Below are 144179 nucleotides of genomic sequence, written 5' to 3'. Positions count from 1 at the left end.
TCGCAGAAAAATCCATTACCGCTAACATTTACTTAGTCAGTTTCCAACAGTTCATTGCCCCACAATTATAAGAATATCGACCATGGATAATTTTCTACCAAGATGGAGCACCCCCCCCTCCCCCACTGGGCTTCTGGGCTTTGACAGTGCGTGATTTCCTGAATGAAACATTTCCTGATCGGTGGATTGGAAGGAGCGGTCCAGTACCCTGGCCACCCCGCTCTCCAGACATAACGCCCCTTGACTTTGTTTTCTGGGGCTATAGTCTTAGTCACACCAGTTGCCGACGTCGACGAAGTGAAGGCTAGGATACAAGCTGCTGTGGGTACTGTGACAAAACACATGTTACGAAACACCTGGCGGGAACTGGAATACCGCCTCGACCTTCTCCGAGCTACCAAGGGAGCACACGTTGAGGTTTACTAACGTACGTGGTGTTAAAAAAAAACTAGTAACACTAACCTATATAACGGAATCAAATGTAAATTATTATGTCAAACGGTTATTCTGTAATAAATTGTTATAATCAGGACAAGACGTTGTGCTCACCCTGTATCTGAAACATAGTTTAAGCGGTTGTGCAATCGGAAAATTGATGTCATACTCCGTCAGTAGCAGAGGTAACTGACTGCAGGTATCGTTTCGTCGGATATCAAAACAACGTTTTGCCTTAAAGCCACGAAGAGCTTAGAGTAGATCACATTACTACTATACACGATATAGGTTTTTCGAAATGCATACAATTTTCCTCTTTGACTGAAGCTCACTTCTCTGTGTTTGATTTCAAATACAATAATCATACAGGGTGACTAAGGCCTGTGTACAGAACAACATCACATAGTATTTGTTGTGACTTAGCAAGACAGCCAAGTCACAACGAGAGGAAGCCGAAAGGCACGCGTTAAGCTCACGCAGATTGGCGTGAGGTCTGGAACAGTTAAAGGGAAATGAGAACTTAGAAAATGGACGCAGTTGCTGTAATACTTAACTTCAATCCACATTTGTAGAACATCGCTCTTGATGATACATGCTTCACAATATTAATTATCAAAGCTATGGCGCCTTGCTAGGTCGTAGCCAATGACTTAGCTGAAGGCTATGCTAACTATCGTCTCGGCAAATGTGAGCGTATTTGTTAGTGTGGCTTCGCTAGCAAAGTCTACTGTACAACTGGGGCGAGTGCCAGGACGTCTCTCTAGACCTGCCGTGTGGTGGCGCTCGGTCTGCAATTACTGACAGTGGCGACACGCGGGTCCGACGTATACTAACGGACCGCGGCCGATTTAAAAGCTACCACCCAGCAAGTGTGGTGTCTGGCGGTGAGACCACAGTATTCACTTTATTTGTAGACTAAAGAATAACTATTAGGAGTTTTTTTGACTATTAGGAGTTTTTTTAGGTCGGTTAGAACCTCTAAGTACATGTGACAAGAGCAAGCCATTAATACGTATTTTCCCCTGGGCAGCGAGTCAGGTGTTAAAGTGTGGTCGCTTGGAGGCAAAACGGTCAATCTCTACTGACGGGAGTAGTTCACTTAGTGGTGCTGTTACAAGCGAGTAGAAAACATCAGGTAGTAAATTATGGGACATGTTTATGGGAAGACTGTTAGATACAGAGAAAAAATAACTAATACACTGAGGTGGATATATATTATGATCACAATATCTGTACTTATACCCCGGGACACCTTGTGTATATAAATAGTTTGCACGAATACTGCGTTTGTTGAATCCAGAGTTAGATAATTTCTGGATGTTGATAGATGCTCATACTGTTTAATCTCTGCCATAATTCCCTTTCCATTCTGAAGTAAGGGAGGTAAGTAAACTGTTTCAAATACCTGGATGTAACAATCTGTAGGGATGAGAAATGGAATTACGTCGTAAGAAAAGCAGGTGACAGGCTTGAAGTTCATTGACAGGGCACTGGAGAAATGTAATTAGTCTACAAAGAAGATTTCTTACAAAATACTTGTGCGACCAATCCTAGAATATTTCTCAAAAGTGTGGAAGTTATACTGAAATGGACTAACTAATGGCAGACAAATTGCCACAGTTTGGTTTGACCTCGTTTTCCAAAACACCTGGACTGTCACTGTGGTGTCATCGCCATACACCACACTTGCTAGGTGGTAGCCTTTTAAATCGGACGCGGTCCGCTAGTATACGACGGACCCGCGTGTCGCCACTGTCAGTAATTGCAGACCGAGCGCCGCCACACGGCAGGTCTAGAGAGACTTACTAGCACTCGCCCCAGTTGTACAGCCGACGTTGCTAGGAAAGGTTCACTGACAATTACGCTCTCATTAGCCGAGACGATAGTTAGCATAGCCTTCAGCTTAGTCAATTGCTACGACCTAGCAAGGCGCCATTTATCCTTTGCTATGTATTTAATGAAGCATGTACAGTAACAAGACCAATTATGGATTAAAGTTAAGTATTCCAGAAGCTACGTACTTTTCTTTATAGCATTCATTAAGTATCCTGTTTCAGACCTCACGCCATCCTGCGTGAGCTTATAGCGTGCATTTCGGCTTCCTCAAACAACACGGTGTTGGCACTTCTGCCGACACATCAGTCACTCATTTGAAGATGGATACTAACTCTGTCTGTACATTTACATGACTACTCTGCAATTTACACTTAAGTGCCTGGCAGTGTGTTCTTCGAACCACCTTCAGGCTATTTCTCTACCGTCCACCTGTTACACAAAGCGCAGTGACACGTAATTAACAGTACTTGTTTCTATAGTTTTAAAACTATTTTTTGATTATATGTACTTGTGAGTTTTGTCAGTAGTTAATGTTTATGAAACCGTGATATGATGCTAGAAGTACAAGAAAGAAATAATTATGTCGAAGCTTTGTAGCAAGCAAGCTGGTGATGGCAGGGGAATTCATACTGTACGGAGCCCAAAGTATACAGTATGTGATCAAAAGTATCCGGACACGTTCGTGGAACCCTCCATCGGTAATACTGGAATTCAGTATGGTGTTGGCCCACCGTTAGCCTTGATGTCAACTTCCACTCTCGCAGGCATATGTTCAATCAGGTGCTGGAAGGTTTCATGGAGAATGGCAGCGCATTTTGCGCGGAGTGTTGCACTGACGAGAGGTATCGATGTCGGTTGATGAGGTCTGGCACGAAGTCGGCGGTCCAAAACATTCCAAAGGCGTACTGTTCAAAACGTGTGTGAAATCTTATGGGACTTAACTGCGAAGGTCATTAGTCCCTAAGCTTACACACTATTTAACCTAAATTATCCTAAGAACAAACATACACACCCATGCCCGAGAGAGGACTCGAACCGCCGTCGGGACCAGCCGCACAGTCCATGACTGAGGTGTTCTGTAGGATTCAGGTCGGAACTCTGTGCAGGCCAGTCTGTTACAGGGATGTTACTGTTGTGTAACCACTCTAGGTCTTGCGTTATGAACAGGTGCTCGTTCGTGTTGAAAGACGCAATCGCCATCCTCGAATTGCTCTTCAGCAGTGGGATGCAAGATGGTGCTTAAAATATCAAGGTAGGCCTGTAATATGATAGTGACACTGAAAACGACTTGAAAAACACGACCACACGGTAACACGACCGCCTCCGAATTTTACTGTTGGCACTAAACACGCTGGGCCGTCCGGTGTGGCCGAGCGGTTCTAGGCGCTTCAGTCTGGAATCGCGCGACCGCTACGGTCGCAGGTTCGAATACTCTTCGGGCATTGATGTGTGTGATGTCCTTAGGTTAGGTTTAAGTAGTTCTAAGTTCTAGGGGACTGATGACCTCCCATGGTGTTCAGAGCCATTTGAACCATTTGAACTAAACACACTGGCAGATGACATTCACCAGGCTTTAGCCATACCCACATCCCGCCATCGGATCACCACATTTTGTACCGTGATTCGTCACTCCACACAACGTTATTCCACTGGTCAATCGTCCAATATTTACGCTCCTTACACCAAATGAGGCGTCATTTGGCATTTACCGGTGCGACATGTGGCTTATGAGCTCGACCATGAAGTTCAAGTTTTCAAATCTCTCGCCTAACTGTCAGCAATGGATCCAGATGCAGTTTGAAATTCCTGTGTGATGGTCTGGATAGGTGTCTGCCTACTACACATTACGACCCTCTTCAACTGTCGGCGGTCTCTGTCAGTCAACAGACGAGGTCGGCCTGTATGCTTTTGTGCTGTACGTGTCCTTTCACGTTTCCACTTTGCTGTCACGTCGGAAACAGTGGACCAATAGATGTTTAGAAGTGTGGAAATCTCGCGTACAGATGTATGACACAAGTGACACTGAATGACCATACCACGTTCGGAGCCCGTGAGTTCCGCGGAGCGAACCATTCTGCTCTCCCAGGAAGTTCAAAAATGGTTCAAATGGCTCTGAGCAGTATGGGACTTCACATCTGAGGTCATCAGTCCCCTAGAACTTAGAACTAGTTAAACCTAACTAACCTAAGGACACCACGCACATCCATGCCCGAAGCGGGATTCGAACCTGCGACCGTAGCAGTCGCGTGGTTCCAGACTGAAGCGCCTAGAACAGCTCGGCCAGAGGGGCCGGCCTCTCACGAAGTCTAATGACTACTAAAGTCGCTGAAATGGAGTACCTGGCAGTAGGTGGCAGCACAATGCACCTAATATGGGTACTTTTGATCACATAATGTATCTCTTAATGTAACGATTACATCGTTGGCGCGAACGCATGCCGTCTTGGTACTGAAGGCATAGTGGTAATTGCGAATAGTCTGTAGTGAGATATGAACGTGATGTGTTGGAGCGCTAATGCCAAATGGAGATTGTTCTGCAGCTATAATATGTGGTAGGGCAAAAATATATCAGTGAGCGAGCACATTTATGGGCAGAGTACGTGGTTATAAGAAGATTTGGTAATTTAGGAACATTACTGTGTTGCCTAAGTTATTCAAGCTGTTTGCTAACCAAGAAGAGCCTTTTGCGAATAATGGATACCATAAAAAACATTACGTAGCATTGAAAGTAACTCGTCGCAAAATAAGGTCAACCCAGTTATTCTGTAGTTGTGTACAAGGCTTGCCAGCGAAGTAGCTAATTTTTTGAAAATTAATAATGTTATACGTAAATTGAAGGTGGAGGGAGGAGAAAGGGAAGGAAAGGGAAGGGACTATTGATAAAAGCTGCATCGGGACATTATGCGGAATCAGGAGCGGCGAGCAAAAATGTTTGCCAGACTGGGATCTCCTGGTTACTTGGCAGTTGCAGTAACCACTGCGGCACGCGGACTCAGTGTTTATCGCAGTTGCAGGGACATCTCGACTCGCTTCTAGGTCGACCCACACTCCAATCCAGCGCCACCTATTCTCAGTCCCTGCCCATGTCCTCCATGCTCGCTACTTTGAGATTGCCACACGAGGTCTGACGTAATTGTGCAAACGCACTGAAGAAGGTGGACTGGTTGCCCATCGAGGCGAATCAGTTATTGAATGTGTGGTCTCCGTTCTCTCAGACATACGCGAAAGAACAGACACCGCACATTCACATAATTAACAGTACTGTTGAGTCAAATCATAAACTTAGTAAATGAAGCTAACTGACCCAAGTCATTAACCATCAACAGGGTCCCATTCCTTCACCAAAACTTCCGAGAAAGTCACAGGTGAAAGAAAGAATGAAAAGATGATAAATCCAATTACTTTTACAGTGAAATTTTTATTCAAATACTTATAGGAATCAGATGTAGTAATAATCAGAGTTCTTCATACTGTGTTGCACTACTACTGCAGACAATCAGTTAAACCGGAAGTTATTTAAAAGCAGTTTATATTTCAGCGACAAAAGTATGTTGACGCTATTGCAGGCAAAGTAATTTTGTGATTTTATGTCGGTTTTACAAAAAATTTCATGTACTTATACCTTAGAAACATTGCCATTGGCAAATGTTTGTTGCTATAAATGAAATAATATACGATCTTAATTTGAGAAGGAACCATGAAGGAAAAGCAATTAATTTTGGTTTCCCAAACAGACATCATTTCCGCGAGGTATGTAATTCAGTACAGTTTCATAAAGTGTTGTTGGGCATTCCCTATTATTGATATTCGTAAATGTAAACAATTATCAGTGGATTCCATATTAATATCATTTTGTTTATGTTTCACATATCTTCAACTACTAAGCTCATGCGAGGTTATTTTCTTCAGTTGTTCCATTGTTACTGACTCCCAGTTAATGCATGATTTCGAAGTCATGTCAGACATTAATCAAATTTAACTTTTGCTCGTTTTTTAGCTGGCGGCCGTAATTATTCTACAAGCTAAATTTATTCACCCTTCTAATTACTCAAAATTATTAGTACCTACAGTGAAACGTTAACTTATCACCAGTTTTACTTTTCAATCGTTGTTGCAATTACCAAAATCCTTGAGGTAACAATCAGGAGATAACTACCTGTATTCTTTCGTTAAACATTGTTGTTCCGAATTGATTCCTTATTTCTATTTATTGCAGAACTTTCGGTACGCGTGTCACAATATCTCTTGTACACGTATAGGTACGTTCAAACTTTCTAACTGTGTGTGGGGGAAAATGAACACTTAAATTTTTCAGTGCAAGCTCTGATTTCTCTAATTTTATTACGATGATCATTTCTTCCCATGTAGGATGGCGACAATAAAATATTTTCGCTTTCAGAGAAGGAAGTTGGTGACTGAAATTTCGGAAAAGATGTTGCTGCAACGGAAAATCCGTTTAATTTGCACCCCAAATTACTCACCGTATTCGTGACACTCTCTCCCCTATTTCGCGTTAATAAAATGGCTCTGAGCACTATGGGACTTAACATCTGAGGTCATCAGTCCCCTAGAACTTAGAACTACTTAAACCTAAGGACATCACACACATCCATGCCCGAGGCAGGATTCGAACCTGCAACCGTAGCGGTCGCGCGGTTCCTGACTGAAGCGCCTAGAACCGCTCGGCCACTTCGGCCGCCTCGCGTTAATACAAAACAAGCACTCTTCTTTGAACTTCTTCGATATCCTCCGTCAGTCCTACCTGGTAAGACTTCAATATAGCACAATAATACTCCAGCAGCGGACGGACAAGCGTAGTGTAAAAAGTCTGTGTAGTAGACCTGTTGCATCTTCTAACCGTTCTGTCATTTAAACGCTATATAGCATGCCTTCCCCACAACACCTTTAATTTGTAGTTCATGGCATGCGTGTTTTCCACCGCAGTTTTACATGACAGTCGGCGCTTTCAGGGTTCAACCAAGTTAGTTATTTCTATTTTTTAAATTTACTCACCTTTCAGTGATATTAAATCCACTGTTCGCTAGGTTCCTGTGTTTGAGCTGTAATTATTTCCGTACTGTTCCAGTCTTACGATGCGTAAACCGCGTGAAACACGTAACTGGATTTAATAAAACAATTACGTAATTGAAACAGAGACTATTCTACCATTTAAATCGTTTACCTACTGTCCATCTGCCATAACGGAATGGAATGGAATACATCAAAATTTAACAGATTGCTTTTAGTACTCACATGTTTTGTTATTCAGTGTCAATTGCCAGTTATCGCACCGCACAGATATCGTGTTTAAGTCACTTTGCAGTAGCTTTTGGACGTTACTAGACGGTAAACGACAATGTCATGTGCAAAGAATTTACGGTGGCTGGTCAGATTGTTTCCTCAGCCGTTTATATACATTAGATATAACAGAAGGCCTCTGACAATTCTTTGGGGAACGCGAGGTATAACTTCTGTTTCACTCAACGACTTTCCGTCGCCTACTACGTACGGTGACCATTCTGACAGAAAATTCCGGATGCAGTCGCACAGCTGAGACGATACGCCATAGGTACGCAATTTGATTAAGTCTCTTGTGAGAAACGGTATCAAAAGCCCTCTGGAAATCTAAAAATCTGGAATCAGATTGAGATCCCCTATCGACAGTACTCATTACTTCGTGAGAATAAAGAGCTACTTGTGTTTCAAAAGAACGATATTTTCTGAATCCGTGCTGGCTGTGTGTTAATAGACCGTTACTTTCGAGTAATGTTCAAACACAGTATACGAGGTGCGACAATAAAGTAATCAGACAGATGTGAAAGAAAAAGATGTTGCTTACATTTTAGTCAAGTTTAGTGCTGTCACCATCGAAGTAGTTCCCTTCTGATTGCACACACTTTTTCCAGCGCTTCTGCCATTGTTGGTAACATTTATGGAACTCATCTTCTTTAATATCCTCCAAGACCCTCGTCACAGCTTTTTGGTCATGTTGTGTTGTTTGAAAATGGTGTCCCTTAACCGCCGTTTTGACTCTTGGAAATAGAAAAAAGTCGCACGGAGCAATATCTGGTGAATAAGGTGGCTGTGGTAGTACTGAAATTCGTTTTGAGGTTAAAAATTGCTGTTCTCACAGAGAAATATGGAATGACGCATTATCGTGATGCAGAATCCAATTATCAGCAATGTTGGCCCAGACACGAAGAACTCTTTTATAATGTTTCTCTAAAATTTCTTTGCAGTAATATTGGTTAACTGTTTGTCCAGGAGGCACCCACTCTTTATAAACAATTCCCTTGGAATCAAAGAAGCACACAAGCATGAATTTCACTTTTGACTTTAACACGTGTTCTTTTTCTTTTTGGTCTGGTGATCCCTTGAGCTCTTGACATAAACTCCTCTCCAAAAGCCTCCTGAAGCTTACTGTAGGTTTTCGTCGCGATTTCACCCAATTTAACGCTAATAGAAATGGCATACCGTTGCGCAATATTATGCGGTTCCATTTCCGTGGCGAGAGACACAAACACGTGTTAAACTTTAGTACACTGAGCAGTTGCATCGATGTGCCGCTTGGACTGGAAGCAGCTTATAGACCAAGGTCAAAGATATTGTGCCGATGCAAGACTGCAGGGTTGCCACATCTTGCAAAGAAAATCAGTCTCATTACTTTATTGTCACACCTCGTATGTTCCAAAATACTATTGCAAATCAACGTTAATGATATGGGTCTGTAATTCATCGAAATACTTCTATTACCTTTCTTGAGGATTGGTATGGCCTGTGCAACTTTTCAATTTGTAGGTATGGATCTTTCGTCGAGCGATCGGTTCTACATATTTGCTACATATGGGGCTATTTTATTAGCACTTTGAAAGACACCTAACTGCTATACTAGATGGACGGAGGGAGTCGTCTTTATTAAGTGATTTAAGCTGCTTCTCTACACTGAGGATATCTACTTTTAAGTTACTCATGTACTTGATTTGGTTTCTGGAATATTTACTTCGTCTTCTGTGGTGAAGGGATTTCTGAAAACGGCTTTAGTGGCTCTTTCATCAGTAATGTTACCACTGGTATCACACATTGAAGGTACTGATGGTGTCTTGCTACTGGTGTACTTTACATACGACCAGAATCTCTTTACAGTTTTTGGCGTATTTCAAGACAGAGTTGTGGCAGCTGTTATAAGCATCTCGAACCGAGCTCTGCGCTATGTTTACAGTGTCTTTCGAGACCCTCAATTGAAAACTTCCCGGGCTCCGTATGGGAATGGAAACATAATGGCTGATGCAATCTTCTCAAACTACTTTCCCCCTAAACTCGCTATATCAGAAACATCTGTTTTCTACACTTACAAATTCTCTGTATGTCTGCCGTTATCATTATTGTTACTATTACTTTCATTATTATTATTATTTCTTGTATTATCACTATTAGTGAAGTAGTACAATTAACATTAGTATTAACTTTATTAACTCATAGTCAGTATCATTTACTGACATTGCAACTTTAGACAGTCATATCATTTTAATACTATTTGTCATATTTAAATTGTTGTTTCTTAGGGACTATGATGCGAAGAAGGTACCTTATGTAAGAAACTCTGGTCCCTTGTGAGGGAGGACCTGATGGCCTTAACCATTTCAGGTTAAATAGATAAATAAAATAATACGTGGTTCGGTAGAGAGTACTAACTGCTATGCACTTCGCAGTTGTTTTCAGATTATAGATTTAGATGTTTCAAGCTCGTAATTTTAAAGAAAATGTTAATTCTACTTCTAGGCCCGTTCTTATGACGACAACCATTTTTAATACTTTACTGCCTATTGTCTAGCAATTCAGTCACAGTTACCGTCACTCTCAGCTCTAGTTTCGCAACTATTACTTTGCATTTAAAAATACCTGAAGTCATCGCTTTAAAAAAGAATACGGCCGAAGCGATTCCTCGCGCCAGCGTACTTGCAGGATACTGCAAGCTATTGTAATGCCCGAACTCCGCTCGATCACAGCAGATCAACTACAGCTGAAGACGGCTTTGCTAGGCTTCCTCCTAGCCAGGGGTTAGTTACCCCCTGAGGGGTGAAATAAAATTTTCTGAGGGGCAGAAACCAAACAGATTCAACTGCGGTTCAGCTGTGAAACTAATTTTTTTTAAAGAAAATTACTATTATCATAATTTTGTAAGACTGTAATATTGATTATAAAAGTTATTAATAATAACAGTTATTTCAATTATTAGCATTAACGCCTGATATGTTGGCGGTTACAGTTCGTGAGATAAATGCATGAACACCGTGCACCTCTTATTGTCCACCCATTATAGACATACTTTGTGCTTTGTATCATGCATCTGTAACCATAAAAGCGGCCAGATACGCGACACATGCTAAACATCTCACGAAAATGTCTTCTGCAGGTTATAGATGGTTCCTGAAATAGGCCATAAATTGCTTCGTTACTCATTATGAAAGAGATAGACTCCTGGAAATGGAAAAAAGAACACATTGACACCGGTGTGTCAGACCCACCATACTTGCTCCGGACACTGCGAGAGGGCTGTACAAGCAATGATCACACGCACGGCACAGCGGACACACCAGGAACCGCGGTGTTGGCCGTCGAATGGCGCTAGCTGCGCAGCATTTGTGCACCGCCGCCGTCAGTGTCAGCCAGTTTGCCGTGGCATACGGAGCTCCATCGCAGTCTTTAACACTGGTAGCATGCCGCGACAGCGTGGCCGTGAACCGTATGTGCAGTTGACGGACTTTGAGCGAGGGCGTATAGTGGGCATGCGGGAGGCCGGGTGGACGTACCGCCGAATTGCTCAACACGTGGGGCGTGAGGTCTCCACAGTACATCGATGTTGTCGCCAGTGGTCGGCGGAAGGTGCACGTGCCCGTCGACCTGGGACCGGACCGCAGCGACGCACGGATGCACGCCAAGACCGTAGGATCCTACACAGTGCCGTAGGGGACCGCACCGCCACTTCCCAGCAAATTAGGGACACTGTTGCTACTGGGGTATCGGCGAGGACCATTCGCAACCGTCTCCATGAAGCTGGGCTACGGTCCCGCACACCGTTAGGCCGTCTTCCGCTCACGCCCCAACATCGTGCAGCCCGCTTCCAGTGGTGTCGCGACAGGCGTGAATGGAGGGACGAATGGAGACGTGTCGTCTTCAGCGATGAGAGTCGCTTCTGCCTTGGTGCCAATGATGGTCGTATGCGTGTTTGGCGCCGTGCAGGTGAGTGCCACAATCAGGACTGCATACGACCGAGGCACACAGGGCCAACACCCGGCATCATGGTGTGGGGAGCGATCTCCTACACTGGCCGTACACCACTGGTGATCGTCGAGGGGACACTGAATAGTGCACGGTACATCCAAACCGTCATCGAACCCATCGTTCTACCATTCCTAGACCGGCAAGGGAACTTGCTGTTCCAACAGGACAATGCACGTCCGCATGTATCCCGTGCCACCCAACGTGCTCTAGAAGGTGTAAGTCAACTACCCTGGCCAGCAAGATCTCCGGATCTGTCCCCCATTGAGCATGTTTGGGACTGGATGAAGCGTCGTCTCACGCGGTCTGCACGTCCGGCACGAACGCTGGTCCAACTGAGGCGCCAGGTGGAAATGGCATGGCAAGCCGTTCCACAGGACTACATCCAGCATCTGTACGATCGTCTCCATGGGAGAATAGCAGCCTGCATTGCTGCGAAAGGTGGATATACACTGTACTAGTGCCGACATTGTGCATGCTCTGTTGCCTGTGTCTATGTGCCTGTGGTTCTATCAGTGTGATCATGTGATGTATCTGACCCCAGGAATGTGTCAATGAAGTTTCCCCTTCGTGGGACAATGAATTCACGGTGTCCTTATTTCAATTTCCAGGAGTGTAGACCATAAATTGCTTCGTTACTCATTATGAAAGAGATAGTTGAACTAAGTGGCAGCATGGCACAACAGTAACTACGAAAGAGTTCCTATAGTGGTGTACACAGTATAATTATTATCGTTATTATTAGTGACAGTGGTCAGATACAAAGTAACTGCAACCAGTCGTCTTCTAGTTTCTGCCAATTCAGAAATATGGAGCACAGCAATCAAGTATGCACAAAGAGTGAGCTTAATGCACTTTTTTTAACATCGTGAAATTTAAATGGGAGTGTGGGGTGAGGATTAAGGCAGTGTCGCTAGGGAGTGGTGCAGTGGAAACTGTCTACATTCATTGTGGATGGTTAGCTATCTGTTCTGTGACGGAGTAACAAGGAACTGCGTGGACTTGGAGCATGATTTACAAAGTGCACTGATTGAGAAAACCCAAAAACAGTGTTAGGCATAACCTCTACCACATGTCTGATTGATTCATTAAGTTCGTGACTTGATAAAACTCTTACAGAAACTGAATATCACCCATCTTTCATTGTAAAGCCTGTGTAGTCTAGAGCCTGTGTATTGGTAGAATGACTCATGCGTGCACAATGACAGACGGCCAGAAGCGGATTCAGTCGAGTACGTAATTCAAATTTTCATCCACCAGAGTCCAGTAGTGCAGAGAGACATTCAAGAAACAGATCAAGAGATCGTTTTTGTGAATTGTTCAGTTTATTTATTGAAGGCCTTTTTGTTTATTTATGTTTTTACAGTTTTGTATATCCTTTTAGTAGTGCCAATGATACGTAAATGTGATCTAAAGTAAATATGTAGAAACTGTTCTACTAATAAACTCTGTGCGAACTAGCATGAGAAAATTTTAAGGCAGTCTGTATGCAGACGAGAGGAATTTTATATCATAATATGTTTAGTAAGTTTATGGTAAAAGAAAAGCTAATTCGAGTGCAACTAAAAGTAGTTAATAACGTGAAGTATAAACAAAATATCAGGATGTTAAATATTTATTTCGGGAAAAAGTACAGTTCGAAAGTGAGTTATTTGTCGATTGGGGAGAATAACGTTTTTCTATTGGGTTTAAAGAAAAACTGACCAATCAGAACGGAGTATTCTTCGCGCGTCTTTTCTCTTGGAGAATGCTTACAGCATTCTAAGGGGTTGGAACCCAGTCTTTCAATGGTACGGTCATGTGTAGTATGAGCTCTGAAGGAAGTTGTAGTTTGCCGGTTTCAATTGTGCTACATGCCTCAGAACTGCTTTAAAGTGAAGGCATATTTATTCCGGTGTGCTTTTTTTTTTAGAAAATACGGTTTTTTAAAGTAGTATAAGAAAAGACGGTAATTCCGCGTGTCATATTGAACAGATCGGTGACTAGAAACTTGAGTGCATTAGACACCGATAAATTTAATAGTGTGGCGTGCATTTTCATTAGAGAACAATCCGTGCTTAGTAGCTATTCAGATTTCGGGAAATACGTTACCATAAACTTGCTAATGTGAATGAAAGGATTTGTGAGTGACTGTGTAAGGATTAGCACGGGCTTGGCAGTGAACGTGTAATTCTCAACTTCAGAATTACCGAAGTTTTGCCAGTATTTCCACCTTTCAATCCAAATTAAAACCTTTTCCCGATTTTTAGAACAGTTACGTTGTATGCTGCCTGGTGCGAGTTACAGTACAGTAGATTTCTGCTCGGCTTTCCTACCGGCGATCTGCTGCAACGAGTTCACAGGTAGGCGCAGGGAAAGGACGAAAAGGAACCGCGCCGCCGCAAAGTGTTTAAAGAAACTTTTCTTTATTCTGAAGTGTAGTTAGGCATTAATGTTCATGATGGTAGGGGCAGGGACGCAGGGGCGAAGACACCAGCTAAGGAGGTTTAAGAAACACTGGTGTAGTACAACCAGTCACGTAAGGCGATTTTGTTTACATTTCTATGGCAAGTTCTCAGTATTTCCGCGACAGTCGAGTTTTCAGTCAGTACTGATGGCAGCTTTTCGCATTTCGCGGTCTTCTGTCGCCCGTGGAGGTAGAGTCCGCACAGGATACGTTGGTCGATGCGCAGTGACCAATTTTCGCCCAGAACGCACGCTGAGTTCATTCGTTTGTTTGGAAGGGGAGGCTGACACTATCACCTTTCGGACAGAATCGAGGTGCACGTCCTGCAATCTTTCTGAAACGATTCTACAGAAAATATTCGGTAAAAACTTTGGCTTTTATTTTGCTTGTACCTTCCTATGTCAGGTTACTGATGATGTGCCCACACTTCGTTAATGGTTATTGTTATTGTGATATTTACGTGGAAGTAAGATACTGCGCAAAATTCGAAAAAGTTTGCAATGAAAAATAGCGGTCGTTGTGATTTTGTCTTTAGTGCATATTACACAAAACGTTGGTGTGTATGAAATTTAACTAACATACTCAATTTTTCTTTAGATGTGAGTGAAGAGCCCAACCTGTACCAATCTCGAGAATACTGATGTGACGTAGCACACTCATTTGCAATCGCGCCGCGCCAGATCTGCAACATTCCTCTTATTTCATAAACGGTTTGATATATCGAAATGACATTTTGCCAAATGAAAGCACATAAATTGGAGAGTATTTTGCCACTTGGTCATTATGCAGAACTTCATTATCTACTGTGTTATTTCGCTACCTACAGATTTTTTCGATGAAAGAATGTAATTATTAAGGCCCATCGATAGAAACAAGAAATGCTATGGGTTTTGGAACAACATAAATGAAGACATTCCATGCTTATTTTGTACTGAGGATGTGCTTTTTGGGGAAGATACTGACCTTACTTTTCACCAGTTCCGCACTTAATAAACCACTGTTTCAGAATTCTCCCGTAGACGTGTATGTGCAATATTTTAGTGAGGCGAGACTGTATAAAATCGGCTATGTGTTGGTAAAACAAGCAAATATTAACATGTCAACAAGAGAAATGTGTAGGTTTTTCTGAAAATTCCTCACTCGTGACACTTTTATGGAAGTTACAAAGGGCTAACAAGCCATGTGGAAAATGAACAGCGGCATTTTCAGCGGAGTTCTCTTTACATAGTAACAAAAGCAGATGTGCCAGACCTTTTTGAATGGTCACTATGGAAATGTGGGCACGGAGAGGCCCCACTTTATATTTACAGAAACTGTGAGTGTAGACTTCAATTTAGAACGGCACTTCCCCTGCAGCGCTCGGCATTTCTCTAGAGCGCCTTCCTACATCCCCCACCTCTACCACTCTCCCCATGCATGCCCTGCCGTCTGCGCATATTCCGGTCATGGCATTCTGTGCGGACTATACATTGTCGAAAGACCACGACAGTGTACTATTCGAAAATTACAGGTAGCGTACTCAAGAACTTCGCTGATAAGCATACGCACTAACCAAGCCAACCTAATTGCTAGTAAGTCCAGTACCACCAGATCTCCTATACGGCTATTGAAAGTTTCACTAAAGACGACAGTATTATAAGGAAGTTTTAAACACATTAAATTATCCTCAGTGTTAATACACAGAGATACAATTTTATTGACATATCAAACAATATTTGTGACTTTTCATGTTAGTGCTGCAACCTACATTAATCTGAACCTATTTTCTCTTTCCAAGCTTTAGTCTTCCTCTACAATTTTTGCTACTCACTCTTCTCTCTATTCCCAAATTATACCTTGATACCTCAGTATCTGTCCTATCAACTTATCTCTTCTTTTAGTTGCATCGCCGGCCGAAGTGGCCATGCGGTTCTAGGCACTGCAGTCTGGAACCGCGAGACCGCTACGGTCGCAGGTTCGAATCCTGCCTCGGGCATGGATGTGTGTGATATCCTTAGGTTAGTTAGGTTTAACTAGTTCTAAGTTCTAGGGGACTAATGACCTCAGCAGTTGAGTCCCATAGTGCTCAGAGCCATTTGAACCATTTTTTTAGTTACATCGTCATATGGCTCCTTTCTCCCTCATTACTGACTCGATCTATTCGACTAACCCAAAAATTTTAAAAGCTTCCAGTCTCTTCTTGTCTGCAGTAACCATTGTTTCATCTTTCCAACAGGGTGCATCATGTAAGTGTAGTGAATCCTGTGTAATATAAGGGAGAGTCAAATGGAAACGAGACAGATACATAAAAATAAGTAAACCATTTATTATTTCAAAAGTAATCATCATAATTGTTAATGCATTTGCCTTGCTGCGAGGCAAGACCGTCGGCGCCTTCAAGGATAATTGTTTGCAGTTCCTTACGGAAATACGATTACACCCAGGCGTGCCCCTCTTTGTCCGAAGCAAATCCATGGCCACGAATGTATTCAGGTCTCCAAAAATGTGAAAATTGCATGAGGAGCGACCAGGACCCCACCCACACATTGACGAGATTCTTTCGAGTACGCTGCAAAAGTTTCTCTCCGAAGTCCAGGCATATCCTTCATTCAGTCCCGATCGCCGCCGATGTGATTTCTAGATGAAGCGTGCACGCCTGGGTACAACCATGGTCCGGTAGGCAGCAGCACTCATGAAGACATTAAGTCTCCAGTCTCGCAGTGGGACAATAAATGTAATAACAGTTATGAAGATTGCATTTGATATAATACACGGTTTACTTAATTTTTCCATTGTTGCGTTTTCATTTGAAAGCGCCTTGTATTTAGACCAAGGTTCCATCTACTTACCCCTTTCAATAAACAAATATTGAATTTAATTTACGTATGCCCTTTTATAATGGCTTTATATTAGATTGGCACATAAGTTCGTAGCAGTTTCGTTTTGCCTGTTCCGGTTGCTATGGGTTTATTTGTCGATTGTCATTTTTTATTTGTAGCTCATTGTTGTTATTTGAATTTACGTGTTGTCATTCTGCGATTTGGAGATAGAGGAACTGTGGGCGTTAGAAAATGGAGTACCACTCGGAGAAATCGAAATATTTGCGACGTATTCATATGTTTCAGTTCAATAAAGGGGTGACAGCAGCGGAGGTAGCCAGAAATATTTGTTCGTGTATGCGGCTGAACAGAGCACGCAAGGAAACGGTTAATTCGTTTTGAGGAGAATAATTTTGACAATATGTAACACTTCCAGGTTTGATGAAGACCGTTTAAACGCATTGATCCACAATGGCACTTGTCAATAAACCCGATAACTGCCAAATGTGATGAACTGTGATCATTCCACCATCGTGTGAAATTTGCAAGCAATTGGATAGGGTCACATATCGGGTAAATTCACTCCAGGAAATTGAAATAAGAACACCGTGAATTCATTGTCCCAGGAAGGGGAAACTTTATTGACACATTCCTGGGGTCAGATACATCACATGATCACACTGATAGAACCACAGGCACATAGACACAGGCAACAGAGCATGCACAATGTCGGCACTAGTACAGTGTATATCCACCTTTCGCAGCAATGCAGGCTGCTATTCTCCCATGGAGACGATCGTAGAGATGCTGGATGTAGTCCTGTGGAAAGGCTTGCCATGCCATTTCCACCTGGCGCCTCAGTTGGACCAGCGTTCGTGCTGGACGTGCAGACCGCGTGAGACGACGCTTCATCCAGTCCCAAACATGCTCAATGGGGGACAGATCCGGAGATCTTGCTGGCCAGGGTAGTTGACTTACACCTTCTAGAGCACGTTGGGTGGCACGGGATACATGCGGACGTGCATTGTCCTGTTGCAACAACAAGTTCCCTTGCCGGTCTAGGAATGGTAGAACGATGGGTTCGATGACGGTTTGGATGTCCCCTCGACGATCACCAGTGGTGTACGGCCAGTATAGGAGATCGCTCCCCACACCATGATGCCGGGTGTTGGCCCTGTGTGCCTCGGTCGTATGCAGTCCTGATTGTGGCGCTCACCTGCACGGCGCCAAACACGCATACGACCATCATTGGCACCAAGGCAGAAGCGACTCTCATCGCTGAAGACGACACGTCTCCATTCGTCCCTCCATTCACGCCTGTCGCGACACCACTGGAGGCGGGCTGCACGATGTTGGGGCGTGAGCGGAAGACGGCCTAACGGTGTGCGGGACCGTAGCCCAGCTTCATGGAGACGGTTGCGAATGGTCCTCGCCGATACCCCAGGAGCAACAGTGTCCCTAATTTGCTGGGAAGTGGCGGTGCGGTCCCCTACGGCACTGCGTAGGATCCTACGGTCTTGGCGTGCATCCGTGCGTCGCTGCGGTCCGGTCCCAGGTCGACGGGCACGTGCACCTTCCGCCGACCACTGGCGACAACATTGATGTACTGTGGAGACCTCACGCCCCACGTGTTGAGCAATTCGGCGGTACGTCCACCCGGCCTCCCGCATGCCCACTATACGCCCTCGCTCACAGTCCGTCAACTGCACATACGGTTCACGTCCACGCTGTCGCGGCATGCTACCAGTGTTAAAGACTGCGATGGAGCTCCGTATGCCACAGCAAACTGGCTGACACTGACGGCGGCGGTGCACAAATGCTGCGCAGCTAGCGCCATTCGACGGCCAACACCGCGGTTCCTGGTGTGTCCGCTGTGCCGTGCGTGTGATCATTGCTTGTACAGCCCTCTCGCAGTGTCCGGAGCAAGTATGGTGGGTCTGACACACCGGTGTCAATGTGTTCTTTTTTCCATTTCCAGGAGTGTAGGTACCGCATGCTCAAAGACAAAACCACAAAACTCAGCGCCTGCCATATGTGCATTTGTGCTCGCTAGACACCGATTGGCTCGTGAACAACGTTACTACTGACGAAAAACGGTGTCTTTATGGTAAAATAAGGAAAAAAGAAGAATGGTCGGTCCCGAACAAAGCAGCAACTCCAAGTACCAAAATGATGTTACACACCTCGTGGAATAGCGACGTTGGGTTGTACTACCAATTGCAGTCCCGAGGTCTAGCAGTCACTGCTGACATTTTTCTCAACAACTGAGACGTCTTGCAGACGCAGGAAAACTGTTAAGTGATGCTACTATACGATATCACCCGCTCACATTCTGCTATACTGACAAAAAACACTATATAGGAGTTAGGTTGGGAAGTAAATTCCGCACCCACCTTATTCAACTGATCTTGCGCAGTCAGATTTCCACCTTTCCCGCTCTATCGGAAAACCTTCAAGGAACTTCCTTCCGGATGAAGATACGCTCCGAACATGGTTCAACGAGTTCTTTGTCACAAAACGACATGATTTCTGCAGTCACGGACTCGAATAGTTACCCCAGTGTTGGCAGATTGTTGTAAACTGTGACGGAGAATATATTGTTGATGACTGAAGTCTCTGTTTTGTGTATTGTTGTGTTCATGAAACTTACGGAAAAACGATACTAACTTATGCTCCAAGCTAATGAACGTGATATCACGCGCAAGTCAGCTGGGTCGCTGCACCCTTTCTTTCGTATCGATGGTAGGTAATAAAAACCTCGTAACTTCGTGTGTCTGTGAAAACCCGTAATTCCAGTAACCAGCAATTCGGTAATCAGAGAGGCATTTCTAAGTGCAAGGATTTGCCTAATTTGTCAGTAACTAGGCTACTACTGTACAGTTACACATGAACCAGCTTTCTGTATTACTTTACATTATTTTTAAAGAAACTTTTTTTGCTTCACCTGCAAAATTTAACAGAATGGAGTTACGAGGTTTCCATTGTCTACCGTCGATATGTGATCTCAGTGAAAGCAAATATAAAATTAACAGTTCCGTCCGTTGTCTGAAAGATAAATATTAAGTTCAGATTAGAACGTCGTATTTACATTGGTTTCGCAGTTATTTACAACTGCTCTTCAATCGTTGAACAATCAGCGTAAGGATTACAATAACGTGCAAAGCGAGTTGTTAACCGAGTGCTGACCCGTAAGTCGATGAGAAATGGAAGCGAGCTATTGACTAGTATAATATAGAAGGCCTGAGTAGATTTGGGAGTTGTGAATTTCCGGTCACTAGTCCAGACGCGCGGTGTAATTCCCGCAGTCACTATTAGTGGCGCTGTTACATTATTCTTCTTTTACCGATCTACGTTTCTTGTTTAATCTTTTCCAGCCGGCCGATCACAGCTAGGACAGGTATTCAGCCAACTGTTTTGGTTCGATAACAGTAAACGATTTCCTTAAGAAAGACATTTTGGATCAGACATTAAACGCTACAATTAACAACACGTAGGCTAATTAGGGACCACAGAGCTGTTATTTGTCACTGCAATCACGCTTTCTCAACAAAAAATAAATAAATAAATAAAAATTTATATGCCATAAATCTTAACAAATTGTTTCACATTAAAAGTTGAGTTATAGTGTAAAAGAGGAACGAATGGTTAAACTGAAGATAGCCTCGAGAGGCTGATCTTGATTCCCGTCATTCTGAAACATTCATCTCAACACATATATGTACGAGTGTATCAAGAGTGCTACCATCAACCGTGTCAGATTCAAACATTACGCCCAGCGCGCAGGCAGTGCTAAACAACATTGATAATTCCTGAAGCACCGTAGACGGAAAAAGCTTATATTTATTGCTGAAAACAGTCAAACCAACTGTTTTTGTATGACTGTCGACAGTTAAAGGCTTGATATGCAGCAAATTTGGAAATTTATGCTACATTACTATGGGACCAAACTGCTGACATCATCGGTCCCTAGGTTTACACACTACTTAATCCAGCTGAAACTAACTTACGCTAAAGACAACACAGACACCCATACCCGAGGGAGGACTCGAACCTCCAACGGGGGCAGGCAAAAAAGAATAAGCTTAAGGAAGTGCGAAAAAATTGTGGATTTCTGCGACGTGTTAGCATGTAGTGTAGTTGGCCAGGAAATTCTTGTAGAGGTAGCGTTGGCAAATACGACCGGCTAAAAGTTGGTTCAAATGGCTCTGAGCACTATGGGACTTAACTTCTGAGGTCATCAGTCCCCTAGAACTTAGAACTACTGAAACCGAAACAACCTAAGGACATCACACACATCCATGTCCGAAGCAGGATTCGAACCTACGACCGTGCTAAAAGATTTTGTGCACGTAATCACATCACTCGATAAACACTTTAATATTGCTTTTGTTATACGACATTCCTGTTGAATTATTTGCTGTGGTTCACTTCTGTTATTGTGTTAATCCGTCATCTGTAACGGAAATGAAACTAAGTTTTCTTTTCAAGAGAAAGCAAATCGTGGCGCATTATAACTTGAATTCCGTCAAAATGAACATCCGTACTGTTACAATTACTTTCATAATGTGTGTAGTTCAAACTATTCTCTCAACTCTATTAGCACAACTGATTTTAAATGTTTTTCATGACATCTTGGCTTTAACTGGAGTTAATACTGACAAACTGGACGAATTCGCAAGTGATAAAGGAGAGCATTTTGAAAATAAAACTCACACTGCACTGCACTGATTTAGCATCTTCAGCCCCTTGCTGGCAAAGGCTTTTTTGTTATTACAATTGTTTACCTTTTGCGTATGAGATTACAAGCTCTGAATGATTGAGTGATTCAAGAAAGTGACCTAACTGTTTGCTGACAAATGTTAAGCATTTTTCGCACAGCTATTGTACAAAGTGGATATTACATGGAAGCAATGAGAAAATGGATAGACTGTCGCTTTTATCTTTGCTTAAACCCAGAACCAGAGACAGATATCCGATTAGAAGTCGCTTTCTTTATCAATATTTATGAAACTTTGTTTTGATTAAGTTAAATATTCATGTGTGCATAAGACTATGTAGTGCCAAAGTTTGTACATATGTTTCTAACGTTCAAGATAAATACTCACGCGCTGGTTGTAGAATGTACTTCGCCACGCATTGGATACCACTAACTCGTAGGAGATATACTACACTCCTGGAATTTGAAATAAGAACACCGTGAATTCATTGTCCCAGGAAGGGGAAACTTTATTGACACATTCCTGGGGTCAGATACATCACATGATCACACTGACAGAACCACAGGCACATAGACACAGGCAACAGAGCATGCACAATGTCGGCACTAGTACAGTGTATATCCACCTTTCGCAGCAATGCAGGCTGCTATTCTCCCATGGAGATGATCGTAGAGATGCTGGATGTAGTCCTGTGGAACGGCTTGCCATGCCATTTCCACCTGGCGCCTCAGTTGGACCAGCGTTCGTGCTGGACGTGCAGACCGCGTGAGACGACGCTTCATCCAGTCCCAAACATGCTCAATGGGGGACAGATCCGGAGATCTTGCTGGCCAGGGTAGTTGACTTATACCTTCTAGAGCACGTTGGGTGGCACGGGATACATGCGGACGTGCATTGTCCTGTTGGAACAGCAAGTTCCCTTGCCGGTCTAGGAATGGTAGAACGATGGGTTCGATGACGGTTTGGATGTACCGTGCACTATTCAGTGTCCCCTCGACGATCACCAGTGGTGTACGGCCAGTGTAGGAGATCGCTCCCCACACCATGATGCCGGGTGTTGGCCCTGTGTGCCTCGGTCGTATGCAGTCCTGATTGTGGCGCTCACCTGCACGGCGCCAAACACGCATACGACCATCATTGGCACCAAGGCAGAAGCGACTCTCATCGTTGAAGACGACACGTCTCCATTCGTCCCTCCATTCACGCCTGTCGCGACACCACTGGAGGCGGGCTGCACGATGTTGGGGCGTGAGCGGAAGACGGCCTAACGGTGTGCGGGACCGTAGCCCAGCTTCATGGAGACGGTTGCGAATGGTCCTCGCCGATACCCCAGGAGCAACAGTGTCCCTAATTTGCTGGGAAGTGGTGGTGCGGTCCTCTACGGCACTGCATAGGATCCTACGGTCTTGGCGTGCATCCGTGCGTCGCTGCGGTCCGGTCCCAGGTCGACGGGCACGTGCACCTTCCGCCGACCACTGGCGACAACATCGATGTACTGTGGAGACCTCACACCCCACGTGTTGAGCAATTCGGCGGTACGTCCACCCGGCTATATACGCCCTCGCTCAAAGTCCGTCAACTGCACATACGGTTCACGTCCACGCTGTCGCGGCATGCTACCAGTGACGTCGAACCATGTAGCCCACTCTCGTAATACGGCAATAAGTTGTACTGACAAGACCTTGCCTATACTCAACGAGGTAATGTTTGTTACTTGAAATAATCGTCTGTACTAACACAACGACGTCATGTAACATATGAGATTCAGCTTCTCAAACTATAAATCACACTTCAGGTCGCTACGACATCACTGTCTACAAAAGGATGGACCCATAACACTTTTTGCGGTACAATGGTGTCAGTGGTAGCTATCTTGATGTTAATTACAACAACACATCTGACTATCAGGATTCACAAGGTTCGAAAGATAAACTAGCATCAAAGCAAGTATCAGTCGCGAGAAAAATACTAAATGTGGCAGTTAACGGGGAGTAGGAATGATATATTTACTTTACCAGTAATAGCAACCTATAGAGAAGCTTACTCTGTGTGGTCTGACAACACAACTAAACTCTTTCTCAACAGCGCAGGTGCCAGAAACTACAGCTTTCGTATACAACGTATTAAACGTCATATAGATCCGTTGCCTCTTGTAGTGGCTCCTCTTTGAAAGCTTAGAAGAATAATCCTATATACAACCAATCAGTGTGAGCGCTCCATTGTGGAGACGACATTAGGCAACCACTCATAGCTATATGATACAAACACCACAAGGGTTTCCTCGTGTCCAATGCCACAAAATGATTATGAAAATAAGTAGACAGATGAAATACGAAGAGCAGAGGTCCTAGATAGACCTAGACGACTCCACACGCCTGCATTCCCGTAAGTTATTTGAAAGCTGCATGAGATATTGAAAATCAAATTTTTGTTGCCGGAAGCCGTTAGACAGGCATTCAGTAACTAGGATCATGCATCGTGTTAGTTGTCTATTAATATAGATATTAGGTGTTAGAGGACGTTGGTTATTCTACATGTAACAGGAACTGGGTACATATGAGTTGGGAAAAGGGGGGGGGGGATGGAGAAGGAGAGAGACAGACAGAAAGAGACAGAGAGTAAAAGAAATTAGATCTGCCGATTTGGAAGAAACGTTGAACAATATAGGCGATGTATTGTGGACTTACTGAAATGTTTGCACATTTGATGAAAGGTGCTTTAGGAAAGACAAGCAGTTCTTTTTAAATCTTCCACCAGATTTCGTTAGTAAATTCAGATAACATGAACTTTGGTAAAACGGAAGAAACGAAGTACAGTACGGAAGCGATAAAAATTAAATCGACAAATGGTCTGAGAAAAAGTAAATACTTGACAGCCCAGAGGAAGGTAAAAGCCACTGGGCAACCCTAAATACTAGACTAGGGATGAGCATGTAGTAACGCATCCAAGACTATTTAGCGTGCATTCTTCATGGCAAAAACCGTGTAGGGGCTGCGACCGAAAATCCCACAAAACCTTTCCCTAGTTGTGTCGTCTAAAGTCTTCTGCGTGAGATTTATCACACAACATCGAGATACAGTATCTAGATTCCGCATCACGGAAAAGTTCTACCTTCAACAAATGCTAGGCACTTACAGACGTTTGTTTTGTTTCCAAGGAAATGTTTCCACTTTTTTTAATAACTGCTTCAAAAATGTCGTCTTTTTCTTGTAATTAGCTGGAAGGAGACTCACGGTTGCACTTTGACTGGGAATTTCATTCTGTAACTGCCCGGCAATTGGCGACGCAACATGTTAATTACGCTATCGACCAACCGTATACCGGATGAGTGATGATAATACCAAGTTAGCACGACGGTCTACAGCCTTTCTGTCTTACACAGGAAGCATTTCCAACAAGAACGGTCATACTTTGTGGATATGTGGTGTGAAATGTGTTTTCCGACCCCCTTCTGAGATTAGGGTTGTTGTAGGTTCCGTTAAGGGTGATCTTCGATTGTGTAAAGCCGATGTGTAGCGTATTCCTTGCAGACGTGGCATGTCATATGTTGGTCAGACTATCAGGACCGTGGAGAACCTGTGTACTGAGCACAAGCGTTATATGCGCTTACAACAGCCGAACGAATCGGCTATTGAACAACATTGTCTTGGCACCGGTAATTCTGTCGAATATATAACAACACGGCGATTCTGGCACGCACTTCCAGCTCCCTTCTGAGAAAACAGAGTGACAGAGTTAATAGTTAATGCTATGTCTCCCGATGTTTAACAGTTCTCACTATCTATAACTTCTGGAGTCGGTCTTCTTTGGTAGTGTACCTGCACTGGTGTCTACAGTGTTGTGTGTATGTGTGTGCGTGCGTGCGCGCGCGCTTGCGTTATCTTTCCGGAACTGCTCTGCAAACAGAGATTTTAATTTCCCGTGCACAGTGCTTAAATGCTGCAGTTTCGCCTTGAAAATGACAGGGCGGTCACCTATCCAAGTATCGGCGGTTGTTGACGTAATACCCGGCGGCATTGCAGAACATTATTAGAACACTGTACCCCGGAAGAAACTCGGGTCTGTCTTTCGTTCAGTTATTGATCAAATTTAATAACTGAGAATACTGTCACAATCTACTCGTTAAGAGCTGCAATCGTGTATTAAATGTTTAACAAACATTGGCGTAGCTATGTAACCAAGGGTCCCGGGGCAAAAAAGAAAGTGGAGCCCTATTTAAATTAAACTAAATACAATACATATCAAAACTACTTCATCATCAGCTCCTTACCGCCCACTGCATGGCATAATAAGGCAAACCTACTTATTACCAAGTAAATTATTATGTCTAAAGCAGCAGATAATAAAACTTACTGGCAGATTAAAACTGTGTGCCGGACCGAGACTCAAATTCGGGACCTTTGCCTTTCGCGGGCAAGTGCTCTACCATCTGAGCTACCCAAGCACGACTCACGACCCGTCCTCACAGCTTTAATTCCGCCAGTACCTCGTCTCCTATCTTCCGAACTTCACAGAAGCTCTTCTGAGAACCTTGCAGAACTAACACTCCTGGAAGGAAGGATATTGCGGAGACATGGCTTAGCCACAGCCTGGGGGATGTTTCCAGAGTGAGATATTCAATCTGCAGCGGAATGTGCGCTGAAATTAAACTTCCTGGCAGACTAAAACTGTCTGCCGGACCAAGCACTTGCCCGCGGAAGGCAAAGGTCCAGAGTTGGAGTCTCTGTCCGGCACACAGTTTTAATCTGCCAGAAAGTTTCATATCAGCGCACATTCCGCTGCAGAGTGAAATCTCATTCTAGCAGATAATATTTAATTGTACTTCCTAATAATATGATAAATGCGTAAGTTTGTTTGTTTGTTTCGCTTTCACGCAAAAACTACTGGCTGGGTTTGGATGAAATTTTGTACACCTGTAGAGTTCGACCCTGATACGACATAGGATATTTTCATACCGAGAAAAGGATCCCGTGGGATAATATTCAGTGTTGGTCCATACTAGGCGAACAAAGTCGCGAGCAGAAGCTAGTAAGAAATAACCAATGAAGAAGTATTAGACAGCCGTGAAAACATGGAAGCAAGCTGTAAACGGACAAGTCAGGACTTGCACGTCCGCGATGGAACAGTGGTGTGGAGAGGTGAGCTGTTGTCAGTGTCGGCAACTCACTCCCGCTAAACTAGTGCGCTGTGAGCTCAGTGCGCCGCACAGATCAGCCCGATTTTGTTTAGAGCAATGACTTCTGATCGGTAATTGTCGCTAAACGTCGGAGACGGGGGTCACCATGTTTTCGTGGCTGTAGTAAATTACAATTAATAATATAGGTAGACAATAAAACGAAGTAGACTATTTTATTTTAACAGCTTATTTTACTACCTTTTGTGGCCTTACCTTTTGCAAAATCATCAATAAGTACCGTTAAATCTGGACTTGATGCGTCCTTGTTTTCGATTGTTTTGAGTGCCAAATGTCGGGAGTCTAGCTTGATCCATACTGTTCCTTAAATACCGGCCGAATTGGCCGTGCCGTTCTAGGTGCTGCAGTCTGAAACCGCGAGACCGCTACGGTCGCAGGTTCGAATCCTGCCTCGGGCATGGATGTGTGTGATGTCCTTAGGTTAGTTAGGTTTAACTAGTTCTAAGTTCTAGGGGACTAATGACCTCAGAAGTTGAGTCCCATAGTGCTCAGAGCCATTTGTTCCTTAAATAAGTTTTGATTGTTTTTAATTTGCTGAATGATCTTGCTGTTGTTGCAGAAGTGGCAGGTGTTGTATAAAATAATAGAACAGCGGTAATGTCGCCTTCTAGTATTGCGTATTTAGTTATAATTTCCTTCGTAATTGGTGAAGGGTCTATGTCGGAGTCAGTTTAGGCAGAACAAGATGATACGTATTAATAAGTTGAAGGGAAAAATTAGTACCTATTATATAAACATAATTACTTCGGAATTTATCACATTTTTGGAATAAATTTGCTTCATCTTCAGTGAGCAAAAATGTTAGCATTATGAAATTAAATATTTGACAGACTGCAGTCATGCCAGTAAAACGTGTGTTTAATTGATCTGTTACTCTGTGTAGAACATTTTTGAAAATAGTAAGTTTAAATATTTCTTCCGTGTGGTCAGGAGCTAGTTCATTAAAATGTTCTTTAACCTTCTAACCTTCTTTTGCCGTTTTAGTGAAAACTGGGATCTATGCCATATTGTGTTTTTCAGTTTCATTGGCTTTCCTCTTAAATGATTCGAAATCATTTCTATAAAATATCAATTTTCTTTCAACATCTGCTTCAGCTCTACTGGCTCCGACAAGATCGATATCGTGTTTTTGTAAAATTATGGATGCATAATTGATGTCATTCAATATTTGGCGCATGAATTCACAAAGGAATGCGAACTCGAAATTTTGCATTTTTCTTTTAATATTTTCTGCTTCGCTATGCTCATCTTTACCAGAACTCTTCAGTACTATTTCTGATAATGCCTTGCTTATACTAAAAAACGAAGTTTTATTGCAGATGTCGTATTAACTCTACTAGATCATCTAATCTGATTTAATTTTTTAGAGTGTTTTCTGATTTCGATAGTAGATCACAACGTTTAATGCTATTCCTTAAAAAATTTTTAAGTCTTGCATTGTTACGAAAAAAATTTTTACTTCCACACAACTGCTACAGGCATCGTATATCAATAAATTCAAATTGTGAGTGGCGCAATGTACATACTTTGCATTTGGCCGAATATTCTTAATCTGTTTTTGTACACCATTATAAATGCCAGTATTCACTCTAGACCCATGATCACCTCGACCCACACGCTTTTTTAAGTCAGTAGTTTGTCAATAAAAAATAATTTTGTCACCTGCTAGACCAAATCTGCTCAATGTTTGATGACTGCATAGAAGCCTAGAAATAATTCTTTTACTTCTATATAGATTGGTTGACCACTTTCCGATCTGGTTATCACTGCGTATCTCAAAAAAATGCTGAGCTGATCAACCTTCGATATATCCTTTTTGTTCAAAGTAAGCAGTAATTCGAATGATATACAGTAAAGGTAACAAACAGTTATGCCATATAGTATGTTCAGTTACGTAAGATATCCAAAAAAGCCAAAAAAGCAAAACATGTAAGTTCTATTGACACGAACGAGGAAAGTTTTCGTTAACACTTCCTCCTGTGACTAAGGTATCTTGAGTGAGTTGATCAACTAAAGTCGAAATAAAGACTGTGCACAAGCAGAATTCAGAATATGCTTACTGTACAAAATGATAGGGTGAAACTTCAGAATTTCTTCTGTTCTGTGATGATAAATGTAGCTTCATTAATTGTATGTCTTTTTCCACAGTAAACTTTCAACATTAGAGAAGATAAACGTGACGTGTGGGTATCTCAGTTACATTTTCGACCTTGCTTGACGTCAGATTCCCCGTTACTCCACCCATCTCACAGACTCTCTGGATCATTCATTCACTACACTAATTTGACCTACGTTCCCGAACAGTACTTACACTCTGCATATTCTTTAACAAATTCCTCGTATCTCGCCACGCATTCATTGCATTTAAGAATTTCTAGGCAGTGTTCTCTACTGTTTCGTAACAACTATTACGCACTTATTCCTTTGAATAATATAATGCCATTCTTCCCAAACGTCAATATTGATGACTTGAATTTTAATTACGTGTAGTTCTGGATGAACTTCATTCGATGATGAGCCCCCTTGTCCAGTCTAAGTCATCTTCTTCGTCAGTGTGATCCACATTTTTTTTAGTAATCATACCTCGATAATTATGATTCTTCATTGAATTTTAAATTTAAATAGAATTTAAACAAATTTTTAAATCAGTATACTCCATTTGTTATTTTAGTGTTCTCTTCTAATCAGTTCCCCAAAATGTCTACGTAACCTTCATTACCGAGCCATCATCTCCTGGTATCCATCAAGGCATATGTTGTAGTCCAGTACGTGCTTCAAAAGCCTTTGTAGAGCCACTGCTGGTATGCACCAAGTTATATCTTGTAGTTCACTGTATGCTTCATACATCTACGAATCACAACCACACATACACCAAAAAGTGGGAATGATTATCGGGCGATTCGTATGACGATGTGTATTCAAACGCATCACACGTCGTTGTGGGCAATACCTTCATCCAACACTTCACATATACCAGCAAAATAGGCAATGCTTTCTTCATATAAATACGTGATCAGGAGTCTGAATAACCGTAGCAAAAAACTGTAACCATGAAAATAGGTAACAGGATGAACTGTGCTGCTATTTTACCAGATATTTAGCACAACCAAGATAGGTGGTGACATAACGAGTTATAGCTTAGTGAGAGGCAGAACAAACTTCGTAGAATATAAATTCACATGATGAAATTGTCAAATGAAGTAAGAAATGAAACTGACTCCTTTCACCTGTAAGGGAATATTTAGTATTTTGGAAAGAAGCATTTTGCCTTCTCGCTTAACACTCCCTAAAAACAGCTTCCTGCTCAGCTGTAATTATTATACCTGGATCACAATAACAAAGTGAGTGATAGCTAGTTGTTTACAGGACAGTTACCAGGGAAACAACCAACCAGAGATCGACTTTGGTCACACCAACTCGACTGTACACATCTGTTACATCGCTCTGCTACATCAGCTGCCGCTTACCAATCACCTGAGGACGATAACTGCGACCTAATGTAACTATTGTGGCGTGTTCTTATACGTTTTGTTTCTGTGTGCAATGTTTCTTTTGCGGAATGTAGGAATCTGTGAAACTGCTAAGGAAATTGATGAGGCTTTTATTATCCTGCAAAGCAAACTCAACATTGTACGTTACTGGGGAATGTGTTAGCGTACTGGGTAGGCCCTTTGCTGTTCCTCATCTATATAAATGATTTAGAAGACAATCTGAGCAACCGTTTTACGTTGTTTGCAGATGATGCTGTTGTTTATCGACTAGTCAAGTTACCAGAAGAGTAAATCAAACTGCAGAACAATTTAGAAAAGGTATCTGTATGGTTCAAAAATTGGTAATTGACCCTAAATAACGAAAAGTGTGAGGTCATCCACAAGAGTGCAAAACGAAATCCGTTAAATTTCGATGACACGACAATAGAGTCAAATCTCAAAGCCGTAAATTCAACTAGATACCTAGGAATTATCATTACGAACACTTAAATTGGAAGAAACACTCAAAAAATGTAGTGGGGGAAGGTTAACTAAAGACTGCGTTTTATCGGCAGGAGACTTATGAAATGTAACAGATCTACTAGACTGCCGACACTACGCTTGTCCGCCCTCTTTTAAAATACTGCTGCACGGTGTGGGATCCTTACCAGACAAGACTGACGGAGTACACGGAGAAAGTTGAAAAAAGGGCAGCACGTTATGTATTACCGCGAAATAGGGGAGAGAGTGTCAGTGAAATGATACAGGATTTTGGGCAGACATCATTAAACAAAGGCGTTTTTCGTTTTGGCGAAATCTTCTCACGAAATTTCGATCACCAACTTTCTCCTCCGAATGCGAAAATATTTTGTTGATGTCGACCTACATGCGAGAAACGATCATCACAACAATGTAAGGGCTGGCCCCTGTGCGTGAGCGGTTCTAGGTGCTTCAGTCCGGAACCGCGCTGCTGCTACGGTCGCAGGTTCGAATCCTGCCTAGGGCGTGGATGTGTGTGATGTCCTTAGGTTAGTTAGGTTTAAGTAGTTCTGAGTCTAGGGGACTGATGGCCTCAGATGCTACGTGCCATAGTGCTTAGAGCCATTTGAACCATTTGAACAAAATAAGGGAAACCAGAGCACTCACGGAGAGATATACAGTGGGTGTTCTTTTTTTCCGAGCGCTTTACGATACTGGACTAATAGAGTGTTACTGTGAAGATGGTTCGATGAACCCTCTGCCATGCACTTGAATGTGATTTGCAGAGGATGCATGTAGATGTAGATGTAGATGAGTACGGACCTGTACATTGGTGACGAGAAAACTGAGAAAAGAGGACTGCCAACTTCTCGATTTCATAAATTCTCGTTCTTCTCGAGAACCGAAGTCTGTACCCGATTTTGTTTTACCATCTTAGTTCTCGCTTCTGAGTTCTCGGTTTTCGAGTCTCGCTTATTAGTTCCCGTTTCCTGGGTCTCGTTTCTTAGTTCTCGGTTCTCGCTTGTCAGTTTTTGTTCCTTAGTTGCCGCTTTTTAGTTCTCGTTCCATCGTTCTCACTTATTACTTATCGCATTTCAGGCTGTGTAATGATTTCCACAGATCAAAACAAGACTGAAATTTCCAGTTTACAAATTTGTGCTTGTTTTATTTCCTTCATTTACATAGATACTTCGCAAGTCACCGTGCCGTGCATGGCGGGGAGTAAAATCTTCCACTGCTAGTCATTTCCTTTCCTTTTCCACTCTCAGACAGAGCGAGGGCAAAACGACTATCTATATGCCTCCGTATGAGAATTTCTCTGTCTTGCGTTCTTCGTCCTTAAGAGCAACTTATGTTGGCGGCAATAGAATCATTCGACAGCCAGCTACAAATGATGGTTCTCTTAATCTCATCAATAGTGTAATTGGAAAAAAACGTTGTCTTCCATCCAGGGATTCCCATCTGAATTCCCGAAGTACACTCCTGGAAATTGAAATAAGAACACCGTGAATTCATTGTCCCAGGAAGGGGAAACTTTATTGACACATTCCTGGGGTCAGATAAATCACATGATCACACTGACAGAACCACAGGCACATAGACACAGGCAACAGAGCATGCACAATGTCGGCACTAGTACAGTGTATATCCACCTTTCGCAGCAATGCAGGCTGCTATTCTCCCATGGAGACGATCGTAGAGATGCTGGATGTAGTCCTGTGGAACGGCTTGCCATGCCATTTCCACATGGCGCCTCAGTTGGACCAGCGTTCGTGCTGGACGTGCAGACCGCGTGAGACGACGCTTCATCCAGTCCCAAACATGCTCAATGGGGGACAGATCCGGAGATCTTGCTGGCCAGGGTAGTTGACTTACACCTTCTAGAGCACGTTGGGTGGCACGGGATACATGCGGACGTGCATTGTCCTGTTGGAACAGCAAGTTCCCTTGCCGGTCTAGGAATGGTAGAACGATGGGTTCGATGACGGTTTGGATGTACCGTGCACTATTCAGTGTCCCCTCGACGATCACCAGTGGTGTACGGCCAGTGTAGGAGATCGCTCCCCACACCATGATGCCGGGTGTTGGCCCTGTGTGCCTCGGTCGTATGCAGTCCTGATTGCGGCGCTCACCTGCACGGCGCCAAACACGCATACGACCATCATTGGCACCAAGGCAGAAGCGACTCTCATCGCTGAAGACGACACGTCTCCATTCGTCCCTCCATTCACGCCTGTCGCGACACCACTGGAGGCGGGCTGCACGATGTTGGGGCGTGAGCGGAAGACGGCCTAACGGTGTGCGGGACCGTAGCCCAGCTTCATGGAGACGGTTGCGAATGGTCCTCGCCGATACCCCAGGAGCAACAGTGTCCCTAATTTGCTGGGAAGTGGCGGTGCGGTCCCCTACGGCACTGCGTAGGATCCTACGGTCTTGGCGTGCATCCATGCGTCGCTGCGGTCCGGTCCCAGGTCGACGGGCACGTGCACCTTCCGCCGACCACTGGCGACAACATCGATGTACTGTGGAGACCTCACGCCCCACGTGTTGAGCAATTCGGCGGTACGTCCACCCGGCCTCCCGCATGCCCACTATACGCCCTCGCTCAAAGTCCATCAACTGCAAATACGGTTCACGTCCACGCTGTCGCGGCATGCTACCTGTGTTAAAGACTGCGATGGAGCTCCGTATGCCACGGCAAACTGGCTGACACTGACGGCGGCGGTGCACAAATCCTGCGCAGCTAGCGCCATTCGACGACCAACACCGCGGTTCCTGGTGTGTCCGCTGTGCCGTGCGTGTGATCATTGCTTGTACAGCCCTCTCGCAGTGTCCGGAGCAAGTATGGTGGGTCTGACACACCGGTGTCAATGTGTTCTTTTTTCCATTTCCAGGAGTGTATCTCCGCAACTTCCACGTGTTGTTCAAATATACCGGTAATAAATCTAGCTGCCCGCATCTGAATTACTTAGATGTCCTCCCTCAATCCTACCTGGTACGGATCCCAAACACTCGAGCAGTATTCAAGACTAGGTCGCACCAGCGTCCTATATGAATTTTCCTTTACAAACGAACAACGCTTTTCTAAAATTCTCCCCAATAAACCGATGTCGAGCATTCGCCTTGCCTGCCACTTTCGTCAAATGCTCTGTCCCTTTCATATCGCTTTGCAACGTTACTGTGTCAAGCTGGATATTACTAACGCTGTATCCGAACATTACAGGTTTGTTTGGCCTACTCATTCGCATTAACTTACATTGACCTACATTTAGAGCTAGCTGCTGTTCATCACACCAATTAGAAATTTTGTCTTAAGTCGTCTTGTCTATTCCTGCAGCCACTCAGCTTTGATGCGTAGCCATACACCACAGCATCACCAGAAAACGTCCGCAGATTGGTGTCCACCCGGTTCGCGAAATCACTTACGTATGCAGAGAACAATAGTGGTCCTATCGCACTTCTCCGGAGCACTCCTTACGATACCCTTACCTCTGATGAACACTGGCCGTCGAGGCCAACATACTAGGTTCTGTTACTTACGAAGTCTTCGAGCCACTCACGTGCTTGTGTCTGTGAACTTATTCCCTCGTTAACAGCCTGCAATGTGGCACCGTGTTAAATGCTTACCGGAAATCTAGAAATATGGAATCTGCCTGTTGCCCATCATAAATAATTCGCAGTATATTATGTGAATAAAGGGCAAGCTGAGTTTCGCACAAGTGATGCTTTCTAAAACCCTTTGATTCGTGGAAATCAGCTTCTCAGTTCCAAGAAAATTTATTATATTAGGAATCCATGTAAGTGGACGCGGGTTGGATTCCCATGCCGGGTTGGAGAGACATTTCCAGGGGCAGATGTGGATTCTGACCACAATCTATTGGTTATGAACTGCAGATTGAAACTGAAGAAACTGCAAAAAGGTGGGAATTTAAGGAGTTGGGACCTGGATAAACTGAAAGAACCAGAGGTTGCACAGAGTTTCAGGGAGAGCATAAGGGAACAATTAACAGGAATGGGGGAAAGAAATACAGTAGAAGAAGAATGGGTAGCTTTGAGGGATGAAGTAGAGAAGGCAGCAGACGATCAAGTAGGTAAAAAGACGAGGGCTAATAGAAATCCTTGGGTAACAGAAGCAATATTGAATTTAATTGATGAAAGGAGAAAATATAAAAATGCAGTAAATGAAGCAGGCAAAAAGGAATACAAACGTCTCAAAAATGAGATCGACAGGAAGTGCAAAATGGCTAAGCAGGGATGGCTAGAGGACAAATGTAAGGATGTAGAGGCTTGTCTCTACTAGGGGTAAGATAGATACTGCCTACAGGACCATTAAAGAGACCTTTGGAGAGAAGATAACCACTTGTATGAATATCAAGAACTCAGATGGAAACCCAGTTCTAAGCAAAGAAGGGAAGGCAGAAAGGTGGAAGTAGTATATAGAGGGTTTATACAAGGGCGATGTGCTTGAGGACAATATTATGGAAATGGAAGAGGATGTAGATTAAGACGAAATGGGAGATAAGATACTGCGTGAAGAGTTTGACAGAGCACTGAAAGACCTGAGTCGAAACAAGGCCCCGGGAGTAGACAACATTCCATTAGAACTACTGACGGCCTTGGGAGAGCCAGTCATGACAAAACTCTACCATCTGGTGAGCAAGATGTATGAGACAGGCGAAATGCCCACAGACTTCAAGAAGAATATAATGATTCCAATACCAAAGAAAGCAGGTATTGACAGATGTGAAAATTACCGAACTATCCGTTTAATAAGTCACAGCTGCAAAATACTAACGCGAATTCTTTACAGACGAATGGAAAAACTGGTAGAAGCGGACCTCGGGGAAGATCAGTTTGGATTCCGTAGAAATGTTGGAACACTAACCTTACGACTTACCTTAGAAGAAAGATTAAGAAAAGGCAAACCTACGTTTCTAGCATTTGTAGACTTAGAGAAAGCTTTTGACAGTGTTAACTGGAATACTCTCTTTCAAATTCTGAAGGTGGTAGGGGTAAAATACAGGGAGCGAAAGGCTATTTACAATTTGTACAGAAACCAGATGGCAGTTATAGGAGTCGAGGGACATGAAAGGGAAGCAGTGGTTGGGAAGGGAGTAAGACAGGGTTGTAGCCTCTCCCCGATGTTATTCTATCTGTATATTGAGCAAGCGGTAAAGGAAACAAAAGAAAAATTCGGAATAGCTATTAAAATCCAGGGAGAAGAAATAAAAACTTTGAGGTTCGCCGATGACATTGTAATTCTGTCAGAGACAGCAAAGGACTTGGAAGAGCAGTTGAACGGAATGGACAGTGTCTTGAAAGGAGGATATAAGATGAACATCAACAAAAGCAAAACGAGTATAATGGAATGTAGTCAAATTAAATCGGGTGATGCTGAGGGAATTAGATTAGGAAATGAGACACTTAAAGTAGTAAAGGAGTTTTGCTATTTAGGGAGTAAAATAACCGATGATGGTCGAAGTAGAGAGGATATAAAATGTAGACTGGCAATGGCAAGGAAATCGTTTCTGAAGAAGAGAAATTTGTTAACGTCGAGTATAGACTTAAGTGTCAGCAAGTCGTTTCTGAAAGTATTTGTATGGAGTGTAGCCATGTATGGAAGTGAAACGTGGACGTTAACTAGTTTGGACAAGAAGAGAATAGAAGCTTTCGAAATGTGGTGCTACAGAAGAATGCTGAAGAATAGATGGGTAGATCACATAACTAATGAGGAGGTGTTGAATAGGATTGGGGAGAAAAGTTTGTGGCACAACTTGACCAGAAGAAGGGATCGGTTGGTAGGACATGTTCTGAGGCTTCAAGGGATCACAAATTTAGTATTGGAGGGCAGCGTGGAGGGTAAAAATCGTAGAGGGAGACCAAGAGATGAATACACTAAGCAGATTCAGAAGGATGTAGGTTGCAGTAGGTACTGGGAGATGAAGAAGCTTGCACAGGATAGAGTAGCATGGAGAGCTGCATCAAACCAGTCTCAGGAGTGAAGAGCACAACAACAACAAGACCGGCGCGCAAGTCGTCCAATGTGGCGTCGACTAGTTGCCGAACTTCCCCAGCTGGGGCCTCCCGGCCAATGATGCCATATGCTCATTTCATTTCATTTTTTATATTAGAAATGAGAATATTTTAATGGATTCTGCAGCAAATCAAAGTTACGGATAGTGGTCTGTAATTCTTCGCCTGCCGGAGTGGCCGAGCGTTTCTAGGCGCTTCAGTTAGGGTCGCAGGTTCGAATCCTGCCTCGGGCATTGATGTGTGTGATGTCCTTAGGTTAATTAGGTTTAGTTAGTTCTAAGTTCTAGGTGACTGATGAACTCAGAAGTCACATAGTGCTCAGAGCCATTTGAACCTCTGATGACCTCAGCTGTAAGTCCCATAGTGCTCAGAGCCATTTGATCCATTTTTGTAGTTCTGCGGGTCCGTTCACTTACACTTCTTGAATACAAGAGTCAACGGCGCTTTTCTCCAGACGCTTGTGAGCTGATGCTGGGCGGGAGATTCTCGTAAATGCACCTGGACCTGGTGACTTATTTTCTTTCAAATAATTCAGTTACTTTGAAAGGTAACTTGTTTGGACTATTTAATTAATGGAGAATGTGGCCAAATTTAGTGTACTAACAACATTTATTTTCCCAAACAAAACATAAATTATACTAAACAAGTTGTAGAATGAATACCCTAAACCACTAACAGGTGATTAAATTTGTTGTAGCTGGGATTCACAGTCATAACAAATTTTTTGAAGGACATCATCTTTACGCCAGTGGCTGTTGTAAGTTTTTATTACACTATTGTAATTTCGGCCTTAGGCCAATATCATGTGATATTTATGGCTTTAAGCCATGTGTCAGCTTTCATTACGTTGACATGGCTTAAAGCCATAAATATCACTTGACAATAGCCTAAGGGCAGGCAGGGCTGGATGAGCGGTTCCAGGTGCTACAGCCTGGAACCGCGCGACCGCTACGGTCGTAGGTTCGAATCCTGCCTCGGGCATGGATGTGTGTGATGTCCTTAGGTTGGTTAGGTTTAAGTTCAAAATGGTTCAAATGGCTCTGAGCACTATGGGACTTAACTTCTAAGGTCATCAGTCCCGTAGAACTTAGAACTACTTAAACCTAACTAACCTAAGGACATCACACACATCCATGCCCGAGGCAGGATTCGAACCTACGATCGTAGCGGTCGCGCGGTTCCAGACTGTAGCGCGTAGAACCGCTCGGCCACCCCGCCGGCTAGGTTTAAGTAGTTCTAAGCTCTAGGGGACTGATGCCCTCAGAAGTCCCACAGTGTTCAGAGCCATTTGAACCATCTTTTTTTTTATTAGCCTAAGGCCGAATTGCAATAGTGTAACAAAAACTTAAAGCAGTCACTTACGTGAAGATGATGTCCTTCAAATAACTGGTGATTTATTACTCTACTGGGTGGAACCTGGTTGGCAAAGACAGTTTAACTAGGTGATCGGTTAGTCAAGTACTCTGGCCCTAATAATGTGGATAACGCAAGATGAATTGATTTGACGCTGAGCAGACTTCGATTGATGAAATCTACTGTAATTTCTCTGCATAGTTGCAGCTGAGAGGAAGAGGCGACTGAGATCTATACGTCCCGACAATGCCGGAGCGGCAGTACATCAGCCTGTTTGCTTCGTGTGGCCACGTGACTTGCTACTGGCGAGATGTGTGCGGCGGCGGAGGTGAGCGTGGAGGTGGCGCCTGTGAATCGATCGCAGCCACGATAGAAATACAAAAATTCTCACGATCTAGCGATCAGGCAGACGGATCGCAATTTATCCTCTACCAGAGCCCTGAAATCACGGTAGATTTCAGTGTGTGACGTACCCGTTCGCTGGTCGTACCAAGGGCCAATTTGACTCACTTATACGGCAGAGAGCACAAGAATACCAAACGCCAAGACTGGTAAAGCAAAAACGAATAAGTGTGCCCTCAGCAAACGAGTAGTCCGAGACGTCTGAAGTCACACTGTCGATACAGTAAGAACTTCACCACAGGCTCCCCAGTGTTGTCGGTCTCAGGACAGGTCCCAAGTACCAATTGCACATGCCACAGCTTCGACTAGAAGTCTATTACCAGGCTAAAGTTCCACACCCCAGTGCTTCGCACCTCTCTAAAAAAAAATTCCGTTTTCCTGCAAAATGCACGAACGACACTGCCTTCACCCCATCTTGAGCCAATCACATGGTGCCTGCTAGAGTCTCACTCAAAGTTCGTACCCTTCACAGTTTGGATGGTGAAGTTCGCGCAATCGCAGTGCAAACTATTTTGAACATCATACACACATTGCGTTCGACAGTAATATTTATCTTCTGCTGAACGCTGCATCTGGTAAGTATTTATGTCATTCCTTTTATAGCCCGATCTAAGAATGATGACGGTTTGCGCAGATCGGCAAATGAATGGGGATAGCATTGTTGCCGGTTCCCAGCGACAGCTAACAGCACGCGCTTTATGTAAGCAGGTATCCAGCAAATTATATCTCTCAATTTCTTGAGTAGAATTTGTCGCTCGCCTCCACCATCAGCCATGACATCTCGCAACAAATGGAAAAAAAAATCACTAAATAACTCGCTACGATCAGCTGTAATGCTCTTATTAGGCAGTGGGCTCAGAACATTATTGCCGGAGGGTGTGTGACTTAGATGCGCAGAAGGAGACTAAACTCGACCGCCATTTTTGTGATCCCAGCTATAACTGGATTACTCGATTACTGGATTACTTAAAGAAAAGAGGAAAAGAAGCGGACTGATGTAGTTGTAGAATTTCTCGATTTTGGGACGTCTGTTCGGTTTATTTTGATTTTCGAGAACAGTCGTGTCTGACGATTTCTACTGTATAGCTGCTCCTAACGGAACCATATTACCCCTACGCGTAAAGCGAACCAACAAAATACGGCGACCACCTCCCGTGATCAGCTATCGATCGAGGACGTCCGCAGAAATTTTTCCAAGACGATGCAAAATTTTGAAACTTCCATTTTCGATATGTCTGATTCGCTCAGTTCGAAAACGTGCAGTGCACCAGAAACTAAATTCGGCAAAAAGTACGTAAAACGTATTGTTGCGCAAACGATTGATAGTTATCCAATCAATATTTTTAAGATAGATTATTTCGATATCCAACTGGTTACCATATTCCGCTGTAATGCAAAGTACGACTTTTCTTGTTATTAATAACAATGTTGATTCCACCTTCGTGATCCAACGATTCAAAATTTAATCATAATAAGATTAAATCCAGGGTGCCCAACGAGTTATGAAGTAGATCTAGAAAAACTTTACAAGAACGAAATTTTTTTAGCCCCATAAATGTGGTATGAAACGAACATTCTGCAACACGAAAATGCCAGAATGGTCGAGAAAATCCTGTCGGGTCTCAACAAAACGGCCAACATTAGTACTCCTCGAACTGGAGGAACAGGCAGTAAACTTTCCAAAAAAGCCTTATTAGATTGAATGTCGTTTCCAGTTTATGCAGAGAACATCTTTTCGACCTATTACAAACTTTTCTCCTGTTTCTAGTGTCTGAAATGGGATTTTCTATTTTGACTGATGCATTCGAGCTAACTGACTAAAGATGGATGTATTTTATAGAGAGCGGCGGCTCAATCTTGATATTACCTGACTAGTTGGTAGTGGTTTGTTGTTGTTAATATTGGTTTCTTTCTCATCTCAGGGCGTGGTAACTGTTAATTTTCTTTGAGAGAAAACATCACAATCTATTGTATGTAAGAACTGTCGTAAGGCAGAGATCGTAGTGCAACTGAATTTTTCGTAGAATCTTTCTCTCTTTAACTTTGAGGGATTAATCAGTGAATGAAGACGATAATCTTTAAGCAAGTCTTGTCCAAATTAATTTTAGACACAGGCAGGTAGGTTAAATTCATGTCAAAAGTTATTTTTGCGAGGCATTATGAAGTCAACGTTCATTAATGCTGGAAGTCAAAGACCTTATGCCAATGTTAACTTCCGATCAATTTGATGAGAAAATGACGATCGCTACGCTGCGTAAAGTAGCTGTCAAAAATAAAGTTCTCACACACACTATGTTTACATGCGACACGTCTTCCGAAAGACGGAAACCGAATTTCGGAAGCAGTTTTTCTCTGTGTGTTTACTGTGAAGCGGATTTGCTAGCCCAGTTAAATATGTCACCTGGAAAACAACTGTTTCAGTTTCAGATTTAGTAAGCACAATCGCTATTTCCCTTCAATTAGACTAGGTGTAAACAGCTTCAGTCTAATATTTCTACTCAGCCTTGCCTTCAATGTACAAAAAGCCACTCTGTCCATATTAGCCAAAAATTTTATACACAAGACAAGACTTGACAGCCCAAGCACGTTTCAATGCGGTTGCTTTTACATGGGAGCGAAAATCGATTGCGGAACTGGAAAACCGGAAACCAGAGGCGGATTCTGGAATCGATTTTGAAGTTTTTACATGACCACCCAGAAGCGGTATTGGGAAATCAGTTTACGAAATCCAGTTTTGGGAGCCTCACGTAAACTGGGTGACAGTTTCAACTTTAAATTAGTTCCTATCCACTTTAAAATCTCATGTCTTCCCTAAATTCGCTAAAAAATTAATTATCAGTTCTTTTTAATAATAAAACGTTTACCTTTCAGAAAGATAATTACTTACAGATTAGGTGGAAGGTACTTGTGAAATTAAAGTTCTGAATTCTTTCAAAATATATATATTTTCGCAATTAAGAGTTATAAGCGCTCACAAGAGTTAACACAATACAGACAGCTTGAGACAAGATGAAAGCGACTCAGTATTGTCTCTACTATTTATAGACTTATATGACTCAAACGTTGACGTAACTATAATTTCTTATACCTAAACGTTTTTAGTACACAAATTATTCTTTTGAAATGGTTGTTCTTCAATAATTCACAATTATACAAAAATATTAACGAAATTATTTAAAATCTTGACTTACGGCCATAGCTTCAAGAGTCTGCTGCAATAGCTCTTCCGTGTAAATCTGAATGTATGTTTTAATTAATGTGGACGCAGGCCCTGAAAGCATTCACGTTATGATCTGAATGTATAATTTGCAAGCCGTCATGTGTGTTCTCCATCCATAGACAAAAGCTGAACTGTGGTTGAGATTCCGTTGTGCAGCAGTGGGCGGGATCCATACATAAAAGTATTGGGTCTGCCTATTTCTGCAATTCGAAAACGGCTGAACGAGGAAAAGAAAGAGAAACGATCAACGACACTTAATCAGCACTGTTTTGTAAAAGTTCGCATCCATCTTGCCTGTCGAATAGCTCCGAAAGAGTCACTGCACCAAAGAATTTCTCGTGAACGGTGTGAAAATAGAAGTCGCAGGACATGCATTTATTTCTTAAGACAGTCTGCAGATAAGCCGAAACGCAGATTATCATTGCCAGAATTTTGTGATAATTCTGCAATGCGTGAAATGTCCGTACTCCAAATTACAGAAGAGAGCAAGCATCCCCTATATCTATATCTACATCACACTTAGCAGACTACCTAACGGTGTGTGGCGGAGAGTACTTCTGCTAACACTAACTGATCCCCCTTCCTGCCCCTCCCGCGAATGGCGCGTGGGAAGAATGATTGTCGGTTGCTTCTGTATTAGCTCTAATTTCTCGAATTTTCTCACCGTGGACATTTCGCGATATGTATGTGGGAGTGAGTAATATGTTTCCCGATTCTTCCCGGAAAGTGTTCTCTCGAAATTTCAATAGTAAACTTCTCTAGTAACGCTCTCTCGACGACTAAACCATCCCGTGACGCTCTTCTCTATCAGTTCTATCAGCTCTACCTGGTAACAGTCTGGTATCTGCTTTTCCTACTATTTGTTTTATGTGCTCATTCCACTTAAGGTTGCTCTGGATGGTTAATCTCTTTGATATTTTGCTGTAGATATTGTTTCCAGCAGTTTTTCATCACTATTGTAGTTGTGCAGTAGTGGATTTCTTTTCCTATGTATGTGCAATATGTTATATTTATTCATATTCAGGGTCAACTGCCAGAGTCTGCGCTATTCATGAATCCTCTGCAGATCTTTCTGCAAATCGATACTGTCTTGGCTGTTGCTACATTCTTGCAGACAACCGAATCATCTACGAACCGTCTTAGAGCTTCGACACTTTGTATTGAATCATTTACATAAAATGTAAATACACTACTGGCCATTAAAATTGCTACACCACGAAGATGACGTGCTACAGACGGGAAATTTAACCAACAGGAAGAAGATGCTGTGATATGCAAATGATTAGCTTTTCAGAGCATTCACACAAGGCTGGCGCCGGTGGCGACACTTACAACGTGCTGACATGTGGAAACTTTCCAACCGATTTCTCATACACAAACAGCAGTTGACCGGCGTTGCCTTGTGAAACGTTGTTGTGATGCCTCGTGTAAGGAGGAGAAATGCGTTCCATCACGTTTCCAACTTTGATAAAGGTCGGATTGTAGCTTATCGCGATTGCGGTTTATTGTATCGCGACATTGCTGCTCGCATTGGTCAAGATCCAATGACTGTTAGCAGAATATGGAATCGGTGGGTTGAGGAGGGTAATACGAAACGCCGTGCTGGATCCCAACGGCATCGTATCACTAGCAGTCGACATGACAGGCATCTTATCCGCATGGCTGAAACGGATCGTGCAGCCACTTCTCCATCCCTGAGTCAACAGATGGGGACGTTTGCAAGATAACAACCATCCCCACGAACAGTTCGACGACGTTTGCAGCAGCATGGATTATCAGCTCGGAGACTATGGCTGTGGTTACCCTTGACGCTGCATCACAGACAGGAGCGCCTGCGATGGTGAGCTCAACGACGAACCTGGATGCACGAATGGAAAATCGTCATTTTTTCGGAAAAAAAATGTCGTGTGACTAGGGCCTCCCGTCGGGTATACCGTTCGCCGGGTGCAAGTCTGTCGACTTTACGCCACTTCGGCGACTTGCGCGTCGATGTGGATGAAATGATGATGATTAGGTCAAAACAACACCCAGTCCCTGAGCGGAGAAAATCTCCGACACAGCCGGGAATCGAACCCGGGGCCTTAGGATTGATATTCTGTCGTGCTGACCACTTTTTTTTAAATAAAAACATTTACTAAAAAAACAATGTTACACATTCCATATACATAGTAAGTTCTTGTACTAACCATGGACACTTGTTATACATGAAGTTATTTAAACAAAAACAGTTTGATCATTTCAGTTATGATGATGTTAAAGAAAGACAACAGAAGATTGTGTTGCTCCCTGAATTACCAGAAGGAATTAAGTTAAACATCAAGAAAAGTTTTTTTAAAGACATTCAAACTTCAACATGAAGAAATAAAATCTGCATTTGGATTACATAAGCTCCAATCTTTACAGAAGCATAAATAGTTATTTATGATGGATATCAGCAAGTTGTTGGGATAATTTTAAATATAAAACAATTTAATAATTTCTGAAATACTTGAGAATTGCGGAAAGGAGATATATATAATAAATTTGACTAGCCTTCCAACTACACTTTCTGGATATTAATTGAATGTTAAGTATCTGAAGTGATCAGACCTATATAATAAGTCTTTCACTGCCAATCTGACTTACACATCACAGTCCAAAAATGAACAGGGCAATGTGCCAGCCATTAAATATTACATTATCAGACAGAATATTATGGTTTTAACCAATCGATAAGAACCTTTCCATAAAAATTGTCCATTTCCAGATTTCTAATATAAGTCAATAATGCGCCTTTAATGTTTTGTGTTTTGACATTATTAGACACACAATCTCACTGTCACATAAGTTCTGTACATTAGCTTATAAATTTCAAAAACTACTCTCTGAAGTAGAAAAAGAACATACTAAAAATATACTGAAAAAATTTAAATAATATCCTTAAGGTAACTACAATACATCACTGTCAACAAAGTCTTCTTTTTTATATTAACCAATACCCTTTCTTTCAAATACAATTTTTAACAAATTACCGAACTTTTTCTTGTGATTCGAATACCTTCTAATTTTGTGGAATTCACACAATATGTATACCTTGAACTCTATGATGCTATCGGATCCTAATTTGTTAAGGACGTAATTAACAAAATTTCCCAGCAACCAGTACACAGCGTTATTTTTTGCTTCTGGCAAATAGCGTGCTTCAGGCCTGTGTATCAATGACAGCGATATATACTCTGGGGATGTTCTTGTAATCAGAGCTATTTTCTCCCTGATCCACTTCCAACTATTCATGTGACCACTGCAAGTATATCTGTGAATTATTGTGTCAACTAGATAGCATTTTTGACATAAATTCGTTTCGCAGAGTCCGATTGCGTGCAGTCTTTCATTGGTGCTAACTATGTTGTGAACTGTCTTGTACCATGACGTTTTTATATTAGACGTGAGCACATTAGAACTAATGTTTTTCCAAATCTCAGTCCACTCAATGTTGGGAAACTGTCGTTCTATTTTGTTCCTTCCTTCGCTTTTCTTTCGTTCCCGCATTATGGCTCTCGATGTTAAGTGTCGTGACTACCTGAGTTCGACACTAACATAACTAAACTCAACATAGAAAATCCTCAGATGCTGTAATTGACTGTTGATATTCTGCACGTCAATCGGGGGAAGCAGGCTTCGAGGTTTAATGATCTCGAAAAGTTGGCTTGTTATGCTTTCTCGTTTGTCTCTTATTAAATTAACTTGCCTTTTGATAAAAAGTGCAGAGGCTTTATCCGTTATAACAGTTAATCCTAGTCCACCATATTTAGGATCTAAAGCGGCTACTGTAGCAGGTACTCTGAACACTTCACCTCTCCACAAAAAGTTGGTGATTTTGCACATTATTCTCCTCGCTATCATTCTCGGTATTGTAAACAGCTGGGCAGTATAATAAGCTTTAGAAAGGATGTATGAGTTGATATACTGTGTTCTAACTTGGTTCATATATCGAGTTAAATTCTCTATAATGGCTCCTTGCACTTTATCTGCTGCAACTTTCCAATTTAAAGCCGCCATTTTCATAGGGCATGCTGTCAGGGTGATCTCAAGTGTTTTATATGCTGTCGGACTAATTTTGCCCACTCGACGTTGATATTAACAAAACCTCTGAGATTTAAGATCTTACTTTTTTTTCGTTTTCATTGGCTCCAGATGCTCTACAGTACGAATCAATCACTGTTGGTAGCGTGGTTACCTCGTCATTATTCCATATAATGACCCCTATATCGTCAGCATAGGCTCTTATAACTATTTTATTTCCTTATAATGTTAAGCCTTTTAATGTAGCATGGACATGTTGGAGGAAAGGTTCCAGCGAAATGGCGAAGAGCGACATGGACAGAGGACTTCCTTGAGGAACACCTCGTTGTATCTGCATCGGCCTGGATTGTTGACAATTCACCGCTATTTTAGCATTTATTCCAGTTGCTATGTTCTTAATCAACTGTATGGCCCTATCGTTGAAACCTATTTTCTTCAATGTCTTTAGAAGATATTCATGATTTACTACATGAAACGTTTATAAAAATCTAAAAACAATAAAGCACACTTTATGTTTGTTACAGAAGTTATTGCAATGATATCCCTGAATTCCGCTAGATTTTAAAAAATAGTTCTGCCTTGCGCGCAGTTCTGATGTTGACTAATAATTTTATCTGTAAGGCATGAAATTCTCTGGTTTACTATTCTAGCTATTAATTTATAATCAGAATTCAGCAGTGAAATTGGACGAAAATTATTTAAATCTTTGTTTCCATTATTTTTTGGCACCAGAACAATTTTACTCTCCTTAAACTCAGCCGGAATCATTTTACCCTCTCATTTACAATGTCCGTGATTTTCGCTTCTACTATTGGCCAGTAACGGATGTAAAACTCTGCTGGCAGACCATCCGGTCCTGGGGATTTTTTTTTGGTGGTGAGGCGCACAGAATCTCATACACGTCTTCTTCACTGACAGCCTCGAAAAAAATTTCGTTTTCATCTTCTGTCACCTGTGGGGCGAGGATGTCAAGGAATTCTTCCAAGGAAGCATCACTACTTTGATGTACAGAGTATAGCTCGCAATAATAGCGATAAATCTCGTCCATGATACCCTGCTGGGTTCTGAGAATCGTACTGTGTTTTGTTCGAATTTCATCAATAAAAGTCTTTCTCCCGTTCTTCGTATGCTTCACTAAATGATATAGGGAAGTAGTTTCATCTTCTGACACCGAATTTGCCTTCGATTTTGTTTCCAACCCTTCCATTTGACTTATCTTGATATTAAGTAACTTGGCTTTGACTTTTTGGATATCTGCTATCCGAAGTGAGGAACCTGCTGAGACTTAATCATATAGATCTCTCAAAACGGAATAATAATACTCTATAGTACATTTCATTTCCCTTGCGCTCTGGGCACTGCATTGAGTAAGAACCTTCCTCAACTTTGGCTTTGCCATTTTAACCCACCAGTCAATAGCAGTGGCATATCTACAACAAGCACGCAGGTATATTGCCTATGTTTCTTTCATCAGGTCTTCTAAATCATGTTTTACTAAGAAGGAAGTGTTCAAATTCCACTGATTCTAACCGGTTGTCTTGTTAGTTTTATGCAAGCTAAGACACTTGAATGGTCTGAAATGTACGTAGGAATGGTTTCTACTTTTGTCACGGAAGTTTCAAGATTTTTAGAAATATATAGTCTATCAATCGTGCTGCGTGATGTTGCCGTGACATAAGTGAACTCAACAATGGAGGGGTATTTGATTTCCCATATATCCTTTAATTCTAAACCAGTAACTAGGTGTTTTAGTTCACTTGAGAAATTAAAATTAGGTAACTGATCTTTTCGATTTAGAACACAATTAAAATCACCTCCAAGTAATAACTGTCTTGGAGTTTTCCTTAACAAGTATATCAGGTCATTTCTGAAGAAACGTGCCTTGTCAGCTCGGTGAGAACTTCCTGAAGTGGCTTACAAGTTGATGATAGTCACATCATAGATTTTTAGTCCTATTCCGGATTCCAGTCGTTCCACCTCGCTTACTGTAATCCCTTCCCTCACCAAAACAGCTGTTCCAACACTTGTTTCGGGAGACACATTTATGTAACTGACACAACCGGGAATTACTAAATCCGAAATTAGAACTTCTTGTAACAGGGCAATATCAGTCGCGGATTCGTACAAAAATTCCTTAAGGGCCGATAATTTCAAACCGGTCGTAATTTTATTTATATTTATAGTGGTGACAGAATAAGATTGCGTCATTGTGCTGTCACTATGTAGTAGTTTCGATGAACTAATTTAGTTTCCTGTGGTTCAGGGTTCAGTCAAGCTGTAATAGTGTTCTCGGAAGGCTGAACATGGAATAACACTTCAGTTTATTAGTTACTGTCCCGTTTTTTTCTACTTCTGATGTTTTCGCTTGTGCCGCAAGCAGACTGATTTCCTGGTGAACTTTCTAATTTTTCCTCCAGTGATTCGTATAAGACCGTTTCGGACCGAACATTCTTGTGGCTTGGGTCGCCCCTACCGGATTTTCCCTTCCCTTGGTTACGATCTACATTCTCATTTGGTTGCGTCGGTATTTTACTTCGCGGCTTACCTGGAGCAGCAGCAGACGCTTTCGCAATTTCGCTTGCCGGCGCCTGCCCTGAGGTGTTGACCGTGATTTCAGTTTGGCCACCATTTCCTCGTTCTTTATTAATTTCACTCACTTCCTGATCGAGGGAAACAAATGGAGACTGCAGTTTTGTAACCTCTCCCTGAATTTGTTTATTAACAAATAGCTGCTGATCTTTGCAGTCGGCTACTGCACCTGTTGTTTCTTGCAAATTAATGCTGATTACATCCCCTTCATTTTATGGTACCGTATGTGTATTATCTTTCTGTTCATCAGTTTCTATTCGCATTTTGCCTTCAGGTTCCTCTGCCTCCTGATCGCACTGTTTTTGCTTGGGAAGTGAGGGAGTGGGACAAGACAGCTCGTCCTCTGAAAAACTATCAGTTATTTCCAGAGGTCGTTTTTGCGGTTGCATTTCAGTTTCACGAGTAGTGGTAACAGGGTTTCCCTTTGTTGTTAACGGGGGAAATTGACTGTTATCATGAAGGGAGACATCAGCTTGGCCCGCTGCGTTAACACCCTCCATCAGTTGATCCGGGCTATTCTTTGGTAACAGATCATTTAAGGTAAGCTTCTGACGCTGTATCAAATTACTTTTAATAACAACAGTTCGCCGCGGACATTCCTGTCTGAAGTGGCCGGTTTCGTTACATATATGACATGTAGCCTCCTGACCTGTATAAACAATTTGTACCTTATACCCACAAACAGTTATGTGAGACGGAATATTCGTCTTAACGTCCATCTCTACACAGCGGACCCCGTTGAAACACTTCAGTTTAAAGCGAGGCGACCACCTTTCATTTGCAATTGATTTAACGTCTCCGTAGTTTGAAAGAGCTCCCTTAATCTTATCATTTTCAATTTCAATGGGAAGATTCAAGGCACGAACAGTTTTGTAATGAATATCCGCTCTATAGATGGAAACCTTACTTTTATAACCATTTCTATGCACAAAATCTACTTCATAGCCCCACTTTGGTAACACTTTATCAACAGTCGCAGCACTGATTAACTTGACAAAAACACAGTATTTTTCCTGATCCAGTTGCCAGGTATGGACGGTTTCAGAATTGAGACCAATTACCTGTGTAATCCAGTCATCTATTTCCAGGGATGTCGGCTGAACAGGACGGGATTCCTTGTCAAAAGCAAATACCAGAGTATTCTTCCTGAGGTTTGTAGCCATGGTTAATCCAGCGACGCAATTTCGGTTAAACAACCGAAATTCCAATTAGCAGCAGCAAGACCAGAAAGAGCGATCAGATCACAAGGAACAGGAACGAACACGGAGATTAACGGACGGACGGCACTCGGCGAAGCACAAGTAGAGCGATGTAAACACGGAAGTGCAGAGCAACAGTTAACAGCGGCCACTCGCTAGCGCGGCTGAAACGGAGCTGTGGCTCTATCCTTCATTCGATCCCTGCGAAACCCTACATTTCAGCAGGATAATGCACGACCGCATGTTGCAGGTCCTGTACGGGCCTTTCTGGATACAGAAAATGTTCGACTGCTGCCCTGGCCAGCACATTCTCCAGATCTCTCACCAATTGAAAACGTCTGGTCAAAGAACTACTTAAACTTAACTAACCTAAGGACATCACATACACCCATGCCCGAGGCAGGATTCGAACCTGCTACCAAAGCGGTCGCGCGGCTCCAGACTGAAGCGCCTAGAACCGCTCGGCCATACTGGCCGGCGTCCAACCTTAACACACCATCATTCCAACCAAGCCTCGGCAGTTCGGAGTCCTGCCTGTAATCGTGAATTGATATTTGACAACTTCCAGTCATACACTAGGAAGGCAGTGACATCTGCGTAGAGGGATATCACCGTGTTTTATGTGGCTGGAAAGTCGTTAATGTAGAGATTAAATAAGAGGGGCCACAGGATGCTGCCTTGGGGTACTCCCGCTTGTATAATGTGTCGTGTCCACAGTTTGCACTGAACCTCAGTGTTGAAGCATCTGTTGGTGAGGTATAATTGTATTGGACACACGTGCTCGTCGCTGAGTTTGAAAATGAGGCTATTGTGCCATAGGTGATCGGAAGCCCTTTCGATGTCTAGGAACACAGTCCCTGCTTCATTGTTGGTGTTGTAGCCACCTCTTACCTATTTAACTACGCGAATGACTTGTTGTGTTGTGGTGCAGTGATTTCCGAAGCCGAGCTGCTCCGATCCCAGTGTGTCGTTGTTGAGGCAGTGACTATTTAGATGTCTGAGAATCAGTTTCTCGACTATCTCGCTGGGCGAACGCAGCAGACTGATAGGTCAGTAGTTTTGTGGGAGAGAATGGTCTTTCCCCAGCTTCCTGAAAATCAGGACCTTCAGTGTCCTAGAATGGCATTCGTAATTTGGGTTAGGTATTCCACTGCTTTTTCTGTGAACTCTTGGTGCACACAGTTTTGAATGCCATCAAGAACAGGAGCTTTTCTAGCTGTTGTGTGCTTAATAAATCATGTGATTTCTTCTATACCAGCACGTCTTATTACAGCAGGGGTGGCCTGAGCTACAACCCATTTAACCCCTTACTCTGTTTCTACTGTGCTGGATCGTAGCTAGCCACATTCGGTGTGAAAGACGCTGCTAGTGATCTGCTGTCTCCTGCACAGAGTATGGAGGTCCATCAGAACATTGTAAAGTAAGTGTGCAGTGTTTCTCCTTGGTCAAGGAGCACCTAGCTTCATCATTTCACCATGGAGAAACATTACACACCTCTATAGAATCCACGCTGGTCTCTGTAGAGGAGATTTTCGTTATCTACAAATTTCATGATGTTTTAGCATAAAAAATGTTGCATATATCCCCAATAGACGGACAACTTTACCATCTCGCCCCTTCCCCCCTTGCAGACGCCTATGCTGCCAGTTTGTTATTCGGGCATATGTACAGTCGGCAGCATGACTTGTCTCGGTGTCTCGGCAGCGCTGTCAGTGCCCTTGCGCTGGTCGTTAGCGCAGTGGGCGTGCGTGTTTACTGCCGGAGGCAGCCCCGGTAGGCGCAGTCTAGGCGAATCGCCCGCCAGCCCTCCGCTGCCTGCCCCGGCCGCTCGCTTGCCCTGGCACCTACCTGTCTGCATATTCAATGCAAATAGCGGCAGGCAGGACGCACAGTGCCTCCGCCGCGGAGCGCGAATATTGATGAGGCGCCGCCTAATAAACACCCACAGCCCAGCGCCGGCGACGGCGCCCGCGCCTGCGCCACGGACAGTGGCAGCGGCAGCGGCTGAGCCGCGCTGGCGGCAACTGGCGACCGCGCCAGGACACAAGTTTGCGCATTAGCGGCGCGCCGCCCGCCCTCGCTTAATGCTGTACAAATTTCCGAACAAGGCTCGTTAGCTCGCGCCGGCGAGCGCAGACGGGTGGATTAATCCGGCGAGCGGCGCGGGTGGAAGAGGAAACGACAGCGACGCGACTCCAGACGGGCTTTGTCGTTCACAGAGTCCCTAACACCTCTGCATCCCGACCTCGCGACGGGCTCTGCGAAATCGCTCGTCCACAGCGCACAGTGTGTCACCAAATTTGTGACCTTTCGTATGACTCAATATGAAGCACTCTCCTGCAGTAAAGAATACACCCACTGCCAAGACTCTTAAATCTCTTTGCAGAAAGTATTGTTGAAAGACGTTACTAATAGATTTCTCCTGAATTATTTGCTGGGTTTATTCCAGTCTCTGTCTTCTCCTACAGCTTTTACCCTTTACAGTTCCCTCCAGTACTATGGAATTTACTCTCTGATGTGTTAACACATGCCCTTTCATGCTGTCCCTTGCGATTGCTAGTGTTTTCCATATGTTCCTTTCTTCCCCAATTTTTTGGAGATCCTCCTCATTTCGTATGTCGTCAGTCCGCTTAATTTTCAATATTATTCTGTAGCACCACATTTCAGATGCTATGATTCTGTTCTGTTCCAGTTTCCCACTGTCCATGATTCACTACCAGACAGATCTATGCTCCAAATGTACGAGGGTCAGTCAAAAAGTAATGCCTCCTATTTTTTTTTCTACGTTTAATTGTCAGGAAATTTAAATGCAACTACATAGGTTGAAAACCACAACATTGAGGATCATTTTGTCATTTTTCAATGTAATCTCCGCCCATCTCTACAGTTTTGGTCCATCTTTGAACAAGGGCATGTATCCCAGCACAGTAAAAATCACAGCTCTGCTTCCTAAGCCATTGACGCACGGATGTTTTGACGGCCTCCTCATCTTCAAAATGAATCCCACGATGAGCTTCTTTTAGTGGCCTGAACAGATGGAAGTCTGATGGTGCCAGGTCAGGGCTGTATGGGGGATGAGGCAAAACTTCCCATCCAATTTTGACAATCTCGTCAGAGGTGTGACGACTGGTGTGTGGTCTTGCATTGTCATGCAAAAGAAGAACATCTGCCATTGATTTTGTTGGGCGAACTCGCTGAAGACGTGCTTTAAGTTTTTTGAGGGTTGTGACGTATTGAACAGAATTTATTGTGCATCCCTGCTCCAAAAAATCAACCAGAATCACACCCTCTGTATCCCAGAAAACTGTTGCCATAACTTTCCCTGCCGATCGCACAGTTTTGAATTTTTTCTTCCTCGGCGAGCTTGTGTGACGCCACTCCATTGACTGCCTCTTTGATTCGGGTTCAAAAAAATGCACCCATGTTTCGTCCCCGATCACAATTTTTTTCAGAAACTCATCTCCCTCCAAACGGAAGCGCTGCAAGTGTTGGGAGGCTATGGTTTTCCTTGCCTCTTTATTCTGATCGGTTAACATTCTTGGAACCCACCGTGCACAAACTTTTCAGTACCCCAATTGTTTAATAATCGTGATCACACTGCCTTTACTAAGAGAAATAATGCGACACACTTCATCTGCAGTCACCCGACGGTCACCACGAATGATGTCATCAACTTGCTGAATGTTGTGTGGAGTCACTGCACTCACCGGCCTGCCGCTCCGCTTTTCGTCAGTCAACGGTGTTTGCCCTTCAGCTTCCTTACAACGACGAACCCATCGTCTAACAGTGCTGACATCCACTGTCACAACACCATACACCTTCTTCAGTCTTTCATGAATGCGTATGGGCGTTTCACCTTCTGCATTCAAGAATTCAATCACACAACGCTGTCTCAAACGAACATCGATGTCGGCCATCTTACAAACTTCTGCTGTGCTGCCACCTGTTGACACAGAAAGTTACTACTGCAGTGGATTGCAGAAGAAGGTTTGAGGAATGGCGCCAAATTCAAATTTTTCACTTAACTTAATTTCTTTAAGTAGAAAAAAAATGGGAGGCATTACTTTTTGACCGACCCTCGTACATTCTTCTATTAGGCTGTTGCATCAGTTTTCGTTTTGCATGTTGGTATTCTGGTTGCTATGGATTTGTTTATCGATTGTAAAATTTCATTTCTAGTTCACTGATACTGTCTGAGTTTACATATTACCATTTTGTCATTTGGAGATAGTCGAGCTGTGGACGCTATAAAATGAAGAGCCAAGTGGAGAAATCGGAACATTTCTGACATCTTCATGTGTCTCATTTAAACAAAGGGTTGACAGCAGCCGAGACAGCCAGAACCATTTTCGTCGGGTATGGGGACGGTGCCATTGGACAGAGCAAGGCATGAAAATGGTTTGCTCGTTTTAAGAAGGGCCGTTTTACCATCAGTGAACAGCAATGCTGTGGTGCACTAAGAATTGCTTCCCCGAGGTGTAACCATCACTGCTGACATTTAGTGTCAACCACTGAGACGCCTTGCCGGCCGGGGTGGCCAAGCGGTTAAAGGCGCTGCAGTCTGGAGCCGCGCGACCGCTACGGTCGCAGGTTCGAATCCTGCCTCGGGCATGGATGTGTGTGATGGCCTTAGGTTAGTTAGGTTTAAGTAGTTATAAGTTCTAGGGGACTGATGACCTTAGAAGTTAAGTCCCATAGTGCTCAGAGCCATTTGAACCACTGAGACGCCTTGCAGACACAGTCCGAGAACAAGGACCAGGAAGATGGCGTGAAGTGATGCTACTCCACGGCAATGCCTGCTCGCATTCTGCGGGACTGACGGAAAGCTCTATACAGGTTTTGGCTAGGGAAGTCATTCCGCTCCGACCTTATGTAGTTGATCTTGCGCCCTCAGATATTGACCTTTTTCGCTCTCGATGGAACAGTCTTCATCGTACTTCCTTTCCAGCTGAAAATGCGCTCTGAACATGGCTCAACGTCTTCTTCGCGTCAAAACTACGTGATTTCTACAGTCGTGGATTCGAAAAGTTATTCCAGCATTGACAGACCGTAATGAATAGTGAAGGAGAATCTATTATTCTTGACTCAAATCTCTGTTTTTGTATCTGTTGTGTTTATTAAACTTATGGAAAAACTGCACTAACTTACCCACCAGCCCAATATAATCCTGAAATTAAGGGATATATATGATATCCGTAGACTATTATTGGCCAAGAAGGCCCCTTTGCCTGCTCTACTCTGTTTCTCATGTCCTCCTTGCTTCAGCCGCAGTGGGTTATTTTGGTTCCAAGGTAGCAGAATTCCATAACTTAGTCCGCTTTCGGATCACCAATTTTGATGTTAAGTATCTCGCTATTCTCATTTTTGCTACTTCTCATTATTCTTCTCTTTCTCCCTTTTGTTCTAATTACATATTCTGTATTAATCAGAATGTGCATTCTATTCAATGGATCCTGTAATTGTTCATAACTTTCACTAATGATAGTAAAGTCATTGATATCCATTCACCTTCAATTATAGTTTCACTCTTGAACCTTTATTTCTGTCATTGCTTCTTCTATGTATAGAGTGAACAGTAGGGGCGAAAGACGGCTTCTTTCTCTTAAACAGGTTTTAATCTGAGCACCTCGGTCATCCACTCTTATTGTTCAGTCATGATTCTTGTACATGTTGTATACGAACCGCCTTTCTCTGTAGTTAACTCCAATTTTTCTGAGTATTTAAACCGTTTTTCACCATTTTACGTTGTCAAATAAACTAGGGTTGCCCTGAAAGTAATATATCGCATTTTTTTTCAACAAGTTATTGAACATAATGACAATACGAAAGAATGGTGTTTTATCTACAGACCCTATTTTTCCACGTAATCTCCATCCCGTTCTACGGCCTTCCTCCAGCGCGAAACAAGGACTTGTATACCCTGTCGGTACCAATCCTTGTCTTCGTGGCGGGGCCAGTGCTTCACTGTGTGAATAACCTTCTCATCGTTCCGAAAATGTCTTCCACGAATGGCATCCTTTACTGGATGAAACAAGTGCAAGTCCGAGGGGGCTATGTCAGGGCTGTAGGGTGGATGGGGTTAAAGTGTCTAACAACCCTGCTTTGCGATGTGCTCAGCACTCGTCAGACTTGTGTGGGGCCATGCGTTATCGTGTTGCAGCAAAACATGTCTTGGGTTACTGTGGCGCCGAAGTCGCAGGAAGTGCATCTTGAGTTTTGTTATTGTGTTGACATATATGTCTGAATTAAAGGTACCGCATTTTTGGCATCACATCAATGAGAATCACAACTTCACAGTACCGAGCCAGTGGGTGTGTTGGACCCTCCATCGAGCTACAGACCCCCTTGAAGATGTCTCCCGCAGACGGGGACGAAACGTTGGGAATTGACTCAGAACTCATCAATCGACCACGGCATAACAGCCCGGATAATTATAATGGACATGACATTTCCGGCCGTGAAAGTCTACATTTTATTAACTGTACTACTGTCGACAGCAGACGCGCCATAGACTTTGCACAAGCGTTTGTGAATATTCCCCACAGTTTCTTTTTCTGCAGTGAGAAATTCAATGACGGTACGTTGTTTGTAACGTACATCACCTACAGATGCCATTTTGAAACTGTCCTGCAGCTGCGCTATCTGTCGGAAGTGACGGAAACTTGGCGCACTCACTCAGGAGACTTCAGATAATACATAGGTAACATTTCGCATTCGTTGCATTGTCTTCGACTGAGAAAAAAACGCGGTGCATTACCTTCTGGGCAACCGTCGTAGATGCCGAATGTTGCGTTTCTCGAACGTTGTACTACCTTACAGCAACATCTATATGATTATCTCTGTTACGAAATCATGTAAATCTGACTGTGTCGGGTACTAAGTTGTAACAGAATAAAGCCTTTGTTTTATGATCATCCTTCAACGAACGATGAAAATCTGTTTTTAATTACGACATATATGGATGTTGTCATTGTAAGAAAGGTTTAAAGATGTGTGAAGTCGTAATAGCACCAACAATAATCAAGATTGTTTTATGGTCTGAAGATGGCTAGATTGTCAGCCGAAACCAGTAATCAACCCAAATAAGGAAGATTTCATGTGACATCTTGACTTCGTGGGTTTTCAATCCGTAAAATACATTATAAATTTTTTAAAATTATTATCTCAGTCTCAGCAAAATTCTTTTTCAGTTTTCCCAGAGTTTACACCTCATTTGCATACAACGCTGTGATCCAAAATAAAATTCTCAGAAATTCCTTCCTCAAATTAAGACATATGTTTGATACTAGTAGCCAGAAATACTCTCTTGGGCTACGTCAACTGCACTCTGTGTCCCCCTATCTTCGTCCACCATCTTTTTTTCCCTTGTTTTCCCTCAGAGGGAGCAGAATTCATTCACTTAGTCTGCTTCGTGATCCCCTGTTTTGATGATAAGTTTATCATTAATATCGTTTCTGCTACTCTTCATTACTTCTTCTTTCTTTGGTTTCTTGTCAGTCCATTTTCTCTGCTCAGCAGGTTCATTTAGTACAGTGTGTGCTCTGTAATCATCGCTAGTTTCACTGAGGACAGGAACGTCGTCAGCGAATGTTGTCGCAAGTATTCTTTCATCTCGAATTTCAATCCTACTTTTCAATATTTATTTTATTTCCATCACTGCTTCTTCGATGTAACGATTAAAGGGTAGGGGAGAAAGACCACAACTTTGTGTCACAGCCTTCTTCCATACTCTTATTTGCTGCTTGGTACTTACAGATACCTCAGATTTCATGTCTTTGCCTGTAGTATGCACCTGTTTCGCGGGCAATTTTGAGCGTCTTGCGCCATTTTATTCTGTCTAACGTTTTTTCTAGCCCTACTTATCTCAGTGAACGTGTCTTAATTTTTGTTAAGTGTTGCTTCCACTATCAGGGGCAGTATCAGAACTGTGTTGTGCACTTACCTCTTCTAAAGCTAAACTGATTATCATCCAACAGATCCTCATTCCTCTTTTATTGCTTTCAGCAACTTGGATACACGAGCTGTTAAACTAACTATGCAGTAATTGTAGCATTTATTTGCCGTTTCTCTTTTGGATCTGTGTGGATAATATGTTGTCGGGGTTCTGGTACTATATATCCAGTCTCATAGATTTTCACGGCAAACTGAGTAGGCGTTTGGTTGCTAATGCACCCTCTTCCTAATGATTTTAGAAATACCTGTGCCTTCTGCGTTATTTGTTTCAAAACGTCTGACTGTAATACTGGATCCCTTAAGTATTACAAAACGATTTCCAGTTCTTCTTCTCTTACTTCAGCTCTGTGTAGAGACTGAACAACTGCGAGGATCAACTACTACTCTGCCACACACCATTCCCTCCTATTGCTTCGCTGGCACGTCCTTCGAGTCTTAACAGATTTTGTTTGGTTTCTGTACAAGTTGTAGAAAATGTTTCACCCGTGCTCTCTTCCCTATTTCAATTCCAGTCCCAACTTAGTCAAAAGCTTTCTCTAAATCGTCATATTCTAAAGAACGTAGATTCGCCTTTCTTCAGTCTATACACGTTACTGATACTGAACCAAACATGAGACCAAGTGCGACTGTGGCCGACAGCGTCAACATGCTGTAGGGGACGCAGCGACACAATGAGAGGAGGGTACGACGAGACGAAGAACACACGTCCTTGGCTGGCCTTCTGGGAAATAAGCGCCGCGCAAGACGAGCTGAGATGGGTGAGTGCGACACGCGAAATGGCGGCGCCACATTAGCGCATCTCCAGGGACGCCCGCTAGATTGTCTCAGCGCAGGCGTTGCTTCACGGCGGTAGCTTCTCGTCACACTGTCTTATTCATTAAAGATCGTCGCGAGATACAGACCGTGTTCTGGGGCACAACTGGTTCCACGTTTTATCCTGTGTTTACGGGATCGAGACTGACATAGCTTTCTTGTGTTTCACATTAGACGTGCAGTGCTGTGTCTCATGTTTACCCCGCTACATCAAGAAGGCACACACGACTAAGAGCTCACGCAATTCGCTTAGCATTTTTAGCGTAGCGGGCGAAGCGATACGGCGAAACATCGCTCGATGTTTCGTGAAAGAGGAAGGATTATTTCGCCTTCGTCATAGTAGCTTTAGCGCGCTATGTAGACTCAGCTACCGACGTATCTGTAACTCTCTCTAACACTACATTTAAAATCATTAACATGTGCAACGTTGATGTAGATTCTACATTTACTCTACATTACTCTGCAGTGTCGGCAAAACACGAAGAATACTGCCCTGCCCGCCGGCTAGCCGCGCGGTCTTACGCGCTGGTTCCCGAGCGTGAAGGCGTGCCGGTCCCTGGCACGAATCCGGCCGGCGGGTTAGCGTCGAGGTGCGGAGTGCCGGCCAGCCTGTGGATGGTTTTTAAGGCGGTTTTCCATCTACGAATACGGGATGGTTCCCATTATTCCGCCTCAGTTACGCTGTACCGGCCACTGCTGTGCGAACACTGTCTCCATGTACGTGCACACCATAATTACTCTACCACACAAGCATTTGGGGTTATGCTCGTCTGATATGAGACGTTCCCAGGGGGTCCACTGGGGGGCCGAACCGCACAATAACCCTAGGTCTAGTGTGGGGCGGCGGTGGTGTGGGTGGACTGTTGTGGCCTGATGTGGGGTATTGAACCACTGGTTCGTCAGCATATAAGAAGCTCTTGGTGTTTGGGGCCATAGGTTGGTCGTTCGTGATATATATTAAACAGAATTGGAGCCAAAACACTTCCTTATGGGAGGCCATTCTTCTGTAGTCTCCATCGACTACACTGTCCTTGAAAGTCGACGAGGAACCTGCGCTTCAGCAGAAGGGAGGTGATGAGTCTGGTTACACCAAAATCTTTGGTCAGATTGTAGACCTTGACTAGTAATAGCTGGTGACTGGGCGTATCATACGCCGCTGATAAGTCGACAAATGCCTCTCCTGTCACCTTCCGAGCTTCAAAGCCATCTTCTACAAACTGTATGAGATTTAGCTATAGTCCAGTACAGTTTTTACCTGGACGAAATCCAGTTTGCTGAGGTATAAGTGAGGGGTCAATTGCAAGTGATCCGCGATTCAAAATCAGTCTTTCCAGCGATTTGTAAAGATGACAAAGTAGTACAACTGGTCTAAAATTCTTTTGATCATTTCCTTCTTTGCCAATTTTCAGCAAAGCAATATATCGACTCTTCCACCGTATCTTTGGAATTTGGTTTCTGCTCACACAGTTATCGAAAATTTGGGGGGAGGGGGGGGGGGTACGGCGGGACGAAGCCTCTCCGTCGTTTCTAGGTTCCCAGTTTAATACACTATTACACATGCACAATACGACCCTAGAAAATATTCAAGGCTCCTTACGAAAGGCAACCAAAACCACAACAGCTGCTCTAGCGGTAGGTGATCTAAGTTGGGTTTCCTGTCTTAAGAGTTGCTGGCTGCTCTCCTGAAAGATATCCAGCCAAATTCTGTCCAACTGGTACGTTAGATCGTCAAAATCCCGGACTGGGTGAAGAACCTTGCACATAATGCTCCAAACGATCTCAGTTTGGAAGAGATCTGGCGACGTTGTTGGCCAAGGTGTGGTTTGACAAACACAAAGCCAAACAGTAGGAAATGTTGTCGTGCTCGGGCTCACATTATCGTGCTGAAACGGAAGTCCATTATGGCTTTCCATAAAATATAATAAAACAGGGCGTAGAATATCACAGACGTGCTGTAAGGTTGCTGCGGATGACAACCAAAGCGTTGAAATAGCACCCCGAACGATCACTCCTGGTTGTCGGGCCTTACGCGTGTGACAATCAGGTTGGTATCCTACCGCTGACAGAGGTGTCTCCATTCACGTCTTCGCTGATTGTCGTGGCTCAGTTCGAAGCGGGAATCATCCCTAAAGACATTTCTGCTGCAGTCAATGAGGTGCTATGCTGAAGACATGTCTGGAGATGCCCCAGACAGTGGTGGAATACCAAACCGAACTCGCCCGTCGTACAGCCCAACGGCCGGGAGTGATGGACTGGGGTGTCACGTCTTCTCATAGAAGAACTCCTTGATTGTCGCCCGTTGTGCACCCTTTCAGCACAGCGCACGTCAACGATGTTCTACGCCATCTTTTGTTGCCCTTCACGGCAAGTCATCCCAGGCTTACATTTCAACAAGATAATACCCGCACGCATAGGGCAAGAGTTTCTATTGCTTGTCTTCACGCTTGCCAAATTCTACCTTGACCAGCAAGGTCGCCGGATCTATTCCAGATTCAGAGAGTTCGGAAGATTATGGACAGGGCCTTTCAACCAGTTCGAGATTCTGACAACATAACGCGCCAACTGGACACAATCTGGGCCTATATATCTCAGGAGGACATTCAAGAACCCTGTCAATCAATGTCAAGCGGAATAACTGTTTGCTTAAGGACAAGAAGTGGACCTATGCGTACCTGACTTGCTCAAATTGTGAAGCTGTTGCTCTTGAGTAATCATCCAGTTTTTCTGAAATTGTATTCATTTGTTTGTCTGTACATATACATCACATCTATCGATGTCCGCCCCAGTCGGATAATTGCTTCGTGATGCATCTTTTTTAGTTTTAGTGTATTTTCCAGGCAGTTTCGTTTTGCCTGCCATGCACAATTCACATTGCTGTGTTTGGAAAAATATGCTAGACCCCACTTTTAGACCATTTGCTCACCGTACCACTCTCCAATAGCTCGTGGAATAAGTTAACAGTTCATTCTTCCCATGCGAGCAGTCATTTATATTCCTTTAATGCGAATATCATTCCTTCCCACTAAGTGCTAGGAAAAACAAATATTTCTTCATTAGGGAACTGCAGAAATATTAAAGTATGAAGAAAACAGACTACAGAACGAGGTGTGGGAACCTAGTATGCTCATTTTGAAGGCTGATGCGTTATACCGAACAGCTGGAAGACATACAAGAAAGGAAGCAAGATGGATTGCTCCAACTACCGAGGAATCAGTTTACCTAACGTCGCATACAAAGTCTGCGATTGTAGTGGAATAGTTAAAACCATATACAGGAAATATCATGGGAGATTATCAGACTGGATTCCGTCCAAACAGTTCAACTACGATGTGTTTGCTCTTGGGTAAATTCTCGAGAAATAGTGGGGAACAGACACATAGTCAGGTACTTTTCATGGATTTTCAAAGAGCTTATGACAGTGTTCATTGAAACAACCTCTATAAAATCCTGAAGGGGTTCCGAATTCCAAATCAGCTCACTGAAATGATTGGTGTATGTATGCGTAAATAAAGAGCGTCAGTAAGAATTAGATAGGGATATGTACAACCATTCCTGATAAGAATTGGATTAAGGAAATGTGCTGTCGTGTGTACCACTCAGTCTCATCCTGGAGAAAGTCGTAAGAGAGAGCAAAGGTGGAGAGATTAATGGGCTACGAAATGAAGGCTGAAAGTTTCAGATATTTCCTTTCCAAGACTATGTAGTGTTAATGAATGACAGTGGACAAGTCCTTGGGGAAATGTGAAGCAGGATCTCCATAGCAGCAAGTAAAGCAGGCTAACATCAACGAAAAAAAAATGAAACAGAACATTTGCAAGTAGGCACAGTTAATCATGATCGAGAGCAGTTAACAGAGACCAAGTCTGTTGTTCAATTCATGTACCTTGGAAATTGGTATAATTGTTGTAATCAAATACCCACAGATGTGAACAAAAATATCAAAATGGTTCAAATGGCTCTGAGCACTATGGGACTCAACTGCTGTGGATATCAGTCCCCTAGAACTTAGAACTACTTAAACCTAACTAACCTAAGGACATCACACACATCCCTGCCCGAGGCAGGATTCGAACCTGCGACCGTAGCAGCAGCGCGGCTCCGGACTGGAGCGCCTAGAACCGCACGGCCACCGCGGCCGGCACAAAAATATCCTTGTGGCTCCAGATATATCAGTCAAAGATATCTCCAAACCTTTCTACATTTTGCGAAAATAAAGATATACAATGCCGTCATATGCCTCACTGTCCTCTGGGGATCAGAAGGTTGGACACCAATTAAAAGAGAGGCATTTGAAAGAAAGGCAGTGAGAAGAGTCTGGGGCTCAGTGGGAGACGGAGGTACCTGGAGAGCCACAAAGAATAAAGAAATTTAAGTGTGCCAAAGACCCGACTTCTTAAGCAAGCTTCGCGCACGTTACAATAAAAAGATCCATGAGTAGGTGAAGAAAGAGAGTGGAAGAATACGTAAAGAAGATGCAAAAGGTCTGAATGTAATAAATGGGAAGGAAACAGCAACTGACAGACTGCAGTGGAGACTGATTTTTGGTGCAGCGCATGATATACAGAATCGATGACCGCTGTATTAATAGGTAAGTGTTTTAGGGCCAGTTGTACAATCACCGGTTAGCAGCCGGTTAAGCGCTATTCTCGGAATAGCGCTAGAAACGCGTTGTACGAATCCCGAATAAAGGCTAACCAGAGAATAAACTCGGGGTAACTTAACCGGTGATTTCTGGTCGGTTAGCGAGCTTAACCGTGGAATAACTTTCCGAGATGGGAGAGATGATAGATTCTGATGGCTGTGACGAGGTCTTGACAGAATTGTACACGAAAACGAGGAAGGGGAAGAAACTAACACGTCGCCTCGATTATTTAGTAGAATTCGACGATTCTGAATTTACATGCATATTTCGCCTGTCAAAGGAAGCCGTTCTTCGTCTTTTCAATCTGGTGCGTGGGAAACTGGTGCATACGACGGACAGGTGAGACTAATTCTCTGTTTTCTAAAATAATACTGATTATTTGTTGTTAAGTGCATTCTTAATTCTTCATGCATTCCGTCGTGTTATTCATGTAAGTTATGAAAATTACAATAACGATTGGTGACAAAATAGACTTTTTTATTTGGCGTGTGTTAAAATTGCTGCAGCAGGGGAAAGGACTGCTTTGTTTCGTTTAGCAGACACTGACATAATAGTCTTAACCAAATCGAAAAACCACACCAGTTGTGGGTGCTACTGAAGTAACAGCGTTCACAGTTTGAGAACAACTTTACGATTTTGATAAAACACCAGTGTCTCAATTTCACTCAGCAGCATTACATCAGTAGCAGAAAATATTGTTACACTCGGTTTTCAATTGGAAATGATCCTTTTTGTAAATACCACACAAGTGTCAGAACAATTTTCCGTCGTCTGCTGAAAGTATTAGGATCACAGGCCCATTAGTGCTTCACAGCAATACTGTCTTCCACGTACCGTGATTCACTGAAGTCTGTGAGCTGTTTGTGCTTCCTCAAGCAAAGTTTAACAGGAAACTTGGCATTTTTTTCTTTTCTTAAGTTGCTGCTTCTCCAGTTGTTGTGTTTCTCAGTTATCAGTACTATCCATATAAGCACACCCATGTTTATAATAAGACAATAGTTAGATTTGTATGTTATAAGATCGGGACAGGGATCTAGTTATTGCGTCTGCATAGGAGTAACGTGTGTAAGCAGTGCCTGGAAGGCTATGTTTTTAACTTTCCTTGAACATCAAATTATTTTTCAGTGTCCCCCTTTGAGTCAGCTTTTAGCTTGTTGAAGGTAACTTAAATTGAAATATCTTGTATTGTACTTGCGTGAGGTACCATTTTTCTGAAATTGATGGCTTATTATGATTGTTTAATGTAACACAAAGTTTGATAGTGCACTAATGTTCCATGCTCACTCAACCACATCTATAGCAGAAAATACTGTTCACTACTATCTCCTGTTGGGGCAGCGGCTTCCCATCTGTTACTGAATGCTTCAGTGCAACAGAACTGTCTACCACCTAGCATTAGTCCCATAAACATGTAAATTATCTGTGCTTACTTAAGGTAAGTTTGACACAGTAAAATCACCAGAAATATCAGGTTCTTTTAAAATAAAGGTACAGCAGATAGCTGCTGTGTTTCTCAGTTATTAGTAATAGCTGTACATGTATTTTATAAGAGCACAGCAGGAAACCAGTTACTGAATGTACATAGTTGTAGCATGTGGGAAGGGTGCTCGGAATGCTACGTTTTTAACTTTCCCTTGCATATGATATTATTTTCAGTGCCCTTTGTCAATTTGGGGCTCGTTGAAGGTAACTTGAATTAAAATATCTTACAGTGAACTTGTATGAAGTAACATTTTTCTGAAATTGATGGCTTAGTGTGGTATTGGACCATCTTCCCCTCCAAAATCTAGAGGTTTGTAATGCTTAACAAGAATGAATTGTAAGATTAATTACGCAATTCACAGACACAACGCTGAAAGTAGAAAAATAATTTCCATATAGATTATTATTTCCTACGCAGGGTTCAGAACAGTGTTTCATATTCTGGTGCAAAAGTATGCAACATATTGAGATTATAAAGGACATTGAAAATACACAGTTATACAGCACCAAATTAAGAAAATATTCAACTAGTCCTTCAGTTTATCTTTATATATGGACTTGTAGATATGCATTTTGAATAACTGTTTATATTAAATAGACGTTGATTTTGCTAGTGGGCCCATACAGTCAAAAGTAACCTGTCTACAGTTTACATTAATTCTTTGTTTCAAAATAGTAGCTGGAAGTTGTTGAAGAGCAATGGGTTTTTCAAAAAGAAATTTTGTCTTCTTGTCAGATTATCACTAGTTCGAATTTGCTGTTCTATACTTTACCAGAAGTAGTCTATTTAGTCTGCTTCTGCACATTAATGACTTGTTCCACAAACTTCCATGCTCTTCGAGACATATTAAAATTGTGCGAATGAATAAGATGTCTAAATAGATTTAAAATGTAAAGGCTGTGTTGTTTTGCTTCAGAGCAGGCTATAAACACCACACTTACAATGAATTATGTAATAAGACTCAAGCTCAATTGTTGAACAAATTCATTTCTTTCTTTCAGAAATAATTCCGTCCCACCAACGAGCCAAATGCTGCTTGCATGAGGTATTTTGCCTCAGGCGATTTCCTAATATCTGTCAGACACTTCATTGGAGTATACAGAGAGACAGCCAGCAGAATTATCAAAAATGCCTCAGAGTCCATTGCTCACTTAGCACCAATATTTATAAAATTTCCAAACACTCAAGAGGAAATTGCAAGAGCATTGGAGACTTTCTTCAAAATAACATTTCCCAGAGTTTGTGGTGCCATAGATTCCACACATGTTAGAATTAAGTCCCCAAGTGGAGACGGTGCAGAAGAATATAGGGGAAGAAAAGTACATTTTTCATTGAATGTGCAAACAATGGCGAGCTATGATTTAAAAATATTGTCTGTAGGTGGCCAGGTTCAGCATATGATTAGACCATTTCCAATCATTCTAGGCTGAAAGCTCATCTTGAACATGGTGAAATGGGCAATCCCTTCCAAGGACATGAGCTGAGAATCTTTATAATGAATCACATATAAGAACAAGAAATGTTGTATAGAGGACATATGGTATGTGGAAGAGAGGGTTACCAGTGTTAGCTAATGGAATAATATTACAGACTGAAAGAGCAGAGGCAGTCATAATTGCATGTGCTGTACTACACAACATGGCAATAGAAATAAACGAAGTATTGCCTCCACTCAGTCCAGTTTTTCACGCGGCCATTGATACGTCTATTGCAGATGGAAGACCCCAGGATCCACAAGACAATGTACAGCATGCTGCAAGAGGCATTTGTTAACTACTTCAATTCTCTTCTGTAATTAAAAAATTTAATTTATATGAATTAAATAAAAATAAAAATCGTTTATATGAATTAATATTTTTATTGAGAAAATAATTTTTTTTCCATTTTTGAATCTTAATTTTGAGCTCTAGACTCTCTTTCTTTAACCGAAAGAGCTCTTCTTCTCTCCTCTGGGACTCCTCATGTTTCTTCTGGAGTACCACCATTTGTAAGTTGGTTAATTCAGTCTTGGCAGTGGCCCATGGACCTAATTGTTGTGCAGCCACAGACAATGGTACTCTCTGCCATTTCTGTCTTCTTTGGACTGGCTATTCTACACCAACAAATAAATATGCATTTTGTTTTAGCATTGGAAATGTATCAAATTCTATGCAACTTGTTATACGAGCTGATGGATACGCTTCAGTTTTTAGAATAATGTAATGGAAAATCTCTTTAGAAAGGAAGTACAATTTTAAGCTGTGTATTTTGAGATTTAATGTTAATTAGTGTTTAAGAATTCTGTTAACCTGCAAGTGCACCATGCCAAGAAAACTGTGATGTTCTTGATACTTGTGTCGCTGACAGGCATTCTCGAGAACTAATTGCCCCATCTGTATCAAAAATTTAAGAAAAGAATTTAAAATATTTCTGTTTTAGAATTAGTATTTTTTATTTATTTTAAGCCTTAATAACTTGTACTGTGAAGTCACAAAAGACATCGGGCTGATGACAAAGTGTTAAATACATTTTCATATATCACATTTAAAAACAATGATGTTAAGTAATTTCAGCACTAAACTAACATTTGTTGTAAGCAGCTAAATAATCTGAAATATACAAGGAAAATCAGCACACATATTGCGCCACAAAATTAACTTTACTTTAATATACCATGAACCAGGGTTACCTTAGCCCAATTTTGGCCTATTTTTATATATAGTAACAAAAGAAGGAAATAGTTGGAGGGAGAATATTTCAAATGCATGTTCCTAGTAGGGGAAAAGACTTGTGCCATCAATTAAAAGAATATATTAAAACAATATCTGTGCTGCTGTGGTACCATTTAAAAACAGTGGGTCAGTGTTATCCACACTCAAAGCTACTTTGACTATCCTCATTTCTTCATAGGAAGTGGCAATACAATGCTGAAGAAAAGTAAAATCCATGATTATTTCCACAAATGACATGCAGGAGCACGAGGAACAAAAGTAACACTAAATTTTGAAGTCAAGAACAGGAAATATTAAAATTCTTCAGAAAGTGATGCAGTAAATACCCTGTACAATAGTTCAGCAATGACATTCATTCCAAACTTGCACTGTTTTTAACTATTTGGAAACAATACATTACATGCTAAGGATACATATGGATGTGAGCTGTATTACACAAACAGCTGAGGCTCTGGAACAGTTTTTTTTCCACCAATGTAGAGAAGTGTTAAGTATATTGTATTTTACACAAATGACATTTTCTCACCCTATTACATAATACTGACAGAATGGAAAATTATGTTCACCTAATTTTTAATTTAACAGATGTAAACCCTCCAGGCATAAGCTTCGAGGACGTCACAGCAGTTACAATATTCACAGTCAACAGTGAGTATAGTGCTACCAAGAAGGTATTTTCCTAACTCGTTTCCTTTATAATCATTCTTTCGACATTGAGGATGCATGCGGCCTTCTTTACTCTTTGCTAAGGTAAAAAATTAAAGATTTTTTCTGACTAGCGGGTCAAAGTTACCTGCATATGATATAAGTAAGCCCAGTTTATGGTACTAAAATGTAGAATATACTTGGAAATATCTTAAGACATCATGTTACGTAAGAGCTCAAGGGCATTTCTTTTTACCTCTATAAGACAGTGACAAAAATTCTACCTTAAACAAGAGGCAATCATAAAAAGTAAAAAAAAAAAGCTTTCAGGTTCCCCCTCCACACCTCCATATGATTTAAATTTTGTGTGGGAGAGGATGAGGTCAACAGTTAATACAATATTTGCAGACTGCATTACAACACTGAGAAAATTTATCAACATAGTAGCATTTTATTTTGCTTAGCAATTGTTTCATTTGGAACTATCTACAAGCTAGAACCAGTCTCAGCTCTATCCACAAAACTTTCACTTAGATCCAAAGTAGGATATAAAGGGCTTCGTAAAACCTGTACTGAATTTTTTCTACCAGTCTTATCTGCAATTAAGACACACCATTGGTAATAACACAAAAGGACATCAGATGAGAACTACTTTGTATGCAGTTCACATATTTTACAGCATAGAGATTGTTTAATCTGCTGTGCTCAACTTGAGAGACAGCAGTGCCTTCCGGGCAGGCCACTGCCTTGGTAGTTAGTACGTGTCAGGCACTTCCCTTTCAATGATAATCATACAATTTCATTCGTCTTGGTGTACTTAAGTTTTCCCTAATTGAATTAATCTGATGGACAGTTAGGGTTAGGGTAAACCACTGATTGATCTCAGAGTAATTGCATGACTTGACTAGCAGAATGAAATTCAGCGGTAGAGAGAGATTTTTGGACACTGGAGGTGACCATTGCATTAGGGGCACCATTAGAACTTTCCTCGAGCAGCAAGTGGGTTCATGGATGCCGAAGCAAGAGGTTGGGAATGCCGTGGCTGAATGCAAAATGACACTACTTTAGAAACTGGCAGCGTCGGGCATTCTGACGCCAGCCTAACCGCTTTATTAGCGAGTGGATGTGGTGTGTGAGTCTGGTCTACTTATCCTGTGTGTGGGTGTGTCCAGGTAAAGCGGCGTCGGGCTGGCGCCCGGCTGATATGAACAGCGTACCTTGTGAGATGGGACGACGAATTTATTTGGATGTCGCATCTCTTAGATGCCGTCACGCCTCTCCAAAACGGCACGCACTAAATCGTTTTATGGACGAGACGGATTTTGTTTTCACCAAGAAGCTTCCCTTATCTTGTGAAATGCGCCGGAGGTTTGGTTGTAGGACCTCGAGGCATTGTGTGCTGTTCTTTCGGAGAACATAATGTGTACTGTACTGCACTGCAGTGATTGGTTGAGGAAGATTGGGTCTCCTAGCTAGAAAACATGCTTGGCACGGTAACCACTGCTGGACCATGTTCTTGTTATTCAAGAACATTGGGGAGGAACGGCTGTTTATAGGAAGGTTGTGAGCAATGGGAGATGAGAGGACTCGTCTCTTGACTGTTGTGGATTACAGTCGCTAGAGCTCTTCCGTTTCTACAGAGAGAGCAGTTAGTTGTAACCACGTCCGGACACCCGGGTGAAACTTTATATTTTCGCAAATTTGAGACATTCACTGGCGGACGTAGGGTCATCTCCCAAAGTACGACGCGCCACCAAACCTAGCAGATTTGGCAGCGCATGCACGCAGACGACAGAATCTCGTCTTTCACCGGCTATATCGGTAAGGTAGCACAGCTTTGAAAAATTCAGAAGCTTATCAATAGTTTTCACAGGCATCTTTTTTTTTATATAGCAGTAGTCACCCCCAGTGTCCTTTGCATGCTTAATTATAATTTGACACGGGTGACCAATCAGTGGAACGATACAGCAGAGTGTGCTTGCCTAGATTGCCATTCTTCCACCCACAGTAAATTCTAGTTAGGCTCCCCAAGTCTTTTGCCAACCAACCTGAGTTCGTGTTAATGAAACGTTATACTGTTGAAGTTTCTATGTTTGTTCTCTCTTGACCTTGATACTAGTTAATAAACCTCTTTGTGATACCGTAGGTCCTTGTTATTAATTTTTTAATGACACGCATTCTCATTTCCTATGATGTCATTTATTTTGTTTTGCCTTTGAAGGCATAAAATTAATTTTATGTCAAGCTAGTGAGCTCATCAAATGATACACACAGGGGGCACTATTTACGAATGTCAGATTTCCTTGCACTATTGATAAACGTGGCACCTATTGGGTGTGGTGGTTACGACGTTTTAGTCGTTTGGCAGACAGAAAACTGCCGCCACCATAGGCTAGCTTGAATCTTCTTTCATTATATGTTATTTACCAAACACCTGACCGCAGCTCAATGAGTTGCATGCTGTTTATATTTAATCAATGTAATTCCAAGAATATGATCTGCATTCAGCTTATACACAAGGCACCGCTCGAAATATATTTGTAAATTAATACATCACCTGAAATTACTGAACTGTTCCATTATGAACAAAAATGGGGTTTTAGAACATTACAACATTTATTTTGTGACAACTGAAGTACTATCGTATAATGACGTATTTTGATATAGCTTTATGTTTCTTACCTGTCGAATGTGTCTCCAAAACCAATGGCTTGCTTACTTCATACATCTGTGAACCGGGATTCATATTCTGAAAATAAAATTGACAGTTTTATGTAGGGATTCTAGGAAACAAGAACGTAGAGAGTGAAGGTGTTACTACTCCAGTTACTTCCCCCTCTCTCTTATATTAGATATAGCTTTCAGAGATGCACATGCCAGAATTATGTATGATACAGTTACTGTTCCTCACATTTGGAAGAGAAAGTGAAAACAGCCTCCAGTTTGCATATGAACCAGAAGTATATTTCTACCCCAACAATATCAAAAGCATTATTGTTGTCCATTGTAAATGTTGAAAGCTTATTCTCCATGTATATCGCCCAGTATAATGGTTAATAGGCACCATATCACAGAAGTGGGATTTGTAAATGAATAGTAACTGCAAAGTGGCGGAACCAACAGTGTCAATAATTGAGAAAATGTACTTTCTATAGGAAAACCATTGCTAATATAATGAATTAATCACTCTACAATATAATTACGACAGAAAGCTAGCCAGTAAAAAATACATCTCTGAATTATCGGCAAAATCAATCTCCATTGCGCCTGTGCTGGCGTAGTTTACTGAAAATTCTAAAAAAAGAAGAAAAAAATGACATAAAACTCCTATTTCACAAAGCTGCATGCCTTTCAAAATTGTTACTATATTTGATAACTACTAGGAATTCATCACGTACCATACATATACTTTGGACGGAATACTATCTTGCCTTCAAACGTTGCGTCAGATTACCGAGCGAGGTGGCGCAGTGGTTAGCACACTGGACTCGCATTCGGGAGGACGACGGTTCAATCCCGTCTCCAGCCATCCTGATTTAGGTTTTCCGTGATTTCCCTAAATCATTTCAGGCGAATGCCGGAATGGTTCCTTTGAAAGGGCACGGCCGATTTCCTTCCCCATCCTTCCCTAACCCGAGCTTGCGCTCCGTCTCTAATGACCTCGTTGTCGACGGGACGTTAAACAACACTAACCTAACCTAACCGTTACGTCAGAATCAAAACGACTTACGTGTCCGTCTGTAGACAGTTTAATCAAATTGTATATTTTTGGCATACACAACTTGAAACTTGTGCTCCACAAACGGACCACCGGGAGTCTGCAGCCTTTGATGTCTTAATGTTGCATAATATTTTCTGGTCTCTGTCTTCAATGAATCATATTTCTGTCGAAGTTGCTCGCTCGTTCTATGGGACATTATTTGTGGATTATATGCATCAGTTATTTTGTCCCATGCTTTGTTTTGAAATTTGAAGGGATTGTCAAACAACGAAAACCAAATCCCTTATCCAATTTTAAAGACTGCTACTTCATTAAACATACAGTACAAGTTAGTTAAATGTTTTGCACTGACCTTTTCACTGCGTCAGCTCTCTTGTTCTCTATAACGTTTTTCCAATCTTGTATAATGCCTACAAGTTTCAAAACATCTTCCTCCATCGCCCTTGATTGTTTCTCGCTCATGCTGATAAAATTTGTTTTGCAGTCGACGAGGATTCGAGAAATAAATGAACTGAATAACGTGCGCGAAAATATCCACCATGCACTTCAGTTGTTGCCAACTTAACTGGACGGGATCGCTATTCGAGGAATAGCTAATAGGGAAATGAAATGAGGAACTACAACGCTCACTCAGAGTTATACCGTGGTTAGCTTATTCCTTTGTCAGCTAACCCTGGATTTAGCCAGCGATTGTACAACTGGCCCATATTGGAGACTCGAGACCACAGTCTAATACGCAACAATCACGACGCCCTCTGATGCAAAAGCTGTTCCCGTTTGACATCAGGAACGTCACTAGCGTTCCAAGCGGTGAGAAAGCAGTCACATACGTTGTAAGAATAATGTTTACCGGCCGGAGTGGCCGAGCGGTTCTAGGCGCTACAGTCAGGAACTACGCGACCGCTATGGTCGCAGGTTCGAATCCTGCCTCGGGCATGGGTGTGTGTGATGTCCTTAGGTTAGTTAGGTTTAAGTAGTTCTAAGTTCTAGGGGACTGATGACCTCAGAAGTTAAGTCCCATAGTGCTCAGAGCCATTTTGAATAATGTTTGTTTTAATTATTTCCAACTTAAATAACGAAAATGCTGTTACATTTCCGCATTCCATGCGTTAGTAAATTACGAAGATACGTGAGTTATCGTGAAATAAACGTAAAAACAACCGAATCACATTGATTGCATGGCATAAGCTGCAATTTGTCCAAGAAGAATGTGTGTGTATTTGCAGATTATTCCGCAGAAAGCAAGAAAGTCTACACACATAATTCTGTTGTTGTCTGCTGTTATTATCGTAGGCACTTTCATTGATACCTAAAGATTTTTATGGAGTCTAATGATTTGCCCATTCTTGCACTTCATTCGACTTTCTAATTCACGAATACTTATGTAAATGTACTTACTTTGCTTCAAAAGCGAATGTGTTGAAGATTTTTGCCGTTTGTGGTTCACACTTAACAACAATTGTGGAACTGATTTAATCTGTGTTGGGAAACAGTTTTATTGGTTTTCACGATTTATTTTCGCTTCTGTATCGTTTTCCCTTCAACTACAGTTATGGTGGCTTATTTGATACGCTAAAATAATGTAGGTACTAAGTTCCATACAGGTTTCCTATTTCTTATAGTCCCTTTTTTGGTTGAAAGTGTAGCGAACAAAAATCCACTTTGTTTGGCAGATATACGACGTCTTTCTGCAAAACATCAGATCTTCTGTTGTTTGCTAGCAATTTTTTGGTATTACAGGAAAACGAAATTATTCTGTAAATATCTGTACGCTACAAGATAATCGTAACTAACAGTCCTATGAAGTACCGTTTCGTACCTCCCAGGGTCCTTAGGAAACTAAATAATCAAAAATGTTTTGTAACTTTTGATTGTTGTCGATTTTTATGACAAAACATATATTCTCTATTGTAAAAACTGTGTTAGAATTCAAATTAAACGTTAGTATTCGCATTAACCCGATAACGTATTCAGAATTGTGGCTTGCTGGCCGCGTGGGGCGCTGCTATCGTTGTGGGTAACAAGAACAAGACGGAGTGTTACCACTGTCATGTTAGACTGTGGTTGAGACGGCATAAGAAGTTCCCTGACAACTCGAAGCGCTGTGAAAACTCTGAGGCGTTGCCATAGAGATGTTTACAAAATCGTGTTACTTTATGGGATGAGGCAGGACCACGAAGCTGCCGCGCGCAGCCATCAGCAACTGTCAGGGATCAAATTACAGCGACTCAGCTATAGGAATAGTAAGTTGGTGACTGATATTTCCTAAAAAGATTTAGCTTCAACCCCTTTTGTATTATTATTGCCTTATTAACGGCCATGCCAATGTGCTTATAATGTCTGTAACACTCTCCTACTTCCTGATAGCACAAAGCAAGTCTTCTTTCTATGAACTTTTCCGATGTATTCCATCTTCTCTACTAAAACTTCTAACTGGGAAGCAGCGCTCTGTAAGGAAGCGGTATAGCGATATAAGTCTGCGGCGTAAATTCTTTATTTTGAGGATCTGTAGCACCCTCTAAGCATTCTGTACATGAAACGCAGCCGTTAATGTACCTTCCCTAAAATATTTTGTACATGATCGTTCCAATTCAAGTTGTTTCCAGTTGCAATCGCAGACATCCACTTCGTTCTTCTTGGAGAAGTACTTCGGTTAGAGCTGTTATTCTATTGCGCAAGATTTTAGAGAAGCTCTTGCGCCCGTTATACAACAGGCTTCTTTTCCTTTTTTCCTGTACTCTCAAGTCCTGCAGTAATAGCGCTAATCGAGAATGCTGGTTTGACTAACCGATGGAGTCGAACTAAGAACTTGCACATTAAGTATTGTTTAATGTGAGCAATTATTTCTGTATTCCAAGTGAAATGCGTGTACTGGGCGATGTGTACTTGCAACGAAATGATCATGCTTGTGTAACATCGTTTTTTTTTTACAAACGTTTACTGATTTTCACCAATTTAGGACGCATGTGAATCAAAGTTAATTTCTTTATTGTTACTTGAATGCACTGCAATGTCGACAAACAGTGAATGGGAGACTGTAGCAGCTTGAACTCCGAATGCACGTAACAAGACAATATTCGACACTAACAAAGTTCTTTTCTGGAGAAAATGTCTCCTCATTTCGAAAAACAGCAGTAGGTGTCTTCTTTCATTGTAAAATATTGCGTCCTTTTATTGTCAATATGGGAGAACATTTTCTACATCTGCATCTACATCTATACACTGCAAACCCCCCTGGGGTGCGTAGCAAAGTGTACATCCCATTGTCCCAGTTATTAGGGTTTCTTCCTGTATCATGCACGTATGGAGCGCGGGAATAATGAGTGTTTGAATACATCTTGGCGTGCAGTAATTATCTTATCTTTAACGTCCCTATGTGAGCGGTACGTAAGAGGTTGTAGTATATTCATAGTCATTTAAAGCAGGTTCTTGAAGCATTGTTAACACACTCTCTCGGAATAGGTAACGTTTCTCTTCAGGAGTCTTCCAATTCAGTTCCTTCAGTATCTCTGTGACACTTTCCCAAGAATTAAAAAAGCCTGTGACCATTCGCACTGCCCTTCCCATAACATGTCCAATATCACCTGTTAGGCCTATCTGGTACGGATCCCACACACTTGAGCAATATTTTAAAACCGGTCGCACGAGTGATTTGTAAGCAATCTCCTTTGCAGATTGATTGCACTTCCCCTACTATTCTACCAATGAACCGAAGTCTACCACCTGCTTTACTCACGATTGAACCTATGTGATCATTCCATTTCATATCCCTACATCGTGTTAACCCAGGTATTTGTATGAGTTGGCCGATTTCAACAGTGACTCACTGATATTGCAGTCATATGATACTACGTTTTTTCGTTTTATGAAGTGCTAAATTTTACATTTCTGAACATTTAAATCAAGTTGCCTATCTCTGCATCACTTTGAAATGTTACCAATGTGGGACTGAATATTTATGCAGCTTCTTTCTGATAGTACTTCATTAGAGATAACTGCAAAAAGCCTGATTTTATTATTAATGTTGTCTGCAAGGTTATTAATATGCAATGTGTACAACAAGGGTCCAACACACTTGCCTGGGGCACACCCGAATTAACTTCTACGTCTGACGATGACTGTCCATTCAAGATTACACGTTACGTCCTCTCTACCAAAAAGTCCTCAATCCAGACGAATTTCACTTGATTCGCCATATGATCGCACTTTTAAAAATAAGCGTGGGTGTAGTACAGAGTGAAATGCTTTTCGAAAGTGAAGAAATAGAGCATCTACCTGCCAGCTTTGATCCAAAGCTTTCAGTATGTGATGTGACCGAAGTGCGAGTTGGGTTTCACATAAGCAATGTTTGCGAAATCCGTGCTGGTTGGCATTGAGGAGGTCATTCTGTTCAAGATTCTTCTTGAGCTTAGAACATGTTCTAAGATTCAACAACTAATCGATTTCAAGGATACTGGACGATAATTATGTGGATCACTTCTACTACGCTTCTTGTAGATGGGTGTGACCTGTGCCTTTTTCCAGGAACTGGGCACGGTTTTCTGTTCGAGAAATCTACGATTGATTATGGTTAGAAGAGGGGCTAATTCAGCCGCAGATTCAGTGCAGAATTCCATTGGGCCCTGGAGCTTTGTCCAATTTTAACGATTTCAGCTGTTTCTTAACACCACTCTCACTCGTAATTCCTTTATTCATCTTTTCAGTGGTAGGAGGCTTAAACTAGGTCAATTCTCTGATGTTAAAATAAATATTAAATTTTCAACTCGACTTTTACATTTTTAGTGAGCTACTATGGGCTACAAATTAACAATCAATATACTTATCAACTTTCATGTCCTGCCAGTAGGTCTTGAGCCCGTCAGTGACTTCTGCCGGTCTTCTCCCGGAGGCCCCTCGTCTTCTCAGCTGCTCTTCCAGCTTAAAATCCCAGTAATTTTTCACCATTTGTCTGAAATCATTACTATTCATGATTTGGTCCTCTGGAATAACGATTATGTTTGAGATCTTCCACTTTCTTGGAACCACCCCAATCGTTTTGCCATAAGAAAGTCCAGATTTACTTTATAAGGTAATCATCGGACATTCTGAAAGTATGGCCGTAGAAGACCTGCTTCCTTTTTTCAGTCGATGAAGTTACTGTTCCATCATCTTTCGGGCGTGCACTCGGGACAGCGACAATTCTTCTTGCGATATTTCGGCTAGAAACCTCCCAGCCATCTTCAAGGCGAGTCAGAGAGTGAGTTCGTAGCGTTTGCGCGTGCCTATTATACGGAGAGTCACGTGAAACAAAGCTGCTGAGGATTGAAAGCGCATGAAGTTACTGTTTCCATTTTCTGTACAGCTCCTCATTTGATCTATAGCATGTTGCCTATATCTTCCTTCTCTTCTGACTAATATGTCGACTATTCCCCAGCTATCCATAGTTTCCGAAGCAAATAATTCTTCTTTATTGACAACAGTACCGAATTGTCTTAACTGCTCAACGACTCCCTGCTATACACATATTTCGTCAGATCACATACTCGTTCCAACTCCCAGGTCCTAAGACCTATAGCTTCAGAGATCATTTGTTCGATAACCTCTCCTAGGTATCTAAATTTCTTCACACGATTATCTCCACTTGGTTTAAAGTAATTCATTTTGATCAGTGCTAGTGTTTCCACGTTCTTTCTTTTCTCAACGGAAACCAGTAATTCTACTTTCTCAGCTGTCTCTGTCAGTCGACCAGTCTTTCCGATTGTTCAGTTAATATTGATGGCAAAAACTAATAGATCGCAAAGGCCAAGCAGTCAACATAGACTTCATTCAGTCTGGACCCTAGCGTGACCTGTTCTTCATTCCCCCCATCTTAGCTTTCTGTCTTCTTCCATTCTCGTTTTCGTCGGTTTAAGACATTTTCAAATTCGTGTAGAAAATCGTACGTAGAACTGTATACTTATAACGTATCAAAATAACCCATATGCAGTATTTGCATAACACACTACTGGCCATTAAAATTGCTACACCAAGAAGAAATACAGATGATAAACGGATATTCATGAGATAAATATATTATACTCGAACTGACATGTGATTACATTTTCACGCAATTTGGGTGCATAGATCCTGCGAAATCAGTATCCAGAACAACCGCCCAGGCCGTAATAACGGCCTTGATACGCCTGGGGCATTAAGTCAAACAGAGCTTGGATGCCGTGCACAGGTACAGCTGCCCATGCAGCTTCAACACGATACCACAGTTCATAAATAGTAGCGACTGGCGTATTGTGACGAGCCAGTTGTTCGGCCACCCTTGACCAGACGTTTTCAATTGGTGAGATATCTGGAGAATGTGCTGGCCAGGGCAGCAGGCGAACCTTTTCTGTATCCAGAAAGGCCCGTACAGGAGCTGCAACATGCGGTCGTGCATTATCCTGCTGAAATGTAGGGTTTCGCAGGGATCAAATGAAGGGTAGAGCCACGAGTCATAACACATCTGAAATGTAACGTCCACTGTTCAAAGTGCCGTCAATGCGAACAAGAGGTGACCCAGACGTGTAACCAATGGCACCTCATACCATCACGTCGGGAGATACGCCAGTATTGCGATGACGAATACACGCTTCCAATGTGCGTTCACGGCGATGTTGCCAAACACGTTTTGCCATTCGTGCACCCAAGTTCACCTTGAGTACACCATTGCAGGGGCTCCTGTCTGTGATGCAGCGTCAAGGGTAACCACAGCCATGGTCTCCGATCTGATAGTCCATGCTGCTGCAAACGTCGTCGAACTGTTCGTGCAGATGGTTGTTGTCTTGCAAACGTCCCCGTCTGTTGACTCAGGGATCGAGACGTGGCTGCACGATCCGTTACAGCCATGCGGATTAGATGCCTGTCATCTCGACTGCTAGTGATACGAGGCCGTTGGGATCCAGCACGGCGTTCCGTATTACCCTCCTGAACCCACCGATTCCATATTCTGCTAACAGTCATTGGATCTCGACCAACGCGAGCAGCAATGTCGCGATACGATAAACCGCAATCGCGATAGGCTACAATCCGACCCTTATCAAAGTCAGAAACGTGATGATACGCATTTCTCCTCCTTACACGAGGCATCACAACAACGTTTCACCAGGCAACGCCGGTCAACTGCTGTTTGTGTATGAGAAATCGGTTGGAAACTTTCCTCATGTCAGCACGTTGTAGGTGTCGCCACCGGCGCCAACCTTATGTGAATGCTCTGAAAAGCTAATCATTTGCATATCACAGCATCTTCTTCCTGTCGGTTAAATTTCGCGTCTGTAGCAAGTCATCTTCGTAGTGTAGCAATTTTAATGGCCAGTAGTGTATATTTATGTTATTTCATACTCCAAAAGAGGACAGGGTACTGGCATCATAATGCCATAGATCTTCAACATTAGGGGTGTTTAAAACGCATTGTAGTTACAAAGAAATATTATAATACCAAAAAAATAAACAGATGTCTTACTGGAAAAAGAGTGATATTCATTTCAAGATGGACGATGAGATGTTGAGATACTATTGAGTGATGAGAGCGATGCTTCTGTAGTTCGGCTGAAAGGCGATGTTCAAAGGCTTGAAAGGCAGCAGACAGATTGAATGGAATAATTAGATCATGAGGAGGAATGTGAGAGTGGGAAACAGGTGGAGAGCTAATGCTGAGATTGTGAGAACGGAACAGGATATGTTAAGTTCCTTATCGAGGTTTGGTGAAAAATAAAGGTCTAGTTGAGTCTTGACGGTGCCTGTGATTGGGACTTGTCAGCTCTAGGATTGGAGATAGTGCGCTTAGCTGGGTTGGAGTGGGATCAAACAAGGATATCTATGAAAGAGATCGTTTGCTGGAGTACATACTATGTTTCAAAGGCGTGTGTATTCCGGTGGGCAAGCATCAGAAATTGCATTATATTTTAAGTGATTATGGGAATGGTTTAGACTGAGTTGGGTGTCTATCGATTAGACGGGGATAGTATCATCAGTAACTTCAATATGTATACAGGAGTAAAATGTGTGATAATTACAAACAAAGGACGACGTTTTGACATCGTCAGGAGTACTACTACACAAAGACAAGTCGTTGTCTAACGTTGTTATCAAAAACCACAAGAAAATCTTGCCGATGTTTTTCAGATTTCTACAAGCTACTTAATAAACGTTCGGACAGACGTAGGCTACAGGGGAAACATGGAAACATTGTTGGTATTAATCTCAAAAAGTTCTTGGTCGTTTTGCTTCATATCTTTAAACAAGACTCTAATAAACATTTGGATGGACATAGGCCATATATTTTAATATGTATTGTTTGTAAACATGCTACTATATGTTACCAAAAGTCTCGAAATGCTCTTGATCGGTTTTCTTGAAATTTTTACACGATACTCACGTAAACGTTGGGATGAAAAGAGTATATAATATACATCCCTCTTCCGATACATCGTGGGATGATAAATACAGCTTCAGCTGTATTTTTGTCTGATTTTATATGAAATATACACTCCTGGAAATTGAAATAAGAACACCGTGAATTCATTGTCCCAGGAAGGGGAAACTTTATTGACACATTCCTGGGGTCAGATACATCACATGATCACACTGACAGAACCACAGGCACATAGACACAGGCAACAGAGCATGCACAATGTCGGCACTAGTACAGTATACGTATATCCACCTTTCGCAGCAATGCAGGCTGCTATTCTCCCATGGAGACGATCGTAGAATTTCTGGATGTAGTCCTGTGGAACGGCTTGCCATGCCATTTCCACCTGGCGCCTCAGTTGGACCAGCGTTCGTGCTGGACGTGCAGACCGTGTGAGACGACGCTTCATCCAGTCCCAAACATGCTCAATGGGGGACAGATCCGGAGATCTTGCTGGCCAGGGTAGTTGACTTAGACCTTCTAGAGCACGTTGGGTGGCACGGGATACATGCGGACGTGCATTGTCCTGTTGGAACAGCAAGTTCCCTTGCCGGTCTAGGAATGGTAGAACGATGGGTTCGATGACGGTTTGGATGTACCGTGCACTATTCAGTGTCCCCTCGACGATCACCAGTGGTGTACGGCCAGTGTAGGAGATCGCTCCCCACACCATGATGCCGGTTGTTGGCCCTGTGTGCCTCGGTCGTATGCAGTCCTGATTGTGGCGCTCACCTGCACGGCGCCAAACACGCATACGACCATCATTGGCACCAAGGCAGAAGCGACTCTCATCGCTGAAGACGACACGTCTCCATTCGTCCCTCCATTCACGCCCGTCGCGACACCACTGGAGGCGGGCTGCACGATGTTGGGGCGTGAGCGGAAGACGGCCTAACGGTGTGCGGGACCGTAGCCCAGCTTCATGGAGACGGTTGCGAATGGTCCTCGCCGATACCCCAGGAGCAACAGTGTCCCTAATTTGCTGGGAAGTGGCGGTGCGGTCCCCTACGGCACTGCGTAGGATCCTACGGTCTTGGCGTGCATCCGTGCGTCGCTGCGGTCCGGTCCCAGGTCGACGGGCACGTGCACCTTCCGCCGACCACTGGCGACAACATCGATGTACTGTGGAGACCTCACGCCCCACGTGTTGAGCAATTCGGCGGTACGTCCACCCGGCCTCCCGCATGCCCACTATACGCCCTCGCTCAAAGTCCGTCAACTGCACATACGGTTCACGTCCACGCTGTCGCGGCATGCTACCAGTGTTAAAGACTGCGATGGAGCTCCGTATGCCACGGCAAACTGGCTGACACTGACGGCGGCGGTGCACAAATGCTGCGCAGCTAGCGCCATTCGACGGCCAACACCGCGGTTCCTGGTGTGTCCGCTGTGCCGTGCGTGTGATCATTGCTTGTACAGCCCTTTCGCAGTGTCCGGAGCAAGTATGGTGGGTCTGACACACCGGTGTCAATGTGTTCTTTTTTCCATTTCCAGGAGTGTATAATGAGGATTACCTGGTATCCACATGATCACCTGCTCGAACCTCAGAAAAGCGAAGTGCACCACTAAAATGGATTGCAATGAACTAAAATCTTTAAATACAACTGAATTGTCATCCCGACTCCACAAAGACTTCGCATTTGTTTTGTGATGTCTGGTTCCTTAAGCGCTCAATGGCATTCTGCATTATCCTTTTCCCTTCTCAGTCAGTGTTCGCCAGTACTGACTTCGCCAGCGAATCGACATTAAATACGTTCCTATTCCGTTATTGTATTAACGTATTAGTATTCTGAAATGTTTTCCCTCTTCGTTCAGTGTTCTGTCGAGAAAAATTTATAATGAGTCCAATGACAAGTTAAAGTCTTGGTGTAGACCATTCACAATATAATCCCAACTCTCTCGATTTTCAACTATTGTTGCTGGCTCTTGAAGTTTACACCTATTAGATTCCTGTACTTTTTTGCTCCCTACTCTTTCCCAGGTGCAAATGGCTCTGAGCACTATGGGAGTTAACATCTGAGGTCATCAGTCCCCTAGAACTTAAAACTACTCAAACCTAACTAACCTAAGGACATCACACGCATCCATGCCCGAGCGAGGATTCGAACCTGCGGCCGTAGCGGTCGCGCGGTTCCAGACTTAAGGGGCTAGAACTGCTCAGCCACACGGACCGGCTTTCGCAGGTTCGTAACGGCTTGTAACACTTTCTATTGCTGAAGGCTCTCTCAAAGTTAATAAACAGCAGTCATCTATCTTTATTCTTGCATTTCTAAATCAAAAGTTTGAATTGCATGTGTAACATTTTCACCTTTTTCTGTTACAGTTACTTCAACTGTACTTACTATTCATTAATATTGTGTATTCCTTCGCCACGCGATCTAAAATTACGTCTTTTTTTTACATGGAGGCTGATAATTCTTCGATGGAAACTGGAAATGATCGTATGGAATTGTTGGCCAGGAGGCCCCATTCGGGAGAATTCGGCCGCCGTCCCCTAAGTCGCAGTTCATGTTAAAGAAGATTAACAGAACTAACAAAAAGGGCGGAGAAGGAGAGGCAGAGATAGAGACATACAGATGCAAATGTACACAGATCAGATTTTTATAGTAATTATTTCGTTGAAAGCCGTGCATGCCATCGAACGCTTTATGTTAATTCTATTGAGTCACTGCTATATGAAATATAATTAACAGATCCATCTCTCCATGCTCTGCAAGCTATTAGCCTCGATTCTACGAACTACTCAACAAAACATTAAGAGTGAAATACATTGCCATTACAGACCTCTTCTCATGCAATACATTCAATACACGGGTTGTCAGGATCCATCCATAACATGGGAGGTCGCACTGAAACACAAACTAATTTTACATTTAATAGAGATTGGAGTGCAATATCTGAATCCAGACGACTACCACACATCACATCATTGCTTCAAATGCGGCAAAACCAGTCTAACGTTTCTCACCAAGCCTTACAATGTTGTTATATTATGGCCCTGCTGCATGGTTTCTCTGCTCGCTCTAGAAAAGAGCGTTATATACTGTTGCTCGATTTCTTATCTGTTCGAACCAAACAAGGAAAGGAATTAAATATGTCTGTAGCGTAAAATCAGATGTATCTATAGTATAAGACTTAACGGTTTTCTAAAACATCTGCAGAATTATAGAAATCCTGTCCATTTAAATGTCATACTTTTTGTAGTTAGTCTGTCGACTCCCGTTTATACACATCGTGAAGTGCTATTGATGTGCGGCTTTTACAGAATGGATTGATATACAGGGGCTCGTATTGTTAGCCCATCAACAGATTGTGATAATGTTCATAAAGTGTATTTTTGGTGCAAACATGCACTTTTAAAATGGAACAATGCCTATTGACATTAAGGAACTAACAGTAGTGTAAATGAGAATGTCAGTGGTGTTTGTTGCAGGACTCTGGTGCGACTCGTTTACGAGATATCGCATTTTGAAAAGTTTCCACACAGACAGACACTTGTAGAATGCCAGTGATAGCACACACTAAAGAACAATACAAGTGCATGCACTAACTGTATGTATTCTGACGATTAACGAAACAATTAACCCTCACAGGTTGTGTTCAAAATAACCAGCAGCAGCAGCAACACACCCTTCTAGTCAGATGTGGAATAAGTGATACACACGCACCAGAATTTCGGCGGAGATGTCCTATCAGGCTTCGGTAGTACGTCTTGCCTATCATTGTATGTTGATGGCATGTCCTTGTAGACAGCGTCCACAAAGTCTGCCGGCGTCAAATACGGGGAACGGGTAGACCGAGGTACAAGTTCTCTGTGTACAATCCAACCATTTGGAAACAATTTCTGAAGACATGCTGTAGTACTTCGTGCATTATGGGCAGGACAGCCATGATGTTGGTACTACAGGTTGTAACCTCCGCACAAAATAAAATAAATCATATGAATATGATTCTAATTTAGTGTAACCTGAAAACCAAAAATATTAGCATAAATAATATTCACGTTTAGTGTAAGCTCAAAACAGAAAAATTCCTAAACCTCTCAACAATAAAATTATAATTACGTCGTTCACATTCAGTGTAACGTCCCAATACAAAATGAATTCAGTAACCTGGTAATAAAACAATGTAACTAACCTCTCAATTAATTTGTCGCTCACTTATTTCAATAATTCACTGTGAATTTAACCTGGTAAATTTTGGACGACAGCAGTGCTGCGTCATGGCCCTGAAAGATCATTCTGAATAAAAAAAGGAAAAATTCTTACCTCAATGAAGTCGCCGGATATATCTGCTCTTACAATAAACTTTTCCGGCACAGCTCTGTGCAATGCTGGCCGACCTATCTGTCATTTATAAAAGGAAGCAACTGATTTTTCTATTGCAATAATCGGGATGATCATGGATGGGAGAAATTGGTAAATTCTTTAAATTGAAATGAATGTTTGTTAAAAGTTACTTTTTATGAGGAAGATCATTATTTCGAGAATCTTAAAACATTTACATGCGACTTGAGATAACATTACTACATATGCACGAGGCTGCTTTTTACCGTATACAATAATACTCTGGCTCCGACATCGCTGCACCGCGACCGGGCCAGCCAACACGATACACCATACCAGACCAGAGCAGACTCCAGACTAGCCACAACTTACTGCTACAGCTACACAGTTCCTACTGCAGTCAACACTGCTCTCTGGTCAGAGATTTTCTTATACCTTGCATATCGCAGGCAGCGCATGAGCAATACATCGAAATTACATCTGGTCGGACCTCTTACAAGGTTCCTCCTAGTCTGCACAGGAAGGTCTTCAGTTATCTGTGGAAGATGGTCTCTTAAGAGGCTGTGACTCTTGCGCGTGTTCAGTATTCCCTCTACGAAAAACGGTCCTGTGAACTAATGGTTCACTATCCTACACCACACGTTTACACTCCATGGACGCCGACGTTCCACCCGACCAGGCCAATAGTGCATGTTTCCGCGGTTTACCTGGCCGTAATTGTAAATGTGACTTCATCACAACATCTGGAGTATCCTATTTTAATGCCCATGTACAGAAATTAACACGACTCTCATAGTCGCACCATGGAGCTCTTGATGGAGACAGATGCTGTAGAGATGGAACCTATGTCCATGGAGAATGAGTAGGACACTTGCCTGACTCATGGCACTTCTTCATGCAATTGCGCGGGAGCTAACGTGCGGATCAATTGGAACAGCAGCCAGAACATAAACTCGCCCCTCCCCCCCCCCCCCATTCTGTCATTACTGATTTCCTTTTGGTACCTTTGTAAGTAGGCTGTTTAGGTTTTTTTATTGGTAACGCCACCTCTGTATGAAAATCACTGGCTGTGCTGTGTGCAGCCTGTGGCTGCTTTGCATTGTTGTAATACTCGCCATTGTAGTGTTAGGCAGCTGGCTGTGAACAGCGCGTAGCGTTGGGCAGTTGGAGGTGAGCCGCCAGCAGTGGTGGATGTGGGGAGAGAGATGGCGGAGTTTTGTAATTTGTCATGAACTGCTATATATATCATGACTATTAAGGTAAATACATTGTTTGTTCTCTATTAATATCTTTCATTTGCTAACTATCCCTATCAGTAGTTAGTGCCTTCCATAGTTTGAATCTTTTATTTAGCTGGCAGTAGTGGCGCTTGCTGTATTGCAGTAGTGCGAGAAACGAAGATTATTGTGAGGTAAGTGATTTAGTGATTTGTGAAAGGTATAGTTTAATGTTAGTCAGGGCCATTCTTTCGTAGGGATTTTTTAAAGTCAGATTGCGTTGCGCTAAAAATATTGTGTGTCAGGTTAAGCACAGTCGTGTATAAATTGTTTAATGGGGAAGTTTCATATGTCGACCCATAGCCTAGGATACCTCACTGGAATCTTCTGATTTTTTCTTGTAGTTTGTGTAATTAGTGTAGATTTTGTTTATTGCTAGCGCGTAATTGTAGAGAAAATCTCCTTTGTAGTTGCAGTCTTTCATTGTTGTACAGTAAAACAGGTGTGGCACGCATGTAGATTTGCACCAAGTATTTCGCAGCTGCAATTAACTAGGTATTATTTTCAGTGTTATGTTAATGTGTTCTCTTATTTTTGCTCTTCAAATTGTGCTTTTCTGTGTTGTCGTGTGAAATACTGTGACAATAATGGCATGTGAAAAACGTAATACTAGGCTCCAAACTAAATTGAGAAATGACAGTGAAGACGAAAGCAGTGTGTTAGCGCCGCAGAGTAATGAATTAACTAATATTCAAAGTAGTAATTTGGTAATTGTGCATAGGGAAATGGAGCGGGCGGCAAACAATGGTGTAGACAGTGAAACAATTAGAGAACAGGGAAGCATTATCGATCGATCGGTCGGCAACAGCTCGCCTCAGGAATCCGAAAGACAGGAAACAATCTCGCAAATATTGTAGACTCAGGTTTTGGGTCCTCACCGCTTTCTCAAATGAGTCAAGACACATTTTCTGCTTGTCAAAATGTGAATGTTGCCGGTGCAACTTCACTGCCGAATAGCACTGAGGAACATGTTTCAGACACCAGTGCACTGTTATTACAATTAATGCAACAAATGGGACAAAAGCTTCAAAAGTTAGACATAATGGAACAAAATCTTCAAAAGTTAGACATAATGGAACAAAATCTTCAAAAGTTAGACACAGTGGAACAAAATCTTAAAAAGTTAGACACAATGGAACAACACCAGAGACAAACACAGCAACAGTTAGACGCAATGGAACAAAATCTTCAAAAGTTAGACACCACACTTGAACAAACACGTGAGGATTTAACTAATGAGTTACATCACATTGAATCGAAATGTCAAAAAGTCTGTAACGACGTAAAAACACAAATTTCTGAGCATTTCCAACCTATTTTTTCGCGTCATGAAAATGCTCTACAGAATCACGAAGCAGCCATAAAAGAACTGCAAACTACTGTTCATGAAAATCATGAGACCTTACAAGCTAAATTTGACTCAGTTGCATCTACCGATTCGGTTACGCAACTTGCAAAAACTCAGGAAAACTTGAAGGACACAGTAGATTCGATTTCAACACAAATGGACAATCTGAAACTTGGTTCAGAAAAACACACTAAGGAAATGTGTTCACTATCGGAGAAAGTAGCCGAACTTTCGGATCAGTTCACTAACTTATCTATGAAGGTAGATGATAATCTGAACGACACAAAACCGGTAGTCTTTAATGACACAGAAGAGAGCGAACAAATTAGGAAACTGAAACAAAATCTGAATCAAATTAATACGCAACACCAAAGAGAAATCCGCGAAGTACAAGATCAGCTGACACAGGTAATACAAGAATTACGTATTTCAGAGGATACTCGCGCCCCAATACGGGAAGAGGGACATAGAAATATGGATCAACAACAAAATAATAACACAGGACACTTCGGAAATTATGAAAGAAATTGGCAAGGCACACCGAATTTTGAGATGGAACCGCCGACACGACGTAACAAGACCGATATGCTACTCGCCGACACGATGATTTTGACTATAAGCTGTTCATTACTACACGTAAATTCAAAACGTTTAAGAATTCTGCCAACGACATTCATCCACAAGCGTGGCTCCATCAATTCTCTCATTGTTTTCCCCCCAACTGGTCATTGGAGCACAGGTTAGAATTTATGTGTGGCTACTTGGAGAATGAACCAGCTGTAAGAATGCGATCGGTCATTCACGATAGTCACAGTGAAGGAGATTTTTATCATGCCTTCCTCTCAGCATATTGGTCTCAAGCCACACAAGACCGAGTAAAACATAGCATCATAATGATGAAACGTTTCGAACAATCTGAATTTTCCAGTATTATGAAATATTTTGAAGACATGTTGCATAAGAATCAGTATCTTTCAAACTCATATAGCCCCTCAGAACTCATCCGCATTTGCTTAATCAAATTACCTGAACATTTACGACATATTATTTTGGCAGGACGTTGCAAAGACGACATTGAAGCATTTCAGGGACTCTTACAAGAACTGGAAATTGACACTGACAATCGCGGAACGCGAAACCAGGAACACAACGATTACAGGTCACATCCGTCGCAATTCCGCGATGAAAGAAGTAATAACTGGACACGACAAGGCTATTCTCACAACACAAATCGTGACCAAAACAGACACCACCCGTATGACAACCGTTGCCAGAGTAGTAATAACTACAGGGAAAGATCACCTCTCCGTGGCAATGACTATCACAGAGAGAATCAGAGAAATAGACAATATGGTAACCAGAACTATTATTATCAAGGGAGACAGAATACTTTCAGACGCAACAGTTCAGCGCGCAGTTACGATTCAGGGAGAAATTCTCCACCACATGACTGACAAACAAGAAACTATGTAAATTACCGACATGACGACAGACGATATATTCGTAACGACAGACCTGAATTGCATCAGAACTGGCGGGATTTAAACAGGGCAGGGCCTTCTCGTCAAAGTGAATTTGTAGAAGTTAGGTCTCCTAATCCCAATAACGGCGCGCGCCAACAAAGAGACAGACAATGACTCGCACAAGCAGGCAGCCGCGTGCGCCCGCTGGCTCCGAGAAAAATAACATAGACGCTAACCTTGAGAAAAATTCCAGTATTCTTTACCGACGTATACCACTTGACAATTGCGTTTAAGTTGAAACTCTACGTACTAGGAAGAGCAAAGGTTTACACCACATTTTACACGTAAAACCGTTTATTGAAAGATAATCTGCTTTATAACTTAGTCTTTGCCATAAAATTTTTCACTTTACATTACTAGTATGCTTTGTCAGACTTAAGAAACTGTTAACATGCAACAATGTTTGAAGTTAATCATCCAGTCTAGAACCTAGGGAACATTTTTAAACAGAAATTACGAATGTATTGTTATAGTGGACAGACTACACAGTGTTGTATTTGTACATTCTTGTTTGTTAGTTGCACGATTACGTAACGACTATCAGGCTTACATACTTAGAACATTTACCAGTACTGCTAATGAGATTTTAATGCAACATTTTGGTTTGCTTGAAAATACATTCTTTTTGAAGTACTTTCTGTGGGATTAAAGATGACTTAGCATTTGGTTTCTTTGACAGCTACACGATGATATCACGACGCTACTAATGAGTGACAATTTACAATGTTGCTTTTGCGGTGTATCTGTTTTATATCTGCACAGTTTTTCTGAAATCTTCTGGAAAGTAAAACAGGTTTTAGTAGTAACTTTTGTAGTATAGCTACAATGCGACAGGGTTTTCCGTAGCACAACAACACGTTACAGTACAGTACTTTCTTCATCACGCCAATAAGCATAATAACTACGATATCTATACGCTTTTGTGTATCATGAGGTAAGTACATTGACTTCTGCAGAACTTAGCTTTCGGAGGACGAAAACTACGACACTTCCACAGAGATTATGTTGCAACAAGACGCACATTTAGCGCTACAGGACACGTATTTGAGTGATTAATTTTATACTTAAAACATTTATTTTTAAAGATTTTTGAATTACAAAGAAAGTTTTCCGTGATACATTTCATTCCATTGCTGTAATTTGTAACACCTGAGGGTATAATTACATTTATCCTCAGGGGGGTACACGCTTACTTTGTGTACCATGTGTTTGGCACGCACAAGGAGCCCTAGCTAATATGGTATTTGCTTACACAACTTTACACATCGGTACCATATTTCTCTAACACATAATTACACAGCTATCTGATTATTTGACAGAGATAAACATTTTTTTTACTACATCAGTGACACATGTTTACGCAATTACACAGTTGGGTAACTTCACACTTATGAAATTGTATTTTGTCTGTACTTTGTGAACTGTTCATATTTTTGTGGACCCATTGTGATATTATGAGAGCTTTGAATGATATATTTGGTATGGGATCATAATATTTGAAGTACGTTTGAGGTAGATGACACTATTGAAATGAGCAGAGAATTTTTTTAGGTTTTGAAATTATTGGAGGAAGCTACGACGATTTTGAGAATTGACTGAGATGTTATGATGTTATTTTTACGACGACGATGTGTATTATGCTGTTGAGGTATGTTTATGATCAATAAGCTGATGCTATATAAGGAATGTGATTACGTGTTTATATGTATATGAATAATGGATAGAAGTTAGGGACTCTTGACTTGTGAAAAAGAATGTTGGAAACCAAGAATCGTACTTTAAGAGTTATGAAATGTGTGTAAATGCGTGAATGTATCACAATGACGGCGAAAATTTCTTGGACACTGTTATATTCATAGGATTTTGTTTCTACACATTTGCAACGTAAATTCTCGACCTCTGAAATTTTTATATGAGACTGTCACTGTCGCGGAAACTGCTGTCGTAAATATTTCCGTAAGAAAGTTAAGTGACCACCTGCACGTTCGTCGTGGGCACACAGCTGTGTCAGACACCAGGAGAACAAGCCATTAGGGTGTGCCTTTCCCGAAGCACAGGTAGAAAAAAAAAGGGGGGAGGCCATTATCCTCGCTATTGACATTTCCTTGTTGAAAGCATACTGTGGAGCTCGTAATTTATGATATTTACTGAAATGCCTGATGAAATGACGAGAAATATTTTTACATCTGCACACCTGATTACGACAAGCGTCTTTCTACGAGAGTTGTGAGAATTTCTACTAACTTATGAAATGTCACATGACTATTGAATGATATTTTTATGCTTTGCCTTTCATAGTTGCTTATTTCATTTGATATCTAGTTTCCAGCTGTGTTGCAGCATGGGTTTTATAAAAAAATAAAAAAAAAATTCATTTGCTAATGTGAACACTTTCTGTCAACAGATCTATTAAATAATTATTTTATGACCCACATTCTTCGAAAAAGGAGCTCTTGGAATGGAAAGAACAATAAGAAGGGACTAATAACAGGAACTGCATACATAATTTTTTTTCAACTACTTGGTAATTTTTTTTCGTAGAGTAAGTTTTTTGTGATGCATCACTCTAGTGTTAAGATGTGACGTAAGTTTTAAACATGGCCATTTTTACTGTAATATTTTTTCTGCTTGAGCTATGTCATGTTAAGGTATAAGTTGCTGCTGTTTGCCAGGCATAGTGTTATTGAATTTGACTTTGTATTATTCTGTTAAGCCAGTTTTACTAATGATTTATTTTTATTGTTTGCTGCACATTGCCTTAGATTAGTTGTAATATTACAATTGCTTTGCTAATTTCTTAATGCTGCTTGCTTCGCAAATCTGCGTTTTTTTTCATTGCTGTTTATATTAATTGTTTTATGTGATGCTGCATTGCCTCGTCCCTTGGTATATATATCTGAGCTCAGTAGATTTAAGTTAGCTTAAGAGGGGGTAGACTATATAAGAAACTAACTATGATGAATTTATAAGAAATGCATTGAGAAGCTATCAGAAAATGGTTTGGCAAAAAAAAAAAGGATACTGTACAGTGGAGAAAAACTATTTTTGACAGAGGATGTGAACAGAATACAGAAAACAGGCTTAGATAGGACTTTTGGGAATAATGATGAACGAAGGGAGATCTCCATGCAAAATACTGCAGTAAAACAAACCCTGTCCTTTCCTTTTGTGTTATCCCACTATGTGTTCGTGTACCCTTGTGTATTTGTTTTCTTCCTGTCTCTGTGTAGTTTCATAGAATTTTTTTTCTAATACTATTCACTATGATGAGGAATACTGTTATCCTCAAATATAATTGGTATTAATAATATGTTATTTAACTTGTAAATATGCTTAGATATTATTTATTCTGTTTTGTTTTAATGCTCATGTGTGAAGTTGATGTTTCAATAATTATTCTGATCTTTTATGTATTTACTTATGTCATAATTCCTGTAACATTGATGTATATGTTTATTTCTATTGTGTTGTAAAGCCTGTACTACAAATGTTATCTGTATTGTTATGTTCTTTAATGATGTATTCTGTACCTTTGTAATTGTATTCTTATGTTATATAATTGTATAGACACCAGTTCTTCAAATTAAGTATCATTTCACTGCACACGTTTTTGTTGGTCATAATATATGCACAGTATGTGAGCAGTTGGGACTGTTAGTGTTTGCACGTGTGTTAATAATTCAGCAAGGGACTGGTTAACAGCATTGCTGGTTCTCAGGACAATTCAAAAACTTTGTGAGTGCACAAGTGGTGGTTATGGACTTGCTCTATTATCCGCAAGACTCTTCAATGGTGATTGTGCACCTGCATAGTCACAACAGATGGCTGCTGGCCATCTCTACAAGGACTATAGTGGGTCTGCATCTTTGGTGGCCCACGAATACCATTATCTCTACCAGGACTACAGTGGGTCTGCTCTGTGGTGACCTAACCACCAATACTCTTCAAAACTTCGACTGACTCTGCTGTGGGTTTGCTCTGTTGTGGCCCATTACCTGTCAGCATGTCAAGAGTCAGCACTGTCTTTACGTTGGAAGGACAACGCTACTTCTTCAAGACTGCATGGAAATCCACTACTTCCGTGTGCATTTTCTTTTACTGCTCAGACTTTGAGAAAAACACTGAAATGTTATTGTGATGAATGATCAGGACTGTCTTTATGGACTGTGAGAAAATTTTAGCTTTTGACCAACATTGTATCAATAAGTGTGTGCATTTGATTTCTTTGTTATTGTAATTATGAAAAATTTTTTTCAAATCTGTATTGGGCACTGCCCAAACCAATTTGTAAAATTTTTTGTGAGGAGCATGGGGGCTATGTAAGTAGGCTGTTTAGGTTTTTTTATTGGTAACGCCACCTCTGTATGAAAATCACTGGCTGTGCTGTGTGCAGCCTGTGGCTGCTTTGCATTGTTGTAATACTCGCCATTGTAGTGTTAGGCAGCTGGCTGTGAACAGCGCGTAGCGTTGGGCAGTTGGAGGTGAGCCGCCAGCAGTGGTGGATGTGGGGAGAGAGATGGCGGAGTTTTGTAATTTGTCATGAACTGCTATATATATTATGACTATTAAGGTAAATACATTGTTTGTTCTCTATTAATATCTTTCATTTGCTAACTATCCCTATCAGTAGTTAGTGCCTTCCATAGTTTGAATCTTTTATTTAGCTGGCAGTAGTGGCGCTTGCTGTATTGCAGTAGTGCGAGAAACGAAGATTATTGTGAGGTAAGTGATTTAGTGATTTGTGAAAGGTATAGTTTAATGTTAGTCAGGGCCATTCTTTCGTAGGGATTTTTTAAAGTCAGATTGCGTTGCGCTAAAAATATTGTGTGTCAGGTTAAGCACAGTCGTGTATAAATTGTTTAAAGGGGAAGTTTCACCTTGTCCAGGCATTACACTAACACTTTCAAGTAACTGGTTGAGGAGATTGAGAAATAATTGCCGACATAGTTGATGTCTATTGGGATGGCTTGCCGCATACACCGAACAAGAACAAACTGCATTCTTCCTAAACTCTCCTTACACCATGAGCATGTCGGCTTTATCTGTATTGGTAAATCCCACAGCCCACTCACGACCTACTGCTTGGACCGTCATACCCTGACTAGCGAGTCGCAACGCACTCAAGGACACGGAAGAACACTGTAAGAAAACGTAACAACATCGTCCCTAACAACTACGCAGGTTGAATGGCGGAAACAAGTGCTTAGCGTAGAAAATTTTAAAAGTACGATATCTGGTAAACGACTCGCACTAGAATCCTGTAACAAACACCACTAACATTCTAATTAATCCTCTTTTTAGTTTGTTAATGTCAACTGGCATATATTAGCACAAAACACACACATCCTAAGTATTCTTACGAGGGCTGTTCAATAAAGAACGATCATAATGCTTTTTTTGACAACATACCTTTACTCATCCTCATAATTCTGATGTTCCTTGTCAAAGCAGTCTCCCATGAATGCGATGCCAATGTCCCAGCGTTTCTGCCAATCTTCGAATATATGCTGGAAACCACTTTTTGAGAGGTCCTTCAAAACCGCCTCCTCAGCCTTCGCCACTATTTCTGTTGATCGATAATGCCTCCCACGAAGGCATTTTTTCATGTTAGGGAATAGAAGAAAGTCACATGGGGGTAAATCCAGACTACAGGGAGAGTGAAGGATGCACTTCACGTTGATTTTTGCAAGATATTCAGCAACAACCTTGGCCGCGCATTATCGTGGTGCAGCATCCAGCCTGCTTCGCGGACATGTGGTCTTTTGCGCCTGATACGGACTTGTAATGTTTTCAGGACATCCCTGTAGTATCGTCCAGTTACTGATGTGCGTGCAGGTACAACATGCCGATTAACCATTCCATGAATATCAAAGAATGAGATGACCATAACTTTCCCAGCAGAAGCAACCACTGTTCCTTCTTTGAGGGTTTGTGATGAAGGAAATATCCACACTGTTCTTTGCTGTTTCCTCTCAGGATCAAAATGATGTAGTGATTACATTTGAAGGAAACTCTGGATCTTCTTCTGACGTCAACTTTTACTGCATGCAGAGCTGCACGTGAATGTCCTTTTGTTCTAGAATCAGCAGTCTTGGAATCCATCGCGCACAAACACGTGTCATGTGTAATTTTTGTGCCATCAACGTGTGGGTGGCACCCAATGAAATGCTCAGTATTTCAGAAAGTGATCTTAAGGTAATTCGTCGATCCGCTCTGACAATGACAGGAGCAGTTTTGATGTTTTCTTCCGTAAGAGCAGTAATTGGAGCACCAGGTGCTCCTTCCTTTGAAATTGACTGTCTCCCCTCTTTAAACATTTTAAAACACCTTCGAGCTGTGCTGTGGGGAAGAACAGGCTCCCCATAGGCCTCCTGTAAGATTGTATAGGGCTCAAATGAAGACTTGTTGAGATGAAAGCAGAATTTCAAAGCCGCATGTTGTTACTCGTGTGTTACCTCCATTGCACCGGTAGACTAACCTTGCCTGCCTCTCACAGGCGGGAACCAGGAGTCCAACAATGAAACTACTACGGCGTGTTTGTTGCACTTTTAGCTAACAGAATATCATAAGATTAAATTTTAGCGCGAGAAATTATGATCATAAAAATTATGATCATTCTTTATTGAACAGCCCTCGTACAATCTGTTATTGACTAACAATAGGACTACAAGTCCTTTCTGTGAAAACCACAAAACAATATTTGTGCAAGTTTTAGGTCATTCAAATTATTTATAGCACCAAATGTCTACACATAGTTAACAAATTTCCCGTAATGTTGGACTGGTGGCTTGTAGGCACAGAGCTGCGGTCCGATAGCGTCCAAGATGTCTTCCATTGGGTTCAGATTGGACGAATCTGGTGGTTAAGACACGAGCGTTGAGTTCACTATCATGCTCCTCAAACTACTGGAGCACGATTACGGCCTTGCTACAGGGACAGTTATCCTGCTGGAAGATGCCTTCGCGGTCGAGGAAGAAATCAAGCAGGAAGGAATGCATGTGATCCGTAATAATGTTCATGTATTCCACAACTGAACCGACACTTGTTAAAACACCCTCAATCGGGAAATATTCAGGATGGAGTTAACCAAACTGAAGTGTTGCTGGTGGGTAGCCATATCTCATAATGCTCTCTGGTATTGTGTAGGATGCTTGGTTATGGTAGGATGCTTGGTATGGATATCGTGTTGTGTGCTGTAAGGTCTTCTATCATGTCAAGGGGACCTTTCCAGCAGAAGCAAAAGAAGCTATCCGGCTACACATCGAAAGTTTCTCCCTAAAAAAGAACGTCATTTTGCTGGCAACTATATAAAATATTTACATGCCAGACCGAACATTTTAGTGATGTGTAAGTCGCTTAAGGAGGAACATCCCCAAAGGTCACTGTATGCAATATTTTTCAGGGAAAATTTCAGTTTGCATTTAGGACGCCCTTAAATAGACTGCTCTAACACATGTGAAGAGCTGAAGGTGAAAAAGAGAAGCCCTCACAATAATGAAGTGGCAAAGCGATGTGCCGCTGGACAGCTAATGGTTCAAAAGAGAACAGCTCAAATATTTTATACTAAGCTTAAAGAAGGAGCTGAAAGGACCGACGAGCTCCACATACTTACTGTTAGTTTTGACTACATGCGAAGTGTCCAGATTATACAGATTACTGTCTAGGAAAGATTTTATTTGAGACAGTTGACAGGCGATATAGTTTTGTCTTCATGACATTAAAAAACTGGCCGTATCAAAATCTCTACAGCAGCCTCTCAGACTATCCCAGATAGAGAAAAAGAAACGAGCAGGGGCCTTCAGTTTGTATTTATAGCCACGGAAGATTCAATAAAATATTTTATTTACTTACTAAAACAGTAGCTTGGAAACTATTTCTTGTCATTTGCAATAGTTGATCATCATCTTTGCTGTACGTTCCATCAATATTGACACTCCACCCGGCTATTTTTGGTAGTCAGATCCGACTTACGTAAAAATATAATTTCATTTTCTTCTCAGCCAAACATGACTTCGTGAATGCAGTGACATGGTCAGTGGAAACACTATTATTGAAAACACAAAATACGTGTTTCATTACAGGTATTGAAATACTCCCAGTTACATACCAATGATGAAAAATTTCTTTTAAGATGCCGCGTTACAACGATGTTCTTATAAAATATAACTATTTAATGTGTCTAGCGTACCATAAAGTGCTGAAACAAGTATGAACATTTGGATGTCGTGTATATGAAGAAAAAACACAAATATGTAGCTGCTTGAAACTAACATAACTTTAATATCAGAATACGTAATGTTCTCACTAATAATGCCACAACAACGACGAATCATGTTTGGACGAAAAAAAAAATAAAAGTTCTGTTTCTGCAAAAGGTTGGGCTTTTCCCGAAAAATATTTATATGTAGTTACTGGAAAAACTGCGAATAGCCTATGGCTACAAGAAGATTGTCTTACATATGCATGCCTCAACTTGACGATTTTTCCCTCAGCGTTGGCCTTCAGAGACATGGATGTGCATCAAATGTGTAATTCCTTCGCTGTTTCTTTTATTACATTATCGCGCAGATTAATTATAACATTAATGTCTTGCTTATTGCTTTTTCATTGTACACAGAACTCAGGTTTTTTTCGTTTTCGTCAGAAGTGGGCAATTAATATCAAAATCAGTACTGGAATTTCTATTGCAGCTGTTTGTTGTAGTGGTTTGTTTTCATAATTCCTATTTCTGAAATATGACTTGGGCCTTCTGTTTCTATTACTTTTTTATTTGAACAACACATATTAAGTTAGTGTACAACTGACATACCGCAAAACTTGATTTCAACGTGTGTATTCACTATTTTCACATCCGATTTCACCTTTCCAGTCAAATTCGTTTATGGTTAAAATTTGGTTTTTGGATTTAATATTTGGCCAAATATTTATATAATGCTGTTCAGATACTTTACATATACTGTTTACATTCTTTTTACAATCTCTTACGTTGAATATATTCGAAAAATAAAGTGTAATCTATTTGCTTAGAAATTTAGCTGCGCTTGGCTACGGAGAATGACCAGTTCTTTGGTATCATTTTTGAAGATATTTAATCTGAGTCTTGTCTCTTGTGTCTGATATTTTCACGGAATAGAAACTTCGAAACACCCAGTAAAAATACGTAATCCATAACAAAGGAAGTTCCACATCTATTACCAAATATCTGTTACTGCCTCCAAAATCACAATTTATGGTCGTATGACTTGTTACTGCCTGTATTCATTCGTTTCTTTTCAACAGTTCCGAATTAATGGCCTGTGAAATGTTGTTCATTGTTGTTCGAACACGCTTTTAAAGTAAGCAATACAGTCGACTCACCATAAAAAGTTGGAATTATTGAAAGTTAGATTAAACTAAAGTTTGATTGATCAAGAACTCAAGAAAATATCGAGGAAATGGAATGGTTATCACTGCCATAACTATTATGTTGGCGCTCTGAACATTTTCAGTGGTGCTCATCATCACCATCACAACTTATTTGTGACGTATTCCTTTAAAATTATGACTTACTCCTTGGTCGAGTGTTTGCAAATTAAAAGCGGTGTACGCTGGGAAGAAAATGAAGTTTCGTGTGGTTTGTAGCGAAAACTACAAAACTCTCCAGGAAAACTAGTATTTCTTAATTGTGTTTTTTCATGTCTTTGGCCTGGCTCAGCAAACACGCACTGAATTATTCTGTTGTCATCCACGCTATTTTGTTACAGCGATGCGACACAGGACAATCAGCTTTTGCTATCAAATAAAGGTTTTAGTTTCTGAGACCCGTCCATGTTAACTCCAAGCTATCGTTCCTCCTTCTGTTCTATGTTTACTACCATGACTTTTCCGTGTTTAAAAGTCAATGTGTGGTAGGAAAGAAACTTCAAAAAAAGGTTTCGATTTGTAAATGCTAATATGCAGGCAGACGTAGTCTACTATTTCATTTTTCGAAGCCGAACAAACTGTGACGTCAGAAATTGCACTTATTCCACAAGTCTTAAAAATAATATAGCCGAAAACGTTTCCTCTGTTAGTATGGTAGGCTTCCTGCAATTCCAAGTCTTTTCTGCAATACCGTCTACAGCGTGACTGGCGGAATCCAGAAAGTGTTTGCTACATCCTTTTTTTTCACTTCATAGTCCACGGCCTCCGTAACGTGCTTCTCTCCTGCAAGATCCAAAAACTAGTACTTCTCTGAAGTCATTTTTGCAAGTGATATACGTATGTACTCATATACATTGAGTAAACAGAGGCTTGGCGCCAAGAGTTGATCGACGAAACAAATGCAGAAACAGTTCATGAAATAGTTAGAAGTCCCGAGTATTAGATAACTGCTGACTTCAAATTAGAGTCTTTGCGGGTGATCTGTCAAGACAATGGTTCAGATTTATTGAGTACACCATTTTTCGGTTTATTGAGGTTTTTCAGGAAATCTAATTACCATTCCGATTTATCGATAAAGTCGAGTTTTCATGGTTGTCGACTGTAATTGCAGAAAGAGCCTTATGAACGTTCTGATAATATAAACTTTTGTGAACTGAGTGAAGTCTGGATAACCGTTCGGATTTTGTTTAAAAGACAACTGATGGATAAAATTTAGCTTCCTGCATCACCCTCTTTCGCGCGCGACGGCTGTATAATGTGGTTATATTCTAGTTTTTGTCCCTAGGTTACATAATCTTGAGAGAGATGATGTTTTTTACTTAATACTAACATGAGTCCTTGTCCGAACATTGATTTTTAAATACGTTTGCAGTTTTCTGTGACAGTGAGCAAAGCTGGACGATGCTGATATGCTGATGCCATGGATCGGTCGCTATTGTAGCAGCCTTAAATGCATATCACACGGGCAGTAACAGAACCTGCATTTATTCTAAATTTATGACAGGAAGTTCGGTACCTTAGAAAGAATCATTACACTGAAAAATCCATACTGGCATTAAATACCGATTCACCGTCAGGTACCACCCTGTTAGCAACGAATCAGTGATCAATGATTACGCCGATTTCTTCGTTAGCTCATGTCATTAAGATACTTGCGAATTCTCTTCTCGCTAGTAAACAAATAATTAACCATTAATCTTTCATTAGAAATGAAAGAGGAAATACAACGTTCATTGTGTTTCCTTGTACTAGGATAATTATTGGTCAATATTATTTTCTTTTTGGTGTATTTGTTTGACACTAGTGGAATTTTATAGCAAGAAAACGACGTACACAAAGAGAAAAAATTCCATCGAAAATCTACTGATAGCTTCCATTCTGGGTAAATGCAAGAGTACCATATCAGACAGAACTCTTGAAAGGAACACATATCGGTGTAAGTCTGAAAGACGCAATTCGATGCCCCTAGAGAGGATGTACTTGTTCGCATTCATGTTTTAAAATGAGTTGGAGGGTGAAGAAATAAAGCCGATTTGTAAAGCAGGTGGAGAGTCTCGCACAGACATTTTAAGACGATGAATCGTTTCTCACCTACCTGCGATGCTAAACAGCTTTCTTTAGCCGCGAGTCAATCACGAACACCCCTGCCTCTGAACCACTTTGGTGCCGAATGCTTCCCTAACAGGCCATAACATTTTCTTGAGAACCCACGTTGCAGCTCCGACGGAGGCGAGCATTTTGTTGCAATTGGCTGCTGAGAGGCACTCGTGCCTGCTGGTAAATGCAGTAGTCAGTCCCAAATTGTCACGCTCCGCTCCGCGCGGGCCATTAACGCCTGAGGAGAAGAGCTCCGAATTGCCTCCCAGACTTTTCTGTCTTCGTCCGCCGGCCGACGCAGAGACCGTGTCCTCCACCACGCTTTAAGAGCCTGCATGACGCGGCGATCCTCCACCACCGTGCGAGGCTACTCACAGCCTGTGAATCAGCTGAAATTATAATCGTCCCACTTCGACGGAATGCGTGTGTGTGTGTGTGTGATGGTGGGAGGGCGAGAGTGTGGGCGAATGGGCTCCGTGGGGGTGTGTCGAGAGGGGACGGAGCGGGTGATTTACCTGCTAGAGGCGCAGCCATTACTGGAGTTGGTGGCTTCTTCAGAGCTCCTTAAATCGGAAAGGAGCACAAAAAAGGGAGAAGAAGGTAAGCTGCGCCTTGCCTCCTGCCTCACCCCCCCCCCACCCCACCCCGCCGCCAACCGTATCTCGACAACGTGACGCAGCTCAGTGCTCGAATACGCCAGAGCGAGCACAGGCGAACGAGCACCAGCGAACCGATGTGCTTTCGGTCTGGTGTTAATGGTAGGTGTGCGCGAGGAAAGAGCATTCGGTCGTGTTCGGTTCGCATTCGCAGGTGCCAGCTCGTGTTACGCTGGTCGTCGGGTCTTTCATCGAACTTTTGGAGTAAATACGCTTGCCCTCCGCTGCAGCGCAAGCCTCGGTGTGAACAGGGGCGACAATATTCGTTTGAAAGGGCCCTATACTAGCGCCAACAGACCGACCGACCAAAAAATTGAACACAATTATGTAGGCGTTTTGGCCAAACGACCTAGTGATTTTTCGGGATGAGACCACCCGACTGCCAGCTCCCGCACCACTTCACGGCAGCACTGTCCTGCCAAACGCTCGACAAAAGCTCATCTGACACTGCGCTAAACATTTTACAAATATCGCTAACATGACAGAATGTGAGGCGGACGAAACTTTGATGACAGTTTCTGGAGAAATACAAGACTGCAGATATATCTGTGGCAGGTAGTGGGAGAAGTATAGCAATACAGAAGAATGAAATTAAGCATTTGTTCTACTTTTTTTTTTTGACTAATCGATTATGGCTTTGTGTGGCGTACTGAGTCAGTAAAGGATCATAGATTTCATAAAAGTCCGTCTATCTGTATTTCGGTTTTTAGGTTTTATTTCTGATACTTATCGGAAAAGAAACAGATCGAAATAGAAAGAGATTTGATTTTAGATTCGGCAGAAATGAAATACGAAACCCTAAATACAGGTAGATTAGATTTTAGATATTACTTTCGATGCGTACGGGAAATAAAGCCTGAAAACCGAAATAAAGGTAATCGACTGTCATTTATTCATAAATGCCTACGATGGAGGCTTTTTTATACTCACAATCATTGTTAAATGCGCCGAAAAGCATGTTTCAACCATTACAAAATAATTCCGAAAATCATCGATTCCCAGCTACTAAACCCATTTTATCCCACTGTTCCATTTTTGGAATAACAGTTTGTAGTTTTTTTGTGCACAGGTATTTGGGTTTTCGGTAACTTTTTCACACTGCTGGCCTTCCACGTGCTCTCTGCTTTTACACAAAACTGTCAATTGTGCTGCGAGCAGCTGCATAGTAACATTGTTGGTGCTGTAGTAATCGCTGTTTATGGAAAAATGACTTCAAGAAAAGGGTAAGTTAATTTTACCATATTTGACAGTGGATGACGATATTATTAGTTTCTAAATATGACGTATAAATACAAGAATGTTTGTTATTTGGTGATATCTGTTCTCAACAATGGGTTATAATGCAGAATAGCTGAGTGTTCCATTTTTGGAACAGTGGGATTGAATGGGTGCATTGAAACAACAGCAAAGCACTTGCATTTTAGGTTGACTGCAGATGAAATTATAGCATTATTGGAAGAGGATATTGATTTTTCTGATGCTGATTTATACACAAATCCCCCTGATGACCCATGGCGAAAATGATATAAATCATCTCAGTGGCAACCAGCTAAGATCTGTTGCAGAAGCGAAAGTTACAAACTACTGTGGTGGGGAAATTGTTACCCAAGAAGTAAAAATTAGACTATACTATGAGTTGAAGATTTTGATTAGGAAATACGCTTATTAGAATTTTCAACTTCTGGTGCTGCCCATCCTGATGGATTCTCAGTCTGGAATGTTCTACATCAAATACTATTCCTGTTACCGGCAGAAGAAAGAGGGCAGATAGGAGATGGACTCCGAATGATATAAAGAAAGTGCAGATGAAGACATTGACCCTTCCCGAATTTTTGACAAAAGAAATGTCACCAGTACAGCTATTTGAACTGTTTTATGGTGACATTATTATGGACATGTTAGCCAATTAAGCAAATATTTACGCTCATCAGCAGGGAGATACAACATTCAATGTGTCGAGTGCAGAAATAAGAGTATTATTGGCCATATTTCTTCTGACAGTTACAACACTTTACCAAGATACAGAATATACTGGGAAATGAGCGAGGATTGCCATAATCTAGCTGTGTCAAAAGCAATGTCAAGGGGAAGATTTGAAGAAATTGTGAAATATATACATGTCTGTGATAACAACGGCTTATCCTAACAAGGGAACCTCCCCATCGCACCCCCCTCAGATTTAGTTATAAGTTGGCACAGTGAATAGGCCTTGAAAAACTGAACACAGATCAATCGAGAAAACAGGAAGAAGTTGTGTGGAACTATGAAAAAATAAGCAAAATATACAAAATGAGTAGTCCACGCGCAACATAGGCAACATCAAGGATGATGTAAGCATAGGAGTTTCGTGGTCCCGTGGTTAGCGTGAGCAAAAAGTTTAATTTTTTATTTTCAGACAATTATCAAAGTTCAGGCACTCACACTTAATCACCTTCGCTCTCCAAAATTCCAGGACATGTTCAGTTTTGCTTGGGAATATGCAGGATTTGCCGGTCTACACATGGAAAAATTTGAAAACGTTAAAAACATATGTTTTGATAGAGCACAGAAAAAACTATGCGACTGTGAAACTGTTGCATTCATTTGTTGCAGTTTATGTGACACACTCTATTGTTTTCATCACTGTTTTGGGAGTGATTATCACATCCACAAGAAAACCTAAATCGGGCAAGGTAGAAGAATCTTTTTACCCATTCGCCAAGTGTGCAAGTTAGGTGGGTCGACAACATATTCCTGTCATGTGACGCACATGCCGTCACCAGTGTCGTATATAATATATCAGACGTGTTTTCCTGTGGTGGAATCGGTTGACCTATGACCTTGCGATCAAATGTTTTCGGTTCCCATTGGAGAGGCACGTCCTTTCGTCTACTAATCGCAGGGTTTTGCGGTGCGGTCGCAAAACAGAGACACTAAACTTATTACAGTGAACAGAGACGTCAATGAACGAACGGACAGATCATAACTTTGCAAAAATAAAGTAGATAAAGTTCTCACTCGAGGGAAGACTTGGACCAAGGACCTCTCGCTCCGCAGCCGCTCACGCTAACCACGGGACCACGGCGATGCTGTGCTCACACTAACCTTGATGTTGCGTATGTTGCCCATGGACAACTCAGTTTGTATATTTTGCTTATTTTTTCATCTACACAGCTTCTTCCTGTTTTCTCGATTGATCTGTATTCACCTTTCCAAGGCCTATCCACTGTTTCAACTTATAACTAAATCTGAGGGGGGTGCGATGGGGTGGTTCCCTTGTAAGATGATAGATTTTCAAAAGAGAGATCCCTTTGGAAACTCCTGAATGATAGGTGGCTAAGAGCTTTCAATAACGACTGCTATGTATTGATGAGGCAATGATTCCGTATTGTGGTAGACAAGGAACAAAACAACATATGGCAGGTCTGCACAAGACTAGTTCAAGCTGAATCACACCAGGGTGCTGCAACAGGAAACACAAGACCTGACCTTGGTGTAAGTGGTTCATTTGTGTTTGATATAGTATCAAAACTTCCATTTGAGAATGAACAGACATATGATTTCTTTATTTATAATCTTTTTTAGTTCACTGCCACTTTTGGATGCACAAAAACAAAAATGTTGCACTGGAACAGGAATAATTTGCTCGAATGGAACAGAAGTTGGTACTCTGCAAGACCTTCATAAAATGAAAAAAGCTCCATGAAGAACGTATGTCCAAGTAAGAGATAATAAATCTGGATTTTGACTGATTCGCTACCATGACAAAAGCATTCTTACCATCGTATCAAACAGAAGTGGCGTTCAAACAACTGGTCAATCCAAACGACACAGTAGGAGTGAGAGAAAGTTTATTGATATAATTACTCCTGCTGCAGTTGTTAGCTACACCACTTACATGGAAGGAGTGGACAGACTTGATGAAAATGTTGGAAAATACAGGATTAATTTCAGAACGGAGAAATGGTACTACGAACTTCTTGCTTTTCCGCTAAATGCATCAATAAACAATGCTTGGTTTGCTGTATAGACAAATAATACAGTATAAGGGCAACCCAGACTGTCTTCTTGGCTTCACAAGATATGTGGTGAACTGCTACAGTTACCTGCCCATCCAGTGCCAAATCCAGAAATCCTACGTAAAAGGGCGCTCGGTGATGTACGCTACGATGGACAAGATCATCTGATTGTACCATTAGGAAGACAACTAAGATGTGGTGCAAGAAGAACACAACAAAAAAATGCAAGAAATGTAAATTTCCTTTTGCATGCAAATTGTTTTGAGCAGTTTCATACTAATTAAAGTTGAAACTGAACTCACTAAAAACACAGTGTAGTCTTATTATTTGGTTATCTATTGACATTTTGTATAATCTGTAGATGAACTGTGTAAAATATGTAGTGAGAAAAAAAACGTAAACATGAAAAATTTACATTCGTCTCTCACAGTATTGTGTGCACGGTACCTGTACCCTACCGTTCCCACTGTTCCATTTTTGGAACGTCCATTTTTTGTACTAAATATATTGTTAAAATCATGAAACTGGTATTTATGGTTTATCTACACTCCAAACACAAGATTTAAACAGGAATTTGTAAAAGATTTGAATGGAAAACGTTCTTGGGATCAAACGGGTTAAACAACAGAGCGCGAATGAATTTTCTCCATTGCATCAGCCATTGGTTTGCCTATAGCTTTCTCTCGCCATTGTTTCGGCCTTTCGATCTCTAAAACAAGTCCCAGTTTGTGTGTCACTGTCATATCAAGTCGCATCTTACGGAGTATAGCCTCAGTGGACGAAAGATAAACAACCAGCGACAGGAACAGGGCGGTACTGTAATCGCCGAGTGAAATCAGTCGATACGTGTGTAGGCTGCAACGAAATTGGTCGGTCAGTCGGTTGGACTGAATAAAAGAAATACAATCTGACCACAAAGTGTTTTCACCTCCTATGAATATGTTAATCATTATTTTATTAAATATTAACCTCTAGGAACAATACTCGTTACCAGCAACAATAACTACATGCCAGTGATGTCTTTAATTCTCCGCAACGTCGGCTGGCATTTCGTCGTTCTCTGAACGCAAAATAATTCGGCGCCAGTTTCTGTGCGATACCTTTTGCACCATCGCTGTAGTATTCTGTTGCAATCCCAGCCTCCCAGTTTCCTTGGACTCATCAATTGTTGCATACCACTGTCCTTCAACAATTCAGCTTATAAAGGGCCGGAGTGAACTGTCACATAATGTGATGTCAGGGCTGCGAGGTTGTTACGGAAGTGGATGTAGAAACGCAGGTGATTCGGGGTCAGTCCAGCGTTCTGGAAAATATCGTTCAGGTACTCCCGTAGCTAAATGTTAAAATGGGGAGGTGCTCTATATTGCTGAAATCAACGGTCCTCTCTGATTCTTTGTTTTTCCAATAGTGGCATGAACCAAGTCCTTAACAGCTGAAGATATTGACGTTGGTTCACGGTACCACTAATCTGCTATCCAAGGCAGCCCATAACATAACATGGCATAAAAACATAGACTTTCCTTTGACCAAAAGACGATGTCCCGTGACCGAGAACTCCTATACACGGAGCACTAATTGCTAAAGATAACTTCACCAAGCTTCGGAATTGTGCGAAGACCTGCGTGTACACTACTTCTTTCGTGTTAAGTCATTGTCGTACAACTCATGAACATACAGATGACGTGATCGCAACTGTAAGTCTTCTTTGAAATGCTTGCACATGTAGACCAGTGGCACATCCATCTCCACTGACCTTTTCCGTGTCGACTTCAATGGTGAATTTTGCACAAATGCTGTGACCTCTGTATTGTTCCACTCTTGTTGATAGCCGACCACTTCTCGATTTCTGTTGGTCCATCATTCATTGACATTGACAGTTACTTCACGACTTATCGTTTACACTGCACGTAGCGAAAATTTTATGTTCCCGTCACACTAGTGTTCTCTTAGGTGTACACATGTGCTTGCTATTATGAGCTCTTTAGTGGAGTAGTCGCCGATATCCACCATTGTTTACGTAATCTACAATAGACAACAGTGTGAGCTGAAAGTTTTCTACGTCGTATGTACGTCTACCATTCAGACGATAAATTATTACTTGCTTTCATCGAATGGGAAACGACTGATTGATCATGAACTTTGGTCATCATCCAGCGGGCCAGGTAGAAACTTAGTGAACAATATGTCTCCATTGTTTTCTGTTCTGGTGTAGCTTTTCTCTCTCCCCGACATCTCACGTTAATCCTCTCCTTTTGTCTTCATTAACCTTGCCTGCCCATCTCATCATAGGCCTCCGAATCGGTCTTTTTTCTGGTACCTCCATCTCCAAATACTGACGCGGAGTTCCGAGACGGGTGCATTCGCTTCACACGACCTAACCACATCAGCCTCTTAGCACCCATTCTTTGCTCCACCTTCAATTCACTTGCAGGTCTCTCCTGGTTTTTTGTAGAAGTGATCTAAGGAACGTCATTTCACATGCTTGTCTTTGACTCCCTTCTTTTTTATTTGTGACACAGGTCTCCATATTCTACGTCTTGATTGGCAGGATACGGTTTTATACACTATCTGTCTAGCTTTTAGGAAAACTCGTTTGTTCCAAATTGTGTTTCGTGCTTGGTGGAAGAACCTCGGTCGTTTTACTTGTCTGTTTAAAGCTTCTAGTTTGGTACTTCCATTGCTTTATACGATACTAGCCACATAATTAAAACTTTTCGCATATTCAAAGTCTTCTTATTCCAGTACGACGAGCAAAGCTATGTGTGCCCCACTCATCTTCGTTGCTACTGTCTTGCTCTTACCCACAATCACATTGAACTATTTAGTTTTTTATCCCAGTAATGTCCTCTGAACCTCCATTTCCATTTCTCCCCAAATAGCGATATCATCGACAACAGCAAAATCACCGAGATCTTCGTTCTCTACGGCCTTCCTTTGGTATTTATTGTTACTATTATTAAGCCTGGGACAGCCCAATGTATTTCACTGAAACTACACAAAGCAAGTACTAGTGTAGTTATCTGCACTTGCTAAGAACCGTAGTTCATTCTAACGTTTCTTCAGCTGACATTGATGTCCAGCTGTACGGATGGCAAATCTAGGAGGCTGGGAGACCTTTAGGCTGTGACTCTTGGAGTAATAAGAAAAGGCATAACAGGTACCAAACTGATTTATTGGAAAAAGGGCTACAGAGAGCCAACATACGGGAAGTGTGAAAGAAACCATCTATCTATTGAGATCGGTCAGGTGCATGTCGAAACCAGGAACACAGAGAACGAGAAGCCTCCCAGGCCAGCCATAGATGCAACTCGCTTGATCTCATTGGAAGAAGTTGCAAGGTCTCGTTATGTCCTTTTCGGTTTATTTTTAGTTTAATTTTAGAGGCTATCATACTGACTGACTCGAGTATGGTAGCTTCACATAGAGAACACTCTTCGTCACGAAATAAATGCGACCATGTACCCGATATGAACACGTGTCCCCTATACTTTTCAAATATTAAAGTTGTTCGGTTGAAAAGCGGGAAATGTCACTTTGAAATAGTAACAGCACAGGTCAAATTACTTTCATTGACCTTGAAGTGCGTGACGTATTTCCTTACCAATGCCTAACCTCATCCAGTCTAGTGTTAACAGTTGTGATTCCCAGAATGAGACTTTCACTCTGCAGCGGAGTGTGCGCTGATATGAAACTTCCTGGCAGATTAAAACTGTACGCCCGACCGAGACTCGAACTCGGGACCTTTGCCTTTCGCGGGCAAGTGCTCTACCAACTGAGCTACCGAAACACGACTCACGCCCGGTACTCACAGCTTTACTTCTGCCAGTCTCGGTCGGGCACACAGTTTTAATCTGCCAGGAAGTTTCAACAGTTGTGATTGTTACACATTCACGCTGAAGCAGCCATTGCTGCGTTGCGTTTCTGCATTAACTAAACAGGTTCTCGCTAACTCCCCGAAACCTTTTCATTTACCTTTTACTATCAGTAATTCCTTCAAGAAAATTTTTTGTTCATAAACATGACACTATTTCAAGCGCAAATCTCATAACTAAACCTGGGCGCCTTTCCGCGGAATAACTTAATTACTCAAACACTTTACTCTCACGAATCGACGTAACACTTGCAATTCTTAATTATACTTTCTATCAATTTCTTCATGCTCATCTAACAGCGACCCGTAACGATCTATCCCCGCTGAAACACATCATCGAGTCTCCCGCCCAGTCCAAGCAGTCTTTCCAACTGTGAAACACAATTTCCCCCAATATTGCATTTAAATCCCCCTAAGTGGAGTCAAAATCCCTTAATGGTTTATCAAAGTAAATGGCTGTACTATTAAATTACCATATTTTTGTTCTGGGTGGGGTGGGGGGTGTTCGGAACCATTTAAATAAATTATCAATTATTAATTGCAGTTCTTTCAGAAATTACCACAATCTGTCTTAGGGTTTTAATCACTGCAACGAAATTTTAGTTCCATGCAGTTGTCGCAAATAATTGTATAGTGTTTATAAGTACCTTCCACTGTGTTTGTGTCATATTTTAGATAATGTATATGTATTGCAAGATTTCACTCGTGAATTCTGAAGTTTCCAGAAATCAAGCAACTTTTAGTTCTACCCTTTTGATACGTTTGTTGATTTCTTTGTGCTTTTTATTCTTTGCATGATCCTTATGAAACTTCTATGAACTTTAAGTATAGAATGCCAGTAGTTACAAAAGGCTCTACATTCTTGACCGGATTGGTCAGAGGCCACCCAATCTGAAAAGCAACAAGGGGAAGAGGTCAGGTACTAATTAATAGCACTCTCCGTGTAACATGAATTAAACACATAGAAAGCGGTAATTAGTATTTATTTTCATCGATAAAACCTTCCATGAAAACTCTGCATGTGGATCGACATATTCATGCATACATTCGTAAAGTCCATTGTAGAAAAATACTAATTTTTAATATTCTATGCTTTTGTTTTTACAAAAAAAAGCAATAGTTCTCGCACGACATATAAAATGTAAACCGTAACATACAGGCTACATAAACATCGTAACCTCTTAGCTACGCACTCCACATCAAAAAAACCGGAGATAAGCGTAACCTTCAACAATGGATCTGATATCATGGAAGTATAAAATAAATGGACAGGCCCTGACGTCACAAATTTTAAGACAAGAAATTCAATGGATAACCATCTCGGTCGGCCCAAAAATCTGCTGTTCTAATCTTGCGTTTATTGCTCAGAGGATCGTTTCTAGTTTCTGGAAGGATTTTGAGCTATTATAATGACATGTGTAGTGTTTGGGTAGACGGATAGTTCCTGTTGTACTGCGAAATGTAACAAATAACACTTCCTGTGTAAAAAATGGTTCAAATGGCTCTGAGCACTATGGGACTTAACTTCTAAGGTCATCAGTCCCCTAGAACTTTGAACTACTTAAACCTAACTAACCTAAGGACATCACACACATCCATGCCCGAGGCAGGATTCGAACCTGCGACCGTAGCGGCCGCGCGGTTCCAGACTGTAGCGCCTTTAACCGCTTGGCCACCCAGGCCGGCATTTCCTGTGTAAATTGTTGCGCTATCTTGTTATTTTCCCACTTTAATTACGAATAAATTTGTGTCACCTGTTTACTTGTACCGTAGCGTATTTCTCCTTCGTACGATTTCAGATAAAGGTCGGAAACCTCTGTGGGAGAACGCTGTGAGGATAAATAACTGGCTAGCGTCTAAATTGAGCACTATATTTTCCGTGCATTTTCGGGATGAGGATATCGACCGAACGTCGCTTCCAACAGTTCGTCTTAGGGGAAAAGCTATGCCATCAAATTTTTTCTGCTTACCCAAAACGTTTTCTAAAAGGTACGTTAATTCATCGATTCCAAGTTCATGTCCCCGTATAAAATCTATGCACTACAGATAATCGAACAGTAATTTAATAGACGTAAAGTATAAACGAAACGGTGTGTAGTTTTACGATTCTAATTATTTCCGTAACTCCACAATGAAATTTTCACTCTGCAGAGGAGTGTGCCCTGATTTGAAACTTCCTGGCAGATTAAAACTGTTGCCCGATAGAGACTCGAACTCGGGACATTTGCCTTTCGCGGGCAAGTGCTCTACCAAGTACTTGCCCCCGAAAGGCAAAGGTCCCGAGTTCGAGTCCAGTACACAGTTTTAATTTCCATAAATATTGGTATTTGCAGAAGAACGTTTCACAATAATGTGCTTGTAGCGTAGATCTACACTAAGGTGACAGAAGTCGAGGGATAGCGGTATGCATTTACACAGATGCTGGTAGTATCGCGTACGTCAGGTATAAAAGGGCTACACAGTGCCGGATCTGTCATTTGTACTCCTGCGATTCATGTCAAAAGGTTTGCGACGTGATAATGGCCATGGCCGTACAACGGGAATTAGCAAATCTTGAACGCGGAATGGTAGGCGGAGCTAGACGCATGCGTATTAACCCTCCCCCCCCCCCCCAAAAAAAAAAAAAAAACTCCGTCTACAGGCCACAAGTGGCCTATCGGGGCCATCCGACCGCCGTGTCATCCTCAGGGGAGGATGCGGATAGGAGGGGCGTGGGGTCAGCACACCGCTCTCCCGGTCGTTATGATGGTATTCTTGAACGAAGCCGCTACTACTCCGTCGAGTAGCTCCTCAATTGCCATCACGAGGCTGAGTGCACCCCGAAAACTGGCAACAGCGCATGGCGGCCTGGATGGTCAACCATCCAAGTGCTGGCCACGTCCGACAGGTCTTAACTTGGGTTATCCCACGGGAACCGGTGTATCCACTGCGGCAAGGCCGTTGCCGTAAAGCCTCCCCATGGACAGCGCAATGGCCGACACTTAACAACCGAGAGCAGCGGTGTTTGCGTAGAGTTCAAAGTGCTAACAGACAAGCAACACCGCGTGAAATAACCGCGGAAATCAATGTGGAACAGTGCGGCGAAGTTTGACGTTAATGGGGTATGGCAGCAGACGAACGATACAAGCGCCTTTGCTAACAGCACGACATCGCCAACAGCACCCGTCTTGGGCTCGTGATTATATCTGTTGGACCCTGGACGACTGGAAAACAGTGGCCTGGTTGGATGAGTCCCAATTTCAGATGTTAAGACCTAATGGTAGGGTTCGAATATGGCGCAGACCCGATGAAACCATTGACTCAAGCTTTCACGAAGATACTCTGCAAGCTGGTGGCGTCCTTTGGTCCAAATGAACGATCATTGACTGGAAATGGTTATGTTCGGCTGCCCATAGATCATCTGTAGCATTCATGGACTTCATGTTCCCAAACAACGATGGGATTTTTATGATGACAGTGCGCCATGTCATTGGGCCACAGTTGTTCGCGATCGGTTTGAAGAACGTTCTGGAGAGTTCGAGCGTATGATTCGCTCTATGTAATTAACGTTCAACGAAAAAAATTTCGCATCAGTCGGTTTGAAGAACGTTCTGGACAGTTCGAGTGGATGATTTGGCAGCCCCGATCGCCCGACACGAATGCCATCGAACATTCATGGGACATAATCAAAAGATCACTTCGTGCACAAAATGCTACTCCAGTAACCCTTTCACAACTATGGAAGGCTATAGAGGCAGCATGGCTTAATACCTCTGCAGGGGACTTCTGACGACTTGTTGAACGCATGCGTCGTCGAGTTGCTGCACTGAGTTGGGCGAAAGGATATCTGACGCAATACTAGGATTTATCCCATGACTTTTGTCACCCCACTATATAATATGTATTTATTTGATATTACACGTCTTTCTTTTGCTATTAAAAGCTGGTACCACGGCAGCTGTCTATGCATTATGTATTTTACCTCAAGGCTGTCTTCTGATAATTCTTGGAGCGAATTTTATGACTGGTCAATAAATTATTTATCAAAATTTTCAAGATTTACTTTTTTTGTGCATGTATCATTATTCTGCTCTGTGGCAACTGTTATGTTGGGAGAGATTTCTTTTAAATTTTGGAAACTGCTGTTCCAAAAACTAATAATAATTTATGTGTATCAGAGCTCTGCATGTAACGCTAGCTTTCCGCATCTGTTTGTAAGCTGTGTGTGAAGTCAACATGAAAAGCAAGAAGAAAATCAAACTTCCTCAGCAGCCTAACACTGGCCTCAAGCAGCGAAATAGTTATTCGAACCATAAGATAAAGTCCCTGCAGAAGAAGAACTACTTAGATGAAGAAAATGGTGCTTAACAGTGTGTCCTAAACGAAGAGTCGCCACGACAACATCCTAGAACATAATGTGGTAAAATGGTGAGGCACCTTGTTTCACAAGTGATGGATTATATATACCCACAGAATTCCATTCATTTAATGGTTAGTGAAGTTATCAGCAAGTGTCTCAACAAGGCTTCATTTATGAACTTGAGTGCTCACATGAGGCGTCAGTGGTCACTTGGTACTACAGTTTGGTTTGGGTCATGCAGAATGAATTTTGTAAGTCACAGAAACAAAGGTGAATGATAATTTAACTATCTCGATATCTTTCTAACGACAGTGAACTAGATTTATGATAAATTACAATGGTTAATGAGTTGCAAGTTTATTTGTTTGTGGGAGGGAAATAGAGATTTAGTTTCACAAAGCTCTGGAGTATAGTTTTGATGAATATCAAACGATCGTTTAAATCGGGGATGGTCAAACTTTTTGACCTACCGCCCGTTTTGTGCCTCTGTTAGTAATTAAATTTTCTAACCACCTGGCGATTCCACAATAACAATTATTTATAAAGTGGGGAACTAACTTTACAAAATTTATAAATCAGAGTTACAGCAAGTTAAAGCATACAAAAATAATTAATTATCAGATACTTCACGTCAAAATGTCATGAAAACGCCATGGAAGTGTTCTAAAAATTATTACTTATCAGATACTTCAAGTCAAAATTTCATGAAAACCTAATGGAAATGTTTTGAATACCCATATAGCCTACATCCCACCAGGAAAGCTGAAACGGTAGGGAGCAGGCTGACTACCACAGATTTGAATGTGTAACAGATTTGTTGTAGAACTTCCATTTTACGGATATCATAACTGAATAGAAGTAGTGATATACTACCGATGTACAAAATTGTGAAACGAAACTGCCAGTTTGTGGAATGACCTAAGTTTTCTTAGAAGCAGGGAAAATGTGTGAGAGAAATAGAGACAGACTTTACCTGATATTAAGTGTAGGCTTTTGGTTTCAGTGGTAATTCTTCTCTGCATCTAAGCTCAATCAATTTTCATACAATACTGTCACGTACCTCTCACTAAAAAGCCTCACTTTAGTTCTTACAGTATGAAAGTCGAGGATTTTGGTAGTGAAATGATCCAAAGGATCTTGTACCATTTGTGCGGTTAACCATTACAGCTAATAGTTCGATTTAAATTAGAACGATCGGCTGATCTGCTCTATGTGGTTAACGTTCAACGAACGAAATTTCGCGTCAATAAATTACTTCTTGAATGTCCGATTGTGAGTATTCCTCCACAAAAGTATGTCGTATCACAGTACATTCTTATATATGACGGTCAGTTCAGTGGCTTTAAGTAGGGAGGGCAAGTTTCACTCACTGTTTCAACGGAGAAACTCTGGTTTTGGCCAGAGCAAGATAGCTAATGCCCCATCCCCTGGCTTCAGCCAAAGCCTTCTCTCAGCGTAGTTACTGCCATCTTCCTGCGTTCCTGCCTCCAAGTCTCATTCCCACGTCTTTGTGTATCTCTGGAAACACTTTTTGTCTCTGAAAGCTGTTTTCGCGTAATATACACGCACTTAGCAATTACACCTTATACGTTTTCAAACTTCAGCCCACAAGCTTTTTTTGTGTTGAAATGAAATGAAATGTCGTGTGACGAGGGCTGCCCGTCGGGTAGACCGTTTGCCTGGTGCAAGTCTTTCAACTTGACGCCACTTTGACGACTTGCGCGTCGATGGGGATGAAATGATGATGATTAGGACAACACAACACCCAGTCCCTGAGCGGAGAAAATCTCCGACTCAGCCGGGAATCGAACCCGGGCCCTTTGGATTGACAGCCTGTCGCGCTGACCACTGAGCTACCGGGGGCGGACTTTTTTGTGTTAATCCCCAGTTCAAGAGCAGTTTAACATGTGGCGTCGTTCGTAAGGAGGGCCGCCAATGAAAAATCAAGAATGAAATATTTCAATGTTAGCTAGGGCTAAATAATTTTTAATTGAGATGTATTATTCATATTCCACAAGCAAGTATAAATACATTACGAAGCACTCTTCCCTCTACATTTCCCCTAACGCACCTATCGCTCTAAATTCCCCTACAAGGCAGGTAATGTAGGGAGAAAATCCAATTTCTTAAGTTGCAACACTCACAGCAATACGGCGCTTGACCACTACTGCTGGGGCATTGTTGTCAGTATATACTAAAGCAATGCTTCCTCGGAGAAAAGGCGCGTTCAGCCTTGAAAGTTCCTGAAGCCAGTGATCAGTAGTAAGTACATTACCCATACGCTACAACATCATAGAAAGCAGTACTCCTCACAAATCTCACTTCTCACCTGGGAATCCTGACACTCCGATGTCAGCACAAGCGGTACTGCACGTGGACTCCCGCATCTCTGCTGCAGCCTCGATAGAAGGATATTGCACACAACCAGTGAATCTATTACGTTAATGTACAATTGAAAAATACAAAATTGCTGATTGTTCTCGTGGCTTTCGTTCAAGGTAACTGTAACCACATCACAGTACAGTGTTGCTGTTGTGACAGGAGCTTGTAATATAATAATCGAACAAACAGAAATCATTTGCCCCTCGACCTTAGATTTTATCATATAGGATGCGCGTCAGATTGTATTACATAATTTGAGATTATCAATAACATTAAACAGAAAGCACTTCCTAATGTTCTGGAAAATTGTATTTATATAGTCACGAACCGATTTTCAACCGATAGGCGGTTCGTGAACAAATAAATATGTTACAGAACATCAGGAAACGTTTTCTACTATCACTGTTATGTTCTGGCAGGCACCAACGGAAAATTCAGCTGTGTTAGTTTGAAAGTGCATCAGATAGTACGCTACGGACAGTAGTTTCCTTATAATTAGGTTAGTAAAATCATACAGTACTTCGCAAATGACGCTGCAGACTTCGGGAAATGAGATATAACAGCTACTGAAATACGAAACGTGAAGTAGCATAGCTGTCTCCAGTTGCTATGAGCCGAAGTTTAATGCTAACTTTTCTTTCGCTGATATTGCTCGTGGGTAATTAAGGATCTCACTTTGAAGTTCTCTCCTCAGCTGCAATGCGTAGCCATGCGAAAATTGTGAGCCGACATCCGGGCGAAGTTTTGAAACAGAAACACAGCTAAGCAAGACTGAAGCTGCAATCCACAGATGAGTGCGCACTTGCCTGAAAATATTTGCCATCCACATTTTTCTTTTCATACACTGGTTTACTTACTACGTCATCAACAGGGGTACACCATATAAAATAATTACATCTAAATACAACTGGTCTCCGTAACTACAATGACAAGCTCTGTGTCGAATGAAACGATTATATGAATGAACGTAAGAAATAGCAGTGCCTGTGTTATTCATAAGTACAATGCAATGTTCCTTTGGCATGTCCGAAGAAAACGTCGCTGCAACAACTATGGTCGTCAATAAGTACTGGAAATACATTCGCAATTGCGAATATAGACCACCATCGGCTGTAAATTGGAATGACGACAATGACAATTTGTGCCGGACCGGGACTGGAACCCGTATTCCACACTGGGCTGAAATTCGTTCATTTAAAGTTTACAGTTTGTTGGTCGAGTAATGATTTGATAAAGACTGACCACTAATTTTTTTACTGTTGCTAACTTACATCTCCGTATTCATTGGAACTAAACATAATACTTCTAATACTCTTCACGACAAAATTCTTCAAATTAGATTCATGTCTTTAACACGCGACATAAATTCGTAAAACAGGGACGAAACAACATTTAACTGAGCACAGCCTAATCACACCGGCCACATACCACAGATTCTCCACATGGTACCAATTACACGATCAAGGACTCTCGTTCGCCAGAGATGATTTTCAAATAAGCTGCATCGATCTATTCCTTGACAGCAGTTTTGTAAATTAGAAAAACTGAGATTCTTGCATTTTTATAATATATAACCGGCACTGAAAAGTAATTACTTTTATCGTTGTAGCAGAGGTAACACCTGTTCCCGTCAGTTCACGGAATTTAAGCGCTGTCGGGCTTGGCTAGCACTTGGATGGGTGACCATATCCAAACTGCCGAGCGCTGTTTGCAAGCGGGGTGCACTCAGCCCTTGTGAGGCAAACTGAGGAGCTGCTTGACTGAGAAGTAGCGGCTTCGATCACGAAAACTGACACTGGCCGGAAAAGTGGAGTGCTGACCACATGCCCCTCCATATTCGCATCCAGTGAGCCGAAAGGGGTTAGGATGACACGACGGTCGGTCTGTGCCGTTGGGCCTTCCGGGGTTTGTGAGGACGGAATTAAGTGTAGTTCTAGTTGACTGTAAAAATAGCTGGATGACTATATTTTTAGGAAATATTTTCACATCCACCCAATAGGATATAAAAATAGGAATAATTGATAAATACAACAAAAGCAGATCCCCAGAAAAATCTAATAATCAAGCAAATATCGATATAAATGGCGTCAAACGATTCATTCACAGAGAGGATGGGATCGATAAAATCAATCTGAAATCAATCAAATATGCTGTTACAGTATGAAGATGCGAAAGATCCTGAACTCAGACACGCTTGAAGATAGACTCAAAATCTTGTTTGCAAAGTTCCAAAGATCAGCTTTCAGTACAATCCCCTACATATCGCTCCCACAGGGATTGCTAAGAAAAGATTATATAAAATTAAAGCACGCTCAGAGGCTTTGAACAATCATTCTTTCCGCACTTCATACGCAGATGGACCAGAAAATCTGTTACAGGATACAACTGGAAGTAGCTCTGCCATACAAATTGCAGTCGTTTTCGAAAGATATATATATATATATATATATATATATATATATATATATATATATATATATGGAAATTTAGATGTAGATACAGAAAAAAGTAACACAGTTTTCGTAGGATTTATGCACTACGCCCCTCTCGTCTTTGTTTCCATGTATTAGAGTCAGTGACACTGTCTACGAAAAGAAAAGGCCCTATCAGGTCGAGCTTGGTCATATCTAAATGATCAAACTGGCGACTGGAAATTTGTAACGTATGTTACACATGCAGCATGATTTCTCTACCTTCACACGTCTTGTTTGATACAGGTTGTTATTGATTTGTTGTTTCATTGTCCGTCCGCTGAGCTATTGTCACCGGTTTCTGAACTTGTGACAGATTGTCAGATAACGTCTGGCTGCAGTCAGTGTTGACTACTGCACGTGCTGCTAGTAATTTTGATTGCACACTGACGGAAAAAATATCCCAATACCAAGAAGGAGTTGGGCGACATAAACGAAAGTTGGTAGGCGTGTTTCCACATCTGAAAGATGATGCCTATTCAAATTTCAGTCGCATAACAATGGCACTAGTGGCAACACTATGAGGACGTAAATCAGGTTTGCTTTAAATGCACGCTCTAACGGGTGTGAGGGTTAGTTACCATTGAAATTGGCCGTGGTCAATTGATGTTTGTGACGAATGCCTTTACAGGACAAAGACGCCATTATCAACACCTCACTGAGTTTGAACAAGGTCGTATGATAAGGCTACGAGAAGCTGTACGTTCCTTCTCCGATACTGCAGAAGGACATGGCAGGAATGTAGCCACTGTACGTGATTGCTGGCAGCACTGATCATGATAATGTACTGTCACAAAAGGGACGGGCTCCGGACGGTCCTCTGACATTGCCGATAAGGAAGACCATCATGATGGGCGTGTGGCTCCGGCACATCGCACTGCATCTGCAACAGCAATTTGAGTACCAGTTGGCAACACAGTGACACAGCAAACTGTTACAAAACGGTTACTTCAAGTACAGCTCCTAAGCCAGGCGACCTACAGTGTGAATTCACTGACGCTAAACCACCACCATTTGCGACTTCAGAGACGTTAAGCGAGAGCACACTGGAGGACAAGGTACTGGACGTACATTGGGACTTATGGTCTGGGGTGTGATTTCGTATGACAGCAGGAGCACTCTCGCGATTATCCCACCCACCTTGACAGCAAATTTGGAGGTCAGTCTGGCGATTCGACCTGTTGTGCTGCCATTCATGAACAGCATTCCGTACGGTGTTTTCCAACAGGATAACGCTCGTCCTCATACCTCTGTTGTAATGCAACACACTCTACAGAGGGTCGACATGTTGTCTTGGACTGCTCGCGCAGCAGATCTGTCTGCAGTCGAGCATATATGGTACATCATCGGATGTAGCTCCAGCGTCATCCACAAACAGCATTAACCGTCCGTGCATCATTAGACCAAATGCAACAGGCATGGAATTCCAACCCACAAACTGACATCCCGCAGCTGTACAACGCAATGCAGGCACGTTTGCATGCTTGCATTCAACATTCTAGCTGCTATACAGGTTATCAATGTAACAGAATTTAACATTCGCAGTGGTTATCTCGCGCTCACATTAAACCTGTGATCTTGCAATGTTAATCCCGTAAATATGTCACCTAGACAAACGTAATCCAGAAATTTCGTTACTCTACATCGATAATATTTTGGTGTTGCGATTTTCTTGCACCACTGTAGTAGCACATTATTAGCTCTTAATATACTCTTTTTGGTGATCGATTCTCTTGAACTGACCTTGAGTGTAAAAATAGAAATCCGTACCTTATTTAGTGACTTTCAGTTTTTTAACCCCATAGCGCAGTTCATCCCCATTCCTGAAAGAATTGTCAAGTGTGACTACTAATCAAGTACAGAGTTCATGCGTGGCCAATGCAACTGAAAACCACACAAAAATTTTCACTGAACACACTATGGTGATATACATCTCGAATTTTTTTACTATTTTCTTCACCATCATAATAGCTTGTTATATTCACTGTACCATAGGTAGTGGGCGCATCACCCCCGACAGCCGCGAATTCCATGGTGATGCAAGCCATCTGTGGTCAACTACGGTAGAATATAGTCTTTTTTCACTGTGCAGTGATTTTGGCCCGCTAAAGTGCTGGCTAGTTGTTACGAAATCTCCGCTATTACTTAGAAGAAACGCGAACCTATCTTTATACAACTCTTAGAGAAAGTTTTTGATTGTGTTGGCTGGAATATACTCTTTTAAAATACAGTGAACTATAGGTGGTCTCTATATTTATACAGAAACAAGACGGCAGTTATAAAAATCGATAGACACAAAACGGAGTTGGTAGTTGAGAAGGGACCTGAGACAGGGTTGCATCCTCTGCACGATGTTAATTACACTGAGAAAGTAGCAGAATAAACCAAGGAGTTATTTAGAAGGGGAATTAAAGTTCTGGAAAAAGAGATAAAAACATTCAGATTTACGGGTGACGTAATTCTGTTAGAGACAGAAAAGGACTTGGAAGAGCTGTAAACGGAATGGATAGCGTCTTGAAAACAACCAGGCGATGCTGAGGGAAGTCGATTAGGAACTGGGACACTAAAAGTAACAGGTGGGTGTTGTTATTTGCGAAACAAATTAACGTGTAATGCCCGACGTACAGAGGACATAAAATACAGGCTGGCAGTAGCGTGACGAGCGTTTCTTAAAAAGAAAGAATTGTTAATATAGAGTCAAAGATTAGGTGGGAAAATGTATTCGGAATTGAGAGTATGCTTAGACTTCAGCTCCACAATTTGTCAGTGACAAATGAAAATTTTTGCCAAACCTGGATTCGAGCCCGGATTTCCCGCCTTACGCGACTGGTTGCGCTAGCCACTTTGTCTATCAGAGCATGCGTTGAGGACCGGACCAACTCTGCATATTTCACTGAGTATTCACGTCTTGCACTCGCACAGTTGCTTTGGTTCCCGCGCAGGGAGACACTTTATTATTACTCTCGCGACTTGTCTAGGCAGCCGGCCGGAGTGACCGTGCGGTTCTAGGCGCTACAGTCTGGAGCCGTGCGACCGCTACGGTCGCAGGTTCGAATCCTGCCTCGGGCATGGAAGTGTGTGATGTCCTTAGGTTAGTTAGGTTTAATTAGTTCTAAGTTCTAGGCGACTGCTGACCTCAGAAGTTAAGTCGCATAGTGCTCAGAGCCATTTGAACCATTTTTTTCTTGTCTAGGCATGTCTACTAACCAAACTACGTGCCTGTGGAATATCGCCTCAGTTTTGCGACTGCATTCGTGATTTCCTGTCAGAAAGTTCACAGTTCGTAGTAATATACGGGAAGTCATCGAGTAAAACAGAAGTAATATCCAGCGTTCCTCAAGGAAGTGTTATAGGCTCTCTACTGTTCCTGATATATATTAACGACACAGGAGAAAATCTGAGTATCCTTCTTAGATTGTTTGCAGCTGATGCTGTCATTTACCGTCTTGTAAGGTTATAAGATAGTCAAAACGACTTGCAAACTGATTTAGATAAGATATCTGTATGGTGCGAAAAGTGGCAATTGACCCTGAATAAAGAAAAGAGTGAAGCTATTCACATGAGTACTAAAAGAAATCCGCTAAATTTCGATTCGCGATAAGTGACACAAATCTGAATGCTGTAAACTCAACTAAATACTTAGGGATTACAATTACAAATAACCTAAACTGTAACGATCACATAGATAATGTTGTGGGTAGAGCAAACCAAAGACTGCGATTCATCGACAGAACACTTACAAGGTGCAACAGGTCTACTAAAGAGACTGCTTACACCACGCTTGTCCGCCCTATTTTGGAGTATTGCTGTGCGGTGTGGGATCCGCATCAGGTGGGACTGATAGATGGCATCGAAAAAGTTCGAAGAAGGGCGGCTCGTTTTGTACTATCGCGAAATAAGGGAGATAGTGCCACAGATATGATACGTGAATTGGAGTGGCAATCATTAAAACAAAAGGCATTTTTCGTTGCGACGGGATCTTCTCATGAAATTTCAATCACTAGTTTTCTCCTACGATTGTGAAAACATTCTGTTGGCTCCCACCAGGGAGAAATGATCATCAGGATAAAATAAGAGAAATCAGGGCTCGTACAGAAAAATTTGAGTGCTCGTTTTTCCCGCGAGCCGTTCGAGAGGGGAACGGTAGAGAGACAGCTTGAAGATGGTTCACTGGACCCTCTGCCAGGCACTTTATTGTGAATAGCAGAGTAATCATGTAGATGTAACACTACTTAGAGTGTCTATGGTTTTCGATGTACTATGCAGCATCCTTCAGACGTCCACTCATCAGACAACAAAGACACTGCAGACAGTACTACATGCCTGGACAGACCGTCTCAGTAATAATAAAGTTTCTTCCTGAATAACAGCATCTGTGCTAATGTATGATGCGGACACCGAATGACATATGAAAATTTGGGTCGGTGTTGGAGTATGCACCGATAGCGAAAGTGATTAAGGCAACCGCTCGTGTAAAGCAGGAAATCTGGGTTCGAACCCTGTACTGCCTAAAATTTTCATTTGTCACAAAGTGTGCACTTAACGTCTAATCGTATTCGCAATGCTGAATACATTTCTTCCATTGCATATAACTGTGGATAGTAGCAGTGTCCGCTTCTTCAGACATTCATGCATGCATGCGTAGTACACCGAAAAACACAGACGCTGCAGACAGTAAAAATTCGTATGTAAGGAAGCTTTTTATGAGTGTATCATATTATGTAAGTGAAACGTAGGCCATATAAAGTTCAGACAAATATAGAATAGATACTTCCGAAATGTGGCACTACAGTAGAATACTGAAGATTTGGTTGACATGTCGAATAATTAATAAAGAGATATTAGTCGAATGGGGAGAAAAGCGTAAGTAGCCTGTTTATATGTTTGTATGTTGGCAACGCTATAGAGTGTATTAATATCGCTGACAGCGCTCTGCGCCCTCAGTAAGAGACTCTGTGGTTGGTTGGACTAGCAGCTAGCGAGCGGAGGGCTGGGACACGTGTCCTTAGTGGAGACTCAGTGTTGGTAGAATATGCATTGTAAAATGAGGATGGATGTAGTAGATAATGTTTGGGTTGTGGAATTATTGACGACTGTATAATTTTTGGAACTGGATGTCACATGAATAAGATAAAATCTGTTAAATACATTGTTTGCTCTTCAACAAAATCTTTCTTTTGCTAACCATATGCCTCCTAGTAGTTAGAGTCTATAGTAGTTGGAATCTTTTTATTTAGCTGGCTGTAGCTGCTGCTTGCTGTAATTGCTGTAGTTGGTATTATGAAGATTTTCTGTGAGGTAAGTGACTTATGAAAAGTGTGGGTTATTGTTAGGATTTCTCCCAATTCAGAGCCGTTCTTTTATGTTAATTATTTGAAATCATGTTGTCATTGTAGAGCAGTCAGATTGCGTTGGGCTTGTATATTGTGGGTAATGAATAAGTAGGTTAAGTTTCAGTTGTCATTGTCAGGGAAAATTCTGTAGGTTAGTGCTGAAATGATAAAAGTAAGTAAACACTAAGAAGTTTCAAAAGAAATTTATGGCTCAACTTGACTGAAAGAAGGGATTAGTTGATTGGACACGTCTTGAGGCGCAAGAATAAGTTTTGTCTGCTGGGAATAAAGAAATGAGTTCGGAGACAATGAAACTATGATGATCACCTTTCGTCTACCACTGCAGCGTTATCTTTCTAGCAGGAAATCACCTGCAATTTGTATTCGCAACGAATCTTCGCAGCTCCAGACATCCTACTGCGATTCTTTATTTATTTAGCTTCCTCCGATCTAACACTACGTTAATTAGCATCTAATGTGGGCGATACTCGAAGGGAATCAGCAACTCAAGACCAAATGACGTCCTGAATAATGTTTCGCCTAGAGCAGTGCTTCATTATTAATTCTACAGCAATTCAACGAAGCGTATTTTGTTTTTCCGTCCTCTAGCACTACGTTGCGCTATTTTAAAAAGTTCGTGCGCGGTTTAGGGCACAAAATCTCCTTTGACATGCCGTGAGTGCTACGAAATATAATTACTGTCAGCACGTCTTCAAATAATCACGGGTCCTGAGAGATTATTTAAATGAGTTTTCAAAGTAGACTGCACTTCTCTTAACGGGAAGCCTTAATGCAGTAGATGCTACGTACAGATAGTTTCGGCTCTTAGGAGAAAGGAGGGAATTAATTTCCTTTCCTTCATGAATTCTGGTTTAGTAGTCTAGTTCGTCTCTCTTAGGACGAAATAACGTTATAAGAGGACCGGTCTGTAAATAAACGCAAAATTATAGCTTATTTTCACGGCTCTTTTCACATTAGGGTGCCATGAATATTAATAAGAACAAGCTTAAATAAGTAGCCTCATAGTGAACTGGCAATACAAAATTAATTATGTAATGACTGTGAAAAATGATAACCGAAAGTAAACGCACTTACTTGCGTCAATTACCTGTTGTGCTTCTAGAGATGACTGAATGAGCTGCTTATGCAAAGACGGTGAACTTGCAGCATTTCGACAGAATATCATATGTGATGCTTCTGAAGAGACATTCGGTGGTCCTCGACAAATAGTGTCGTTCATCTATAGGACTGCATTGGCGTCTCGAAGTGCAGGTACGAGATTATGGCGGAATGACACGGTGAAGGCGTTCATGCCTTTGAAATTCTGAATCTATTATTTTGGTACATGACGCGCAGTAACGAAATTCAAGTGCCAACTAGCTCCTATGATCGGGCCATGAGATGTCTTCTGTGGCAGTCGTGAGAGGCGTGGTTAGAGTGTGGCACCTTGTGCACAGGTGCAGCACGAACAGTGAAGCCCTTGCGACAAATATCAGCCGTCTCACTGTAGTGTGTAGGCGGGCGAATGTTGGCAGCATAAACAGTAGCGCCAGCACCAGCTGATACGCGTATAAGCTGCTGCGAGTTGGCCTGCCGTTCAGACGGCGAAAGGTGCTGAATATATTGTTTGTTTGGTACAGGTGGAGAGACTGGAGTACCATAACGTCGTAATATCTCTGGGAGATTGGAAATTATTTCAAATCTGGTGATGCTTTAAAGCCTTTCTTTCGTTTTCAACTGTTAGTAAATGAGTGGTGAAATTCAGTCATGGTTTCTCTTAAAAGCGTTACACGTAAAATATGTACCCACTGTCCAAGACATGATGGTGAGGGGAGAGAGAGAGAGAGGGGAGGTTGCGTCCACAAATCTGTGTCCGCGTTTCTTCTGATACCGTCAGCGCGGCTTTGGTCAAATTGTTGACACTATTTCACGACAGCGGGACGCGCCATAGCGTTTGGTCCATACACCGTCACAATTTCACGGTGAATTTGTGCGCATTTTAAACGTTTTGCCCGGGGCTTAATTTTGGCCTTAATGCGTTCTGGCATCTCCCAAAGAATAATTCTGAACTCACTGGAGCAAGTCGGCACCGGAGATTTAAAACAGTACACATGTGTTTAATCTCAACATACCTGTAATTTGCCTAGCAACAAAGAACTTCTTTATTTCATTTACGAGCTCAAATACACACATAGTGCCAATCAGCCGTATATTTATTTACACATGATTTCCACCACATTGCTTTTCTTCCTCTTTCTATCTATACGAGCCCATACATTTTATCTCTTCTGCAATTGTTTTCGTAGTATTAACTACGTAATTCTGGGGCATGCAACAAGAAAATGTAGCCTTATAAAAAAGTGAAAAAAATGTCATACTGTTTTTTTTATTCCATTGGTTACATTTTACATTTAGAAAGTTATTTATTTCCCGTATGCATTGATCTTATGACTTCTTTTTCTTTCACTGTTATGAAAGCTACGAACGACAAAATCTGATTGAAGAATATTACGTACAATCTATTCCCATAGCAGTGTCACACGACGTGGAGAGTAGAGCAAGAAGATTACGGCAGCTACAGGGTGGTGAGGGGGGAGAAAGAGGAAAGTTTTCCTCTTTATTTTGCATTGATAACTCAGGCGCCATGCTCCGACCAGCTGCTGTGGTACAAATAGGACAGAATTACTGTTTCGTGTTGCTCATTTGTGGTAATGAAAATGAATTTAACTCAATCCAGTTGTGATACAACTCAATGAGTAGAAGACAAATGGCATTTAAAGCATTTAATATACATCTAATACCGTGTCTCATGTCTAATCGCGTTTCGTTTTTCCTAAGTCTTCGGGAAGCCGGAATTGTACATGACCCCTGTAAGTCTGAAATATCTTAATCATTGACAATGGAAACTCGTTTCACTGAGCAGCTACAATGCAACTGTTTGGTTGTAAACATGACATTATAGTCACCAAAACTACTGACTTGTGCCGATGTACAACACAAGTATGGAGCAGAACTTGGAAGCAACGTAGACGGCAGCACCTGTCGTTTAAATTGTTTTATTATACCGAATTACGTTTTAAAAACCATAATTTCCAAATAGTATTTTGTAAAAAAATTTTTCTTTGTAAGTTTTGTCACAAGTTATGGCTGGGAGGGGGTAGGCGAGTGTACGGTTGAAAAGGTGCGTTTCTGCGCCTATAATTTTGGAAATTAAGGACCGGTTTTTCCCGCAACAATCGTACTGTCCCTCATACTTAAACTCTGGAGTATGTTTCGGGCTGCCGCATCATTTCATTCGCACACTGTGACGCTCCTGTTATCTGTAACGCTGCAGAACTGCGTCTGCAAGAAACCCAGAACATATACTCTCTTCTGGCAGTGTGCCACTCTTGCTACGCTATGATCTTAGTGTGGGACGACGGTTGTAACTTACTTTCTGAAGTCCCCATGTACGAGAGATGTTCAAAAAATTCCGAAACTCTGTCCACAAATTTTTCTACCCTTACCTTTTGCTTACTGTGTTTGGTCTTCTTCCAGCTACTCTCCTCCACAACTGACTCACCGCTCCCAACGCCTTTTCTACTTCCAGAAGCAGTACGCTTCTTGTTTAAGACTTTGCGGCGTACATTCTATTGCAGTACTATTATTAACTAATCCGTGGAAATACGACTGTCTGACAGTGACACTCTTATTAATCGAGATGGCGGTTTTCAGTTGAATTTGATATGGAATCCAATCGTCGAAAAACTTCGTGTCCTCCGTAACCGGCTTAGTTCTGTGATGGAACCACGGGAAGACAATCGAATTTATATCGATGCGGCGAGTTTTCACCATGGAGGGCGCGCGGCGCAGCCGAATAGAATGCGCTCAAGAAGCGCACTCACAACGCTAGTGAATCCACCACGCACGTGCCGGCGGGACCTTAAATACCAGAGCTCAGTGCGTTTTCTCGTGTATCACCTGAAGATGGCCACAAGACTCTGAGCCGAAATATTGTGGCAGGAAGTTACAAACATCCGGCAGTTCTCCCGAAATTTTGTGGAACAGTACACCTCTTATCTTGTCTATCGTTGCAAATCTTCGTCCGTGCAACGGGGTTTTCAACTTTCCAAGTAAAAGAAGTCTGCAGGGGGCCAGGTCTGGAGTCTACGGAGGATGAAACAGCACATTGATTTTGTTTTTTATGTAACAGTTACGCACCAACAGGGACGAATGTGGGAGTCATGCAGAAACGTCATGCAATTGTCCCGTCACATTTCAGGCCGTTTCCTTCTCATGTTTTCTCGCAGGCATCACAACACATACCTATAATACCATCGATTACGAGTTTGTCCCTGTGGCACGAATTCATAACGAGCTAATCCTTCGAAGTCGAGGTAAACCATCAGAATGGCTTTGTCATTTGACCTGGCCCGACCAGCTGTTTTTGGTCTGGGAGCACCTTTCCCAACCTTTTGTGAAGACTGAACCTTGGTCTCAACGTCATAAGCATAGGCCACACAGATTGCGAGACGAAGGTCTTTCTGGTTTTGATTCATGAGCCGTGGGACTAACTTGGCGGCAACACTATGTATTTCGAGAGGCTGTGTCAGAATTTCATGACATGATCAAACTGGGATATTACGTTCTTCTGCCATCTCTCAGACAGTCAGTCTTCGATTAGCACGCACAGTTTCGTCGACGTTCGGACGTGAGTGTCGTCGGTAGACGTCGAAGGGCGACCTGAACGACGATCATCTTTAACTTCAGTTCGGCCATATTGAAACCGTGTGAAACAGTCACAACACCGAGTACGGTCTAAATACTCATTATCTTAGGCGTCATGCATCATTTGGTATGTCTCTGTAAAGGTTTCCTTGAGTTTTACGCGAAATTTAATGTAGATGCGTTGCTCCTCTAACCCTGCCATCTCTAAATTCGCAAACTGTGAAACCTTTCACTATGCAACCTCTCACTCAGTACAGCATTGACCAATAACTAACAGACGTACAACAATGAAACTTCCGGTTGGTGGTGGTTGGTTGTGGGAATAGACCAAACAGCGAGGTCATCGGTCTCATCGGATTAGGGAAGGATGGGGAAGGAAGTCGGCCGTGCCCTTTCAAAGGAACCATCCCAGCATTTGCCTGGAGCGATTTAGGGAAATCACGGAAAACCTAAATCAGGATGGCCGGACGCGGGATTGAACCGTCGTCCTCCCGAATGCGAGTCCAGTGTGCTACCACTGCGCCACCTCGATCGGTGAAACTTCCACCAGTTACACAATAAACAGAGGTGTGTGCAGGGATGCTAATCGCATTCCGCTCAAACATACAATTTGTGCTAAATTACCAATGTTCCGGAATTTTTTGATCAGACGTCGTATATCACACATCAGCGACAGTATCCTTTCTTCGATTACGTACTTGCGCGATTGTATTTTTCGGATAGGATATTATCACGGAGCAGTTGTATCGATGCTATAGTTTTCTTCTTTTGTCTATTAGGCACGAGATAACCGTCTTCCGTCTTCTGGACTCTGTACAAGGACGCATTATTCTGTATAGACTGTCTGAACAAAACTATGCGGACACCTGCCTATATTAATAAGCGACTATCTTGTAACCTAGAACCCATACCAGTTTCAGGCTGCCTATATAACTGCTTCCAGGGGCAACAAAAATTTGATCTTCATCATTTCGGGTAGTTATGGACTGAATTCAAAAACTTAAAATGCTCTCATAATGTATTCGTTGAGATAGATAATCTTTGGTTAAAACTTTAACAAAATAAGAAAATATTACAGTTAGAAACTGTGTGTTTGTCTTGTGGCAACATACGTAATTGACGGCGCGCGCAAATAGCCAGACTTCATTCATCAATTATCTGAGAATGTGAGCGCTTAGCGACTTCCAACCAATTTAATATTCAGTTTCTAACGACTGTGAAATTTTTTTCTCGCTGGCGCACAGCACAAAATGACAGGAGGGAAAAAGATTATCGCATACTATATTTTCGCTGTTCATGCAGTAAAACTTCAGCATGAGGCATAACTTTTATTTATTGCTTCTTTACTACCGGCTCTATTCGCAGCACTGTTTTCAGACAGTATCCTCACATACGACTGAATGTACCTGCAAAAATACATCACTGTACGACTCTTAGGTTTCAGTTCATATGACGTCATAGTTACTTAGACGCGTCGAAAACTAGAGTTTGCTTCTTAGATTAACCAATGGGAAACTACAGCCGTAATTTTTCCCGATAGCATGGAGGTGTCCTCTGCGGTTAAATGATAATGGCATCTTTTGTGCAAAATATTCCAGAGGCAAGATAGTTTCCCATTCGGATATCTGAGCGGGGGCAACTCAGGAGGATGTCGTTGTCAAGATAAACAAAACTGGTGTTCTACGTATTGGAGCGTGGAATGTTGGATATCTTAATGGGGCAAGGTAGCTTAGAAAATTTAAAATGTGAAATGGATAGGTTAAAGTTGGATGTAGTGGGAGTTAATGAAGTTCGGGGCCGAAGAAATAGGTCTTCTGGACCGATGAATATAGAGTAATAAATAAAAAATTAAATAGTGGTGATGCAGGATAAGTTTCATGATAAACTATAGGAACGCGGATAAGCTACTACGAACAGCATACAGAAAGTATTATTGTAACCGAGATAGACACGAAGCCCACACCCCTCACAGTAGTAAAAATATATATGCAGACTAACTCCGCAGACGACGAAGAGTTGAAGAAATATATGATGAGATAAAAGAAATTATCCAAATAGTTAAGGAAGACGAAAGTTTAACAGTCTCGGGGAACTAGAACTCGATAGGAGGAAAAGGAAGAGATGGAAGACTCGCAGGTGAATATGGATTTGGGAAAGGAATGAAACAGAACGCCGCCTTGAAGAATTTTGCACAGAGCATAATTTAATCATCGCTGACACTTCGCTTAAGAATCATAAACAAGATCATATACGTGGAAGACACCTCGAGCCACTGGAAGGTTTCAGGTTGATTATATAATGGTAAAACAGATATTTCTGAACCAGATTTTAAATTGTAAGACATTTCCAGGGCCATATGTGATCTCTGACTACAATTAAACTGTATATTAAGACTGAAGAACTCGCAAAAAGCTAGACATTTAAGGAGATGGGACCAGGACAAAGAGAAAGAACCAGAGGTTGTTGAGAGTTTTAGAGCGAGTATTAGGGAACGATTGATAAGAACGGGGGAAAATAATACAGTAAAAGAAGAATGTGTAGCTTTGACACAGGAAATAGTGAGAGCAGCAGAGGATCAAGTAGGTAAAAAGACGAGCGCTAGTAGAAATCCGTGGGTAACACAAGAAATATTTAATTTAGTTGATGAAAGGATAAAATACGAGTATAAAAATGCTGTAAATGAATCACGAGGAAGGCAATACAACCGTCTAAAAATGAGTGTGATAGGAAGTGCAAAATGGCTAAGCAGGAATTGCTAGAGGACAAATGTAATGATTTAGAAGCATATATCACTAGGGGAAAAATCGATACCACCTACAGGAAAATTGAAGAGACCTTTGGAGAAAAGAGAACCACCTGCATGAATATCAAGAGCTCAGATGGAAAACCAGTCCTAAACAAAGAAGGGAAAGCAAAAAAGCGGAAGAAGTATATTGGAATGAGTATACAAGGGAAATGTACTTGAGAGAAATATAATAGAAAAGCAAGAGGACGTAGATGAAGATGAGATAGGAGATAAGATACTGCATGAACAATTAGACAGAGCACTGAAAGACCTAAATCGAAACAAAGCCCCGGAAATAGGTAACATTCCATTACAATTACTGATAGCCTTGGGATAGCCATCCATGACAAAGCTCTTCCATCTGGTCAGCAGGATGTAAGAGATAGGCGAAGTACCCTCAGACTTCTAGAACAGTATAATAATTCAAATTTCCCCGAAAGTAGGCGTTGACAGGTGTGAAAATAACCGAACTATGTGAAAATAACCGAACTATCAGTTTAATAAGTCGTGGTTGCAAAAATAGTAACACGAATTCTTTACAGAAGAATGGAGAAACTAGGAAGCTAACCTCGGTGAAGATCAGTCTGGATTCCGGAGAAATGCAGGAACAATCGAGGCAGTACTGACTTTACGACTTCTCATGGAAGATGGATTAAGGACAGTCAGTTTTTGATTTAGAGAAAGCTATTGTCAGTAATGACTGGAATACGCTCTTTGAAATTCTGAGTGTAGCAGGGGTAAAATAGAGGGAGCGAAAGGCTATTTACAACTTGTACAGAAGCCAGATGGCAGTTACGAGAGTCGAGGGGTATGAAAGGGGAGCAGTGGTTGAGAAGGAGGGTGACAGGTTGCAGCCTATCCCCCATGAAATTCAGTCTGTATATTGAGCGAGCAGTAAAGGAAACAAAAGAAAAATTTGGAGCATGAATTAAAGTCCAGGGAGAAGAAACAAAATCTTTCACGCTTGCTGATAACATTGTAATTCTGTCAGAAAAAGCAAAGGACTTTGGAGAGCAGTTGAACAGAGTGGACAGTGTCGTGAAAGGAGAATATAAGGTGAACATCACAAATACAAAACAAGGATAATGGAGTGTGGTCGAATTAAGTCAGTGATGCTGGGGGAATTAGGTTAGGAAATGAGACACTGAAGCTAGTACATTTGGGCAGCAAAATAACTGATGATAGTCGAAGTACGGAGGACATAAAATGTAGACTGGCAACGGCAAGAAAAGCGTTTCTGAAGAAGATAAATTTGTTAAAATCGATTATAGATCTAAGTTTCAGAAAGTCTTTTCTGAAAGTATTTTATGGGTGTAGCCTTGTATAGAAGTGAAACATGGATGATAAACAGTTTAGACAAGAGGAGAATAGAAGCTTTTGAAATGTAGTGCCACAGAAGAATGCTGATGATTAGATATTTAGATGAGGTAACTAATGAAGAGGTACTGAACAGAACTGGGAAGAACTTAGTGGCACAACCTGGTTAGAAGGGATCGGTTGGTAGGACACATTCTTAGGCATCAAGGGATCACCAATTTAATACTGTAGTGATGTGAAGGGAGGGGATGGGGGTAAAAATCGTAAACAGGTAGCAAGAGATAAATACAGTAAGCAGATTCAGAAGGATGTAGGTTGCAGTAGTTATTCGGAGATAAAGAGGCTTGCACAGGATAGAGTAGCATGGAGAGCTATATCAAACCAGTCTTCTAACTGAAGACCACAACAACATATTCATCCACTGTTTTATAATGAGAGCACTTAGCGACCTCCAACAAACTTTACGCGTAATTTCAAATGGTTTCTAAACTTATCATGCTTAACGTCAAATATTTAACTGATGAGATCATTTGTAAAGTAATCAAATATTTGATACTGTTTTCTAGATGGATGTCCGAGTCTTTAAAGAATCGTTGTTTACTGGGTACCACTAATAGATGTGCAGACATTAATATGGAGGTGTATCCGACCTCCACCTACATCTACATCTACATGAGTACTCTGCAATTCACATTTAAGTGCTTGGCAGAGGGTTCATCGAACCACAATCATACTATCTCTCTACCATTCCACTCCCGAACAGCGCGCGGGAAAAACGATCACCTAAACCTTTCTGTTCGAGCTCTGATTTCTCTTATTTTATTTAGATGATCGTTCCTACCTATGTAGGTTGGGCTCAACAAAATATTTTCGCATTCGGAAGAGAAAGTTGGTGACTGAAATTTCGTAAATAGATCTCGCCGCGACGAAAAACGTCTTTGCTGTAATGACTTCCATCCCAATTCGCGTATCATATCTGCCACACTCTCTCCCCTACTACGTGATAATACAAAACGAGCTGCCCCTTTTTGCACCCTTTCGATGTCCTCCGTCAATCCCACCTGGTAAGGATCCCACACCGCGCAGCAATATTCTAACAGAGGACGAACGAGTGTAGTGTAAGCTGTCTCTTTAGTGGACTTGTTGCATCTTCTAAGTGTCCTGCCAATGAAACGCAACCTTTGGCTCGCCTTCCCCACAATATTATCTATGTGCTCTTTCCAACTGAAGTTGTTCGTAATTTTAACACCCAGGTACTTAGTTGAATTGACAGCCTTGAGAATTGTACTATTTATCGAGTAATCGAATTCCAACGGATTTCTTTTGGAACTCATGTGGATCACCTCACACTTTTCGTTATTTAGCGTCAACTGCCACCTGCCACACCATACAGTAATCTTTTCTAAATCGCTTTGCAACTGATACTGGTCTTCGGATGACCTTACTAGACGATAAATTACAGCATCATCTGCGAACTACCTAAGGGAACTGCTCACCCAGGTCATTTATATAGATCAGGAACAGCAGAGGTCCCAGGACGCTTCCCTGGGGAACAACTGATATCACTGCAGTGTTACTCGATGATTTGCCGTCTATTACTACGAACTGCGACCTTCGGAAATCACGAATCCAGTCGCACAACTGAGACGATACCCCATAGGCCCGCAGCTTGATTAGACGTCACTTGTGAGGAACGGTGTCAAAAGCTTTCCGGAAATCTAGAAATACGGAATCAACTTGAGATCCCCTGTCGATAGTGGCCATTACTTCGTGCGAATAAAGAGCTAGCTGCGTTGCACAAGAACGATGTTTTCTGAAACCATGCTGATTACGTATCAATAGATAGTTCCCTTCGAGGTGATTCATAATGTTTGAATACAGTATATGCTCCAGAACCCTACTGCAAACCGACGTCAGTGATATAGGTCTGTAGTTAGATGAATTCCTCCTACTACCCTTCTTAAACACTGGTGCGACCTGCGCAATTTTCCAGTCTGCACGTACAGATCTATCGGTGAGCGAGCGGTTGTATATGAGTGCTAAGTAGGGAGCTATTGTATCAGCGTAATCTGAAAGGAACCTAATCGGTATACAATCTGGATCTGAAGACTTGCCCGTATCAAGCGATTTGAGTTGCTACGCAACCCCTAAGGTATCTACTTCTAAGAAACTCATGCTAGCAGCTGTTCGTGTTTCAAATTCTGGAATATTCCATTCATCTTCCCTGGTGAAGGAATTTCGGAAAACTGCCTTCACTAACTCTGCTTTAGCGGCACGGTCGTCGGTAACAGTACCATCGGCACTACGCAGCGAAGGTATTGACTGCGTCTTGCCACTTGTGTACTTTACATACGACCAGAATTTCTTCGGATTTTCTACCAAATTTCGAGACAATGTTTCGTTGTGGAACCTATTAAAGGCATCTCGCATTGAAGTCCGTGCCAAATTACGCGCGTCTGTAAATTTTAGCCAATCTTCGGGATTTCGCGTTCTTCTGAACTTCGCATGCTTTTTCCGTTGCCTCTGCAAAAATCACTAATGAAATACTACAGAAGCTCAAACGCTAACAAACAACACCAACAGACGACTATGACGAGCAGATTAGCAGGTATCACAAGCCATTCTCAAGACTGAAATGATAATTAAACCGACACCCTAGCTGCAAACAGGCGTTGATATATATCATAGGGGACATGTTGAAAATGTGTGCCCCGACCGGGACTCGAACCGGGGATCTCGTGCTTACAGGGCTCTATCCAGTGCTCTATCTATCTGAGCCACCGAGGGCACCTCTATGACGGCTTCTGGCGACACTTTCAGTAAACTGTCTGAATATCTTTGGAAGTATGGCAGCCCGTTCTCCCTGAAAAGCCGGCCGTGTGACCGAGCTGTTCTAGGCCCTTCAGTCCGGAACCGCGCTGCTGCTACGGTCGCAGGTTCGAATCCTGCCTCGGGCATGGATGTGTGTGATGTCAGGTTAGTTAGGTTTAAGTAGTTCTAAGTCTAGGGGACTGATGACCTCAGATGGTAAGTCCCATAGTGCTTAGAGCCATTTGAACAATTTTTTCTCCCTGAAAAGCCGAAACCAGAGAAGCTAGTGTCGTTGGACGCAAGGGGCTGGACCGGAATCGACGTTCTAACTCTACTGCATTGGGTTCATACCCGTACTCTGGACAGGTCAGTCCACATCAGGAATGTTATTGTTCGGAAACAGTTATCTGTCACCCTTTGTGACAGGGTGCATTACCATGTTGGCAGAATCGTCGTTTACTGTTCGTCTACTGTACACGTTACACAATGTTGTGTGTTGTGAAACGTTTTCATATCTTCCGCATTTAGAATTTTTTTAAGCGCAATAAGGAGACCACACCGTAACCACTAAAAAGACCCCCCACACCTTGATACCACCTCCTCCGTATTTCACTTGACGGTATTGGCCAAATTCCAAACGTAAACCACTCCATGGGATTGCGACGAAGTATAGCGCGATTCATCACTACACATATCTCGTTTTCAGTCATCCACTGTCCAGTGACGTGCATCTTTGCACCACCCCAAGTGTGGCTTAGCACTAACTACAGATATGTGTGGCTTGTAACGATTGCTTGGCCATTGTACCCCATTGTTTTTAACTCCTTAACCATAGCCATTGTTTCACCTTGACTGCTGATAACCCTTTGGAACTCACGAGTGATGTCTTCCACTGAGCCTCCACGATGCAAGACCGTGCCTAGCTGTCAGCACATGAGAACTGCCCCGTATAGCAGCGGTTGTTCCTTCGCGTTTCCACTACACAATTACAACACCAACAGCCGGCTTGGGGAGCTTTAGAAGGGCTGAAATGACCCTGGCGGATATGCTACTCAGGTGACATTCAGTGACTGGTCCACGTTAGAAGTTACTCAGCTCTTCTGAGTCACTCTTTCTGGTGTTACTGTCTTTCAACTGGCACCACAGCAATCCCAACCCCCATTTCTATTGCCAGGCCCTCTCTCGCAGCATCTAATCAGTAGTGGTTAACTCCACGCTACTATGACATATTCTGAATTTTAACTTGACCTCTAAACAAACATGTGAGTTTTTAATACAAATACCGTCTTCCGCATATTATTATAATTGTTATTATTATTATTATTACCATTACACATTTTTGCCTCCATGATAGCAATTAACTTGAATGTTACATGATTATTCATTTATTTGTTGTTTCCTTCTTCTTTTGCTCTTCCCAAAACCTCTTCATTCTTTGGCTGTGTACCTGTTTCTTTTGCTCTGTTCATATTTTGCCAGTTTTCTTTTTTCCTTTCACTTCAAATTTCGTGCTCATAATGTCGGTCTTTTCTGATCATGTCTGTGAGCCTTCCTGTTTGTTCGTATAATTTTTTTGTTGGTCTCTTCATCCAAATACCATCTCTGTGTACTGCTCCAAAAAATTTTATAAGTATTTTACATTCTATTTTTTCTGCCTTTGTGATGTCTGATGCTCCGATTATGATAGAAGCGTGCGTCTGGTGGTACAACTGTACTGTAGTGCATGAATTTAGTCTGTAGTGCGTCCCTGTCACTTAATTTTCCACCTTATTTATTTTTATGAACTAAATCACGTATTTTCATCGTATTTGGTTGAGCATGTTGTTATTTGCCGGGAGCAAAGCATACGTAAACGTTTTACACGATTTCCAGAGTAAGAGAAATGTGACAGCCTGAAGAATAGAGAAAGAAAGTACAGATGTAGATAGATAAAGGTAAATATGAAAATAGAGATATTTTAAATGGCGACGTAATAGATAAGTGGTAAATAAATCACTAATAAAAATAAGAGAGTGAAATTTAAATGTTAATTTTATAGTCTTTGTATTAATCAATGGGTAGGTGGTAGTAAGAGTACGCATTTTTTGTTTTACTAAGTATTTAAAAAAACTTGTAGCAATATTACATCAGTCACGCATGCTACTCCTAGTTTGACATCTTGGTAACATAGTGTAAAAGCTGGGACAAAATGTCGTAGCATTGTACCAACTTTTCAATACCTTCGTCACAGAAGGAGACGCCTTTGCTTTCTGCAAATTCTCTACGCCGATCTGCAGCTTGTTCTCTACGCCAAAATGTTGTCTGCATAGCCAGCAGTTCATGAGAGAAGAGATGAAAATCAAATGGAGCGAAGTCCGGGCTGTATGGTGGGTGATCAAGCACTTCCTACAGAAAACGCTGTAGAAGCGATCTCATTGCCCCTGCAATATGAGGCCGCGCATTTTCACGAAAAAAGAAATGCGTGACATTTAGATCGTGTGGGCTGCATTAAATCGAGCGAAGTCTCTCAGCCGGACGCTGTGACCAAGCGGTTCTAGGCGCTTCAGTCCGGAACTGCTACAGTCGCAGGTTCGAATCCTGCCCCGGGCATGTATGTGTGTGTTGTCTTTAGGTTAGTTACATTTAAGTAGTTCTAAGTCTAGAGCACTGATGACCTCGGATGTTAAGTGCTTAGAGCCATTTTTGAAGCGTCTCACAGGCACTCACTGGTGGGAGAAAACTTGTATCTGGACGTCTTTATGTGCCCAGCGTGCGCTCAGAACTCAAAAGAGAGACGTGACGCGATCGTCGGGCGTACTAGACACACTACTACTACATCTATACTCCGCGAGCCACCTTACGGTGTGTGGCGGAGGGTACTTATTTTACCACTTTCTGATCCCCCCTTCCCTGTTCCATTCACGAATTGTGCGTGGGAAGAACGACTGCTTGTAAGTCTCCGTATTTGCTCTAATTTCTCGGATCTTTTCGTTGTGATCATTACGCGAGATATATGTGGGCGGTAGTAATATGTTGCCCATCTCTTCCCGGAATGTGCTCTCTCGTAATTTCGATAATAAACCTCTCCGTATTGCGTAACGCCTTTCTTGAAGTGTCCGCCACTGGAGCTTGTTCAGCATCTCCGTAACGCTCTCGCGCTGACTAAATGTCCCCATGACGAATCGCGCTGCTTTTCGCTGGATCATGTCTATCTCTTCTATTAATCCAACCTGGTAAGGGTCCCATACTGATGAGCAATACTCAAGAATCGGACGAACAAGCGTTTTGTAAGCTACTTCTTTCGTCGATGAGTCACATTTTCTTAGAATTCTTCCTATGAATCTCAACCTGGCGCCTGCTTTTCCCACTATTTGTTTTATGTGATCATTCCACTTCAGATCGCTCCGGATAGTAACTCCTAAGTATTTTACGGTCGTTACCGCTTCCAATGATTTACCACCTATGGCATAATCGTACTGGAATGGATTTCTGCCCCTATGTATGCGCATTATATTACATTTATCTACGTTTAGGGAAAGCTGCCAGCTGTCGCACCATTCATTAATCCTCTGCAGGTCTTCCTGGAGTACGTACGAGTCTTCTGATGTTGCTACTTTCTTGTAGACAACCGTGTCATCTGCAAATAGCCTCACGGAGCTACCGATGTTGTCAACTAAGTCATTTATGTATATTGTAAACAATAAAGGTCCTATCACGCTTCCTTGCGGTACTCCCGAAATTACCTCTACATCTGCAGATTTTGAACCGTTAAGAATGACATGTTGTGTTCTTTCTTCTAGGAAATCCTGAATCCAATCACAAACCTGGTCCGATATTCCGTAAGCTCGTATTTTTTTCACTAAACGTAAGTGCGGAACCGTATCAAATGCCTTCCTGAAGTCCGGGAATACGGCATCAATCTGCTCGCCAGTGTCTACGGCACTGTGAATTTCTTGGACAAATAGGGCGAGCTGCCCAACACATCTGTGCCTTGACTGGATTTTAACAGTACTTTCCATTTCGCGATCGGTCGGACCTTAATTTCAGAATAGCCCATTACTAGAAGGGTAATAAAAGTTTTCCTACAAAATAATTTTGCGAAATCCTACCCCATGCTGTGGTGTAAGGGTACCCGTGCTTGGGGCAAGGGTACACAGTGTCTTGTTTACTGTAGAAAGTAAAAAGAAATACAAATAATATACGCTAAAACAAATTCGAAACTCTTTATTTTTCTCCAAAATTTAAAAGTAAATATCGTAATGATTTGAGAGTAATACCGAAAAATACCCGTTTATCAAGGAAAATATAGTGCTGTACTGTTTTTGTAAATCGGTGATCACCACGTTTGCCGGTTTGAAGACATTTGCTTAAGCTAGCCTCTGAAGACCCGGTAGCTTTGGATGCTTGCCGAACTGAGTTCCCATTTTCAGTGACGCCAAGATCTTGATGGTAGAGCAACTCCGTTAATGGCTGCCGACCTGATATTTTCGGACGATTTTTGGAAAAAAAACGCCACTATGGAAGACGTGATTATATTCGAAATTTGCCTGAGAGGTAGTTCCGTTAGAAAAACCACTACCCGACGGAAAAAGAACTGCAGAAAAGAAAAAAATTACTTTAGGTTCTCCAAGGTGAATAACGAGGCATCTAAGGTAAATAAACGCGAATGAAAATGCTTGAATACGCTAGGAGGGACTACACAACTCAAGGTACGTCGGCCGAAGTGGCCGTGCGGTTAAAGGCGCTGCAGTCTGGAACCGCAAGACCGCTACGGTCGCAGGTTCGAATCCTGCCTCGGGCATGGATGTTTGTGATGTCCTTAGGTTAGTTAGGTTTAACTAGTTCTAAGTTCTAGGGGACTAATGACCTCAGAAGTTGAGTCCCATAGTGCTCAGAGCCATTTGAACCAACTCAAGGTACAGGCTGCGGCATAAACGTTCTCAAATAGTTTCTTGGTGGGCAAAGAAGCGCACTACAGACCTCTACCCCAATAGACCCGAATACATTTACCCCGTTCACTTTCAAGGCTAACTACGCAATACAGTAGTAGTTACGCAACTTCTTTGTAATACCGAGGCCGTATGCAATATTGCAGAAGCAAAGCGCAGCTGGATTGTTTAGCACTGCTGCCATTGAATGCTGCTAGTATAACACCACAACTCAGTGGATGGTCGTACAATTTCTACGTATTTTACGAAGTTTGTTTTATTAGCTGTGCTGAATATTGTTCTTGTAAATATGTTTTCAAGAGAAAAATGCTGTTTGTTATTTAAAATAGAGAATGCACATGGAATGTTAACATTTCGTAAGTAGATACGCTGACCTAGTCAGGGAAAAGCTATTGTCAAAGAGTATAAATTGTAAATGCATTATCGTTGGGCGTGCGAGCAGGCCAAAAATGTAGCAGCTCGGATTTGCGAGGAGACTTGTCGTTCGTTGTGTGTATTCGCCGCTGTGGCTGTGCAAAAGTGCGGAGATAAAAAGTCTGTTTCCGAAATGCGGAGCAGTGATAACTGAAATGGTTGTTTTGGCACATGGTTAATATGGGCAAGCTATGTGTATGGCATTTATTGGGCACAGTACAAATGTAGCAAGAGTAATTCACATAACATTAAGAGTACTGTGGGCCTTGTTATTGGATATGGTATGGCAAGAAGATCAACCTGTGCCCTATTTTACCTCTAAATGAAGCCGCTCGAGAAACCAACGGCATCATAAAGTGAAGTAAGATCTAGGCTTTTTATAACTAGAAGTGTAATAGGCTGACCAGCGTAGTTCGAATTTTATTGCTTAAATAACATTGTTTTCGTGCATATTGTCACGTAAATAATTTGCCTAAATCGTTATCCAAGTAGTATCCATCCTGTCCCTTTGTACGAACCGAGGTAATCAGAAAATGAACTGAAAGTAAAGTGGGCGTTAACTTACTAGATTATCAAAACATAGTTTTTCCAACTTTAGGACAATTTCGTGATAATGAAATCTTTGGCTGCTGTATGAATATTGTCAGAAACAGAATGACGCAAAAGCCAGTATTAATTCATTTGCTAAAAATAGAGTTAATAAAAAACAAGATGGTAGTAAACTTTACGTATCTTGGAACTGAATTTCGCTGTCAAAGCACAGTTTCTAATTTATAGCTTGTGGCATAACTTATGACTTTTACAAATAAATGTCACCGTAACAGTTAGGTAAGTGACAGTCCTTACCAATGAGTAAATTCTTTGTGCTTACTACTGATGTGTCGGCAGCTGGGCCAACACCTTGTAGAATGAAGTGGCTGAAAGTGCACGCTAAACTAACGCAGACGGGCGTGAAGTACTGGAACATGAGACTTATTAATGAATAAGAAGAACAGTACGTAGCTGGAATAATATACTTAACTTTATTCTCTTGTTGGAATACATCTCTTGAATAGTAGTAAGCTATAAGCACTGATACAAATGGCGCCTTGCTAGGTAGTAGCTATGGAATAAGCTGAAGGCTATTCTATCAGTCTCTCGGCAAATGAGAGGAAGACTTGGTAGGTCTGGTCGCAAGCTATGTCGTCCGTACAACTGGGGCGAGGTCATGTCCGTGTCTTGTGACCTGCCATGTGGTGGCGCTAGGTTTGCGATTACACAGTGGCGACACGCGGGTCCGACATGTACTACAGGACCGCGGCCGATTTAAGTTACCACCTAGCAAGTGTGGTGTCTAGCGGTGACACCACAACTACAATTACGACAGTCAGTATTACGGTGAGTAACGTAACAAAATGTTTCTGTCCACATTCAGTAAACAATCTTACATTAATTGACCTATGAAAATTAATATAATATTTTGTATGTGTTTGCTATTTGATTATTATGTGACTACTGTGACGTGTGGTGTGAAGTACCTGAAAGTGTGCGTTAGGTATTGTTCCTAAGTCGGAACGCCAATAGCTATTCTAACATAAGATTACTTACGAGTATAAAGTTCAGTTTCAGTTTATTTATTCTTTTTCCGGAGAGGAACTGGCCGCCGTTGGTTATTTTCATTAATGATATACTTCGAAAGTATTTTTTCCAAATTTTCCACTAACTACTGTTAATTAAAAATTAGTTTACATAATAAAATATATATAGTTAACAGAATTTTGTTTCTAATCGTCATTGCTAAAGTACTGAGCAGTGGCGATTCGGTTATAACTTCATTTACTTCTCTCGGTTCTCCATTATTCTTCGGAGTAGATTGCTTTTCCCCAAAGATTAGGGACTTTAGGCACACCGTCATATAGAAAAGCCTAATTACCCGTAGAGGCAGGAGGGTTATACTAGCACAATTTTCTACCACTGCATTTTATATCCATTACCTGTGTGCTAAAACAGTTCATCAGAAACTTTTTATTTCATATTTTTAATTTCACAAGAAGTCATGGAGCCCCGTACATCAGATTACCGAGATGCTAAATAAGCTACACATCCTGACAAATGGCAAGACCACGACAATGGTATCATGAATACGATATGGTAAGGGAAAAAAGCCCTTAGGAAAACGGCAGAGACCATTTTACAAGAAAATGGGAAGTTAAAAAATAATTCTGACGACACTGAAGACAGCTAAAAATTAAACGAACTCCTTTCTGCTACGGCAACAACCGGTGAGGCACGAAGAACACTCACCGAGTAAGTTAATGCGATGCCAGGCGAACAAGGAAGAATTTAAATGAAAAGCTCAAAGAACAGCGCAAGATTTGGCCCCGCTGAATTAGGAAAAATATTTCGTAGAAAGGGATAAAGAGTTGGTAAAAATGTTTGAAGAAAAAAATTTGGAATACGAAGCCCTGTAAGTTTTCTGACTGGCGTCAAAAGGAAAAGAGGGAATAGTGCAGTCGCTTTGATATCGAGTTTAACGAATTTAAGAGGGATTCTGCCTTGGCAGTTGACGAAGTCTTCATTAAATAGCTCAATGCGATAGGTACACAGCAGAATTAATGCGCTCGCGAGGTCAATGAGAATTAGATAAATAACCAGTGATATAAATTCCAAGAAGTTGATTATTTGACGAAAAAGTTGCGCTAATTAATGTCTCACTGCCCATATTCGACTGTTTATTGCCTAACGGCTTCTTTTTGTTCCGTTATGTCAAAGAAATATAATGTAAGGATAGCGTTATTATCTCCCCAAGAAGCTGTTGAAAATCTCAAAACTGTATTTCTTAGGTACTATCATAAGATTGAAAATTATGTTTCCAGAATTAGTTCGAGCAGGTGCAAATTCCTGTTAATGTCAAGTGCAATATACACCGGCGGAAAAAAATCGCAGCACCATAAAACAATTAGTGTAGAGTAATGAAATTCCGGAACTTAGGTAACATATTTAAGTGATTAACATTGCAAGATGACAGCATAACGTAAGCGCGAGATAAGCCTTGCCAATGTGAAATGCTGGTACATTAATAGCCAGTGTAACCGCCAGAATGTTGGATAGAGGAATGCAAACATGTATATATTGTGCTGTACTTGTGCCGGATGTCAGTTTGTGTGATGGGTTTCCATGCCTGTTGCACTTGGTCTGTCAATACAGGGACGGTGAATGCCAGTTCCGGATGACGCTGGAGTGGTCGTTCGATGATGTCACCTACGTGCTCGACTGGAGACATATCTGGTGATTGAGTACACAAGGGCAATGTGTCGACACTCTGTATTACAACAGCGGTATGTGGGTGAGCGTTATCCTGTGGCAAACACCCTCTGGAATGCTCTTTATGAATGGCAGCGCAACAGACTGACCTTCAAATTTGTAGTCAGACCATGAGAGTGCTCCTGCTGTCACACGAAGTCGCACCCCAGACCATAACTCCAGTTTACGGTCCAATGTATCTAGCAGGCACACAGTTTAGGTGCAGGCTCTCAAATGGCCCTCTTCTAACCGGCACAAGGCCATCCCTGTCTAACAACCCAACCACAACAAAGGTCAAAAATTAATTTTAGTGTTGCTTGCTGTTCCAACAGGACAATGCACGTCCGCATGTATCCCGTGCCACCCAACGTGCTCTAGAAGGTGTAAGTCAACTACCCTGGCCAGCAAGATCTCCGGATCTGTCCCCCATTGAGCATGTTTGGGACTGGATGAAGCGTCGTCTCACGCGGTCTGCACGTCCAGCACGAACGCTGGTCCAACTGAGGCGCCAGGTGGAAATGGCATGGCAAGCCGTTCCACAGGACTACATCCAGCATCTCTACGATCGTCTCCATGGGAGAATAGCAGCCTGCATTGCTGCGAAAGGTGGATATACACTGTACTAGTGCCGACATTGTGCATGCTCTGTTGCCTGTGTCTATGTGCCTGTGGTTCTGTTAGTGTGATCATGTGATGTATCTGACCCCAGAAATGTGTCAATAAAGTTTCCCCTTCCTGGGAGAATGAATTCACGGTGTTCTTATTTCAATTTCCAGGAGTGTATGTCACTTACCTTTCGTTCTGAAAGACGCCTTTAGTTTTCACCTTCAAGAATACACCTTTCTACGCATAAATCAATTTTTTTACCTATACTCAGAAGATATTAACCAGTGATGGAACGTACAAAGATTACTGGGGAGCGTCCATGTGATTGCGAATTTCGTTTTGTTTTGTGGTACCACAGATTGACGGGAGATGTCGACACTGTTCTCAAATAAACTCTCTGCTTGTGACAATATGAGGACAAAATCACAAATTGTAAAATTTAA

This window comes from Schistocerca nitens, chromosome 1 (genome assembly GCF_023898315.1).
Source record: "Schistocerca nitens isolate TAMUIC-IGC-003100 chromosome 1, iqSchNite1.1, whole genome shotgun sequence".
NCBI classification, from domain to species: domain Eukaryota; kingdom Metazoa; phylum Arthropoda; class Insecta; order Orthoptera; family Acrididae; genus Schistocerca; species Schistocerca nitens.
The sequence above is the reverse complement of the archived record's forward strand: the minus strand, read 5'-3'. Positions refer to the sequence as shown.